Genomic DNA, 144,179 nt, shown 5'->3' on the forward strand with positions numbered 1-144,179 from the left:
TGGAGGGCGCGTATTCTCAACAAGTTGAAATGAAATGAAACCTAAGAAAGTCACTCCTGGTGTGAGTGCTATGCAAACCGCTGTGATGATCTCTGAGGAGGTGAGAGAGCACATGAGCTTGATCTGCTTCAAATCTTTACTCTCAAACATTCGAGAGTCAATTATAAAATGTGCCAAGGGGGGAAAAAACATGTTAACCTTTTCATTGTGTGGTTTTTTCCTCCTCATTGCATTTACATTGGCCTTGAAGAACTGGGACATATTGCAGATGGCTTAGGGTCTATAAATTCTTATTTGAACCATCACGAGCCAAGTATAACAGGTAGCAGTCCAGACTTGTCTAAAAAGGATAAACCCCAGCTAAGTGTGTAAATAATACTCTGGTGCTTTTTATCATATAAACACACACACTGAGCCAGCCAGGTACCCTAAAAGGCCTAGTCACATTTCTCTATTATTATCTTATAAAGTGCATTAAGTATGTACACTGGGACTTTAGTGGGTATTATTTTTTAAAAGCTACCTCTCATTGAAAAGCTCAAACCAAACTAACAGACTGAAGTATTGCGACACTTATTTTAGGGAGCTCTGCAGTTGACCATGAGCTGACTAGACAGTTATTCTCACTCTGCAGGTCAAAATATTCTCCTGCCTTTCAGGAGAAAGCCATGAGAAATTCACCTGCAGGATGTGGGGCCATCAAAGGGAATCTTATGTCACCACTAGTCTGCTGGATAATGTCATTTACTTTAACAGCACTATACAGGGGAAGGGGCAGGAGCAATGGGTGTTCTCTTGTGGTGTGAATCACGACAAATAAGGCACTTGTAACCTTGTGTTCCAGTTGGGAGAAATCCTGAGTCATCTCTACCCCATTGTCACAATGGAGAAAACAACAACACTAGCTGCCTTAAGGGAGTTCTGAGAACTAATGAATAAATGTTAGCTGCTTTGCTTTGAAGATGAAAAGGGCTCTGTACATGCTAAGCATTTTAATTAGAGAATGAAAGAAATAGAATCTGCATCTTCTGTTTGTTTTCTGCACTGGGGAATCTCTGATACCCAAGAATCTCCCCACAGTTTCTGTTTGTTTTTTATCCCCTTTTTGGTCCCCATTCCCCAGGCCCTGCATCATGGCAAATGTAATGACAAGCCAAGGAGTGTTGAATGTAAACAATTCCCTCCAGAGTTTCTCAATGAGATTCTCTGCAGTTGCAGTCATAAGGGACTCTAATATTTTTACTACAGATCCCTAGCTAGAAGGAGTTTATCATTCAGTTATAAACATTTATTATTGATTGAAACTTGACAAAGGAAGTCTCAGATTGGGGAAAGTCATTTTACAGACATTGAGAAAGATCACTGTGTTTGTATTTAAGCTCTGTCCAGCCACAAGGAGGAAATTTCACAAGTGACCCATCCATAATAGTCAACATTATTGGCATGAAGAGGAAGAGGCGAGGAAGATATTTTTAATTGTGCACGTTCAATAATTTTTTTTGCTATGATTTGAAGTGAATGCCCAAATATATTCACTGTTATTTCTTTGGAGCCCGAACTTCAAGGATAGAGTTGCTACTGCTCATTTCTAAGGCTGGCTGGGGATGCAAAGCATGTGGTGGAGGAGTCCCTCCATTCATCTGAGCAGAATTTTCAAGGCTGGAGAACTGGATAGCTCTAGATCCCTGACTTTCCTCTTCTTTTGTATGTTGACCCTTCCCCCCATCCACTCTACATCCTTGCCGGGCTGGAGGGAGAGGGGAGAATACTTGGACTTCCCAGACCAGATTCTCTATTGCTCTGCAACTTGGGTTGTCATTTACCAGTGTAAAATGCTACTAAATCAAAATGGTAGTGTCCTGCACCCACTTTGCACTGATGTAAATGATGACACAGGGTGCAAGGCAGTAGGGACATGCAAATGTCTACACCACAGGGATGATACTGACATAGCTAAGGTGTCAGCATAACCCTCTGGTGTAGATGCAGCCTACACCAATGGAAGTGGATTTTCTATCAGTGTAGGAATACCACCTCCCCAAACCCCTGACACTAGGTCAACAGAAGCATTCTTCCATTCACCTAGCTGCATCTACACTGGGGGTTAGGTCAGCATAGCTTATCTATATATCATTCAGGGGTGTGGATTGTTCACACCCTTGACTGACATAGCTATTTTAAGTGTAGGCCAGGCCATACTAAGACTGAAGGCCTGATTCTCCATTGCCCTGCACCTTATATTGGCATTGACACTAGTACAGAGTATGTAAAATGCTACTAAATCAGAACGGTGATGGTTTGAACCCACTTTGCCCTGGAATAAGGCAGTAAGGGACTATGGAGAATCTGGTTCCAGGGTCCCATTGGAACTCTGGGGTCATTGCAATAATATACTTCCCTTGGCATGCTTTGCTAGTTCAAACAGGAATTAGTTCAGGGAAGTCCTATGGCCTGTTATACATCAGGTCAGACAAGATGATCACAATGGCCTCTTCTGGCTTTATAAATCTTGGACAACAGCATACATGTCCAGACTTATATGATCATCAAAAAACAGCCACATTTATGTCATTCAGATAAGAAGTTAAACTGAAGTCCTGGCCATCTGCAGTAATTAAAGATTCCCCACCAACTTTAGGGAAATTCAGACTGATGTCCTGGCAAACTTCCAACTAGGAGAATTATATTCTTCCTACCTAAAGCTTCCCTGCAGTTTTAGTTGGTTATAGTATACTTCTCATCCTAATGTTATTGTGTGCTGTGGAACTGTTGCCATGCTCTATCCAGACATGTCTTCATTTGAATGGTGCAGAAGTGATCCTTTAAAATAAAACGTGTATATCATTTTGTTATGTTTGCAAAGTCCTTCAGGATCTTTGGGGATGAAAGGAGCCATATGAATGAAACATTATTGTTATTATTATTATTACTCTGTTTTATAATAAAGTCTTAGGGAATCTATTATGCGTGATAGTGATAGTTTTCAAACACCTGTGTAAGAAGCGGGTTTAAAATTGTTTTTTTAAAAAAATTACCGCCAAAATATCCCAAAAGAACTCTGAGGGTAGTAAGACCACATTAGAGTCAGTTTAGAGAGTACATTGAAAGCATTGTATGTGAGATCAAGTGCACAACTTAAAAGTGAGATGGTTGTTCTTATAAAGTTATGTGCACCATAATTTTTCCAAAGTGATGTGTTTGTTTTTAGTTGAATGGATTCCCAACAGTGGCATGTCAAAGCTGCTCCTTGCAAAATTGCTCCTTTTTCCTTAACATCATGGTTAGCTGGTTTGGATTTGTTTTTTTCTGCTAATGTGTTAGCTAAAAGATACAGTTGTGAGTGCAGTGATTTGGACTAATGACTGGGAGAGCCATTGTGAATGATTGGATTTTGTGACTTTGTGAAACAAATACAATAAAACAAACAAAAAGTGCGTGCGCCACAAAATGGACTTTGTTAATTTATTTTGACAAGTGTAATGTAGTTTTAATGATTTCTGGTTGTACTTCAGATTAGGACTTCATAGTAAAGGAACTGTGTGATATTTTGTTAAAGTAATGACACCTTTAGTAATATGAAAGCTCACTACAGTAGCCTGAAGTCAGTGAAACCTCACCTGTGAGCACGATTGGGCTCTAGGTTTTGCTCCCCTTATTCAGTCAAATTGTCTGGGATTATTATTGTGACTATGGGAAATCCAGGATCTAGCCCTAAACTTTCCCCAACCGTGGGGAGGAGATCGGCTCAGGACGATCAATATTTTGGTTTAAGCCTGATGAGCATGCGTATCTATTTCCAAATATGGCAGGCTGTTTTATGTTTCAGTCTGGAAATGCGCACGGCTAACCCTCAGCCTTTGGTGCAGAGCCTGGAACCACTATTACGCTATCAGAGTCGCTCTATCTCGGCCTCACCCCCCGATAGGCCACCCATTGTTTGACTGTAGCTAAGGGGTAGAAAATGCCTCCAGACACCCCATTCCTCAACCGTTTGTGTCACGGAGAGAACGGAGGGATTAAGGGTGGAAATCCAGACGGGTGTTTTATTTCATGCCAAGAGCGGGTCCCAACCCACCGATCCACCCTGCGCTGTGCGGCTGAGGAGGGTCAGGAGAGGAAAGGGAGGGACCGGGGCTCTGGCTCAGACGCTTCCCCAAATGGAAGCGCCCGGTTGAGGCACTTTTCGACTGACCCTAAGTCAGTGGGAGTCTGACCGCAGCCGGGCCCGGTCTGCCAGGGCTGTTTAAATGGCCTGGACTCTGCGTGGTCCGCTCAGGGTCTCCCGATCCCACCAAGGGCGGCGGGCGAGGGGCCCGGCGCACGGGGCTGGATTTCAGCCCGCCGGCTCCGGGGCAGCGCCCGGGGCTGGTTTGACAGCCCGACGCCCTCCCGCCCCGGGCGGCCGCTGCTCCCCTGGTCTCCCCTGCGCGGGGGGATCGCGCCTCGCTCCTCCCTGCTGGCCACAAGGACCCACCTCCCCCGCAGAGCCAGCGCCCGGCCGGCGGGCTGCCCACCCAGAGCCCTCCCGCCTCTGGCCCGGGGCTCCCGCAGCCCCACGCCGGCCAGGGCGCGCTCGCTCGGGCAGCAGAGACGCCCCGGGCCCCTTGCAGCCGGAGCTGCGGTCTCGGCCGGGAGCGGGAGGCGGGTTGGGCCGAAGGCAGCGGAGCGGTGCAGGGAGCTGCGCGCTGCGCCCCGCACCCCCCTTTTTCAAAAGGCGGGTGGAAAAACAAACTGTGTCTGGCGTTGCGCCTCCCCTCCCAGCCCGGCGCGCTGCAGAAATGCCCCTTTGCAGCCGCTAGACCCTGGGGAGGTGGCGGAGCAGAAACGGGGGCGGGCTGTTGGCAGGGGGAGTCCCCGGTCACCCACGGGGCCTTTCGCGGGTGGCTGGGAGAGGCAGCCCTGCAAAGGGAAGGGGCGCGGCCCGGTGCCCAGGGGCGGACGGGCCAAGCCGGGGCAGAGCTCTGGGCCTGGCTGGGGGTGGGCGCGTTGCAATGTGCAGCGGCAGACGGGGTTGAGACGAGGAAGTCTCCACCTCTTCGGGCAGCTCCGATCCGACGGTCAGCAGCGCTGCAAAGCGGGGGCCGAGCGGCAGCCGCCCGGATCCGAGTCCTGCCGAGAGAGGCACCGGGGGTGGGGGTGAGGTTCATGAGCCCCCTCGCCCCGCTGTCCCTCCTGGCGGGCGGCAGGGAGGCGGAATAACCGCGGAGCTCCGGGGCAGCCTGTGCTGGGCCCCCCACCTGGGCAGATGAACTTCTAAGGGCTCCTACTAGCCCCACATGGCTCCGCGGCTTTCCCGCAGGGTCCCGCTCCACTGAGCATCGGAGCCAGCGACCTGCCCCGGCCAGCCAGCGGGCTCCGTTCCTCCTCGGCGGGCAGGTGGGAAGGAAGCCGGCTGGATACCACCATGGGCCAGTCCTGGTGCTTCATTGGGCTGCTCCTAGGTAGGTGACACTTCGGGGCCATGCACTGGAGGGACCCGCGGGCGGGCGGGTTCTGGAGAGCGGCGGCAGGGATGTGCCCCCCACCCTCCATAGATAAGGGTCTGCCAGCATGCAGGCTGGGTCCTTTGGGCCTGCAGCTTCCTCCCTGGCTCTCTCTGGGGACGACCAAGTTCCTCTTTCCTCCCGCTTGATGCCCGAGCAGGGCGGCTGCGGGTTGGCACCAGAACCTCGGACCCCCGGCCAAGCCCGCCCCAGCCCCGGCATCTCAGCCAGGGGCCCGGCGAATCTGCCTTGGTTCAGGGCACTGGGGGGCTGGGGGGTCCTTTCCTTTCCGCAACCCCAGCGGGCAGCGCTCCCCTGGGTCCGATCCGCTGGAGGGCTCAGAGCGCGGGGACCTTGGCTGCGCAAGGAAAAGCGACGCTCCGCAGCTCACCGGACTGGAGGTGCACCCAGGCAGGCGTCCTGTCCCCTTCCAGCTCCGATCTTTTTTCAGAGTAGCAGCCGTGTTAGTCTGTATCCGCAAAAAGAAAAGGAGGACTTTTGTGGCACCTTAGAGACTAACACATTTATTTGAGCATAAGCTTTCCTGAGCTACAGCTCACTTCGTCGGATGCTCCGATCTTGTAACTGCTCGCCAGACATTCAGTAAAAGAGCCGAGTTAATAACGAGGAAGAGCCAGGGGACCGTCCAACCCCCTGAAGTGGTTGGTGATGGCGGGAGAGGACTCTTGGCTTTATTGGGGTCCCCCGATCTCCCCAGGCTTGTCTCGCTCTAAGAATGACCCGGGGATGGAGGGTTTCTAGCCTTTGATTTGAATGGACTTTGCGATGCTTTTTAGAGCGTTTCTTCGGCATGAAAGACAAGTAGTGGGGGCTGGAAATGCCTAAGTGAACCGAGATCCGGTATTGATCTGCTCAGGGATAGCTCGTGGAGGGGAGTCTTTCACCAAAGCCCCCATGTTGGGCTAACACAGAGAAGAGAGGCAGCCCCTGGCTCCCACCCACAGCTCCCTTACTGCTGCTGATCATTACCCCACAGATCGCCTTTGCAACCGTTCCTCTAATTATCTTTCTTTCCCGTCCCAGACAGTGGAGCAAGATAGGAGGCTGAGCCCCAGTGCGTAACTCTAACAAGGGCTGGGAGACTTTTTCTGATGCTATTTTCAACTGCCAGGGCTGGAGTTCCTAGGACCATTTTCCAGGAAGAAGCTCAGAAGCACCTGGCTTGGAGGTGAAATACATCAGAAGTATCTCACTTCTCCAAGAGGAAACACATCGATTTCCCCACTGACCTCTAGGGTAGCTCCTAGACACTCCGAGCCTGGCTGCCGGTATATTTGCGCCCCACCTTTAGAACTGGCAAGGTTCACAACTCAACCACCAGAGCTTCAGCAAGAGATGTCTTTGGATGCTCAGAGTTAGAGAACATAGACAGTCGTGCTGGTGAAGAAAAACAGCACTACAGGGCTACATGATTCCCCATTAAAAAGAAGTGAGCCTGTGGGAGGGAAACTTTCTTTATCGCCCCTGCTTGGACAGCATGTTTCCCTGAAAAACACCAGGGAGACTCAGCTGAAACTAGAAAAGGAGTACTTGTGGCACCTTAGAGACTAACAAATTTATTAGAGCATAAGCTTTCGTGAGCTACAGCTCACTTCATCGGATGCATTCAGCTGAAACTGTTTGTCCATGTCCTGTGTGAACTCCTCAACAGAAAAAAGGCAGAATAAAATATGGCATTGAAAGGAGAACGGGTGATCTTGAGGTTAAGGTGCTAGGCTGGACCTGTTACAGACTTCCTCTCTGTGATTTAAGTTTCTTAAGTTTCTTCCTCTGAAAAATGGGGAGAAAAATATGACCCGCCTCTCAAGGGCGATTGGAGGCTCAGTTCGTTCATGCTTGTCAAGTACTTTGAGATCAATGGGTGAAAGGCAATATATAAGTTCAAAGCATTTAAAGCACTAAATACAGTCAGCAAGAACTCAACCCAGCCTTTTAAAATACTTAGTGGTGAGACGATCTGGTTTTCTGTGCCATCTGTCACAACGCCTGATGGTGATGTTTAAAGGAATACACCATTAGATCTTAATGTGTAAACAAGATTCAAGCTAACAGTGGACTGACCAATTGTCCATCCAGCTGTACCATCTCAGCTGAGCTTCACAGCCTTCGAGTTTTGATTTGAGCTTTCGATTCAAACCAAACACATTTAACAAGATAACTGAAAATGGTAAAAGGTGGATATAGAAAGATACCATTCTTACCCCACCTTGCCTGTGCCAAAACTCCAGAAACAAACGACTTTTGTCGCCCTCCTTACCAGTTTATAATCTGTAGCTCCAGTATTTAAAATTGATGGCAGCATTTTGCCGCTAGTGCATAGGAACTGAAATTCATTAACAGTGCATCATTAAAAGATGATGCTCCAAAAAGCATGGATATTACATAACTAATCCTTCACATCTCACAGAATATAAACTGGTAAGCAGGGACCAGCTGTATGCACTGTATTTTCGATGTCTGGCAGCCCTGTTTGTTTGAATAAAGAGGGTTATACAATAAATTAGCCCTTTCTAGCTGTTGATTTCTCAGTGTTGTTATATTTGCAATACATTTTAGGATTAGAAAGGTAGGGATTTTTAAAAATTATTATTAATATTTTGGGGATGTGCCTTAGCAAAGGGGCAAGGAAACCAAAGGGACTGTATAACAGTCTTGCATAGGTGCTTTCTAATTTCGAGGTTGATTTTCACAGAGGTTGTATATCATCCATGAAAACCTTGTTTTTATAAATGACATGTGCTATGTTGTGGGCAAATATAGGAACCCACTGAAAGTAAAACCTCTTTCCAAACTTGGTTCTGCCAGATGCAGCCTCTTCTAGGACTGGATTCCAGCTTTTCAAGTTTTCTCCATAGCAATTTCTGGCTTTTGAAAATTTCCTTACTCAACAATTTGTGCTTGTGGGGAAAATATAGAAACCACAATATATTTTTTCACGTATGCTTTTTTTTCTTTTTACATCTCAGCCCTATCTTTATCCATATCCATATACTTTGCAACATGGATAAGCTATCATTATGGAAAGAGCAAACATAGTCAAATTGCAGGATCATAGCACATTAGTTGTTGATTTTTTGGGTAGCTTTGAAATAAAGAGTAAAATACAAAACAACCCAGCAAACAGACAATACATTAGCAAGCAAACTTGTTCTATATTAAACATGTACATAAGGCAGTATTGTTACTTTGTCAGTAAAATATGTATAAACTTGGTATTATCTTTTTATGGGATTTGCTTTCTAATCATATAATTGAACTCAACTCTTGATCTTATCTTATTCCTGACCCCATAATTTTCAAACATAAAAATAAACAGTGAAAGACAAGAAGTCCTTTTATTTTAAAACTGGCTAGGTTCTAAACCATTTAAGAGAAGCTACCCATGGAAAATATTGGTGCGGTGTATTGGAATGTAAAAACTTTAATGAAAGTTTAGACAGAAATTGAGCAAGCCTCTTATGCTCTTACGTTTCCAAGAATGAGTGGTTCTTTGGTGAAGGAGGATCGGAAATCAGAGTCAGTTACCTAACTCAAAGCAAGGAAATTGATTTCTATTATTAGTTATTATTCCCTGGGCCCCCTCCTTACCTTCAGCATTATACAAAAGAGAGACCCAGCTCTGGACCCCATTGAAGTCAATGGGTGACCTTCCATTGACTTTAATTAGTTTAGGATCTGGCCTGAGTTGTCTATCTATATATTTTAAGGGTGCACTTCTGCTCTTATAGAAGTCAATAGAAGTTTTGTCACTGATATCAGTGGGAGAAAGATTGGGGCCTAATTTAGATTAAACTATGAGAAATTGCACAAGGATTTAAGCAAGCAGTGTTCAAAATAGAATGACTGAAGTGGGGGAACTCTTGCAATGGGCACCATGGATCTGAGCAGGGGAACTGAACAAAGGAAATATATGGGAAAGGAAGAATGCATATCTCAACCTGCCAAGCCCCAAATGTGGGGTGCAACATGTCACAAAGACTCTGAATGAGGAAACTACAAGTATTCTTGCAAGAAACTTAAAATGCTGCTGGATTCATTCTTTTAAAGTAAATAACTTTTTTCATAGGCCCAGCTTCATGATCCTTTATTTCTGATGTAAACAATGTTCAAGAGTAAAAGTGAGTAGGTAACTTTTTGACTAAATTTAGTGACATCAGCGAAATGAGGGACACTGCAGAGCTCTGGAAGAATAAGTTCTGGAGAACAGGTACAGTTGGTTCCTTGATTAACTCCTCCCTTTAACTCCTTCTTTCATAAATATTTTTAACCAATCTCGTCCAATCTTTTGATTTTATCAGCACAAAGATTTTTTACACTAACAGATATGCCAAGTCATACAGCTTCTGTTAGAAAACATTTGCAGGCACTTAGCTCTAGTGTACTTTTGCTCACTTTGAGTACTGCTAATAATAAAGCTATGTCCTGCCATTGAAACATGCAAAACATCCACTGCCAATAGACATCATATTCTGTCATCAGTCAATTCCCCAAACAGCCACTGAAGATTCACTCACAACTCTCACTGAAATAACTTTAAGCACTGAACTCTTGGCCCCACTGAAGTGAAAGGCAAAACGTACACTGAGCCAGGACTTCACCCTGTATCTTGGGATCAGTTCACACCAAAAACTCCCACTGGCATCAGTGGAATTCACCTCAGCTCTCACATTGAAGTCCATGAGATATGGGTGCAGATCACTGGCAGGTTATGGCTTTAAAGAGTTTTTATTTCCCCTCTTGAAACAAAACACGATACTTTGTTTTCCATGTTTTTCATAGAATTTTTCAATTAGGCCACCTGGAAAAGGCTAATGAAAATATAGATGACAGCAGAAACTTGTGTCAAGAAAGTCCTAAACTTTGTTAATTTCAAGTAGTGCAAGTCCTCTTATTAGATTATGCAGCATGTAGGTTGAACATCAGCTTTAATTTCAACATCTGTCGGCAGCATTTAAGTGAACTGGAATGCATCAAAAGTTGGCTAATGTTGACAGGCAAAACAGTAGACTGAAATTTCAAACTATCTAAAAACCACACCCGGACCCTGAAAAACACATGTTAAAAACAACTCTAATTCTATGCTTTAAATGAACGAGCAACCATTCTCTGTGGTCACTCGTGACTGAGTTAAAGATGTTCCCTTGTGTCTTTATTTCAGTATGTGTTACTGGTCTGGTGGCATGTATCAGTTTAATACCTTACTGTGGAATCTCTTTGAGACAACTTCCACCATCAAACCAGCTAAAGTTCCGCAACTGGGTGGCTCACATTTTTCTTTAGGGACAGTCTCCAGCTTTTCATGGGTCTCCACCCTGCAGGCCTCACTCATGGAGCCAAGGTGGAAAGATCTGTGTCCTTTTGAATTCTGTTTGTTCCTATTATTCATCTCTCTAGTATTGTAATGCCTGGGAGCCTCAGTCATGGACCTGGGCCCCATTGTGCTAGGCGTTGTACACAAACAGAACAAGAAGATGGTCCATGCCCCACAGAGCTCACAATCTACGTTCCTATAGTCTGATTTCCAAAAGCATTTAGGTGCCTAATGAGATTTTCAAGAGCGCCTAAACAGATTTGGGATCTGATCCCCATTAGGTGCCAATCTGAATCTTTAGGCACCTAAATACCTTTCAGAATCTGATCCCCCGATTCCTATGATTCTGGTTTCATAGAACCCAACTGTGAACCCCTTGCTCCCACTTGTGAGCCATTACTTACACAGGCAGTTCCGTTGAAGACAATAGGATTACTCAGGTGATTGTGAACTCCTGGGAGCAAGGCCCATTGCAGTCTGAGATGCAGAGGCCTGTTAGAATATCCAGGCCTTGTCCCTGCCAAACCCAGCTTATTCCCTATTGTAGACTCACCAATGCTTTGTGCAGCCTACTCTAAAATATGCCAAGGGAATGGGTTGCTACAGCTTAATAGATTTCAATGTCAAGAAGTTTATCCCACTGTTCAGGCTACATTTTTCCTTTCTTAATTCCCTCCAACAGAACCTCTTTATTCACCCTAAGTAATTCCTCCCCTTCCTGGGTGTTTTTAGCCTCTGAATATTTATAGACTCATCATATCCATACCCCACAGCCACTTGTACTGAGCTCTCTTAATCTTTCATCGTAACTCAATCCCTCCCATCCCCTAATCATTTTTGTTGCTCTGCTCTCAGCTCCCACCAATGCCCTTTGCATTGAGCAAATGCTATATTTATGTTAATATTATATGGTAGGTGGTCCCTTGTGCTCAGGATCCACATAAGTGACTTAGACATTTGAAATGAGGTTGGCATTTCATAGCCAAGCTGTCATCTGATTACCAGTTCCGCTCTTCAAAGCTCTCTGGGGAAAAATATGCTTAGGAATCACTATTAAACAGGGCCAGGATGGCCACTAATAAAGCGTCTCTGGGGAGAGGTTCCATGGGATCTGCCAATGCATAGGCATTCTATACATTTGAAATGACAAAGTGCCATTCATTTCAAAAAGGTGGGTCTTGTTTTCTGCTGAGTTTCCATCTCTTCTAACTGAAGGGAGATAGGTGCGATTTGGTAAAAAATATGGATTCCAATGAAGATTTATCTTTTATCTAGTCATAATTACAGCAACAGAGTAGTGTCCCATTGTGTGTGTGTTTGTGTGTGTGTGTGTATGTGTGTATTCACCAGAATGTTGGCACCCAAATCCCACCAGCAGGCATGCAGGAGAGTGGAGATGGGTCTCAGTAACTCAACCCATGTAACTAAAAGCAAACCTTGCACCCTCACTAATACTCTAAGGGAAAAAACCTTGAGTTTCCTAGTTATTTCCTTATATTGGGCGTTTCTCATAGATTTATCAATGCCAAACTTTTACAGCAAGGTAGGTCAGAGTTTGACATAGCTCACAAAGCAGCACTGCTGCCTCAGTCCACTGGCTTTCTTCAGACCTTGCTGAGACTAAACTCGGAGCAAAACAGTTCTCTCGTCTATTCTTATGTCTCCTAATTAACCCTCTTTGCTCCATACTGTTATGCAGGTACATGCAATTATCAGGCATTACCACAAGGGGAGCTCTGTGTATATGTTCTCAGCCCACAGCAGGACAAATTCTTTCAAGCACACTTGTCCATTATACTTAGGGCCCTACCAAATTTGCGGCCATGAAAAACACGTCACGGACCATGAAATCTGGTCTCCCCCTGTGAAATCTGGCCTTTTGCGTGTTTTTACCCTATACTGTGCAGATTTCATGGGAGAAACCAGCGTTTCTCAAATTGTGGGTCTTGACCCAAAAGGGAGTTGCGGAGAGTGGGTGGGTCACAAGATTATTTTGGGTGGGGGGGTCATGGTATTGCCACCCTTACTTCTGCACTGCCTTCAGAGCTGGACGGCCGGAGAGTGGCGGCTATTGGCTGGGTGCCCAGCTCTGAAGGCAGCACCCCACCAGCAGCAGAGAAGTAAGCGTGGCAATACCAGACGATGCCACCCTTTACTTCTGCGTTGCTGCCTTAGGGCCCAGCTCTGCAGGCATCAGCGCGGAAGTAAGGGTGGCTATACTCTGCCTTCAGAGCTGGGCTTCCAGCCAGCAGATGCCACTCTCCAGCAGCCTCGATCTGAAGGCAGCGCTATCACCAGCAGCAGCATAGAAGTAAGGGTAGCAGTAATCGTGCGACCCCTCTCACAACTCCTTTTTGGGTCAGGACCCCTACAATTACAACACTGTGAAATTTCAGATTTAAATAGCTGAACTCATGACTTTTATGATTTTAAAAATCCTATGACCATGAAATTGACCAAAATGGACCGTGAATTTTGTAGGGCCCTAATTATACTGGAAGCACCCCAGCTACGCTGGCCTCTGTGGACTGGGCAAGGGCATCGCTAAATACATGTTGGCACTGACCTAACCACAATGGCTAAACCTACGAAGGACCATATTCCCAGATGGTATTGCTCAGAGGTTCCCTTGTTTGACTTTTTGTCTCTAATTTCTGGGTCCACATAATATTTTGTTTAAAAAAAAAATTAGTAGAGCAGTTCCACCTGGGCCACAGCCAATCAGGAAAATAAGTTATTTGCCCGGTGTTTCAAATATATTTATATATAAAAAAGAATAAAACTTGTGTAATTAAAATATATTGGATGCTGTTAAGTACAAAATTCTTTGATTAAAGCATGCTGAGGTCTCTCAGTGAAATGTGCTCTCTGCCACTAGTACAGAACTTTATTAGAATATCTCTATGGCCCTCTGAAGTGGATTCTGCGTATGCCCCTTGCTTTGTATACTGTATTTTGGTACAGATTCCTCTGTATTTGTTTCCTCCTGTGAATCCCTTTATTCTCAAAAAACTGACTTCATCATGGACTGGGTCTTTTTTATCAGTTTCATGTTAAAGCATTCAGAGTGTTTCCTGAGTAATATCCTGCACCATTAAAGGCAATGGGAGCTTTGCTATTGAGTTCAATGAGTGCAGGAGCAAGAGTAACCCCATTTATACATTGTGTTAGGCCCTGTTTTTTTCTCTCTTGGTAAACTACCAGAGAAGGCATTTGAAACATAGGTAATCAGATTTAACATGGTCAACACTAAAGAAGACCCTTAAGGTACAGGAGAGAGTGTCTCCTTCACTCCCTTCACTTCCACCCTCTAGTCCAAATACCATCTGTCTTGTCTGACGTGCTTTTCCCTGTTTTCTATTTCAAATGTGCAGGCCAAATCCTACCAGCCTAACTCAGGCAGAATTCCCACTGAAGGCTTGTGGGATTGAGCAGTGAGCTCAGCAGGAATAGAGACTGAGAATGTCTGTGGATGTTCTAACTTTTATCTTGTTTATCTTGACTCAGTAGGGTCTGGCATATTTTAGAAAGAAAAGCTGTACTGTAACACCAGCATCTCTGTAGAAATGAGTCAGTTCACCAGTGTATTAATCTAAATGACACACAAAGTTACAAAAGAATAGGGCCAAATTCTGTCTTCACTTATACCTAGGTTGAAGTCAATATGGTGTCCAGGTAGACAAGGAGGGTAAAATCAGGCCCATAGTTGTATTCATACTTTTTTATAATTGTACCTTTTGACTGAAGTAAAATAATTTGAGGTTGGTATGTAAAACAGAAGCAAATATTGATCAATACATTACAAATACAATGGGCCCTATATCCTACTTAGAAATATTTGATTTGTTTGATTGCTTAGAAAACAGCTCTGAAAGAAATATATTGTAACTTCTTTTTTTCAATCTTTACATTGCTTTTTACTGCTGGAATGACATCACACTGCCAGCCAGCCAGTCATAGTTATCTGAAGCTATGTGATGGATTTCCTAGAGCGCGTGCTTTCATAGGATGGTATCTCTGGCAATAACAAATCCTTTTCCATGATTAACATAAGAATGGCTACGCTGGGTCAGACCAAAGGTCCATCTAGCCCAGTATCCTGTCTTCTGACAATGGCTGGTGCCGGATGCCTCAGAGAGAATGAACAGAACAGGGCAATCATTGAGTGATCCGTCCCTTGTTGTCCAGTCCCACCAGTTTCAGGCAGTTGGAGGTTTAGGGACACCCAGAACATGGGATTGCATCCCTGACCATCTTAGCTAAAAGCCATTGATGGACCTATTCTACGTGAATTTATCTAATTCTTTTTTGAACCCAGTTATACTTTTGGCCTTCACATCCTCTGGCAATGAGTTCCACAGGTTGATTGTGTGTTGTATGAACAAATACTTCCTTATGTTTGTTTAAATCTGCTGGCTATTAATTTCATCAGGTGACCCCTGGTTCTTGTGTTATATGAAGGGGTAAACACTTTCTTTTTCACTTTCTCCACACCATTCATGATTTTATAGACCACTATCATATCTCCTCTTAATCATCTCTTTTCTAAACTGAACAATCCCAGACTTTTTAATCTCTCCTCATATGGAAGCTGTTCCATACCCCTAATTATTCTTGTTAACCTTCTCTGTACTTTTTCCAATTCTAATTTTTTAAGATGGGCAAACAGAACTGCACACAGTATTCAAGGTGTGGGTATACTATGGATTTATATAGTGCCATTATGATATTTTCTATTCCTTTCTTAATTCTTCCTAATATTGTTAGATTATTTGGACGGCCTCTGTGCACCAAGAAGATGTTTTTAGAGAACTATCCATGATGACTCTAAGATCTCTTTCTTGAATGGAAACAGCTAGTTTAGACCCTATTATTTTGTATGTATAGTTGGGATTATGTTTTCCAATGCACATTATTTTGCATTTATCAACATTTAATTTCATCTGCCATTGTCTTGCCCAGTCACCCAGTTTTTTGAGATTCCTTTGTAACTCTTTGCAGGCATCTTTGGACTTCAATAACGTGAGTAATTATATACATATATAATTTTATAATTTTATATCATCTGCAAAGTTATATAGAACTGGCATCCTGGCAAACAATTTCCTCCTCCAACTTACTAGACCACACTCTGATCTCAAGTCAAAAAATCATCATTAATCAGGAAGGGTGCTTAAGCACATGCTTAACTTCAAGTGCATGCTTATGTCACATTGAAGCCAATAGGACTTAAACGTATCTTCAAGTGCTTTCCTGAGCTGGAACCTCTGTTTGCAGACATGGAAAATGCAAAATAGTGCTCAGATTCATTGTATTATAGTTAATTTTTCTAACTGATTTTAATATATAATATAGGCCTTCCCCACAAAATTGTGCTCTTGGGAAATTCTTTATTTTGAGCATATTAAAAAGACCACTAACTTAATCTCCACACAAATTCAAGAGAAATTGATTTGGTAAACTACAAACATTTAGAAGAATGGTCATTCTTTTAGCAGCTGACCCAAAATCCATTCTGCATGCTTTCTCAGGGGAGAAGAATGGCAGAGGAATGCTTTGTTAATAATGTCTGTGTGGAAAAGTGTAATTCACTTATGCAGAATACATTTGTGTGTTTCTTATCCGTAGTTTTGTTCCAGACTGAACATTCCTTGCCAAATATCAAAGGTTTTGTGTCATTCTTAAATAAAGAGCTATTTAATTCCCCATGACTGTAGGCACTGATCTTATCCATGCGAATGGGTGACTTTGTGAAACATAAGAATTATAAATGGAAATAACAACTTTGGCCATAGGAAGCAACAGCATGAGCAATCTAGCCCTGGAGAAGAGTTGATCTACAGTGCCTAATTTTGTTGCAAGCTGTTATGTGGGCAATTTCTTCTCTATTTATTGATAAGAAACAAAGACATCTCAACTTTTCTTCCAAAGTCAATTTGCTTGGTAGAACACAAACAGAATTTGCTTCCAACAAGGCATATTAGGCTATTTCTCTCCTGTTTTTTTAAAATTATTGTTTATTTAAAAGCTGAGAAGTGGATCTGAATCAGTGTAGCAGACCAGCCAGACCAGGTGGAAGAGAGATATATGCAGCATAACCTCTCATGAGATGGGTTCTAGCTTAGAGGTCCAAACCTGCAGCTCTTAGATCTTCTCTTAATTTTAACTGGAATTTAGCTTGACTAAGGATGGCAAGATCTGCCCCTTCATGAGTTGATACTATGCCCCTGATTTTTAAAAAGCTGCATGTGCAAATGTGTGTGCAAAATATCTACCTAATTTGTGCATGTACATTTGGTTACTGCAAGGGCAAATGACTAAGGGCCTGATCCAACTCCCGTCAACAATGATAGGCATTAGATCAGGCCCCACTTCTGGTAATTGGCATTCACAATTTCTTGATCTAGATGTGCAATCATTATAATTGTACACATAACTGGTTCCATTATTTGGGGGCCAGGGGCCGGTACTTTGGATGTGGCACAGGTAGCTGTTACTTAGCAGAGAGCTGGAAAAACATACTGTGATGCCTCGCTACTACAGCGATAGGTCCTTCGGAAATTCCTATGGTTAACAGATATGGATGGATGGGCAAAGAGTACATAGCAGGGGTCACAGTGAGGGATTATCCTTTTAGGGATTGCTTTTGCCCTGTAGATCAAGTGTGATACCTTTCCTTCTCCCTGTTTGAACATTCTCTCCTGTGCCCCCTTAAACCAAAGTATATGCGGATTCACTGAAGTGTCTGTTTTGGGGTAGAAAAAGGAACTGCTCTGACTACCCTTGGCAGTCGCCTGAATGAGAAGAGGACAGGTGAGTGATAGGACTTTATGCTGCTCTTATTTAGAGCAGAAATGATCTCAGGTAGAAATGAGTAAGTAGAAAGTAGAGTAAATGAGTAGAGTAGAAATGAGCTCAAGCTACAGAATTCAGATCTGGATCTGAACTCTTCCAACTTTGGGGGTGTTTGGTTCAGAGCATTCAAGACATAGAATCATAGAAATGTAGGGCTGGAAGGGACCTCAAGAGGTCATCAAGTCCAGGCCCCTGCACAGAGACAACCTAGCTCATTCCTGACAGGTTTTGTTTAGCATATTCTTAAAAACCTTTAGTGATGGGGATTTCACAATGTCCTTTGGTAGCCTATCCCAGTACTTAACTATCCTTATAGTTAGAAAGTTTTCTCTAATATCTAACCTAAATCTCCCTTGCTGCTCATTAAGCTGATTACTTCTTGTCCTACATTCAATGGTCCTGGAGAACAATTTATCACAGTCTTCTCTATAACAGCCCTTAACACATTTGAAGACTCTTATTGGGTATCCCTTCAGTCTTCTTTTTTCAAAACTAAACATGCCCAGTTTTTTAACCTTTCCTCATAGGTCAGGTTTTCTAAACCCTTTATCACTTTTGTTGCTCTTTTCTGGACTCTCTTCAATTTGTCCCCATCTTTCTTAAAGTATGGTGTCCACAACTGGACACACTACTCCATCTGAGGCCACACCAGTGCCAAGCAGAGCAGGACAGTTACCTCCTGTGTCTTACATACAACACTTGTGTTAATATATGCCAAAATTATACTAGTCTTTTTCACGACTGAATCACATTATTGGCTCCACATTTACAAGATCAAAATATTTCACTGTATACTGCAGAATAATGAGTATATTTTGAAATTTAGATAAATTCAGATTCTTGTCTCACTGAAGGATGTCAGAGCTACAAAAGGATCTGTCAAAACTGATTTTGCCACTCAAACCAATCCCCTTTTTGTTGAAGAAATTGTACACGTACCAGATCAGAGATGGGAAAGGCTAATGCAAGCCATAGAGTGGGGATGTAGCAGCCCCCTTGCTGAACATAAAGGGCTTTAAAAATTAGAAAAACAGCATATCAATGTGCCTGCTGCAAGAAAGACCCCAGAGCACTCATAAGATCTCTTTCCAGCTAGTCCCAGTACTTTAGTACTTAAAGCAGGAACAGAAAACCTGAGGCCCTGTTCTACTTGCCTTTCGGCAGGCTGGCTTCTGAATCTGGTGACTTTCCTGTTTAGCTGGAGTCTATTCCCTTCAGGCCCCTCATAGTGCTTTCAGCACCCACAGTCTCAAAGATATCCAAGCACATTTCCTAGGCTCCGTTGCAGTGATGTTTAAGATCCAATAAGCTTTTCCTAGAGCAAATGGCAGTTTTACAGCAAGGTGACTGAACTTGTAGACAGAATAACAGACCCAGGGTGGGGAGGCCTCACTTCCCGGGATGTTCAGAAGACTTGGCATTGCAAACCAGAAGCTTAATTGCTCCCATTGCCACTTGACTTGATCTAGGGTTCATATGCTGAGCAGTGGCAAAGCTTGGCACTGAAGAATGAGCATTGAAGCTGTTTCATTAGGGATTTATACCTCAGATGAGACTAAGGGTTTTTTGGGATGGGGGAGGTCTATTAATGCCCTGCCATAGGCCAGATCCTCAGATGGTGTAAATCAGCATTGTTCTATTGAAATCAGTGGCGCTAAGGCTCTGGCCCATCGTGTTTACATTTGTTTTATATACTGAGTGACTGTGCTATGGAATTTTCACTTATAATCTTGTAGAATATCCCATGTCTTTCTGTGCTGACTTTGTTGGAAAACACCTTCCTAATGAGAAGATTTAAGGCCTTATTCCATTCCACCAGCCAGGCTCAGATCCCTGGTCGTTTGAGCTGTCCCTTCAGTGATACACAGTTGGATGATTTAGTTTCTCTTCCCAAATTAAGGGCCCTGTTGTACCCAAAACAAAACAAACAAAAACAATTTAAGCAGAACTCCCCACTGAAGTCAATGGAGAGTTCTGCTTGTTTTAATATATCTATATCTATATCTATATATCAGTGGCACTTTGCTGGCAAAAAGAGGAACAATTGCTTTTTTGTGTGTGACATACATGTAACAGGTCAGACACTGGCCCCTTAGATCTGCTTATGGGTTGGGGTGTTCTCCGGGCATAATTCCCCTCCTCCAGATAGTAGGAATGTTCCAATCTCACCATTTCCTCCTTTCAGAGTCCTATCCCAGACATCTAGAGTCCCCATGAGGGACAGGCTGGGTGAGCCACCAGAGGTTACAGCCAAAGCTGGGGTACAGGCCCCCTATAAGGATGGCCCTGGCTTCTACTAGGTTTGAGGGCTGCTTTTTTTCCCACTAAAGATAGGGGTGGGGCAAACCCTGCCCCTCTGAGGTGATGAGGGAAACCTCACAAAAAAAGGCCCCTCCTACAGCTTTTAGGAAGGGACAACTTGGTGCCTAAATTACAGTAAAACCAGTTCAAATATTTGGCCTTGGCCAACGTCTGGCAAGTCTTGCTCTGTAGATATTTGCTCAGAAGATAGTTTATATATATATACATATATTATATATATATATATATATATAAACTGTCTCTTCAGCTTTCTTTGATAGACAGGAGAGAGAACAACCTCTGTCATCTGGATCAGTCATTGAATGAAATCTTCTAGCATGCTGCTAGGTAAATTATAGAACAGAGCTAGCCAGCCCCCAGTGGGTCAATAAAACGAATGCAGCCCAGTGCAAGTCTGCAGGGACACCTAAACCAGGGATATTATTTTGCTAGATGGATCAATATAAGCCAGGGGTTCAAGTGTTTTAATTAGAAGGTGTATCATTTATTCAAAGTGGGCCGAATCCTGGAGGTTCTCATTTAGGTCTTACTCAGGCAAACTGCCAATGGCTCCAGCAGTTTTGCTTGAGCAAAGAGTGAATAAACATCCAAAGAAAATCTTCAGGATTTAGCTGAGTGTTCACACATTCCCTAAGCCAGTAACATCCGTTGTTATGGGAAATGAGGTAAGTGACAGAGTTACTGTCCTTATGGCGGGCGACAGGAGAGGCTAATGTTCCCATGTTGTAATTCCCTGGTTCAGTGGCTGTCTCAACAATAGATTAAAAACTGAGAAAGGACAAAGAGCTCTCAGTCATATTTGAAAATTTCAGCTGTGAGCTGAGTGGGTGCAGAGGAATCTCCAACAACAAATAAAATAAAATTATTCACGAGTACTAACCAACTAGTGGCTTTAGTTACAATCATTTGGTTTCTATGTTTGAACTAGTTCTTCTTGAAGTCTGTGAACAGAGCTTAGCCAGTGAATATTCAGGCTGTGTGAATTAAAACATGAAGTGAATGGGAACTGTGGATGCTGAGCACCTTGCAGGATCAGACCTCAGATGCTAGCAGATCTCTCTCAGCCTTTCTAGTGTGGGTCTGTTGTTTTTCTGCACATACAGAGTTTGAGCCATGAGGTTTGCCATTTTATGGGCCTGCAGTGATTATCATGGATCAGAATAGGGCCCCATCCAGACGAGTTGTAACAACAGGATTTCACTCTCTCATAAAGCCAGTGTCCAGACTGAGCGCTGGAGCAACCGACCGTGCTTCAGTGTTGTGCAAAAAGACAAACTAATCTGCAGCAATACAATATGTGATTATGATGGCCGTGCTTTTGTGAATGAGCTCTTCTCTGTGCTGCTGATGCATTCAGCAGGCTTGCTGTCTAAGCTAATCAGGATGCAGCAAATGAGTGATGGGCACAGAGAACACTTGTGCACCAACCTCTCTCTCTGTCAGGCAAAATGACTAAATCTGCTGCGTAATAGCAGTAATGGCTTCCGACTTGCAATTAAACTCCTCAGCTTTGCCCCTGCATTCAGTTCTGGTAAGTGTCTTGGCATTTGTCTCTAGCTGATGCAGATCATTACTGGTGACAGTGTTCTTCTCTGTTGCCATTTTCTCTGAGTAGGACTCCTGCAGCTACAACAAAACATTGGGAGAGACCAGAACTGTGTATGAATCCCATGCCTGTGTTGCGGCTCCTCTCTACCCCAGAGCTGGCTACATTTCAGTGGTGATTAAAGCAATTCCTGTATAAGTGGCATATTAGGATCTTTTGAGGTGAAAGATACGGCCTTCAATTTGTCTTATTTATCTCCATTTGTAAAGTCCCTCCATGTTGTTACTTTAACTAAAATGTGTCTGCCTAAAAGGTAAATGTGAAAACAAGAAAGATGTAAGGATTTAGCTTCCTGGGAAGAGTGGGTTAAAATTAGTCCCAAACTGAGAAAAAAAAGTACCTAGGTACAACAAAAACATGCAGTAAAATGTCTCTTAAAACACTACACAGTTTAAACCCAGCTGTGCAAGGTTCTTTGGCAATGTGCTATGTATCTTAGAGAGAATATATAGAGTCATTATTAAAGTACATTTTAATGAACACTAAAGTCACTCATGTAATGGACAGAGTATGAGCCAACTTGTGGGCATTTTTAAGGTACTTGTGTTGCCCCCTTCCCAAAATAATACTGTTGCTTGTTGGGCCTTTGAGACTGCAGAGCACAGAGATTGCTTTGTTCTCTGAATTTATCTGATTTATCTGATCAAGAGCCATAAAGAAATTGACTTTTTTTACTTAAGTGGCTTTCTCACGGTTTCATCTGAACTCACAGGGGAATAATGCATGAACTGATAATGCTGGGGATCATGAAATAGCTGTGAAAGGCTGGATACTACCAGGGCTTTTCAAGTTGTCTATGTGACGATCACTACACTTGAAACAAGCAACTCCACCTGTAGCTCTAGGACAGGAGAAACAATCCCTTTCTGGCAGAGTTACAGGACTGGATCTAAAGCACCCTGTCCAGAAACTTAGCAAAAGGACCAAATAGTGCACCAGAAAGGCCTGGTGTGACCCACTGAAGAGTAATTCCCGGAATAGGCAGGTCCCATCTGGTCTTTAAAAAAAAAAAATCTTTAGTCAAACTAACCCATTTAATTGAAAAATGCAGGAGCGACTGCATCCGTGTTCTGAAAGCATCTGTCTTATTTTAAGCCTATGCATCTGGAAAGAAGCTATGGGACGTGCCTGTCTCTCAGGCTCCCCTGCACAGCACTGGAAAACTGCTCTGGGAGCCACAGTGCCAGTACCAACTGCGCCACCTACAGGACAGCGCTAGAATTTCAGCTCTTCTGCCTCCCCGGCTGGAAGGTCATTGGATTTCTACAGGGTAAGGATCCCAGCAGCCCAGAGGAGTTTGCAGATTGCACGTCTTGCCTCCTTGCTAGACTCTGCCGACAGGGTGAGGTCACCTTCCTAAATAGCATCGTCACGGTGCACTGATGGGCACACGCTGTTAAACTAGTGTGTGCCTGCTGTTAGTGATTTTCCTTTATGGGGAAAGGATCATGTATTGTTTGTGGCTGGAAGAAGGCCCCAAATTAAAGAGCTGAATATTCTTTAATTTTGGGGTGGTTCAAAATGCACTCCCAGAGCTATAGTTTGCAGATGGCCCCTTAATTTGGTAATGGACTGAGTCAAAATCCTTGATATTATCAGTTTGGGATGTGCTCTAAATCCAGATTGAAATACTCCCTCTAGGACTTCCTCCATTTCTCTCTTAATTTGCCATGTCTGCCATACCACAGTTCCAGATGTTGCCCCATCTATGCCCTCTGGGCTGACGGAACATACAAATACACAGGCTGAGGTTTGAAAACACAGCAGCACATCTTTAAAACGCCCCGCTGCCTATATGTCATTTACCATGTCCTTGTGTGAATGGGCTTTGGCAAAGGCACGGTTGTGACTACCTCTGGGGAGCTATTGTTATTTGGCAGCTTCTGCTGTACACAATGGAACAGGCTCCAGTGCACCTCTCACTACGACAGGAGATGAACAGTGGGTCATTAACTCAGGTGCAGAAAAAGGGAGAGAAAATAAGGAACTTTCAATTTAAGATCTCACAGGAAGCATGCTAGTTTACTTCACAAAAATTCCACTAGCAGCTTCATGAAAAACAGACCCATTTAAGGGCAAAGGGGCATCTAACTGAAATTACCACTCCTAAATCCTAGCCCAGGCCAAACTGCTAAACTAAGCTTCTGAGAATGGGCTGAGTTCTGGGGACTGGCATAAATTCCTGAATTATTAATCTCCCAGGCCAGAGCAAGCACGTGAGCTGCAGCAAACTTCCACATGCAAGTGAGCTTCTGAGTAGTGCTACACATCCAGCCTGAACTAAGCACCTGAACTAGATAGTACCCCCCAACACCTCACAGCTAGAACAGGCTTGTAAATAGAATGAGCTCCCAATTGGAGTGAGAGCACAGTCAAAGAGACCAACTTTATAGTCTCTTAGCCCCACCCCTGATTGGTTTTGGCTAATCAGCCCCCTCCACCTGACCCAAAATGAAGTCTCACAGGCAGCATTAACCCTGCATCCTCTTCCAGCATGTCAAAATGCCATGGTCTCTGTGGTTTATCCTAACAAGGGGAATAAAAGGAGAAGCACCCATCCCTGCAATGTTCATTCTGCTGTAGGGTTCTCAGTATTACTAACCCCAAGCGTTCAAAAATCAGGAGGCAGGCTCCAAACGAGCGTGAGATTCTCAATAATAACAAAGGCTTTTTTTTTAAATTTGCCTTCTGGTATTTAAGCCTTAAAGGTTCATGTTTTCAAGCTTTTCTCAGCAGCCATAAGGGTAGACACTTTTTTTTTTAAATGAAGGGTGGGATTCTCATGCAATCACATCATGCCAGGAGCTGGGGGCTGAAAGAATAACACCCAATACCCTGAGAAAATCTTGAGAGTTGGCAACCATGGGTCTGACTTTCCTGTCTCTAGATGGGACTCCGTAAGGAACTTTAATACAAGCAGTTTATGCTACCTGTTGAACCCCATTGACAAACCTCCCCGCTGGACCTCCACCATTGCTGTGGTGGACAATTCCATCAGAGTACCTTGTGATGATGGACGTGGGGTGAGACTCTTTCTTATGTGGTCACTTATTGGCAAGTCTCTGGCATTCACATGGTACTGAGTTGCCCCATGTCTCTGTGCCACCTAACAGAGGAAACACTACTTGATCATTTGTGAAACCATTCTATTTACCACCACTTGGGTGAGGGTAGAGTGCAATTAATTGAGACTCTCCCCTTCCCTTAGTCTTTTGGCAATATGCCTTGGGGATAGGATGGGGTAATGCTCCATAGACCAAGTTCTTCTATGCAAAGAAACTCTGATTTGTTAGTGGGTGTATTTTTTTAATACTTCTTTGCTGGGGGTGCAGTGAAATGAAATCACCATTGCAGGAATAATTATGTCACTGGGGTGAAATGGGGAGAAGGCCCTTAGGGTCAATGGAGAAGGGAGCAGTGCAAAGGTGAGACCCTCTCATCATGGGGACAAAAGAAGTTAATGCCCCATTAATTTCTCTGTAGAAAGAGTCAGGCAGGAATTCAAACCCCAGCTCTTCCACTCTATACATGACTAAGGATTCTACCACCTACCTCTTCTCTCCCCTTAGCTGTGAGGTACGTCCGGGACCGGAATTCCTCACCAGATCCTACCTGTTTTACTCCAACCGCTTGTTCAAGGCCTATCAGTTCTACTACTGGGACCCCTCCTGCCACAATCCATCCCACTCCTTGGTCATCAAAGGCAAGCTCAGGCTGCGCCAGGCCTCCTGGATCACCCGAGGGGCAACTGAGGCAGACTACAATCTGCACAAAGTAGGTATTGTTTTCCACAGCCAGAGGGCCATGCAGGAGATTTCTGCCCGGATCAATCAGACATCAGGAGGGGGCTGCAGTGGATTCTTTCCACCTGGACGGTCCTGGGCTCCCGGAGTCCTCTACGACGTGCTGAGTGCCAAGGAGGGGCGGGATTGCACCACAGCCCTGGGCTTTGCCATGCATGAACTCAGCCTGGTGCGGGTGGAGAAGCATTACGAGCCCCTGCTGCAAACTCAGCCGAGCGGCAGCAGGACAGTGGAGGAGCTGTACCTAGGGGACATTCACACCAAGTGGTCTGAGAGGCTCCATTATCGACCAACGGGGTATCAACGCCCTTTGCAGAGTGCTGTGGTAAGAACATCGCTGGCTCCTGGGCCACGTTAAAAAATGGAAGCCCAGCTCCCCTAGTGTCCCCTGTTTTTCAATGTATGTCTGTCTGCAGCCTGTATAAAGAGAGGTTCTTAAATTATTTACCCCACCTGCAATAGGTCACCTCAGTATTATAATGATACAGACAGAGTTGATGGGCAGACAGCCTGGCTTAGAAAAGACAAAACTGTGTCTTGTGCAAAGTGCTGGTTGTGGGGGAAGGGGGCCTAACCACAAACGTAGGTGCTCAGTTGTATGTGAATCTGGCTCTTCCCCTTACTAGGTATGTGGCCTTGAAGCCTGGACTAAGCAGTAATGAAAACATAATATAGGGAATAGTCCTCCTCGGCTGGCGCATGGAACGAATAGATTTTCTTTACCCGCTATGTTTTCACTAGAAATGCTGACTCAGATCCTGTCCTGAAGTTAAGTCCCACATCATTACAGGCTTTGTGTGCTGTTATTTGTCTTGCAGCCCTCATTTTATTTCTTTGTCCTGTCCTTCAGGTTGAAAGAGGAATGAGGAAACAAACATCTTCCATTAAATCATTATTCCACAATATAATGCCATTAGAAGGGGAAATTGCCCTGAATACAATTATGTTATCCTACAGAAATCACTTTACTTCAACATAAATAATATTATACAGCAGACGTTATTTATTTATTTTTTTGCCAGTAGTTTGGTTTATTTCCAGGGGGAAAAAAAGGTATTATCTATCTAAATCATAACTAAATGTGATTTAGCAGCGAGATAGGGCAAAAAAGCCATTTATGAACATTACCAGCTGGAACAGGACTAACTCATATGAACTGCTTCATGGGGGGGGGAGGAGGTTTCCACCCTTGTAATACTGCAACAACTGGAATTTGAGAGAGAAAAAGAAAAACACAAAATGACAAGCCTCCAAGTAACATGCTTGGATTGGTATAAAGCTGGGTGTTATCTTGGGCCAAGACCATGTACATGAGCTAAACCAGATAGTAAACAAACATTTTTAAATGTTAACTTAAAACCAAACCTAAGATACTGAAATTCACTCTCTAAATATAGTGCTGTAATTAATCTGCAAACAGCTCTCCCCAGCACATGGTGTCACACTTGGGGATAATTAGAAGCTCCCATACATTAGAAATAACTTCATGTGACTGGTTTAAACAAGTAAGATTGTTGGCTTCACAATATTAATTTTGTTGGACGTAGCCTTCTCTTTTAATTAACTAACAGGCAACATTAGCCTGCACTAGCAAGAGATTTATAAAACTTTGCTGATGTCATGACCTGCAGGTCTCAAACCCAGGTCCAGGAGATGCCTGAGGTGGGTGTTAATCACGTGCCAACCCTTCACCTGACACTTCACTATTACCAGCTAGAACCAGGACTCCTTGAAGCCTAACTCAACTGGAAGACTCTACCTTAAGTCCTGATTGGTGGAACACCAGCACACCTGATTGGCTTGCTCCGCCTACTTAAGACAGGAGGAGGAGCAGGAAGTCTGTACAAGTGGGGTGTACCCTGTTTTGGACTGCTCACCCAGTGCTATCTATGCCTGTCTTCTGATCTCCTGACCTCTGGCTTGTCTACTGACCCTGCACTCCTGACCTGACCTCCTGGTTCTGAACCCTGGCTAGTGTGGGAACCTGGCTCCTATCTTATGCTGACCAATAGGCCTGGCTACCTACATCCTGGTCCTGACAGCTAGGAGCTATTTTTTAACCTATGGGGAAATACTACTCTTAGTTCCTTAAATCTATAACTGTTTTAAAGAAATCCACTCTCCTCAAATTACCTCCATTATCAAAGAATTTCCTGTCTACAGGGAATATATATATTTGCCAACTTCTGAGATTATTTAGCAATAATGTACTGTGGACTGTCAGCACTCATTAGTGTGACAGTAGCAGTAAAGCAAGCTGAAAATGACTAAATTACAGTAGACTCCAATCAACATGCATGTAAATTACCCACCCTACTGTCAACTATTGAGTTATTTAATCCTGTTCCATGCAAAACAGTTAGATTAGCTAGAATTTCAGAAAATGATCAAATGTTATAATACTTATATTTTAAAAAAGTCTCTATGTACTGACACTTTTCCATATGAAATATAGGAAAAGGTTTCAACTTTGCACAAAGCTCCTATAGAATTAGATAGGACACAGGACTGGTTTGATATAGAGCTTTGAGCAATGCTCAGGCATCCTGGGGCTCCTTCAAAATTAAACACAAGTTGGTTGGATCCACGTTTTTCATAGAGTTTAAGGTCAGAAGGTGTTTTGATACTGGGTTTCATGGACTCTTCTAGGAGATGGCAGCACCATTTCTTAGCTCTCCTTCTGAGGGTCTCAGCAGTGCTTTGGCTTTTCCGGCACCATCTGAATGGATATAAAAATGTACAGGCCTATTTGACAACTCCCAGCAGCACCAGAGACTGCCTGAATAACCTTAATTGGTGGCATTTTCTTTAGGTCCAGGTCTTGTCTAAGTTTTCACTAGGCACATGGTGTTGTGGGAGCAAAACCTCAGCATTTGTGCCCTGATTCTAACCTCTCAAATAGTCACAGAAATCTTGTAGTGAAAGAAAACCAGGGCATTCAAAAGTATATCCCTTGTCCTGCTTGCAGCACTCCTCTTGGACCAACTGCTGCCCTGAGGTGCATGCACACAGCTCCCACTGGCCTTCGAGAAGAGCCAGGAGCTCATCTCCAAAGACAGAATTTGGCCCTTCCTGTTTTTCCCTAGAATAGCAGGGGATCTAGGCAGCCTTTTACCTTATTAATACTTGGACCCATTGGGCCAAATTCATCCCTGCTGCAGCCTCCTGGACCTCAATGAAGTTGCACCAGGGATGGAGATTAGCCTGTTGTTGTTTAAATACTTTGAATGGGGGTTTGCATGAAATATTTTTCATTTACTTTTTGTTTGCCTCCAACAGCATCACGTGCATCCTTGCCCTGCTTGTGGGATTATATACAGATCTGATGAACACCATCCACCTATATTACCAGCTAAACCTGAGTTGCCGATGCAGTTAAGTGGCAGGTGGGTGAGTGCTCATTGTGAAGTCCGGCCAGCTGTGCTTTTTCTTACTAGGTACTTCATATTTCATGGCACCAATCGCACCTGGGAAGGGTACTATTATCACTACTCTGACCCACTCTGCAAGCAGCCTACTTTTACCATCTATGCATCTGGGTACTACACCAAGGGGGTCCCATCCTCCATAGTGAGAGGAGGTACAGAGCTGGCATTTAAAGTGACCTGTGCTCGGGTTAAAGCAATGGATCAGGTAACAGTGACTATGTTAAACTCCTCAGAGCCAGGAACCTGCGGGGAGACTGGCTCCTGGAGTGCCGGGATTGAGCAGGATATAACGCTAACCAATGGGTGTCTGGCTTTGGGCATCAAGCTGCCCCACACAGAATATGAACTCTTTAAAATGGAGCAAGACATGAAAGATCGCAGCTTGCTGTTCATCGGCGAAAGGCCCACAGATGGATCCAGCCCTGACAGACCTGAGAAGCGGCCCACCTCATACCAAGCACCTCTTATTCAGTGTGCCGATGCTACCGGGGTCTTTTCTAAACACATCAGTCCAAGCTACCTGGGAAAAGAGGATAATAACGGGAATGAAGCACGAAAACCTTTGCCTGTGACCCTTTTATTGTCACTTATGGCAATGCAGTTTTTAAGATGGGACTAGATGAGTCCAGTTGTTTGCTCAGGTGCAGTACAGAATTCAGACACTGGGTGCTAAGACAATTTTATATCCTCTTCAGATAAGCACATCTGGAATCAGTTTGCTTAGATTCTGTACACATTAAAAACAAAATGGACAAAACAAGAGGTTTTCCCTGTATAACATGCCTGATTATGTACGACATGTACTGGGCATATATTTCCTAATTGACCTTCATTGGGCATAAATCTAATGTAGTGACATGGACATATTGCAAATTGTCAGGTAATTTAGCAATACTAAAAAGACGTGTTAAATTAGAACTGCTGATTCTAGCCTGCAGCATTGCTAGGATATAATTGAGGGCTCTAGTCACGAAAAAGTCCAGTTTTCCAAAGCTTTGAGGGCTCATTCTCTCAAACTGATTCTCCCCCACCCCTCACTTACTGCTCCTGTAAATTCATGTAGTTGGCTTTGGCAAGAGCTCTGGATCAATCACAGAAACTCATACCGTACAAAGAAAAGGAGTACTTGTGGCACCTTAGAGACTAACAAATTTATGTGAGTATAAGCTTTCATGAGCTACAGCTCACTTCATTGGACGCATTCAGGGGCATTGAATGCATCCAATGAAGTGAGCTATAGCTCACAAGAGCTTAAAGTCAAATAAATTGGTTAGTCTCTAAGCTGCCACAAGTACTCCTTTTCTTTTTGCGAATACAGACTAACATGGCTGCTACTCTGAAACCCGTCATACCATACACACACTCTCTCAATCGCTCTTCCTTGAGTTCAGAAAGGGCTCTCCGTGGCAGACTGATGCCATCCTTGCAACCTACAATTTGCAAGCTCTGCTTTCTTGTTGTGTGCATGTTAGCTTTCCCAGGCTCTGGGCTGTGATGATCTCAGTTCACAAGCTCACAATGCACGAGACACAAGTGACCCTGCCACCCCCCCACCCTGCTTTTTCTGTTACTACCTTGCCTCTGTCATATTACATTGACTGCATAAGGATTGGGTTCACTCTGTTCCATCTCTCTGTGTTATCACTTAGCCCAAATGTTCTGAGACATGACTAGTTGATTTATGACTGTACCACTCACCAGGGAGACAGAAGCTCAGGTGCAAAAAGACACTATACTGACCCTACGTTACCTCTGCCCCCACGTTAGCACAATCCCTTGTGCCTTTGCTGGTGCATTCCCTTAACAAGAGTCATCAATCCAACTCTGGCTTAGATCTCAGAAAAACATATCTTATCTGAAAAGGATATTTTTAAACCAACTATGCAATATCTACATTTTTAGTGCCGTATATACAAAACTGAAGCTGTACTTAGGGCTTGTTTACACAGGGCCATCCAGGAAAATTAATCCAAATTAACTAACGGTGTATTTGAAATGGATTAGTTAAACTCCACTGTGAACATCTGCATTCAGAAGTAAATTGGCTTTAATATGTTTATAGTTTAATTCACTTCCAAAATGAAATTAAGATAAACCACATTAAAGTCACTTTAATTCTGAACCACAGCATCCACACAAGGATTTAATACTACTGAACTAATCCATTTAAAATTCACACCGTTAGATAATTTTTTCTGGCTGGCCTCTGGTAGACAACCCCTTAGACAATTTATGGGTTTTATAAGTTTTGGGGACTGTGGACATTAACAATTGATTCATACACATTTAATAAGCAGCTCTTCTAATAGTGGTACAAATGGTTTTCAGCATGTTATCACATGCTTGCCACAGAAAGTATCATGTACATATCTTCCGAAATGCTTTCTCTGTTTAAAGATTACTATGTTTTGATGTCTGCTATGTACAAGTATCCAAGGTCAAATGCATATGTTTAAAAAGGAACCATATGAGTGCAATGATTGTAAATCAAATTTCCTATACTTTTTTCTTGGGTGCAATGGAAAGTTTGCAATCTGCTCAACCACTTCTGCATATCAAAAGAGAAACAGTCATTTTGATATCCCCAAAATAATGACAATGCTCCTTTTCTTGTGGTTTAACAATTAGACTTTTTAGGTTTGTCTCAGTACATGAAACCTTTTTTTTCCCCAACAACACTTAAATTTTGCAACTCAAGTAACTGATCCAGGAGAGCCAGGATGACGTAGCTAAGAATTAGACACGACATACATGTCCAAGTTTTTATTCCCTTGTACCTCGAACAGAACAGAATCCGCTAGCACAATGCTGATGCACCGATTCACTAATGGCTTAGAGGAAAGAGGGCTGCTACTTTTCAACACCACAACTGCCACCTTCTGCAACAGCCAGGGATTTCTTTGGTGGCCTCCCTCTCAAGCGCTACTTAAGTCTGATACTGTTTTGCTGGTGAGCTTTAATGAAGTCCTAGCCTGAGCTACTCAGGGAAGTTCTAAATTCAGGCCCAAAGTCATCAGTGAGTTTTGTATGCAAATAGAAAAGGAGTACTTGTGGCACCTGAGACTAAACAAATTTATTTGAGCATAAGCTTTTTTTTGAGCATCCGATGAAGTGAGCTGTAGCTCATGAAAGCTTATGCTCAAATAAATTTGTTAGTCTCTAAGGTGCCACAAGTACTCCTTTTCTTTTTGCGAATACAGACTAACACAGCTGCTACTCTGAAACCTGTTGTATGCAAATACCACCAGTTGCAGGCTCATATATTTACATAATACAACTTGCATTATACTGTCGCTATGTACACTTTTAATCACACTTGACGATGTGTTCAGAGACTATAGCAATGGATGTAGTATAAAAACCTGGACAGTCAATCTCAGGCATGGTGGCAAGACTACAATTACATGACAAAGCTACGAAAGTAAACTTGGTACCATTGCATACAAATGCACTAAAGGAATCTGGTACATAAACAAATTAGTGAAATGTTTATATTAGGAGCACTTCCAACTCTCTTCCCGTAGGCTTATCCACTTCACCCTTCAGGGAGTCATTGCCAACAAAAGTTCTACAGCATTCCTGTGCAGAGTACATCTGGATCCGCTTACCAATACCTGCAGCAGTGATGAGGTTTATTGGCTGTTTGGAGAGAGGCTTTACCCCTTTCCCCTACCAAAACCCAGGCAGGAACCTTTTCACAACTGTTTTCCTTAAGACATTTTTAATGAAAGGGAAAGGGGTGGAGCCACAAAGATTTCTGCATAAAGGGAAAAAAATTGTGTTGTGTTGGATCTAGTTTTAGAAAGCCATTCCCAAACTATTCTGTAGTTTACTGCGAATCAACAGTGACTGTTTAGCAGACACTTGCAGAATCAGGCCTTGACTTTGAATGAAGTAATACATTCATATATTATCTCATGTGACTGCCTGTATATCACAGGCAGCTAAACTTTACCACTGTAGTGAGCCTAATAACTTGTATGTGGCTAGAGTATATCCTCCAGAAAGGAATCCAGACTTGATTTGAAGACATGAAGAATCCACATTCCTTGGCAGTTTATTCCAATGGTTAATCACCCTCACTTGTACAACTATGTACTTGCATTCTATTTGGAATTTGTCTGGCTTCAGCTTTCAGCGATCATACAGAGTGTTCTAACACCCCAGTATTTACACACTGTATGCTCTTCTTTTAGATGAGCTAAACAGATAGAGCTCTTTAAATTGCTAACGCTAAGGCATTTTCTCTCATCCTCAGATGTGGCTCTTCTGCACCCACTCCCATTTTTCAAAATCTATTAGAAAATATGTACAGAACTGTACACAGTAATTCAGCATCCACCTCATCAATGCTATATATGGTGCTAAATCACTTCCATACTCCTACTCACTATTTCCTTGTTTCTACATCCAAAGATTGCATTAGACCATTGTGCTACATTACACTGAGCTAGCTCATGAAAGCTTATGCTCAAATAAATGTGTTAGTCTCTAAGGTGCCACAAGTACTCCTTTTCTTTTTGCGAATACAGACTAACACGGCTGCTACTCTGAAACCAACATTACACTGGAGGCTTATGTTCAGTTGCTTGATCACTACAACCCCTACATCTTTTTCAGAGTTTCTTCCTTCGAGGATACAGTTGCCCATGTGGTAGGTACGGCTTTATTAAAACATTTTATCTGAATAGCCCAGACTACCAAGCAATCCACATGGCTCTGTATGTCTGCCCTGTCTTCATCCTCATTTACCAGTCTGCCAAACTTTGTGTCATTTACCTGTGAGCAGCAGCGATTTCGTATTTACTTCCAGCTGACAGATGAAAATGTTAACTAGCTTTGGGTCTAGTATTTGTCCCTGTTGAACACCACTAGAAACTTTGCCCATCTGATAATTCTCCATTGCCAACTACGGGGAGCTCTTTCAATTAGCCAGTTATCCATTTAACATACGCTTCATTGATATTGTAGAGTGCTTATTTTTAAAATCAGAATGTCATGCGGTATTAACATATTACAAGAATCTAATTGTATTACAGCTACAGAGTTTTTATCTACCAAGTTTGCAATCCCAGAGTTAGATTTTGTCAAACAAAAGATTTATTTTCCGTAAAACTTTGTTGACTGGCATTAAATTTATATTCTTATTTAATTCTTTAACTGACTCCTGTAGCAGCTTTTCCATTATTTTGCCCAGGACAGATGTCAGGCTAATCAATCAAGAGTTACTCATGGCAGCTTGCCTGCCTTTTTTGAAAACTGAAGCAACTGTATCCCTCTTCCAGGCTTCTGGAATATCCCATGTATTCCAAAATTTATTAAAAGTGAACAAACCAGATATCTCTTTAGCCAACATTTAGAACTCTTGAATGCAGTTTATTTAGCACTTGCTAATCAATATCTGTAGCTTGTCATAATGAAATCCAAAATAGAACCCCCCCCACGTTGGGTACAGTAAATACCGCGAGTGTTAGAAAAAGCAATCTTGCATGGAAAAGAACAATGGCAACTAACTACTAGATTCCTTTCTTCTTAAACAGCTGCTTTCAATTGTTTAAAAAAATAATCTAGCAAGTGTTTGGGAGAGTCAGGACATTTCAAAGGGCATTTAGGCACAGAAAGAAAGTCCATAGGAGTAGACTTGTGTTTTTGAAAAAAAATCAACCCCTTTTAAAAATTTTGTATGTTAAAATTCTTTGTACATCTCAGTTTTTTTTTTTAATAAAAAGGTATACATGTATTTTTTATTCCTCATGCATTATTAGTTACTTTCTATATTAACATCTGTTAGTATGAAACTGTTCATGCCTTCTTATTTTAACAGCAGAAGATATTTATTAAAGTTGCTTTTCTAAATTCCTGTATTTCCAGTGGTATGTGAAAACACTCAGTCTGGGCTGAAACTTGGACAACAAGTTCTTAAACTGGGATCTATGTTTCTTCCTCACCAGTCCAATTAAAAACAAGTAGTTTCCTGTCAACTAGCTATCTTTATGCTTTCCATTTTTAAATTGCTTTGGGACTTTTTTTTTTTTTAAAATACACACACAGTCTTAGCACTTCCCCCCCCCCCAATACTAAAATAAAAATCAGCTACCAAATAAGAGTTAAAATAAACAAACCTGGGCATTCTGAGATAAACTTTTGGATCAGTGAACAAAAACCACCACCATTCACATGGCGTCTTTAGCATTTTCTTCGTAAGACAAATTTTACATTGAATACGGACAGCACATGAAATTATTGAGTTTAAATACTGAGAGGATAGATACAAAAGTTTGCACAGCTTTCACTGGAACATTACAGAACAAGTTGAAGGAACTAAGCTGTAAAATGGTTATATTATGTCTCAAGGTGGAGACAGTGAATACAAAAAGAAAAGGAGTACTTGTGGCACCTTAGAGACTAACAAATTTATTAGAGCATAAGCTTTCGTGAGCTACAGCTCACTTCATCGGATGCATTTGGTGGAAAAAACAGAGGAGAGATTTATATACACACACAGAGAACATGAAACAATGGGTTTATCATACACACTGTAAGGACAGTGATCACTTAAGATAAGCCATCACCAACAGCAGGGGGGGGAAGGAGGAAAACCTTTCATGGTGACAAGCAGGTAGGCTAATTCCAGCAGTTAACAAGAATATCTAAGGTGCCACAAGTACTCCTTTTCTTTTTGCGAATACAGACTAACACGGCTGCTACTCTGAAAACAGTGAATACAGTTAACATTTTTCAAAAGTGCTTACGTGTCCTAGGACCTTAACTCCCATTTTCAAGAGACTCAGGCCCTTAGAGGTCTCAATCCCATTGACTTTCAGTAAGATTTAGATTCATAGATGCCCAAGTTTCTTTTTAAAACGGAGGTTGGTTCTACGTCACTTAGAGCTTTGGAACATTTTACTAATATTCTCCTTCATTAGGACTCATGTAGCCATACAACAATTACTCAGTTTGTTAGATAATTCTAGACCAGTGATACTCAGACTGAGGCTCGGGAGCAGCAAAGGGCTCTTTAATGTGCCTCTTTGCAGCACATATTAAAACACTGAGTTAATTAGCAACCAATAAGGAAGTGTTTACTATGTTAACCAATTGTAGAATACTTGGTCAGTCATTTTGCTGCGAGATTAAATTATATAAATAAAATAGTAAATGAAACAATGAATTCACACTACTGTGGCTCTTTTGGGTAATGTTGATCATTAATTTGGCTCTTGAACCGCTGAGGTCTGAGTATCACTGTTCTAGAATGAAATTCTCGCTCTGGTGAAGACAATGGTGAAACTCATTCACATGAGTGGAGGCAGGATTTCAACCACAGTGTATAAGAAACACTCATCCTGTTTTAGCATGGCCAACTTTCAACAGCTATCAGAAAGGAAAAACACATGCCCGCCTGCTTAGTGCAGATGAGCGAATAGATTTTACAGTTCGGGGGCTCATCAGAAGGGGAAAAAAAAAAATTTAAATTTAAAATTGAACCCATTAAAAAAGTTTGTTTTCATTAGACATACAAAAATTCATTTCAAATTGACCAAAACACCACGGTGACTCAAATTTGAATTTTTTTTTTTTAATTTGATGTCACCAAAAGGTTTCAGTTAACCCTCAACAATTTTTCATTTTGATTTGGCCATTTTGGATGCTTGTCACCTTTGTATGTGTCTTTTTTTCCTCGAGATTTAAAACCAAAACAAAACATCAAACTGGTCAAAATGAAACACTCTCCCCCAAAAAACCTATTAGTTGAATTTGAACTGTATTGGCAAATAGTTCTGGACCCCCAAAAATGCATTTTCAGACCCCCTCCCCCCAAAAAAAACTTTAGTTGAAAAAAATTCAACCTGCAGCTATGACCACAGTTCTTATTCCTGGCTCCCTCATGTCCCTGCTGAACAATCACTTCATCTATCTGTTTCTCCTCTCACCATTTGTCAGTCTTTTGACTTCGACTGTAAGCTCTTTGGGCTAGGGACTCTCTCTTTCACTAAATGTTTGTACACAATGTAGCCCTTATCTTGCCTGGCAACCAAAATTCTGGCATTTCCTACCTTTGGAGTGCTTGACTCTGCAACGTTAATGTTCTTTTAACGTAGTTTTGTGTATAGCCTTCAATTCTAAAGTGAAGACTATATGATAAGTAGATCATTCCTTGAGTTTGCATAGCCAAGGATGAAAGTTGGAGGACCATACAGACAAGAAATTTAACCCCACAAATAAGAATGAATTGTGGTGTTGACTTAGAGTGAAAACAGAGATACCAGATTCACCTCTGCTCCGGGTATGTAGCTGTAATTCAAAAAAATTAATTCCTTTTCACCACCTTCATTTTCCTATTTGGGGTCTGACAACAGTAGACGACACGATACAAGATGAAAAAGCATAATTTGTTTCAAAGGAAAACAGCCTGTTTTGCATTCCTGGGTTCAGGATTACATTTGATAAGTTGATTGCAAAACAGAGGCTTCAGTGTAAGCTTTGGTCAGGATTGGGGGCACAACAGATCTACATCAAAATTTATTTTTCAAGGGAACATTTGCAGGTAGTTTATACAGGAAGCGAGATCACAGTAAATGGCAGAGTATGGTGGAGATAATGATCTATGCACAATAATTGCAGTTAGTCTGCAAATGAATGACTACAGCAATGGGGAAATGGTTTGTATCATGTGCAATAGATTCCTGGGTGGCTGTTACTTAGAGGTACTAGAACCCTTAGCTTCACCCAATAATAAAAATCAGCCTATTCATAAAACAGCTTTTATGATTAAGCTATTCTGGGTGGCTGAAACACAGTTACTTTGTTCTTTACAGCTAATCAAAACACAAGTCAGTAATGGTACAGTGAACAGAGTCACTTCAATACCAACACCCCTTAGAACAAGTGATTAAATATACATCAATCTGTGGGTATAATACAAAGTAATCTTAAATCGGACACGGTCAAAGGATCTATGTCTCAAAGCCCTCTATTTAGCAGCAGGAGATTTATGCTAGTGTTGTATTCCATTGTCATCTTTTAACCAAGTCAATCTTTAGCTGACTGTTTCAAGCTACATGAACGATCAGTCACAGCATGTTGCAAAAGTCACTTGTTTTTATGAAGTGCCTGATTTCTATGAACGTTTTCTTATGAGTAAATTACATTTTTAGAGAAGCACATATAATTATGGTATTGCACAATAAGCCACAACAGCTTCCAAATGCAGTGCTAGACTCATCTCCTACACAAATCACAGTAGAGACTCTTTATAATAGTACTTCTGTAACAAAATAAAAGCTCACATCTTAAAATAGGCCAATTTAAAATAAAAAAAAATAAAAATCAAGGAATTGCTGTAACCCAGTACTCCCTGGCACCGCATGATGGTAGTCTGGGATGCATTTCTCACTGTGCATGATCCAGCACTTTTATCTGAAAGTGAAATTTATACTCCAAATTGCTGTGTGCACTTTCTGCTTATGGCTGCCAGAGTTTAAAAATTAAGGGACCTATTATCAGTGTAGAAGTCTAATGTTTCTTAAAGGCATACAGCTATTCAATACTTTAAAGCTTAGCTGCTTCAGACCTGCTTTATTTGTACTGGAATTGTGCACAACTCAAAAATTGCATACAGAAATGCATCTAATCAGTTATTTTAATGGATAATTGTACACCTGCATCAGTTGAGCATGTCGAAGTCTCCCCTTCATGTTTTCTGGAGTGCAGTCCTTACACACTTTACCTGAAAATGAACACAATTTACCACTTCTCTCTCAAACTAGCCACCAGAGATTTTCAATAACAGCTGCAAACTTGGGTTGAATTAGAATGGAAAACCAGCTCTCTAACTCCATGATTCTAAACTGCTGCTGTGAAGTGGCATTGCTGTTAGCAGAGCCACCACAAACATGGAAGTTCAGGATGTTTTATATAGTCTTCAAAATCAAATAGAGTGCTTACATATAGCGAATACAAACAGCAGGCCTCAGGACAAGTTTCATGACACTACAATAAGCAAAATGAGTAGCTTTGAAGTCTGAAAACAGTCTTCAAATTGGTCTATTGTGACTAAGAACTAGGAATGATCTCCAGTTAAGAGGGACAAAAGGACATTAACATATTTCCTAAAGAGAGGAGTGACAATATAAAATTCAAGCCACAATTCTGAATTCCCTTGGCTTTCTTGTATTAAGAATTGCAATTTTAAGATTGTAAAATGCCATTGTTAAGGTATGCAGATGCAAACATGTACAACTGTATATACACGTTAGCTGCCAAGGCAAGATTTTTATAAGATTTCAGCTGTATGTGCGCAGAAGATACAATCCCTTTATAGCATATTGGGGAGGAAAACGCTAACAATCTGCAGAATGGATTTCAAATTGTACTCCACTGGCAGCACTTCAGGAGAAAGAGAATTAACACTGAATACTACCATCAGGCATCTTATTTAAAATTTCATGTTTTTAGGGAACTACATTATGACATACCAATCTCTGTCACTTATGTACTGAGCACTACCTTGTTCTCTAATGACTAAGGCCATCAATTAAAAATAATTCCACATGTGAAAACATGCACACAAATTTGGTGCTTAACCTGCACATGCAATTGCTATAGTTCTGCATGTAAATTAGGGGACTGACAACGCAAAGGGACAATTCTGATCATTTATTCACGGAATCCCCTCATTTGAAAGCATGGGCCTCTGTGTGAAAATAGGAAAAAGTTCCTTTTATTTGCATTCTACAGACTTCATGGATAGATATGTTAGTTTCCTTGCAAGTAAATTTAAAACTTGTCTAAAGGGGAAAGACTCTCAAGTTTACAAAGTAAAAATTCTGATTAGAGGCCTTTCCTGCTTCCACTGAAATAAATAGCAAAACCTCCATGGGAGTGGGGCTTTCTAAGGGATTATTTTAAAACCAAGAATAGCTGGATGGTTAATTTTTAGATTGTGGATTCCATAATCACAGAGATTAAGCAGTAGTTTGCTTACACCTGGGTGTTATATCATGGGTGTGAAATTATAGGTATATACACTATGAACGTGATTTATAAACTTCATGCTTTGCATAGTTTTTATATAATAAAGTTACACATTTTCACTTCGACTCCTTTTCTCATTTACAAAGGATCAGAGCTGCTCACAATTATTTGCCACTCCTTCAAGTTCATGGCATGGGTTCATAGCTCTTGCAGTTCTAGTCCTCTTCAAACTTCTCTTCAGAGAGTCTTTCCATTGCATCCTTAGTCTTCCATGTCCTTTCCTGCTGTCCCCTATATTTTTATATAGCTCCTAGACATCAGAATACTTCACTTTCTACGAGTCTGATGAAGCATTTTTTCAGATGGCAAAGAAATTTCTGAAGCTCTCATACATGTCCAAGCAGTTTAAGGACATATTTCCATAACGGGAAAGTCTCTTACTTGAAAGACAGCTCTATCAGGGCCATACCAGTAAATACAGGTGTATAGAGAGTGTCTTCTTCAAAGAGGGTGGAAAAAGGGGACACTGCATTTGTAAAAATACCAATCTTTTTGAAATTGAGTTTTTTCTGTCTCCAACGGGTGGCAAAACAGTAGCTTTCTGTCCGACAGGCAGATAAGAATTCAATTGACTCTGGCTATCCTTTGCTTGGATTGATTTTTTGGAGGACCTGGGGGCTACACCAGACACTTCCAGGCTCTTGTTTGTTAGGATGCTGTCAGGCAGGATATGAGAGACTTCAAAGTTTTGTTAAATTCTAAGTTCTAATGGTAACTTGAGTTATATGAGGCACTTACTGAACAGAGTGATACTGTGGCTCAGGTAGTACCATGGAAGACACCTGTATGATCATAGTAGCCAGTACTGATGTATCAATAGTTACCTACTTAGATTGTAAATTCCTCAAGGTAGGGAGTATCTTTGTATAGTGCCTAGAACAAGGGAAGGGGGTAATCTTTGTTTGGGGTCCCCTATGTACCATGGTAACACAAAAAGCAATAGAAGCAACTTTACTCATAAGTTATTTAAAATGTTTTAAGTTTTCAGAGGCATGGCCATTAAACAAGCTATGGCCTGAGGACACCAACACACTCTTCTGGCTTTCTTCTCTAGCCATAAATCATTTGTGCCAGCAAAGTCAATTCTGATGGAGAAGGTGCATGACAGTTGCTCAATGGACCAGCAAAAAAAAAAAAAAAAAAAGTCCAAAAAACAAAAACTACAACTCTTCCCCACCCTCCACTCCCATAAAATAGACCAACATTAACGCTTATCCTCCATCATTACCCGGCAATGCTGGCTTGTGTTTAAAGTTGCACTTGTGAGGCTGCCTCTGCTTTTAAAATAGCCACAATGTTCCAATGGCCACAGCCACCCAAAACATTTGCGTTCAGTCTCTCTTTAGTCCAGGTTCTTCCCCATACATCCTACAAAGCCATGAAAGTGAATTCTTCAGGCATCATATTTATCCCAGTCTTTTAAGAGACAACTCTCCCTTTCAGAATGCTTCCTGTGTTGATCAGTCATTTTGATTAACAGAAGTTGAAGAGTTTCAGAAGGCTTCCATTAGTTACTGGTCCCCTAAAGAGCAAAGCTGTAGCCTTTTAAATCCTTGTACAATCATGCCCCCTCCTACCTTGCTGATCTCACCACTACCTACCTTCTCCCTCTGCAGTGTATCCAACCCGTCTTGCACTCATGCAAAAAGTGGAAACTAAAATTGCTTTGGCCCTACCATATGGAACAGACTTGACTCTGGTCTATCTTCACATCTTGTCTGAAGATGCACCTCTTCCTGTTTTTGTCAGCTGTTCTACAAAAATTCTCCACAGAAACATATACATACCCAGAGGACATGTTGGGATTTTACTTGAGCTGCAAGGATAGCACTGGAAAATTCTGCTCATCTGCACAAAGTAGGGCAGAGGCAACCATTTGATAGACAAGTAACTATCCATTAGCATCTTGATTATTATGGCAAGGGTAGAAAAGTAGATGGCAGCAAAAATCTACCAACCCAAACCCTCCCCCCCCCAGCCTTATTTAGGAATAACAAAAAATAGAAAGGGAAGCAATCTTTTTAAGTGCTTCAGAGGTATGCGAATAAGCTTCAATCTATTGTACATTTTAGTCCCTTCAATCTATTGCACATCTTAATCTGATGGTTTCTGAAATTGGAATCCAAGATTATATGGGTAGTTGACCGAAAAGAATGTGTCATCTACATATCATGCATGAATATTGTGAAGATACATGCCTTATAGTTATTAATATTACTGCCTTATAGTAACATTACTATTAATAGTATTATTCCTGTTACTAATATTACTGCCTTAGCATGTCACTTTGTATAAATTCTGAGGTTTACTGACTCCAAACACTGCAGAGGATACCTAGTAAATAAACAGACTGACAATGTGGTTATTCTAAACATCAGTATTCCATCAAATGTGCTTCTCTGGAGATTGGTTCTGGAGACTAAAATGGGGCTGGAGGAAACAGTGTTGAGATAAGGCTAGCAATTTCCTGATGACGTACATAAGCTTCATCAAAGTGACTAACTGCAGGTCCTTTAAAAAAAATTGACTTTGACAAAAGTAACGAAACGAACTTTAATCTCTGGGCTTTATTTTTTTTTTTTTTTTTTTTTTTTTTTTTTTTAAGATGCTACATAGTCAAACAGGATTGGTCTTTTTACGGCATAGAACTAGTTTACTACTAATTTTTTTGCTAGATATACTTATTTATTTACATACAAAAACAGTTTCCTGACTGCTGTTTCCCCAATGTTTAAGTGATCAAAACTTTAACAATTACATAGTGCCCAAAACATGAGGCGGCAGAAGAATCTCGCATCGCTACAGCAGTAATTTTTTAGTTCTAGCCACTGGTTTTAGAACAGGTGCCTTTTTATACCATAGGATTAGTCAATATGTGACAATAAGGAAACATGAGATGAAATACATTAAATAAGTTAAATATGCATTAAACATCTCTGAATAACATTTCAATTCAACTAAATGAACCAACAGCAATGTAACTTGGTCCCTTTAAGAGAACAAGGCATTGACCTTTATTCGAAATGAGTGTCATACCAGTCAATATATGCCTCTTAATGATGCCTAGCACATTCAGCACTGCCACATACAATTCTTTTCAGCTTCTCACTATTAATTTAAGTGCCAATGAATTCTTAATTTGCAGAGTTGAAGACACTGACAAACTGTTAACTTTATGAGCAGAATGGTGGATCAACATATTTTACAGAAGTTATCAACCCCTCCTGCCTAACCCAGCTCCAAACATCCAAAAGGGCCAGCTCCAGCAGTGGAAGAATAATTCATTTTTTTTTTAAAAAAAATGGACAGGGGGACAGCAACATGTACCAAGGGCTAAATGTTTAAAATGACATTTACAATATGCCATTGTAGTGTTAACTCATGATTTTTTCCTCATCACTTAAGAATATTCTTCATCATTCATTCACTCATTGTACATTTTAAACTTTCAAGAGGATTACGTTATATTACATTTGTGCAGGGGTAATTTAAAGGCAAGACCTGTGAGATGTCATACATTAAATTTTTTTAAAACATTGTTATGAATAAATTTAATCCAATGATATGGCAGAACCATCAAGCCAATTTACAATCCTCAGCATACTGCCTCTACAAGGCTACTTTCCCTATAATTACACCAACAATAAAGAACAAAACCACCAGAGCAAGTAGTCTAGTGCTGAGCCCTTCTTCCTTGACAGCAGTTACAGATGCAGATATTGGGTTATTCGTCTGGGGAGCCTTTCTCATCCGCAGACCATCTTCTTCCTACAGGAAGGAACCCTAAATGATTAGTTTTGTCCAAAAAAAGCTGTATTTAAAAAAAAAGACACCCCAAAACCCTATTGTTAACTAAGCCCATTAAGTGAGTTTCTTTGGAAAGGCACACAATTTTGATGCAGAAGTATGACAACTCGTCTCCATTCTAGTCCTACCAGTTCATTTGAATGGAGATAAAAAAACAAAAACAAAAATAATTCATTCAAGAAGTATCCCACAAATATATATATGGACGGGGGACAGCAACTTCAAGGGCCTGATTTTCAGTACCGTGCACGCAAGTAAGTTGTGCAAATTAGAACACTATCTTGCACTTATGAAGATGCCAATCACCAATAGAATAACCTTGAATTATGAACTAGCAATTTTTCTCAGGTTCTTGAGCTAAGAATTTCCATTTATATGCTAATATTAAATGACATCTCTGATACTACTGAGAATTACTGGCACACGTTGTCCTACAATCCTATCAGTGCTCTTGATCGAAGAAGAGTCAGGTTAGTGATTGGATGAGATACCTATATTACAACTGCTGATGGAGTAGCTTTAATTTTAATCGGATACAGTATTCATTACTTCCTGACCTAAACAGCTGCGTAGCAATGTTGCAGGCCATTAACTATGTCAGAAAGACTATTCAGGAGCAGATAAAGTGAGCCCTGTGTGCCCATACCATTCAAGTATCAGAGGGCTGGTGTTAGAGACATTCAACTACAGCCTAACACTAATCATGGAATTAAAAGAGGCATGTCAAATAGTTGCAACGTGGAAGTAAGACTCAAGTTTGGTCAAATAAAATTAAGCTTCCAAAAGGATTTTTTTTTTTAAAAATTGTAATAAAATTGCTAAAAACTTCAAAAATTCACAGGGCAAGTTGGACACTTCCTTACTTTTGACTTATGTTTTTTTGCATTTGCTCATTCCTACAGGATGTTCAGTCTACAGCACTGCTCATTACAGCTGTGTTTTAAAAACAACAGCAACTAGAGTCTTTATACCACTTACTACTTGCCAAATGAAGCAGGTCACAGACAGTTAAAGGTTTTATAGTTCATATCTTAGGCGCTGAAGGCCAGATTCTCAGACAAGTTAGACACCCAATTTGCATGCACAATTAGGCTAAGTAGGAGCTACTCTGCAAACAGTTGTGCATCTATGTTGGAAGATCTGGTACACAGTTATACTGAGGTACCAACAACTGTTGCCGTACTGCTGCAAAAGCAGACATTTATGAAGGGATTTTCTAAAGGCAGGCCTAATACTAGAGTCCTGTAATCGACAATATGGATCTACGTTCATCTTAAAAAAAGAAAATGGAGAGAGAAAACTATCACGAAGGCTGGTGGACACGAGGACTGAGAAGATGTACTAAGGTTTCAATCTCTACAAGACTTTAACAGAACACTTTGCAAACATTTGCAGAGACCATCTGTGCTGTGAGCCTTCAATATGCTGTACTGAAGAACATTGCTTTACTGCTACATGTGGACAGTCCAGATCCACAATGGAAAAAAAATGAACAAACCAAGTACTGATCCATGTAACCCCGTCCTGCCACACTGCACACTATCCTTCAATTTTGGTTTCAATCTTTTAAGTTACTCTTCATGGGTCTTTGGTGAAAGCAAAACATCTGATCGAGCTTTCCACTTATAATTGTAATAACTTAAAAGAAAGGCTCAGCACAGCAGTATGAAAAGTCCATAATAAGAAGCACACTTAAACTTTAAGTACCATGAGAAATGTATTTTGAGAGATTAATTTTTGAAAATCATGGCATTTCAGACAATCATCTTGAGACACCAGCAAAGTGAGGGCATAATGAGAGACTAAGCCAGCATCTAGCATGCTTTAAGAGACACAAAAATGGAGGAAAAACAAAACAGATTTTTAAATGGTAAAGATTTATTTCACACTTAAACCACTATTAAAGGAGGATGAACATACCATCTCTTTCAATGTGGCTGTGTCCCATATTACTATTTTCAGCTTTATAGTTACTTCTAGGCCTAGATCTAGAGAGCAATTAAAAACGGATTTAAAAAAAGAGTACTTCAAAACAGTGACAAGTGGTTCTTATATACTGAGCTTTCATATTGCTGGGCTGGTCAAGGCACGAACCAATGGTGGTCCTCTTGTACTCTGGCTAACAGTTTAGAGTATGCATTTTAATAGCTTTGGACATTATGCGTGGAATTTCCAAAAGTGCTCAGTATTGGCCTAACTCTGCTCCTGCTGAACTCAGTGGTAAAACTCCCAACTGATGTAGATGGGAGAAGACTTTGCCCAATGCTTACTGCTTTTGAAAATTCTGCCCTAAATTCATTCTACAAAAAAACAAAGAGGGGAGAAGAGAATGAATCATTTTGGGTCACTGTCATTTCGCTTTGCCAGGCTGTATGCTTCAGACTTCGGCCCATGCCCCAAGAGTGCATGGATTTATGCACTTCATTTTGATTGCAAAAACTAAATCTGCAGATAAGAATGTGTGTTCTCCTTACATGTGTAACTAATGCTTACGTACCATGGCCCATGCCAACCACTCCCACCCACAAAGAGGGCTTCAAACTCAAATGGGCAGAACTCAAAAGAAAAATCTTTACCTTAAACTGTTTATTCTCCTCCCGTAACCTCTGAACTTCTACTTGAAGCCTCTTATATTCTTCCATTACTTTCTTAACTTCAGTGTCATCCAAGGAAGAACTTATTGATTTAGACATTACAGAGGATTCTGTCTTTGCAGTTGTGGATATAATTTTATTTATTTCTACATCATGCTGTCAAAAAAAGGACAGTGATCTTAGGGTCATTATTAAAAAAAGAAAAAAAAACACACCTTATATTGAGAGGATTATTAGATAACTACTCTGCATCCCTGAACTGTGCCTACCTTAAAAAAAAAAAAGTCTTAAATTTTCTTCTTGCAGCCTTTATTTCCACTTCCTGGTTTAGGGCAAAAGTCAGAGCAGCAGCAAATCACAGACAGGAAGATTCCTAGACCAGGACTCTACCTCTCACAATGAGGGGACAGGGGCTGGGATGAACACGTTCTGATTTGCTGTTTGATCTCCCTCCCCCACTGTCCCAATACACTAACAACCTGTTTGGGGGCATTAGTGCCACCATGAGTCTGAGCAGGAGGGAAGCATGGAGAGCACAGAATAGCAAATAGTTGCTTCCTATACATCCTTTGCCCAAGCTGCACCTGGCCCATTACCAGGAAGCAACCTCTTGACCCTGCAGTACATCTGAACACCCTCACTACCCTCAGCTGGCCACCACTTCTCTACCCTCCTATACTTCTGTGGTATAGAAGGGGGAACCACCCTTCAAGCTAGTTTAGAGAACAGGAATTGATATTTTAAACACTCATTTGTAATAAAGGATGTATGTGGAGAAACAATTCCCTATTCGCCATTCCAAATACGAGCCTGGACAGAAGGAGCTCAGGGGATTTCTTCCCACACCCTTTCCTTTGAACGTCTTGCATATTCTGTACTTAGGCACACAGAGCTAAGCCCTTGTGAAAAGCACAAGTACTGGTAAAAGCCTTGTGACAAGGAATAAAGGTTATAAGAATAAAGAATAGGATCTTGTTGCTACTTACGGACTATTTTTGTCCTAATGAATTTTTGGGATTAAAGAAAAACCAAAACTGCAACTTCAAGAGTTATGTTCAGACATACGAGGTTGCAAGTTTCACATAGATACAGGGCCATATTTCCCCCACCTCCTAAACAGTGTGCATACAAAAGCGCATTGGCCTGACACATGTGCACATAAATCCCAGAGTGAATGTGCACAATGTGGGGTTTGCACATGCACAATATTACAAGTCTGGTCCACAGATGCATAGAAAGAGGTATAAAAGATCACAAAAGGCTTCTTGGGCTTGTAACAAATACATAATTGTAATTGCACTAGCTTGAATGCAAGGGAGAACCGTCTGCTCTTGTGCTTCCTGTACATGAGGGTGAATGCACTAGATACACAATAGGAAATCTTAATTCATCAATTCTGCATTTGAGGACACTTATTTCCATCATGAATTAATCAGTATCTTCTCTGCCCCAAGAAGAAACACTACAGCTCAGCTCCTAACCAGCAGGGATCCCATGCCACAGTTGCCATCTTTGTACTTGACCCCTTGCTAGCCTTCTACTTTTAAAACACCATTTCCCTCTCAGGAAACCCCATCAGATCAGGAAGCAGGTAAACTGAAAGGGCAACAAGTGGAAGCTTGTACTGCTGATTCTTGTGTTGTATTTGCTCTGGGGATAAACAGAAAACTTCTGTGATATCAAACAGCACCTTTCACAAGGCTGAATTTTTTTTTTTAAATGCCTTCTTTCATTAAGGTACAAAGATAAACCCCAAATTCACTGGGAAATAATTTTAGTAGTTTTGCTACACTTCTATTGTGCAAATTAACCTCCAGCTGGATTAAGTAGCATGGATATTCTAATTAGTGTGTTTTTTCCGCCCTAAAGGGAATGTTATAGGGTTGGTTTGTATGAACATGCATTTTTATATGTTCTAGCTGTGCTATTAAGTTAAATCGCCCACCACATTGTTGAAAATACTCACAGGTTTATCATTTTCTGCTGGTAGCTCAAACACACATCTAAGTTTAGAATCCATGAGTTCTTCTGGTTTTGCTTCTTTCCACTAAAAATTTTAAAAAAATAATCCGGTCACAATAAGGCTTATGGAAAAGGTAATGTAATTCGATTCCTTGTTGCACTGCCTGGTTCAGAAAAAAAACACTTGGTTTAAAAGTTCTGGGTGTTTATCAAATCAAGGCTTTCAACAACAAACAAGTGTTTTACTTCCACTCCACCAAGCATATAATTCTTAAGATATACTTGTTAAAACTATCCTGTAAGGGATAGGAAGATACAAAATCTGACTCTCTACATGTCCTGTAAAAATTTGTGGCATTCAGATATTTATATTGAGAATTTGTACAAAAATGAAAACTACCTGTAAAACTAATTTGCTCTAGGGGGTCAGATGCACAAACGCTTCTCAGGGATATCTACAGTCTAGATCAAACGCACGAGATGCAAGGAGAAGGCTCAAAAGAAAGGTTAAGTTAGCAAAAACAAAACTAAATAAAATGCAGGAATGTTAGCATTCTTAAAAATGTACGGATTGAACAACAATTAACAATAGCAATGATTTGTTTTCTAGTTTATTTCAAATGAGGTGTTCAAATCCCTTCTAGAACTGTGTCCATTAGGTATTAAACACTGTTTCCCCAAATAAGAACTGGTTTCCCATTGTTAATTGGTAAATTCAATTTCATGTTGTGATGGGGGTGTTCACCCCACACCGGAAAGGAATGGGTTAAAAGCAACCTAGGGAGGCTGTGCAGGGAGCAGCCAATTGTTGAGAGGCCGCATGGAGCAGCCAATCAGGGCCCAGCAGGCTTACATAAAAGGAGCTGCAGGGCACAAGGCAGTCAGTTGCTGCAAAGAGCCTGAGGAGGGAGGCCTGTGTTCCTAGCTTGCTGCAGGAAAGTAGCACATTGTACAGAGCAGTTGCTGGCAGGGAGTGGGGAAGCAAAGAGGGAGTTGCTGGCTGGAGGCCCTGAGAAGAGGATGAAGGTGGTGCTGGAGCCTCAGGGAAGTGGCCCAGAGATTGAAGCAACTCTGGCAGAGAAGTTAAGGAGAGGCAGCAGGAGGGTGCTATCCCACAGGATATCATGGGTCAGAACCTAGAGTAGTGGTTAGGCCCGGGTCCCCCACACTTGCCACTGGGGAAATGACTGCACTATAGAACTGGGAGATCCTTCCCCTCCTGGGAAAGGGGGAAAACACAGATAGTGACATGCCTGGAGGGCAGAGTCATGAAAAGGATGCTGTGGTTCCTGGGCTGAGACAGGTCTACAGGCAGAGAGGGCACCAGGAGAGGGCGTGTGGGTTGAGAACTAATCCTTGAGACAGCCAGCAGGAGGCACCACTGCTCTGGTAAATGAACTCAGTCACACACAGAATATCAGGGTTGGAAGGGACCTCAGGAGGTCATCTAGTCCAACCCCCTGCTCAAAGCAGGACCAATCCCCACCTCAAGAACCAGGCCCACCTAAAGGACTGAACTCACAACCCTGGGTTTAGTAGGCCAATGCTCAAACCACTGATGTTCATATATAGTTACCTGCTGAAGTCCAGTGTGCTCAGTGCTGCATAGATGTTACAACCCTTATCCCCAGAGGAGGAGTTATACCATCTAAGCAGACTAACAATACACTTCTGCAACATGTATGTTCAGGGTTACAAATCAGAAGTTTTTGCCAGATATAAACAACCCATAACTGAAGTGGCTGGCTCACAGGAATTCTTTCTAGCTAGGAAGGTCCACAATCGTGTTTGTGGAGTTTTCATACACTTCTCTTTTCCCTGAACATATTTTTGTTAGTGAGATATTTTAGATAATCAGCACATCTCAACACACTGCAGATTGTGGCTCACCCTCATACAGTCTGATTAAGGATTTGACCCAGGTAAATAGCTGAACTGTTCTGTCACTTTTCTGTTGCTGAAATCAGGATTCTCTTTTGAGCTTGTTGGCTGGCTATGAAGTGTTGAAAGCTTTAGAGGACTCTTGAAATCTGTCGCATCTGTTTATCCAGAAAAGGAAGATATCTGTATTGTGGAAACATACTGAAGGACTGAGTGAGTACTGGAGGAAGAAAAAGTTACGTTGGCCTGGAGAGCTCTGGAAAATTTAAACACCCCTATAAGCTCCATGGTGTGAAGATACATTTCTGAGGATATAAAGTAGTGCATAAAAATCAAAGTTAGAGATTGAAAGAAGAGCTATTTGATTGATTGGTAAACCTCTGCCAATGCAGGAATGTTTCTAACCAGGTAGTGGCTATTGTTTCATCTAGCCTCTTTCTAAAATGGCTAAACCAAGGCGCTTCAATAACTTCCTTTGGAAGGGTGAGTTATGGAGTTCCTAAAGGTTCAGAGCCTGTGAAACCATCCAAGAGAGTTAACATTGCAGACAAGAGTAAGACTATGTGACAGTAAGTCATTTGTACGGTTTTCTGGCCAGTCTAATAAAGACCAAGACCAACCTAGTTATCTTCATAGAACTATGCACAAATTTGTTCTGTTCTACTATGTGATTTCTACTTGGCAAAAGGGCTAGCCTGTCTGCACAGCAAAGTCATCATACCCTCATAGAAACAAAGGACAGGAAAAGAGACAGTTTCTCAAATAATATATTAAAGGGAGTAGTTCTCTTCAATGGAACCACTACAAAAACCCTATTACAATTAGCATGCTCTTGTTTAGCTTATCAGAAACCACCACTGCATGCAAAGAGAATCAAAAATAAATAAATAAAAAGACCCAAAAGGTACTTAACAGTTTACTATGTCATGAAATCAAATGTGTAACAAGATGGTATGTTTACTTGCCATTTATTTTTATATCATTTAAAAAAAAAGTGTTTTTTTCTTTTTAAAAGAAGGTTCAACTCAGACATTTACAAAAATCCCCCTTTTCTTAAAGAAAAGAAGAGACTTGCGGTCATGAGTGGGATTAGTTTAAATCTGCTGTCGCTTCAGATGCATTTTTCCTAGGTGAGTTTATATGAAATAAAAGCTAAATTTAAGCGTCCAAGAGTTTAAAAGCAGGTGGATAGTGAAAAAGTCTATTGCATAAAAACGATGTTAAATAGCTAGGAGTTTGTACAAGGAAATGTTTTCAACAAAAAGTACACAGGCTACTTTTAGTGTTTTCACCTGTGTCAAATGTTTAGTAAAGTAATAAAAGTAAGGATGGAGAAGGGTTCAACAGCAAGACACTTATGATTACAGGAAGTGCCATCAGTGGAGAGACAAGAATACCGCTGAGTGTTTAACCGTCAGTGCTGTTTGCTTAAAGTAGCCAACAATCTTATTGCTTATATTGCTATATCCTTTGTCCTTCCTTACCCCAGCCTCTACCTACCTCTGTTATCCTCATTTATAACCCATTTAATGCTGTACTGTAAGATCTCTGGGGGTAACGACCACATATGGGCAAACAAATAAGGGAAAGGATAAAGAAAACTCTATAATACTAGAAAAGATCCTGGTTCCCACTGGAAAGGTGGAGGCCGGTCTAGGGAAGTCCTACTGTACATGCAGGAGGATTGAGAAACTCCAGATTGAGGGAAATGTTTCACAGAGCACAGGAAATGCAAAACAAAAAAGTCAGACCATTAGCCTTGTAGCCCTTTTTAAAATTTGGACCCAGCCTGGTGTCCTAACACTGACAGAGCAGCTACCATCTGTTTCTGAGGAAAGCAACTCTCCCCATAGTGCAGCTATCCAGTTCTGCAATGCTGAGACTTATGGTACAAGAAACATGGGGTGAGGGTAGATGTCATCACCCTTTAGAGTTATCAGGAAAACCATGAAGTTCATTAAGTCAACCTACAAGCAATGCTAGAAAAAAAAGATGCTCTCTCTTTATAAAATTATACAAATAAAGGACACACTCTCTATAAATTAGTTTCAATACTTACTACTGCTTCCATATCTGAAGTATCAGCTGGAGCAAACATAGACTGTACCATAAACTTGTGTTTACTTTTCTCATTAGGGTCGTAATCGAAAGGTTGTAGCATCACTGCAAGAAAAAAAAGTTACATTAGAATCACTAATGATTCCCCATGACTATATGGTGTCTCGATAAGAAATATGCAAGGTTAAACTGGATTCCAAGTTGCATGCCCTTATGCCACAATACATTGCATAGATCTGGCTGAGATTCTGAATTCAAAATTAAAATCATTTTGTGAAAGTTCAGACTCTTCAAACAAAAATTTAGATTTAAGAATCAGCAACTTTCTGTACAAAACCCCAGAAGAATAATGATAGTAACTTGTACACAGCAGGAGAATACAAGTTTTATATATGGGATGGAGAAAGATGTGGAAAAGGGCATCTAAAATAAAGTAACGACCATGCATTCTGATTACTCATACACAGTACTGCTGATGGTCTGAAAGAAAACTGCACAGAGCCAGACAAAGACATAAGGATGTTTTACAGACTGAAATTAAAGTTTAAAGATGCAAGTTCTCTTTGGAATGCTTAGAAGTCTCAGGATGCTATTTTACAGCAGAGATTTTTCACATTAAAAATGTTAAATAAAATTTTAATTTGTTGTAATTTATAGCACAATCTTCCTCAAAACTACAGAAAGGCTTAATCAACTTTGTAATAAGTGCAGTGAGAATGACATTATAATGCTGAAATTAATGTAATGTATTTGAGAATTGACTGAGAATGAGGACCATGTCTACTTTGAAATGTCCCATCCTCCCCCTTGCACTAAAGTTTTAATCTGCTCGAGTAATTCAGTGCACACATTCTGCCCTGCTAATTAAGATATGACAGATGTTTTCCCAGCTGCAGCTCTGACTTAAGATACATCTCTTTGTGCACATATAAAAAAGCCCTTTGTTCTTAATCTTTTATAATCATCTCCCAGGAAGTAAGGCAATAGGTGCTCAAACTATTTTTCAGGCATCATAGCTCCATGAATCTTGAAGCAACGTGAAAGCAGAATACTCATCACATTAAGCGCTCCACTTTTCTAATTTATGGTACGTCATATCTCTAGGCTCTTGCAACAGCACCCACCACTGTAGGGCGAGTGTCTTTCAAAGGGCTGAGGGTCCAATGACAATAACAAGGCTATGTCTACACTACAAATGTATGTTAACTCAAGTTATGTCAGCAAACAGCCACCACAGTTAGTACATTGCTTGTGAGCATGCATACTTGGGTCCTCGTGTTGGCGATGTGCATACTCACTAGGAACGGGTGTGTTGATGCAGAGTGTCAGCACCACAGGTAGGCTACTGTGCAACTTGCCACCGTCCAGTGCACTGACTTGGGAAGTTTTGGCAATGCATGCTGGGGCAGAAACAAGTCAGGCAGGGATGCATGGGGTCAACTTCCCAGTTTTCAACTGTCTCCATCCAATAATAGTATCTGTATCCCATAATTTTCATGCCTTTTTTCAAAATCCCATAACCCGCATGCCCCTCCTCACTGTTTGCCATCTCTGACAGAAGAACAGAGCCTGCACGAGCTGTCATGAGCATTGCAAGCACAGGGCACGCAATCCTGCAGTATTTGTAGAGCTGCAAGAAAAACTGAATGAGTGGGAAACAATGATTCCTTGGAGGACAGATTGCTGTGGGACATGGCAAGAACCAATTCAAGGTTGTTGGTGTTATTCATGCAGCAGCTGCAGATTGGGGAGCACTCCTTCTGGCCCCAGAAACAAGCACCGACTAGCGGAATCACATTGTAATGCATGTTTGGGATGATGAGAGGTGACTGCAGAATTTTCAGATGCACGGGACCACATTCCTGGATCTGTGCGCTGAGCTTGCCCTAGTCCTCCAGTGCAGACACACCAAAACGAGAGCTGAACTGACACTGGAGAAGCGGTTTGCCATCCGACTCTGGAAACTTGCAATGCCAGATTGCTACCAGTCAGTCAGAAATCAATTTGGAACCAGGAAATCCACTGTGAGGGCCACTGTCATGCAAGCATGCAGGGCCATTAATTGTCTTCTCCTACGCAGGACTGCGACTCTCAGCAATGTGTAGGACATGGGTATGGCTTTGCAGCAATGGGGTTCCCAAAATGTGGTGGAGGAACAGATGGCACTCAGATCCCTGTTTTGGCACCAGACCACCTTACCACTGAGTATATTAACAGAAAGGGATACTTTTCTATGGTTATACAGGCATTGGAGGATCACCAGGGATTCTTTCACAAACATCAAAGTTTGCTGGTCTGCGAAGGTGCATGACACTCACATCTTTAAGAACGCAGGACTGTTCAGAAAGCTACAAGCATGGACTCTCTTTCTGACAGGCAGATTACCACTGGTAATGTTGGAATGCCAGTAGTGATCCTGGGGGAGACCCAGTCTACCCCTTGCTCCCTGGCTCATGAAGCTGTACATTGGCCACCTTGACAGCAACAAGAAACAATTTGACTACTGGCTCAGCAGGTGCAGAACAGTTGAATGTGCTTTTAGTCATCTGAAGGATTGCTGGTGTTATCTACTCACAAGATCAGACCTCAGTGAGAAAAGTATCCCAATGGCTATAACTGCCTGTAGTGTCCTGCAAAAAGGGAAAGTTTCTGCCAGGATAGAGGGAACAGGCAGAGCAGCTGTCTGCTGAATTTGATCAGCCAGACACAAGAGCTATTAGAAGATCTCAACATGGAGCTACATGGCTCAGGGAGTCTTTGGAAAACCACGTTAACAGTGAGCCAGAGTAATGTGTGGTGGTGTTGTATGCTCTATCTGGCCCTGTTCTTGTGTGGCCTGGTAGGAATTGTGTAGTGATTGCTGTACATGTAGGAATATAACAGTCAACGCATCTATTAATTTTTGTTTGTGATTGATCCTATGAGTTGTGCCACTGTGAAACAGGAAATTGACTGCTTTCAGAATGGCTGAGCACTCAGCAACATCCATTATGAACTAATAAAGATGAATTATGTTCCAAATAGAATTTTATTCTGTAACAAATAAGTGCAAAAAATGCAATTTAAAAACAAACACATTAAAAACTAAACATTCATGTCCATTTCAGCTACATATAGACCAACTGTGGCTTTCACAGGTCAGTATATGTGAAGCTGTGAATATCTTTAATGCTCCCCACTGTTGAGCGGTAAGAGTAGTGCAACTAGCCCATATGCCACGTGGAACGTTGGGGGAGTGGTGTAGAGAGGTCCTGATACTGAGTTCTCAAGGGGCTGCAGAGGGAGGCGAGCCCAGGATTGGTGGACCTGCAGGTTCAACAAAATCTGCAGCATCTGTTTGCTGTCTGAAGAGCCCCGATGCATCTCCCTCCCCTTTTCCTGCTGGGATTCCTGGGCCTCTCTCCTCTCTATTCTTTCCTTCTCCAAGCTGGCTGCCATGTTCATAGCACAGGGCCCGTGCTCACAGGCTGATGCAGCATTGGCTTGAAGGATCTTACTGAATAGGTCATCCTGAGTCCTCTTTCTTCTCCTCATCTGGCTCGAGTGTTCTGTGGGAGTGGAGGGGGAAATCACGAAGGCCGCAGTGGCAGCAGCTGCAGATAAAGCACACTGAGGTACTACCATAAGTGTATTCATTACAGAAAGTGAAACCTAAAATGCTGAACTCACTCCCCCTTGCTCCCCTAAAGTATTAAGCACTATATTCTCACCTCTGCTTTTGCTTGTGTACGGTGCCAGCCACAGCACCAGCCATGGGGTTGCCTGGGGTTGACAAAATGAAGAAGGAATTGCTCAGTTGCATGAAACTGAGTATGGGGCAATGACACTGAATAATGGCACCATTTCCCACAGGTAGTGGTGATTTTATCTGACATCTCACTCCTGAAGGTAACAAACACAGGGAGAGCACAGCTGCTGCTGGTGTCCTAAAGCCACCTAGGTCTATATGCTGTTAGCCTGTGCATTGCAATGGTGCCTGCTAAAGTTATTGCTGAGTGGCATGGGAAAGCATTCTACTGTGGAGACGGAAATAAGGCAGATCTCCCGAGAAACTTTTGGCAGAGAATTGCAGGTACCTCTGTAAAAAGAAAAGGAGTACTTGTGGCACCTTAGAGACTAACATTTATTAGAGCATAAGCTTTCGTGAGCTGGAAATGCATCCGATGAAGTGAGCTGTAGCTCACGAAAGCTTATGCCCTAATAAATGTGTTAGTCTCTAAGGTGCCACAAGTACTCCTTTTCTTTTTGCGAATACAGACTAACACGGCTGCTACTCTGAAATCAGGTAGCTCTGTGAAAGTTTCATCAAAAGCACTCAAAAGGATTCAGGAGACATCCCTGTGTACATAACCAAACTGTTCCACATCCTCTCCCCCACGCCTAACACTAGGGGGGAATGAAAAGCAGACAAAAGCTCTACCTCTATTGGTTGTATCACTATCTCTTCTAGAACGAGTAAATTTAAAGAAAAGTCAAAAGATGCATCCTGTTACTTTGGGGATGCCAGCCCAGTTTCCTTCCCCTGACCTGGGCTTGCCTGTGCTCAACTGGTGGTACTGACTGGACTGCAGTAGAGTCAAAAACAGGTCCTGGCTTGCCACACAGCTGGATTCCCCGGTCATCTGTCCCCCATATTCATCCTCTTCCTCATCCACCACCACCTTCTCCTTGCTGTTCATGGAAGAGCCTGTGACTTGGGCTCCTCAGAGGTATCCACAATGCTGTGGGGGGATGGAGGTGCTGTCTCTGCCCAGTACAGCATGCAGCTCTTTGCAAGAGTGGCAGGTCTGTGGCTTGGCACTGGATCGACTGTTGGCCTCCCTGGCCTTCTGATATGCCTGCCGTAGCCCCTTGGCTTTCACATGGCACTGCTGCTGGTCCCTATTGTACCCCTTTTCCTGCATCTCCTGAGCAATCTGCTTGCAGAGATTTACATTTCTACTGCTGGCTAGGAGCTGTGCCTGCACAGCCCCTTCAGCCCCAGGCCCAAGAGATTCAGTATCTCCTGTCTACTCCAGGCAGGAGTGCGTCTGGAGCATGCAGCCAGCATGGTCAGCTGGGGAGTTTCACTCAACAGTGGAGACCTGCTAGGCTTGCTCACCAAGCAGGGCAATGAGGAAAATAAACTTCAAAAATTTGCAGGGCTTTAAAGGGGAGAGAGGCTTCTAGCCTCCATGACCCAGGGCACTGGACTTTACAGTGATGACCAGAGTGGTCAGTGTGTGGCACTGCAGGACAACTGCTGGAAGATAAGGTCAACATAAGCAACACAGTATTTACACATGCACTGCACTAAATTAAGTATTTCAACTGCGGCTGTACACTGCTCGGGGAGATGTTACTATGTCAGCGTAACGGGGTATTACAGTGGTGGGACACCAGTTTAAGTGTAGACACATGCACAACTAGGTTGACGTAAATTGCGTTGTGTCGACCTTAAGCATGATCTACACTACGAAGTAAGTATTGTAGGTATGCAGCACGTTCTGAGAAGAGGCCCACAGAAAGGATGTGATCAACTCCCGCTAGTTCCATCCAGGAAGAAGAGGTCACCACCCGCCAAGTCACCTTTCTGCGAGTTGGAAAGTGGTGAGGATTAGAGGGCAAAGGCACTTAGAAGTCATCTTTGGTTTGTGTTTTTTCTCTTAAAAAAAAAAGAAAATTCCCTTCTAATAGAGTGATTAACAGAGGGGAATTCCTGTGCTTCAATTACTGACAATTTTTAATCACAGCAGTCATCTGGGACCTCTGTTGCAAATTGCATTGTGTGTGTCAGATTATCTTGGAGAGAGACTGCTAACAACTATATTTTGATTGCAGCCCATTGGTCAATTAAAATACCACATGCAATTTCAAAAGCAAAAACAAGTTTGAATACAAACACATGCAACTAGGTGGTGCAAAGAGCTCCAAGCTAACAAACTGGAATCCAAAACTAAAACTTGCATAATGCCAAAATTACAATTATTAACCTGATTAAAGATACCCTGTGTAAAATTTCAGAAGGTACATTTTATGATCAAAAGGTCCTCCCCACCCCATCATTTAGTTCATGCAGAGTTCCAGAATTGAGTGTACTCGGATCTACTAGCACAGCTAAAAAAAATTGTAATGAGCCGCTTATCAGATGAACTACAGGAAAGAAATTTCATTTTACAACTGATATATCCAGCGTATAGCTTTATGTGGATATCTAGAGGTTTTGTTACAAGAAAGCTATGTGCAAGGATGTCACTTACTTTAGAGTAAAAAAAGCCAAACCAATTTGTTTTCTTAAGTGGACAAAACAAACACTAAGGCTATGCCTTCACATTCTTACACACAAACACAACACTCAAAGTCTGTTGCCATTAGCAACTGTGTGCCTTTTAAAAACGGTAGAAGGAGCTAAACATTGACTTCTTATATGAAGTGCTAAATATAAAATTTAAAAATGATGAGATGCAGTGAAATTGTAAATACTACTTTAAAAAGTTGGTCAAAATGAAAACGTGAACTGTGACAGCACTTGTGTTTCAATATTACACAATATGTAACAGACAAGAAGCATGATAATTATGATCAGTACTTCCTGCACTGTTGCTCAGCTGTCTTCTCTGCTGCTCGAATCTCTACAGTGGGTGAAGACTAACTGGGTAGTTGAATATATACCCATTTATTGAAAAAGTTCTGCAGGCCTGTGGTTCATATCAGTTTGCTTAGTTGAGTGCAGCTATAAGATAATTTAAAAGTAATTATTTCCCAAGGTATTATGTTGAATCTCTTTTGAATGCGAAAAAGATTGCTGTTCTGAATTTAATTTAGTGCTTCGTAACAGCAGAATGCTAGAGAAGGTTTGATGGTGTTGTTACTACTTGTTCTTTCAGATCAATACATGAAAATTATACTGATAGGAATTATGTAGCAAACTTTGCATATGCCAGACTGTAAACCCAAAATACCTATCCATATCAGTTCATTCATTCTATTTACACTGCGAGGAGCCAGACTCAGAAACAGAAAACTTGAGAGCCTCCAGTCTAAAATGAATTTAACATGAGTGCCAACATTTCTAATGCCAAATACGTAACAGAAGGAGGCTAGAGCATGGATCTCTCCGTCTGTAAAACTGAAGAGTCACAATTTGACATCAACATTGTAAAATATTCTCAATATTCTGCCACATGTGAGATCTGAATAGCCACATGGAGACCAGTAGACAGAGAAGCAGAGTAAGACATTTGCTTGAAGCATTTTGAAAGCAATCGTTTTCTCTGCTAATACAAAATGGTGGGGATTCAGATCAGGTGGGTTCCGTGTAGCAGGTTACTGCAGAAGGGAATACCGGTTTCACAACACATGCCTGTTTTTCTCCTCTAATGCTGTGTTCACCTCTCTTTTGGTGCAGATAGCGGCTACGGAGTAGTGGTGGGGAGGGAAAAATAGTGACTCCCACTTCACCTCTTTTCCTTGCATGGATTACTGGCAGAAGTTAATGCAGACACCATCAATATTTAGTTTATGCTGGTTACTCACTTCAGAGCAAACCTCTTTCTTCCCCAAGGGGAAAACGAGGTTAGGAGGCAGCAACCAGCAAGGAGGCCCTGGAGAAAAACATGCTGTCACAGGGCCAAGAAGCAGTGAAGAGTCCCAGGGGCTTAGTGCATAATAGTTGTGGCCTCAAGCACTTACTTGTCAGCAATATCAGTGAGCCACCTGCCACAGTCTCACTATGAAAGACACTGGAGAAGACCTCTCATCCAGAGAGCCAGCAGGCAGAGATTTGGGATTTTGAAACAGAGGTTAAGACTTAATGGCTGTTTATGATGCACTTGAGAACTGCAGGAGCACCTTGCTTGTAGGATCATCCACATCAATACCTGCCTTTCAAGATTACATCAATTCTGCACAGCTTAAGAGGAACTTGACAGGAGTCAAGTGTATTAGGCGTACAGTGAAATGCTATGAAAGAGAGGGCTAACCAGGAATTCTCTGGCTTAAATCATCTGCACAAATTAGGAAGAGGAGGTGGATGAGGCATTTCAAGGACAGATAAATACCCAGAACACAAGACCTGGTAGTAATGGGGGACTTAACAGGGCAACACACAAAATTTCCACTAAGTTCTAGGAATGTATTAGGGACAACTTTTTGTTTCAGAAAGTGGAAGAAATATCCAGGGGACAGCCATTTTAGACTTGATTCTTGCCAACAGAGAGGAATTAATTGAGAATCTGAAGGTAAAAGGCAATTCAGGTGAAAGTGATCATGAAATGACAGATTTCAAGATTCCCAGGAAAGGAAGGAGTGATAGCAGCAGAATAAGCACAAAGGATGTCAAAAAAGCACACTTTAGCAAATTCAGAGAGAACTGGTAGATAAGGTCCCATGGGAAGAAAATCTAAAAGGGGGAAAAAAAAGTTCAGGAGAACTGGCAGTTTGTCAGAGAGACAATATGAAAGGTACAATGGCAAGCTATCCTGACATGAAGAAAAGATAGTAGTAAGAGGCTAATATGGCGCAATCAGGAAATTTTTAATGATCTGAAAAAAATCAAGAGAAATCCTACAAAAAGTGGAAACATGGACAAATTGCTAAGGAAGAGTACAAAAGAATAGCACAAGCATGAATAAACAAAATCAGAAAGGCTGAAGCACAAAATGAGTTACACCCAGCAAGGGGCATAAAAGACTTGGAGAAGCTCTTTAAATACATTAGGAGCAGGAGAAAGATGAAGGGAAAATGTAAGTCCTCTACTTAGCAGGGAAGGAGAACAGATGATATCAAGGATGCTGAGGTGTTTACTGACTAGTTAAGCTTCAGTCTTCACTAAAAGATTTAATGACCAGATACTCAACACAATTAATATTAACCAGAGAGAAGGAATACAAGCCAAAATCAGGAAAGAACAGGTTAAAGAATATTTAGATGAGTTAATGTATTCAGAGAACTGTAGGACTGGAAGGGACTGAGAGAGGTCGTCTAGTTATTACATGGGGGGGGATCATGAGGTGTCAGCCTCCACCCCAAACCCCACTTTGCCTCCAGCATTTATAATGGTGTTAAATATATATAACAAGTGTTTTTAATTTATAAGGGGGCGTTGCACTCAGAGGCTTGCTATGTGAAAGGGGTCACCAGTACAAAAGTTTGAGAATCACTGATCTAGACCATCCCGACAGGTGTTTCTCTAATCTGCTCTTAAAAATCTCTGGTGATGGAGATTCCACAACCTCCCTAGGCAATTTATTCCAGTGCTTAAACACCCTCACAGGAAGTTTTTCCTAATGTCCAACCTAAACCTCCCTTGCTGCAATTTAAGCCCATTGCTTTTTGTCCTATCCTCAGAGGTTAAGAGCAACAATTTTTCTCCCTCGTCCTTGTAATAACCTTTTACGTACTTGGAAACTTATGTCCCCTCTCAGTCTTCTCTTTTCCAGACTAAAAAGACCCAATTTTTTCAGTCTTCCCTCACAGATCATGTTTTCTAGACCTTTAATCATTTTTGTCGCTCTTCTCTGGATTCCTGAAATGTGGCACCCGGACCTGGGCACAATACTCCAATTGAGGCCTAATCAGTGCAGAGTAGAGCAGAAAAATTACTTTTTATGTCTTCCTTACAACACTCCTGCTAATACATCCCAGAATAGTGTTTCATGTTTAGCTTGTGGTCCACTATGACCCCCAGATCCCTTTCCACAATACTCCTTCCTAGGCAGTCATTTCCCATTTTGTATGTGTGCAATTGATTGTTCCTTCCTAAATGGAGTACTTTGCATTTACTTTAGACCATTTCTCCAGTTTGCCCAGATCATTTTGAATTTTAACCCTAACCTCCAAAGAACTTCCAACCCCTCCCAGCTTGGTATCGTCCTCAAACTTTATAAGTGTACTCTCTATGCCATTGTCTAAATCACTGATGAAGATATTAACAGAACCAGATCCAGAACTGATCCCTGTGGGACCCCACTCATTATGTCCTTCCAGCATGACTGTGAACCACTGATGATTACTCTCTGGGAACGGTTTTCCAACCAGTTTTGCACCCACCTTATAGTAACTCCATCTAGGTTGGATTTCATTTGTTTGTGAGAAGATCATGCGAGACAGTATCAAAAGCTTTACTAAAGTCAAGATATATCATTTATACTGCTTCCCCCTATCCACAAAGCTTTCTTTGACAGGGTAACAAGCCATCATGATGGTTTGACATGATATTTTTGGACAAATCCATGCTGACTGTCATTTATCACCTTATCTTCTAGATGTTTGCAAATTGATTGCTTAATTATTTGCTCCATTATCTTTCTGGGTACAGAAGTTAAGATGACTGGTCTGCAATTCCCCGGTTTGTCCTTATTTTCCTTTTTATAGATGGGCAAATATAGTGCCATTTTCCAGTCTTCTGAAATCTCTCCAGTCTTCCATGACTTTTTGAAGATAATCACTAATGGCTCAGATATCTCCTCAGTTAGCTCCTTGAGTATTCTAGAATGCATTACATCAGGGCCTGGTGACTTGAAGACATCTAACTTGTCTAAGTAATTTTTAATTCAAGTCATTAAGGTCTGATGAAATTCACCCTAGGATAGTGAAGGGAACCGAAGCAATCTCAAAACTTTTAGAAATTATCTTCGAGAACTCATGGAGGATGGATGAGGTCCCAGAGAACTGAAGAAGAGAAAACATGGTGCCTATTTTATTATTTTTTTTTTTTAAAATTCTTTCCTAATCTCTGCCCACTTGATGTGTTAAAATGAGAAGCTACTCACAACAGCAGATTGTGCAGACACTGAAATATGACAACATATATTCTGCTGGGCACCTGAGGAGGGTTTGACTATACCCTTGAACACAGCCGGATTAAGGCATAAGTATGGGTATAGGGCCTCAGGTCCCAAAATCATGTGATATCAGAGGATTTTAAATTATCAGTAGGAATCCCAGTTAATCCCATGGAAACGAAGCTGTTCATACTTACAGAGCTATTGTTTCAGACTCTCTGCAGATGCAGGCAGGCATGACTGCATCGGTTACATATGTTTCACATTCTTGTGGTTCCCTCTGCAATCATCAGTGTCTTTCAATTTAAGAACAAGTAAGATGAGACTCTGGAGATCAAGACAGCAGCTTCAACAAAGTGACAGGTTGCTGCTCTGCCCAATTTGAGTCCTGGAGGAGGACAGAGAAACAGAAACAAGGCTCTTCTGTGCAGCAACTGCAAGGCTGATGGAAGAGCAGAGCAGCAGTCAGGAGTCTCTGGGATGGAGGAAATGAATACTTTCTTCTCTCCACCAACTAGATGACTTTGGGGAGGGCTAATGTTATCAAGTACCTATTATCCAGAGGCCTATAAGAAAAACAGAATCCCCTAAAGATGTCCACAGACAATATCCTAGAGGGAATCCTAGCGCTGCCCTCCCAGAAGATGAACTGAGGTGCTGGGCTTTCCACCAGGGTGTTTGGCAATGGATGGGATGCGCCTCCCCAACCCCCACTCCTTGCTGCATATCAGCATCTGGTAAAATTTTCAAATTTTGACTGCAACCGCAAACCCATTATCTTCATGTGCATCTTTTACAGATTGCACAATCCAGGGAGCTACAAAATCAGAAGGAAGAAGGTCTTTGTCAAAGAAGCAGCTCAAACACACACGTGTCCAATTTTCAAAGTAGTTAAGACCAAATGCCAATCCGCTCATTATGCAAATAACTGCTGATAATCATTTGCACTCAATTGTCATAATCAGACACATTGTATGTACATTTATGTACTCTGCTTTTTTTTGAAAATCTGGGCTACAAGCCTGGCATTGTAGTTAAGTGTGTGCTGATAAGGATGGGAATGCTTTAAAAAAAATTCTTGTATTTAAATAGTGCTCTGAAATACTCTCAAAACAACGTCTAGAGGTTGGATATTTGCCACACTGAGAATGGAAAGCTTGATTTTCAGCCATTGTAGGTGTGTTTTAAGAGAGCTATCATGCTAGCTCAAGTAAAGCAGATTATACCGATAATATGACTGGACTCCTCTTATCCGAGAGGAGAGTTATCCACTTATAAGCTTACATTCCTATGAGAAACTTCAAACCGTATTGTACCGTTTTAATGCAAGACAACTGGTAGCATTGTGAAGATACAACAGCCCCAATTTTAGCTTCAAATAGTAATTTTCTGATAAACTACAACAACAACTTGGACAAGATCTTTATGCAGTTAGACTTTGGCAATGATCTTTTAAAAAAATGAAATGCAGTGACACTAGTGCAACCAAATGGCCACGTTAAACCTAGTCAGCAGAAACTCAGGAGGATGGAGTAGAGATTGTAAATACAGCCCTATTAGTTTTATTGGCTGGAAGTTATCATCCAAATCGTTTACTCCAATATTTTCTTATTAGGTTTTGGAGAATCCAAGTGCTGTTTTATGCCTTACATATGATTTAAATTACAAGACTGAAAATATCTTGCTTCAGAAAGCAAAAAAGAATGTTATTTTTACTTAAAAATTTAGGACACTTTTTTTAAACTGATTTTTTTTGCACATTTAACAAATTAAATATATGATATTTGACATGGCTACTGACAAGTATCAGTGCTGAGAAACGAAATTATAACAAAGTAAATTATATACGCAATTCTCCCCCCACCTCTAATTTATTGTGTGTGGTAGCAAGCAGTACATCCACCACTTCACTACAAGTGTTGCAATAATTACTTATGTATTCATGAAATCAAAATTTGGTGAACATTAAAAGTGCTAACCCTAACATGCTGCAAGAAGCAGAAATATTTCTGATGTGCCTAAAATTTTGTTGCTTCTCTTGATCCCTGAACAAGCATCAAATCCTGCTTTTTAAACTGCTGTGCGTTTGACAGTTAGACAGCATGCCCATGAAGTCATTTTGAGAATTAAGCTACATTATTTGCACATTTTGGAAAATATGCAGGAGGAAGGAGGGAGTGGGAGGAGGAGGAGGAGGGAGTTAATGTAGGCAAGATCATGAAAACTAAAAACGCAAGATTCAAACAGCATAGCACCAATTGACCTTTTCTTTTCCAAACTTTGTATTTCAAGGCCCTGATCCTGTAAACTAGATCTGTGTAGACGGGAGGTTCCAGACATGAGGGTCTGATTCTAAGGCCAGAAGGGATTACTAATCATCTATCCGGACCGCCTGCATAACTAGGCCACCTAACATCCCCCAAATAATTCTTGTTGAACTACAGCATATCTTTTAGATAAACATCCACTCTTGATTTATGAGCGGCCAATGATAGTGAATCCACCATAACCCTGCAGTGACTTCACTCTGACCTTACTTAGTGTGAACTGCATAAACTGCACTGTTTAGGCCCTATTTAAAGTATTAAGGCAGGATGGAAACGGGTTTGCCATCTTTGGTGTTTGGTTCCATATTGCAACTAAACCAACACTTGGCAAGATGGTGACTAGCATCAGTCAATTCTACACAGGCTTCTCCCGACAGGCTAAAACACAGGTAACTTGCTATGCAATTTAGGGTAACCTGGTTTTCAGCAAGGGTTGTGGATGTTTTGAATCCTTTCCCTCAACCCACCCCAACATGGTACCAGAGCATGACATGCTACTTCCATGGCTGCTACAACAGTTCTACATATAGCAGTACCTGGTGCACTTACCCAAAAAATGCTGAAAACCCACTATCTATACATCACTTGCCTCCTCCCTCAATCTTCTCTTGAACCCCCCTTCAATATGCAGACCCTCTTACATGGTCTGTTCGTATTACCCTATGCTCACCAGACCCAGAGTGACTGTGCTAATTTGTGTGTGGAGTCCCCCTCCAGGTTTTGTGGTTTAAGGAAGCTTCCATGAACAAAAGGGGTACACAGATCTTTTTGAAAGAGGCTGGAGTGCAAATGGACCATCATTAAATAATAATAATAAAAAAACCTTACAGTTGAAAGGTCACTATAACTTTTCTAAGGAAATAAAGAACATACATTTGTAATCCCAAAATCCTGCTTCCTTAACCTCAAACGGTGCTTATCAAAAGGAAAGAAATCTGAAAAACTAAGTATTTATCAGGCATAGTTTAAAAATTCATTGTTAATTTGGGGTAGGCATTTCAGGATTGAGTTTATCACCATCGTGATGTGAATTTCAGTGTGAAAGCAAGTCCAGCTCAGAAGCGTTTAAGTGCCCCAGGTAAGCCCATAAAGCTGACTGAGGAGAAGCAAACAAACAGATCTCCCCCCTCAACACACACTTGAAGGATCTGTCCACCAGTCTAGAGAGGCCAAGATTTCAGTGAGCATCCAAACCATCATTTCTACGGAGAGTACACAGATGGCAGCTACCCCTGAAGCTGCTGAAAACGGCACCTGGCAAGCTGAACTACGTAAGTGCCTGAGCCCATATACCCCAGAAGCCATACTCCATACTAGTCAATACTCCTCATGGTAGGATGGGCCTTCAGGTCTAACACAATGGCCAGCATTATCTGCAATCTTATATGTGGAACAAAGGCGCTGGCTTCCACAGAGTCCAAGACTGTTCCTATAAACTCTCTTATATAAAAATGACAGGATTGACTTCTCCATGTTGATGAGCAACCCTAGTGCATCGAAGATGGATTGGTTGATGACATTTAGGACAGCATCTGAGCCTTGGATTGGCCTCTCACTACCCAGTCATTCAAGTAGGAAACACTTAATTCCTGACTTTCTCAGGAATGCTACCAGCACTGCCATATACTGTACTTTATGAACACCCGTGGAGCTGCAGACAGGCCAAACAGTAGTACTGTAAAGTGGTAATGGGTCTGATTTACCAGAAACCTGAACAATTTTCTGTGGCTTTGATGGATTGCCACATAGAAATATGCATCTTTTAAGATGGCAGCAATAGTCTTCAGGGATGGGATAATGGAAGCCAGCATAACCATGCAAAACTATTTTCTTCCGACGTTTGAACTATCCCAGGTCTAGTATGGGTCTGAGACCTACTTTTGCTTTTGGGATCAGGAAATACTGTGAAGAAAACCCTTCCCTCTGTATAACTGAGGAACTTCCTCTATGGCCCCTACTGAAGCAGAGATATTACCCCCTAAAGGAGAACCTCCTCCTGACAGTGGTCCCTGAAAATGGATGGAGAATAGGGATGAAAAGGGGGGGAAATGAAGGGTGTAGTCCCAATTCCACCCTACACTGATCTGTAGTGATGCGGGACTGAGCACTTATGTAGTGGGATTGGAGTGGCCGGCACTCCAGAAATTGGTAGGCTGTCTTTGACAAACAGTAAAATGTTTCCTTAGAACTCAGGCTGTCTGAGTGAATCAGGAGGATTCACTGTTGAAGAAGGAGGGTGTCTTTAAATTTAAATAGATTGTCCAAGAGGCTATATAGAGACCGAGCAAAGACTGCTGGTTAGCAATCCTAAACTGCAGACTCACTGGCGAATAAGGTTTTCTGGCAAAGAGATCCAGCTTCTTTGCATCCTTTCCATTCCTTCCTGCTAATCTTGGCATCCTCTCTCACTGGCAGCTGAGACCACTGATGACCCTGGAGGGTGGGTGTAACAATGTTCAAATCCCTGTGAGGGGACAGAATAGCTGCACTTGGCCCTTTTTGTTGTCAGAGGGAGGGAGAGAGGGAAGGAAGGGAGATGGTGTCTGCCATAGCACCTTGGTGGGCTCCAGATTGCTCCCAATTAATGAAGCTCCACTCTAGATGGTTCCTAAGGAACTAAGATATTGACCAGCCTGAGACCCCTTTCTCCAACCCCTTCCACCTGGATATTCTGACCAGAAGCCACCCTTTTTAATAGTAATGATGAGCCCGGCAGTCCACTAAGGGAAATGAGGAACCTTCTGATACCACTGCCTCAGTGGGTGATGAAGAGGAGGAGCTCAAAAGGTGGGTGCTGTGGAGCTCCACAGATTCCTCTAAAGGTAGATCCACCAGAGCAATTACTTCCCACTCAATACTGAGCCCGGTACTGAGAGTGGTCTCCTGCTGCATCTGGTGTGGTGTTGGTGTCTACTTGATAAAAGCAGAAGAAGGAAGATGTGGAGACTATTAGGAGGCAGGTGGAAACCCCCAATGGATCCATGGCCATTTGGACAAAGCCCCAGAGCTCAATTTCTTCCCAGCCATGGGTCTCTGCTTGATGGCCAAGACAGAGCCTCCAGGGGATACTGAGGATGGTAGGTAGTGGAAAGGGAATAATGATGTTCATGGCACAGCTGTGACAGATTGGAGTCAATTTCTGACCAAGAAGGGAGGACCGTTCCCTTCGATGCCACAGATTGATGTCTGGAGCCTGGAGATGGAGTCCCAGTGAGATGATCAAGGTTGGCACCACACAAAGAGGCATACAGCAAACCAGAGGAACTCATAATATTGCACACTAGGATGACACAGTTACAACAGGCGCCAGTACCGAGTGAGAAGCATCTTGGAAAGCCGGTGAAGCCAGTGCTAAGAGACTCACCAGATCCATGCAACACTCATGCAGCAGACTCATGCAACACCATGCTTAGTGTCCCTAGCCTCCGTTTGCCAGAAGCTGGGAATGAATGACAGGGGATGGATAACTTGATTGCCTATTCTGTTCATTACCTCTGAAACACTTGGCTTGGGCCACTGTCAGAAGATAGGATACTGGGCTAGATGGATCACTGGTCTGATCCAGTATGGCCATTCTTATGTTCTTATCCCAGGCTGCTGCATAAGCCTCCGGCGTAGACAGTACCAGGATAGTCTCCCACACCATTGAACTAAGTGGATCCACTTCAGGGGCTGGTATCCAGGGTGCCAGCATTGGAGCTGACGGTCCCTTTTAAGCAGATAACTGCCTCGGCCTTCAGTGCACTCTTGTGTTCTCATCCACAAGCTTCCTGGATTTTGGTGCCAGGGATCTCAATCTCCCAGATTGAGCATTTGACACAGATTCCTGACGTAAGAGACTCCCTGAGACACCTCAGGAAACTGGCAGGTCACTCACTGGCATCAGTTTCTTGCAAGAATGGCAAGGTTTGAAACCCGGTGGGCAAGGTACCCAGCAACAGGAACCAAAAAGTGTTCAAAAAAAAAAAAACCCCGAACACTTTAAAGGAAAACTTATGTCTATAACTAGCAAACTGTCTAAAACTACTAAAACACCACCAACTATACACAAGTGAGAAAAAAAACTTGCAACAACCGTTCCAACAACCATCAAGGGCAGTAAGAAGGAACTGAGGGGAGTCATGGCAACTCTGTCCTTTATACCTTTGCATGGTGACACAAGACAGGCCCATGGTGCATGTGCCACCCTGACAGGTCCCATTGAGGGATAAATCTCCGACTACTGTGCACTTGGCGCACGCACACACACACCCCCGTACCTCAAGTGGAACAGACGTGTAACCACTTGAAAAAACTTGGAATTTAGCTACCCAATTTGCAGCCATTACAATTAGAACGTGCAATTCCGAGTCTAAGCATATAAAACTGAGTCAGATATCAAATACTACATGAAAAACCCATACATGTAGTTTTATGGCTTATTTAAAAGTCACTAAAAATTGACTTAGTAGAACTGATTCAATAAGTATTTCCATATATTTTTTTTATAAGCACTGAAGACTATACTATCATGTATTAATAGGGTTAATATTTTATTGCTAAGTCATAGCCATGTATTCCTCATTCCAGGAATGAAACTGCCATTGAAATCTAAGAGACTCGTACAATTATGCCCCTCTTAAAGTGTAAAAGCTTCAAAAAAGGAGCAATGATCTGTGTGAAATCCACAAAACTGACAGATTTAAATCAAATTCTCTACTACAATTGTGACACTGGGTTTATGGAATATTATCTGACTGTTCCAATACATCTGCAAATGCTAGCAAAATAATCAGAGAGATGTAATTTAAAGTTGATCTATCTTTAAGGGCCAAATTTTTCTCTAGGATGCAGTGTAATTAAACAGTTACAAAATCCTCCCATTTCAGTGGGAAATACATTTAACGCTGTAAACTTATGGCACACCAGTCGGCTTTGTCTTTTTATGATTGCAATAATTCTGTTACCAAGCTTCTGCGGATTTATGCAAGTTAAAAATTTAGCTATCACTTGTCAATAAACGGACAAGCAAATAAACCCATTAACCTTTTCCCCTTACAGAGTAAAGTCTTTTTTTTAGTGCCAAACACGTGCATTCTGAAAGTAATTATTTGCATTGTTTACACTGATTTGTTTTAGCTTTTATCAAAATATAAAAAAAAAATTAAAAATTAAGCCACCAGGAATAAGTAGAGGTGTATGAAACAGTTGGTTTTTCTTGGAGATAAAATAAATATGAAATCATGCTCTCCTGCTCATCTCTCCACTTTCCCCAATATATATTTAATTCACACAGTGTTCTGGGGGGGGGAGGGGGGCGGAATCAGATTTGATGAGACCAACTTCAACTACAAAACAAGCCATTTTGAATGACTTACCAGAAACGTTAATTGATGTTCCTGCATCAATAATTCCACTGTTAGGCCTTACACAGTATCTGCGTGGTGCTGTAGTTTTCACTTTGAAGCACACATTTCTGTCTGTAGGATTACCAAGTTTCAGGTTTGTGGTGACAACATCTGTGAAAGGACCTGCAGAACACAGCAAAAAAGATTTTAAATTATATTAAAAATACTTTAAACTTTGAGTTTAGACAGACTTTAAATTTGTATCTACAAATCTTATAAAGTAGTTAGATATTCAGCTTCCATTAGCAGCATCTACAGTTAACTGTTCATGCAGAACTGAGGATATAGGTTGAGGCCTCTGAAAATCTGAGCCATGTTATTCTTGAATGCATATCAATAGTTCAGCTTTGCCTTTAATGACTAATAAGCTTCAAGGAAGGATAGTTGGTACATCATGTAAATGTAGCAGCTGAATTCCGCTATCTTACACTGTTGTAATTGTGAAGTAAATACTGAAGTCAGAGGTATTTTGGATGTTCACAGATTAACTGAAAGCAGAGAGTTTGACCCACTTTATTCTAGGCTGTATAGAGGAGAAAGTTTTAGAAAGAAAGTCTAATCGTTAACAAATCCTAAAGCTGTCTAAATGACAAAAAAGCGAATATTGCACATATTAAAAGGGAAGGCAGAGTTATAAGAGTGGTTAGTACAAGAGTCAACCATGGAGTAGTGGGGTGTCCCAGTGAAAGCATGTCATTCTAAGGACACACTTGGGATTTCTAATTGGATCAGAGCTACAGATTGCTGGCAATGTGGCAATATTAGCTAGTGTGCTACTGCACTCATTTCTCTATGCTTCATATTAACAGAGCAAGACAATTACAGAAGTTAAAACAACATTTAGATTAACTTGCTTCTGACAAAGGCTACAAAAACCAAACAACTTGGTGCATAATCATTGGAGGGAATTACCAAAAATCGTAGAGAATAAAAGCCAAGTGGACGTGAACATTTAACACCGTAGTATGCAAATTTTCTTCATATTTTGAGCTGTAAAATATGAAGGAACTCCCAGAAAAGGACGCTAAAGAGATTTTCAACTGGATACAAAAATGATCATTTGTTTTAGTACTGTTTTTTTAATGTTACATTCCTTTATATAAAACTGTTGCTGCTTCAGGAAGATGGGACTTGTTCCAGACCACAGCACCTTCAGCTTGAAATAAATCATAGATTGAATGATAGGCTCGCTTTCCCTCCTCCAAATCTGGTCTTTTAAGTTGATGTATATAAAGTTGTAAAAATTCTAAAGGCTTAAAGCCAATGTCCTTGATGCAAATAGTTTAAAAAGGAAAAAATCACACCCCCTCCGACATCAATATAGCATCAGTTCTGCCTGCACTGTGAACAGCATGTTAGATGTGTATTTGCTATGCAAGACGGTAGCAAAAGAGGAAGCCCATGGAATTTAGGGTTGAACACATGTTTCATGACATGAAGCAGTCCCGCTAACCACTGAATTCTGGCTCTACTCAGTCATGTGACACCATGATGGTCCAAAAGTGTAACCACTAAATTCCCTCAGCCTTCCATATTGGAATGGAGTCCATGATTCCCGCTGCCACTTTGAGAACATTCAGAGACAAAGGGCTATAATTAGGAGTCATGGAACAATTCTGAAATAGATTTTGGGGACAGATTTTCAAAGAAGCCCAGCATTCATTTAGGCACCTCAGTAAAGTAGGAAGATTTTAAAGATAGATCTTAATGGTAGGGAAAGGTACTGTTTGCTGCTCTAAACAGAAATTTCTGGGTGCGAAGCACTTCTGAAAAACTGGTCATTCAGGTTATGACTTTACTGCAGAGTTAACTTGGGCAACTGGCACCTATGTCTGACTAGCCAGGCTGCAAGCAGCCATACTCCAAAGCCAGACTTGAATGCATTCACTTAATTGCATCCACACTGGTGCTGCACTCACTTATGTATCTCTAGGACTTCTCGGGGATTGTCCCATGGTTCTTAGTGCTGCAGTAAGCCTCTCAGAGATTTTTTCCCCAATGAGTTGTGGGATGTGTGTGTACTGGGAACACTGGGTGGGGGTGAGGGGGGCTGGGGAGAGAGAAAAGAAACTGTCAAAAGCACTGGAGGACTATCAGCATGCAAAACAAGCTGTGTTCTCACTGCAAAGTGGGTGGGTCACTAGCCCAAGCATAAGCAACATTTGGTTTTAAGCCTCTATCCCAAGGCAGGCTAGCCAGTTAGGGTCAAAACCACCACCACATTTAGGCGAGAGTTTTGTATAGGAGAACAGGAGCCAGGCTAGGGGCAACAATGTAATAAGAACCTGAGTCAACTCTGCAGGGAAGACAAACTCTTTAGTGCCTAGATGGGAGCTACTGAAAACTGAGCTCTATTAAAAATAAAAGGAGTACTTGTGGCACCTTAGAGACTAACAAATTTATTAGAGCATAAGCTTTCGTGAGCTACAGCTCACTTCATCGGATGCATTTGGTGGAAAAAACAGAGGAGAGATTTATATACACACACACAGAGAACATGAAACAATGGGTTTATCATACACACTATTGAACCCATTGTTTCATGTTGTGTGTGTGTGTGTGTGTGTGTATAAATCTCTCCTCTGTTTTTTCCACCAAATGCATCCGATGAAGTGAGCTGTAGCTCACGAAAGCTTATGCTCTAATAAATTTTATTAGTCTCTAAGGTGCCACAAGTACTCCTTTTCTTTTTGCGAATACAGACTAACACGGCCGCTACTCTGAAACCTATTAAAAATAGTTCATCGAAAGATTCAGACAAATGACAAACATATTCATGGTTCTATAGATTCTTACCCAGCAAGTCTAAGTATACTCAGAGTTTCCCCCCTAAATGAAATTTATTTCTAAAGCTAGGAAACATTTTTTCTGTTCTTTAAAAACACCATGAGAAAAATGGTGAGAAAGTTATAGGAAATGGAGAATCTGTCTGTACGTAATCTGACATGGGGTTGTCATGCACACTATCTAAAAGGAAGAATGTAACAAGTTGAATTTGGTGGTTAAAAATTTGGAATGTTCTGCTGGGGTCTTCTGAATTTTTTCAGCCAGTTCGAAAAAAGTTGATTTGTATTAATGCAAAACAACAGGCAACATTGCATGCAATATCTAGCAATGTTAAAAAAACAAAAAAACAAAAAACAAAAACAGTACCACCTAGTTTGTGCCTCAGAGGTCACAAGTGTATATTACCAAGGACAGGAGGTATCTGACTTTCATATATACTCCAACATATTTTCCCACAGTTATTTTCAAACTGTTTCTATGGCTTTCTATCCAGAAGCTATGCATGCAACCCTTCACATTTAAAGATCACTGCACTATCTCACAATTTGCCATGCTCCATTTCCTATTGAAACGCCAGTGCTACATCAATCTTATCTAAAATGTGTCATTCTACATTGTAGTGTTTTATAATTTGCAAGATAATTCTCAAACACTTTCTCTTTGAAATGATCAAGTCGAAAGAGTATGTCAACTATCTAACATTTAATAAAGGCCCGTTACCTTATAAATGCAGCACACAAATTCATGTACTGTACTATTCGGCTAATATGGGTTTGCCAAATAGTACAGTACATGTGTATTCCATCACTGATTATCATGGCAAATACATTACCACACTGTCATTTCACTTGGATGGCTTCTATTTGTGTGTCCTTTATGAAATTTGTATCCTAGTCAAGGCCTCTTACACGGTGGGGTGGGGGAGCAAACAATCCTCACATACAGGGTATGCCTACACTTTGAGCTGGGGATGTGATAGCCATCAAACTAATGTGCTAAAAATAGCGTAGCTGTGGCAGCACAAGTGGTCGGAGGAGCTAGCCACCCCAAGGATGTATCTATTGTCTCAAGGCAGTTCGCTCCTTCTGGTACTCATGTGCTCCAGCTGCATTATTTTTAGTGCATTAGCTTGATCAACGGTATCTCCTCAAGCTGGGAATCACACCCCTGGCTCAAAAGGTACACATACCCCATACTAACATCTTTAATCACTTCTGTTCTCTAGCCCTGATTCAGCAAAGCACTTAAGCACGTATCTAACTTCAAAAATGGGACTACTCATGTACTTGCAGTCAGTGAAACTACACTGCAACTGGGAGATGCGATTTCCAACTCAGGTAATACAGGAGCTAGCTCTACTTGAGCTAAAAACAGAAGTGTGACCACAGCAGCATGGGTGGCAACTTGAGTTATCCTCCCGTTAGAGTTTTATATGGACAGCCTCAACTTAAAAGGAAGAAACAGAAGTCTGACTGTGTTTTATTTCGATCTGAATATTTTAAAAACTTGTTACAAACAACAGTAACACCTATGATTAATTTAACTGGAAGACTAGATAAAGCCTATTTTCTCAGTTTGTTTACTATGCATTTCACAGATCTTGGAGTCAGTTACTCTTTCCCTTGCATACTCCTTTACCTCTTTTAGTTTGTGTGCATCTTCTCGCAGAAATAATGGATATATTATATAATTTTTAAAGAAAAATGGTTGATTGTAAAACCACAAAGACTGACAGGAGGGCTTAGTGGCAGATATAGCACTTGCTATTTTAATTTTTTTCTTTTAAGATTTGATTAGATTTCAAGTTTATTATGTCCTTTAAGAATAAGCTTTAAAATGAAATAAGCTGAAATGTCAAGTGAGACAGCATGGTCTGGAAGAACAAGTACATGGATGGGAGTCAGGAAGTCCTGAAAAAAGAAAAGGAGTACTTGTGGCACCTTAGAGACTAACAAATTTATTAGAGCATAAGCTTTCGTGAGCTACAGCTCACTTCATCGGATCACGAAAGCTTATGCTCTAATAAATGTATTAGTCTCTAAGGTGCCACAAGTACTCCTTTTCTTTTTGCAAATACAGACTAACACGGCTGCTACTCTGAAGGAAGTCCTGAGTTTCAATCAAAGCTCTACCACTGTCTTGCTGTCTATCCTTAGGCTATGGAGTCAACGTACCTTAGGTCGAATTACCGTAGGGGGGAGAGGTGTCAATAGGAGAAAAGTCTCCTGTTGACTTACCTTACTCTTCTTGTTGGGTGTAGAGAACAGGAGTCATTGGGTGGACAGCGATCTGCAGTCAATTTGGCGGGTCTTTACTAGACCTGCTAAATTGACCGCCGGTGGATCGATCTCGGAGCGTCAATCCCTGCTGTAATGTAGAGCTGCCCTTAGATAGATCACTTAAGGACTAGGTCTTGTGATTAAAATCAATGGAAGTTGACACCAATTTAAACAGGAGCAGGTTTGGGCCCTTAACTTTTCTCCACCTGTAAAAGTTAGTATAATACTTACTTAATCACAGGGAATCTTGTGAAGATGAGTGTTTTAAAAGCACTACATTCCACATTTTAATCATTATCACGTGGCCCTCTGGACACTTGTAATTAAGGAAGCATCAGCAACTTTTTAAAATCAAAGTAGTTGAGGAATGAGAAGCCAAGAGTATCTGTATTATATATTTCAGAAGTATTTGGTTGAAAGCAGCCCTCCTATTCTGAATTTGAAAATTTATTTTTTTAAAAATAGACAGAACTGTATAACTGCGTCACCCACTTCTGACCTATTCACCTCTGGTTTATTCTTTTCATATCTTTGCTACCTTGCTTTCTCCTACCAATTCATGCTATGGCCAGGCAGTTCTTTTCAAAGGTTGTAAAAGTACGTACTACTACTGGAAATAGATACTTCACAAAGATCTGGTCCAGCAGCCCCAAAGCCAGCCATTAACTTACTCCCTGGGGAGTGCAGTGATGCAAAAAAACATAAAAGCAGTCAGTGTAACTAAATAATAACTGTAAAACAACCCTGCCAGAATGTGCACCAGACTGTGGAACTTCTACACTGTTGAAGTGATGTGCAACTGAATGTACTGAAGAAGCTAAATATGTATTTCTACTATGGGTACACTTCTCAAAGGAGCTACTGAGGCTACCTGAGCCCTGATGGAACAGGCCTGCAATTAGCTAATATTCACAGCACAGTCTAATGTAGCCAATAATCCCAAAAGAAAGTCTAAATTGAAATGTGTTTCCCTTTCATCCCGTCTGTGCAAACTACAAATAAATTTACAAGCTAGCTCTTGGGGGAAGCGGCTTTTTTTGTTCTGTTTGTACAGCGCCTAGCACAATGGGGTCCTAGTACCTGACTACTGCGCCTGGGAACTATGTTAAGGCAAACAAATACCACCACCACCAATGGCTTAGTCCTACCTAGACCAAATGACAGTGTTTTATGCACTTCGAGAGTATGTAGCTTAGCTTACGTTTTTCTAGTTTGACTTGGAGAAGAGGAAAAGGTGGTAAATTACTTGACTGAGATGGAAATCAGAAGGTATTCTGAGACCTAATTGCAACTTGTTATCCAAAATTATACTGTATTCTATACAGACAGGGAAAGGCAGTCTTGACATAAGGTTATGAATCTCTCCCACCCTTTAGGTAAATGTTATTGCTACCAAACATTGATTTGATGGACTGGTGAAAAAGAGAGCAGCATGATGCTAGGGGCTCAAAGGGTGGTCTGATCAACCCCATTAATATGTTTAGAGCCCATGGGGCAATAGGTCATCTTATTAGGGGATAAACCCTGATAAGGCCTTTCAGGAATCTAGCTACTATGGGATGAGAAAACACTGAGTACCTTTGAACTGGAGAGGGATTAGCCTGAAATGATTTTTGAGTAGACTAAGGAATTTATGACCAGTCCTGATCTCTTTAATGATAAGCAGTATGCCTAGGAATCCAAGTCTATAAAGAACATAGTCGTCGTTGATTGGCCCAAATGATAAACCTTTTCCATTTGGCAAAATAGATAGTCCTGGTAGAGTCCTTTCTACACTTACGAGGATATTCTAGATTTCTGGTGAGCCGCTTCTCTCTAGCGCTGAGAACTATCAGCAACCTGTAAGGAGTAGGGAAGTTGGCTCTGCCCGACCCTTTGTGACATCAGGTTCCGTTGAAGTAGCTGCTGAATTGGGGGCCAAAGTGATAGATTCTTCAGATCCAAGAACTAAAATTGCATTAACATGGCTTGTGCCAGGACTGTCATTTTGCCCAAGTCTTTCTGAGTTTTCTAATTATTCCTGAGATTTAAAAAAAATTGGAGGCTAAGCACATATCAGACTTGGGAGACAAGGGAATCTGGAACGCATCTTACAGAGGCCCTTACTCTTGACCTTGACCTCCTCTGAAGTAGAACTTGGAACATTTCCTGTTTGCAACAATGAACAACAGATCTACGGAGGACTGATCCTGACAAATTTCTTGGATAATCCTTGACGGCATTCTTTGCTGCCATTCATGATTGCTTGTAAATTGTCTGAGGTGATCAGCCTGAACTTTCCGTGGTCCTGTTAAGTGAAAACTACCTAGATTTACATTAGTCTCTAAGGTGCCACAAGTACTCCTTTTCTTTTTGCGAATAGAGACTAACACGGCTGCTACTCTGAAACCTAGATTTACATTGTAACTGATACACCAGTTTCACAGATGCAAAGTTTCCTGGCAAAGAGGGGTGGATCTTGCTCCTCCCTGTGGGATTATGTAAAACATCACTGTGGTATCATCTATCAAGACCTGAACAGATGATCCTCAGAGCTGGAAGGAACATTATGCAAGCATGACTAATTGCTCTTAATTCCAGAGTGTTTATGTACAATTGGGCTTCTTGACAAGAACTGTGAGTCTGTAAGTGGTCCAGTTGAAACCCCATCATACTGGATTGGATGAATTTGTTATTGTTTGGATGTAATAGTGGAGAGAAGGGAACCCCCTCACAAACTTTTTCAGGACCCTTCTACAAATCTAAAATTATAGGACTTCCTGGGGGACCTGCACTTTCTTCTCTAGGTGATGTCTGATGGGCTGATATAGGACTTCAACCACTCTTGCAGGCAGTGAAAATGAAGTCTGGTATGCTGAATTACATGAGAGCAGAAAGCTTTAGGGCCTAGAAGCCCAGGGCAAGTTCTCACGGAGTTTTGATGATGTGCCTGCAGTTGATTGACTAATTCTATATTGCTGAATCTTTCCTGAAGCAGGGAAGCCCTTGCTGGTTGAATCTAAAACTGTTCCTATGAATTGTCTGGCATAGGTAGGGCTGTGGGCATGCTCCTTCAGTGCTAGCCTTACCTGAGCTAACTCTGTAGTAAAAAGATACCCATAAGTCCCAACAGATACCACTGGCCAAATGAATTCTAACTTGAGTGTATAGGGCACATGTAAACCATCAGCGGAATACATACAAACAAGTACCCAGATTTTAAATGGGAGCTCTTTGGAAACCTCAGTCCTGTGAAAATCTGTCCTCCTCCTACCACCATGAACATCCTCAACTGCAAGGATGCTTGGTGCAATGGGAATAGAAGAGACTGTAATTTCTCCGTTCTCCACCCCCAGCTGGAGTAATCCTAAGGAAAGAGCTACTGGAAAAGCAAATTGTTACACTAACAGGCACTACCTATGTCAAAATACAGAGGCGGGAATAAGACAGGGAAAAAAATGTTTAAAAATTACATGACTCTTTTTAATTTAAAAATTGTTAACAGGAAAGAGAAGTGTGTAAAACCCAACATGATTACAAGATCCAGATGCCAAACTTGGAACGCTGTCCATAGTTTATAAATTGTTCAGTTTGGATGGATTAATCATTGTCCTTCCTTCTCTGCCTGTTTTGGCACAATCTATTCTTGCCAAGAATATAGCTCACTCACAATGGGAGTGCGGGGAGGGGAAGAAACATGACTAAAATATTGAAAGAATATTTTCAGTACATGAATGGGCTTGCTCCTTTGTCACCTTCTATATCCTTAGTGTCATTAACTGTTTGACTTCACAGTTGTAAAAACTGTAAAGAGTGAGGTCACACTCAATCTTTCCAACAGAGACAGAGGAGCACATCCTTCATCACTGAAGTATTTATCAGATTTTCACTTGCTTGTTCTAATCTGACTTCTTTAGAGTTTATTACATCTGAGCATTTTGTATTAAGTAGTTTTAGAAGTTTTATACAACAAACAAGAAAAAATATTTGCTCAAATTATTTTCTGTGTCCTAAACTTAAAAAAACATGCTCTGTCTATGAACGATGACGTAAACAAAAAGGATTGACAGCATATTTGGCTGGATTTTACTTCTAGACATCTGTTTTTAAAGGTAAGCATTATTTTAGAATTGGGTTCCAAATGAATTACATCATATTGTTAATGTATGGAATAAACATTTACTAAGTTCTGCTTTATAGTAGAAAAAAGGGGACATGCGTGTCAGAATAATGAGAGCAGAATATAACTATTCTATTTTTCCAATGGAAAACAAAAAAAACCCACCTCACCAGAATAAAATCTTCTTGAACAGAAAAAACCTCCCATACAACTTCAATACCCTACCTGCACTTGAAAAGGAAACTGTAATTACAGAAAACTTAATATTTTTCATCCAAAAGTATTTAAAAAAACCCTTTACAGCAAGATAAAGTAGGATGAATCTTAGACAGGGGTTCTCAATCTTTCTTTCTTTCTGAGGCCCCCTCACAACATGCTATAAAAACCTCCATGGCCCACTTGTGCCACAACTGTTTTTCTGCATATAAAAACCAGGACCAGCGTAGGGGGTAGTAATCCCTCAGACTGAGACAAACACCTACAAGATCTTTATCAAGAATTCTTAAAACTATGATACCCACCTGGGGAAGTGAGGAAACAGATTGACATAGCAAGACGGGTACCCAGAAGTCACCTACTACAGGACAGGCCCCACAATGAAAATAACAGAACACCATCACGTACAGCCCCCAGCTAAAACCTCTCCAGCACATCAACGATCTACAACCTATCCTGGAAAACTCTCCCTTACTCTCACAGACCTTGGGAGACAGGCCAGTCCTCGCTTACAGACAGCCCCCGAACCTGAAGCAAATACTCACCAGCAAGTACATACCACACCACAGAAACACTAACCCAGGAACCAATCCCTGTAACAAACCTCGTTGCCTACTCTGTTCCCATATCTACTCTAGTGACACCATCAGAGGACCCAACCACATCAGCCACACCATCAGAGGCTCATTCACCTGCATGTCTACTAATGTTATATATGCTATCATGTGCCAGCAATGCCCCTCTGCCATGTACACTGGCCAAACCGGACAGTCCCTATGGAAAAGAATAAATGGACACAAATTGGACATCAGGAATGGTAACACAAAAACGCCAGTGGGAGAACACTTTAATCTTCCTGGACATTCTATAACAAATTTGAAAGTAGCTATACTTGAACAAAAAAAAAAAAAAAAACTTCAGGAAACAGATTTCAAAGAGAAACAGCAGAACTAAAATTCATTTGCAAATTTAACATCATTAATATGGACTTGAATAGGGACTGGGAGTGGCTGGCTCATTACTGAAGCAGCTTTGCCTCTCCTGGAATTGACACCTCCTCATCTATTGTTGGGAGTGGACTATATCCACCTGGATAGAATTGGCCCTGTCAACACTGGTTCTCCACTTGTGAGGTAACTCCCTTCTCTTTATGTGTCAGTATATTTATGTCTGCATCTGTAACTTTCACTCCATGCATCTGAAGAAGCGAGGTTTTTACCCACAAAAGCTTATGCTCAAATAAATCTGTTAGTCTTTAAGGTGCCACCAGACTCCTTGTTGTTTTTGTGGATACAGACTAACACGGCTACCCCCTGATATTTCAGAACACTGAATGTATTTAATATTGGGGGGAGGGAGGAAGAGTAGCAGTTACTATGAACATTAAATGGACAAAGGTTACAGCAACATGGTAATTTAAAGAAATGTGCATTATCATTCTGCAATAACCCTTGTCTATTTATACCATAAAGACCCTATCAAATGTGTTGCCACTGTAACAAACAGCATCATCATTAACTTTAGAATAAATGGAGAATAATTTTTTTTATTATCTAGTTCTAATGTATTCATTTTCTATATACAAGTCAAATTGTATGTGTTCATATATATTATACATGTAATTTATATCTACAAAGGTTGCTACTGAATTAGAAGAGGGATTCAAAGATGCACTTTATGTACAATTTTAAGTACCTGAATAAAAATAACAGTAGATGTAAAATTAAAGGCTTCAGGATATACACAGACTGGCTGCACATCGAGGAGGTGATAAAATAAACTTCAGCTATTAATATATTCAGGACCTAAAAATGGAGATCAATCCTGTTCTTTGCAAGCAGTGGAAACTATGGCTCTGCTGTTGAACTCTTAGAGAGCTGGATTATTAGTGATGTTTTCAGGATATGATGGAAAACAAAAACAAAAACAGCATTTAGGAGTGACCAGAGAGCCTAATGGAGGCAGAGAAAAACCTACAATTATTTTTCAGAGGAATCACAGCCCAAAATTCAGGACAGTGAGGTGGAAAGCATTCTGTAGTCCTTATATGAAAGGAACTCCCATAGAGGTAATTTGAATTTCTGCACGAGTCAGGAGTGCAGAATTAGGTCTGCAGTGATCAGAATCTAGTTTAGTTTGAAATTGGAACTGTAAGTGCAGGTACCTATAGCCTCACCGTGGTTATAAAATTAAAGCTTTTCTCCCAATATAATTAAAGTTAATCAATTGTTTGTGCACAAACTCTTACTTTATTATTGCTTCTTATGCCCACAACTGGGAATAGATGGGAGTGTAAAACAGAGAAAATAAGGCATGCTCAACTTTAGCAGAGCAAACATTTGGAAAAAATGGTATGAAGTCACATGGTATAAATAAGAAGCAAAAAGACATTTTATAAAGCCTTCATTTTCCTTAGCTGTGTAGCCAGTTAATATGACCCTGGGATAATCACGCTTTCAGTGAGCTCAAGTGACTCGCACTAGGTCTTAAAACTATTTGCAGAAGACAAGATTTCCCTCTATTGTAGGGAAAACCAGGGATCAGAATCTTACAAATTGCATTGTAAATAACTGTTGGATCACCAGGCATGCAAGCATATACCTCTCCTTCCCCAATTCCCTACCCCCTACTCTGGAAACTGAACAAGAATGCAAGATTAAATTGTTCAGAAACACAGCATCTTTAATCCATAGCACCCTGGTAAGAGGGACTTTGTTTACAGCTCAAAGAAGAGCTATGGCATTTAGTAAAGTGATTATTTTCATAGAGTAGTTACTATAATACGAGATAAGGTACTGCAGGAAGCACCAGAGCCAGTTTTTGAAATATCAGAAAAGGTGTTTGGAGAAAGCAATATTTTGACATAACTGATGACAGGAGAAGCTTACTCAGCTTTGTATGGTAGAGCATGATTGTTTGTTCGCATAAAACCTCAGTCACTTCTTTACTATCCAGTCTTAAACACATTTTTAATTAAATATGGAAGCAGTCATGCTCGGTCACACAGAGAACATTTTGAGTGGCAGCAAAAGCAAGACAGCTGTTGCAGATTTATTACATAAACCCCTTTCTATAAAAGGCTGCCTAACAGGCCAAGTTTTCAAACTCAACAATTAATCCAGTCACGTTAGGAAAAAAAAAAATCCTGTGTCCCTTATGCACACAAGAAATTTCCACCTTGGCATGTAAAACAGTGGCCTATGATAGATTTGTATATTGAACAAATGTTGAGGGGGAAAAAACAACAACAACAACAAGGCTATAGAGCGTTATTTAAACCTTGCCCTTAAATTGGATAATTGTGCTTAAGTACTGATGAATATATATGCAGAAGCACAGGCTCTCTTCTGTCACTGACACTCAGTGGAAAGAGATGAAGGAAAGAAAGGTCTCAAAGAAGTGGTTCTAGCAATGAGAATTGTCTGCAGTGCTGGAGTTCGCTCTTCACTAAAAAAGAAAGGCCTAATACAGAGGTCCTTAATCTAGCAAAATGCCCATTTATGTCAATGGGAGTTGTGCTTAGAGACAATGGAATCTGTCTTAAAGTATGGGTTAGGGGAGTTTCCCTATGAAGCATCCTGTTTCTATAAATAACAGATGACATTCCCGGCCAACAGTTATGACACAAAAAAACCTGTTTAAAACCTTATCCAATAAAGCTTTCAAAAACAACCAACTGCATTGACAAAAAAAGGGCTTTGTTATTGTACTAACTGGCCAGGTTCTTTCAATATTTGTGTTTTCACCCTGCAGTGAGCTAATAAGACTGATATGGTAATGAGATATTAGAAAATGAGTGTTACAGTAAGATGTGGACATAATTAGCAAGGCTCATTTGATTCTGCTTTGTCTCCAGCTTGGGAAAAAGCTACATGTAGAGGAAATACTACCAGCCCCCGTAAACCAAAAAAAACCCCACACAAATACTGAGATCAACCTGCATATTACCTAGTTTTCTGCAAAATTAAATTGACACTTAAAATACTCAGACTTGACTGAAGCAATGCCTACATCTTTTTTAAACGATTAAGAGATGTACTTTCCATTGCATTCTTCCATGAGATTACAGGCGCCTTAAAAGAAGAGAAACTCAGCAGACCAATATTACCTCTTCAGTTATTCAAGCAAGTGTTTACACCAAGTTTTATTACCATTAAAATGATAATTTGGAACAAAGTTCTGCACAGAGTGTAACAATATAGAACTTGGCTTTATATTCTTATGTAAATCATCAATTTATATGAATCAAGAGTTTACATGACCACCATTGACACGTCTTTAATTCATACAGCTGCAAAGCTAGACAGAAATGCACTGTTTTACATAGGAACAAACTACTTTGCAACTAGAAGGCCTAAAACTACTATTTTTTTAAAAAAACCAAACAAACAGATTCTGAAGAATTCAAAATAATCCAAAGAACTATGATAATTTTGTGCACAAAAATATTTAGAATGTACCTAGTTACGATCCCCTTTGATTAATGGTTCAGAGTAAGAAATCTAACATTTTATCAGTGTTTAGATGAGATAGTGATTTAGCCCTATGAAAACAAAATTCCTATTGAAGTTAATGGGAGTTCTGCCCTATGGAGGGCTGCACGATTTAATCCATAGTAACTGAGAAGGGAAATAAACCAAGTTAGACCAATCCATTTTAGGACTTTTACAAGCACTTCAGTTTAAATACTAGTGCCCTTTGACAAATTAGGTACAGCAAGTTTGCCCGATTCACAGTTTTTGTACCAGAGTAACTACTTTGTTTAGGAAAATGATTTCCCATCCCCCACATAATTACACCAGTGCAAGCACCCCTAGAGCAGATGCACTAAAATTAGTATAAAGGTGCCGTATACTACTACCTGTTTCCCCTTCCCATAAGAGAAATATTTCAGCAGCAGTTCCTAAGGAACCGTACAGTACAGCCTGATTCTACAGTCCCTAAGATAAGCCATAATGGCTTAGTTTTCAAGTAGGCAATGAAAACAGACCCTGGTTAATTTTCAAAAATAGTCTAGGGAATTTAGATATATCCTCCATTAAAATTAATAGGATGTGGCTACATCTCTTAGACTGCTTTGAAAAAGAACTCATAAGCCAATTTTAGATCACGGAGTCTCATAAAAAGGATACAGCAAGAGCCAGTTGACTCAAAATGGTAAAACTGGGCTAACTAGTCTATATATCTACACACACACACACACACAACCTCACCTATGGAGTTGCTACTAACACATCCATAACCATAATATATGAAATAGATATAGACTTAACAAAATGCACACTTTCAAAAGTTGAAAAGTTGAAGGAATCCTTTTGGGGGATATAAAGATTGCCATGAATTATAACTTACTGTATCTTCAGTGTTTCTTTTAAAGTGATGCTAATTTTCCATAAAGTTACAACTGATGAAAAGTGATCAGTTAATTATAAAGATAATACTAAAGATGAACTTAAAATCAGTGTAATTCAAGGAGGTACACAGCATGTCTGCTCTACTGTAAAGAACATTTAGCACAGTTAGAATAAGTTATTGATTTTATTTGCATTGCAAAAAGAGCTACAGTAACAAACTGCCAATATTTAAGTGTTGCTAGGAAAACTATTAATTTTGTTTCATATTTGGGTTGTGTGTTGAGATTTGTATAACTTTAGGAAGTTTAGCTGTTTGATAGATACTGTATTAGGTTTTTTAATAATCAAACGCAAATGAGCAGGAATAAATTAATGTTTTGCTGAGAGAGTACAAAACCACTTACTTTAATTATGTAACTGATTGTTAAAGTGAAATGTGAACTGGTAAGTTTTCCAACAGAGTAGTGTATAGCTATTTATACAGTAGTATTCAAATAGATGGGAGTAGAGAAATCCTAGTACAGACTGCCATTATGCATGAATCCAGAAAGGCTCATGGTTTCTAAGAGTTTAAAGAAAGCACTGTATGCTTTTTCAGTTTTGTTCTTTATTCATATCTAAAGGGCAATTTTAAGAAGATTTTTTAAATGATTTCTGTGTACACAGATCAGCACCCATTCCAGTGACACCACAGATACAACATTTCGGAAATTTTCATTGTTCTTACCTAAGAACCCTTAACAGCAGCATGCTTAGAACTTGGAGTATAGAAACCACATGCAGAGGAGACAGGATAGTTTCATCTCCATGACCTATTCAGTCCTTAGCCTCTCTGCTGAGATGGATAGCAATAGAGTCAATTATGCTGATGAGCTGCTTGTAGTAGACAAAGATGACCACAAGCAACTGGACTGAGAACCCTAGTTCAAGAACTATTCTAAGCATCAGACATCCACTTTCAGATTCAAGAGATTTATGGTAAATCTGAACTAATGACAGATGATAGCTTGCAAAAACACTACCAAACCTCAAGCCAATGCCAAAGTAGTGTTTTAGATTAAACAGGAAAAGTAAAGTGTACACCTCATTCCAGGGTTATTTTTCTGCTCTTTTCAGCAAATGAAGTTACATGGAGTCGTAAACATATATGCAGAAGCAGGTGCTTGTGCACTGGGAACAGGAAACAGCATTTCCAACTGGAAGCAATTCTTATTGGTCTGTCTTCCAAGTTGTTAAACTCATGCATTTGGCAGTATTGCTATTTGCCAACTGGGGAGCATCACAGCACACTGCTGATTCACAACTCAGGGCCTACCTGTGGCTAGCCTCTAAGAAAGCTGATGCAAGAGCTCATCTGCTCAATCTGGCCCATTTTATCTTAGCAACTTCTCTGACTACTGTATTAAAGAAGACTTCCTTACATCTCCCCAGCCTGGACAGGAAGCAACAGCATTACAATTATATTTAAAATAAGCCAAGTCCTAAAATGGTTACTCCCTAATGAAATTGTACTTGCTGGCATTAACAGACCAATCAGGTCTCTAAGACTAGTTTTCAATAAGGTGTCTATACAATTTTAATTTTGTCCCCTTGGAGATCCATACTGTACGCTCAGGAGGCATGAGTCCTGTGAAGAAAACAGTATGATCGTGTAATTAAAAACTATCAAAATGTTTCAAGTGCTTGACTTTGCAAGCAAAATAATATTCTTTTACATTTAATTTCCTAGTTTTTACAAGGAAATGTGTGTGTACACACACACACACAATTGTAACAATTCTCTCCATCGTACATCATTAGGGTTTGAACCCTGAACCTTCAGCAAAAACGTCTACCACTTGAGCTACAGGACTAACTACACTTGCCAGCAACAGCAGAAGGCAGTTAACAAGGGGTCTGGAGTATGGCAGCCTAACTGGCTCTTTCTCCACAGGGGGTTCAGGCTCCTACTCCAAGCAATGCTAGGGCTGGGGGAGGTGGAGGGAATGGTTTGCTGTAGCCATGTGTTGGGTTGGGAGTGGAGAACCTGGTCTTGCTCTCACTCTCTCTCTCCTTCTTCCCTCTTTAGCTAAGTTTCCAGCTTAGTATGTGGTTCGTCCATTGATGCGGCCTTGGTAGTGGAGGGTGCTTGGCTATAGAAGGTTCACGTTCGCTTATTTTGACAGCCTACCATAGCAAGTGAGGGAAAAAGAATGGTGATTTTTTTCAAACAGATTAGATTTTAACAACACCTGAACAGCATGCCCTGGGACAAATAAAAGACCTAATGCCATAGCTGAATTTCAAAGATCTGCTGCAAACAATGGAGGTGTAAGAGATTTTCAAAAAAATGGCATAAAAAAACCCTCTTATAATGGACAATGTTAGGTAACCTGAAAATAAGGAGTTGGCAGCAACCCCTCTCTTGTCTATGCCAAGGAAGACTCTCTCTCAACACTATTACTACAGCTCAGCATGCTCTCCACCTCTGGATATATTCTTCAAGGTGGTAACCATCTTTCTAGTCTTCCAAAGTAACAGAACGGTATAATAATTTTAGAGTTGGAGACTTCACTACTCTTTTCAACTCTGAACTGGCTCCATGCATCTGAAGAAGTGGGTTTTTTACCCACGAAAGCTTATGCCCAAATACATCTGTTCAGCTTTAAGGTGCCACCAGACTCCTTATTTCAGTGCTGGGATCTTTATACCGCCCATATCCAACATACATTATGAAACAATCACAATCCTTCTTCACTAACATCACTAGTGTCTACAAAGTTCTCCGAGATCTTCCAGGGAAGAACACCATGGCAGCACACAATGATATAAAGGAATGGAGTATCTTCTGCTATTGAAATCTCTCAGCAATTTTTTTTTTTATCTACTAATATGATACAAAATATCCCTTCTAAAATAAGGGTACCTCGCTGAAAAATGTAATGTCTGACATATTCATAGGCAACACATAATAATAATAAAAAAGGGTCACATAAGCACTACCCAGAGCAGAATAAACTTCCCGATTACTTAAAATATGACTTTCCTGAACAAATCTGGGGTATTTTCCCCAGGGAAACTGGCTAAAAGTTACTAATAATTGAATCTTTGCATACCAAAGATGCATTATGATAAATCTTGTTCTAGTGTAGATGTTTAAGTACAAGTTTAAAACAAGTCTAATATCTGAAAATTGTCACTTGACATTTACATGGTATATTTCCCCCATCATAATGCTACAGTATATCAGAGCATAGAAATCACTGTCCTTTACACATTACTATTGCTGTCATATGGCTGTAAAATAAATAAATAAATAAAATCTAGTGAGTAGTTGACAATTTCATTGATGCTGACAGTTTAGCCCTGAATCTTGAAGCTGTACATTATTTGATCAACAACTGGTCATCTCTCTATCCCAACAGATCTTGGCAATTGTTAAAATGGATTGTGTTTTGTGAGAGAGAAACAATGGACAACCCCAGTCCCCAACAAATAATGATTATGTTTCAGTCACAACTCAATGCTGATTAAAGGTCAGTACTTTTGTCCATCACACATTCAGATGCTGATTTTTAAATCTGATGAAAATAATTTTGGAATGGAAATTACTGGCTAAGTTTTTATTTTTACATTACTATATTATACTGCAATAATCTGCTTCTAAATTTTGTTTAACTCATTGTTGCCTTGACAACATGCAATTACCTTGATTTGCAACAAAATAAAAAACATTCACTCCATACCATATTTATTGCTATGTTTTTGTTCTTTTTTAATAACTGTTTACCATATTATTTTTGAGATATTTATTAATGACCAAGTTAAATATATAGGGATCTTGCGAATTTATCAATATTGATTTGTAATCTAAGTAGATTGTGTAACAACTTGATGGACTGGACTATTGTAACATAGTAATTTAAGAGCAAATAGAGTTAATCTGTTCACAGGAGGGTTGTTCTTTAAAATAAAATCCTGAATAGATTATTAGGATTGTGTTTATTTTAGAAGTTTATAAAATAATGAAAAAAAACATTGCCAGATTTAAGGCCAGAAATCCCAGATTTTCTTTGATACACAAACTGAAATCCATTCCACATGTTCCAGGGGCCTGTATGGTCCAGCTACATGCAATTCTGACAGCTTTCAGATGGCTGTAAAACTGCTCCAGGAAGTAGGAGCCACAAAACCATTCACTTATGCCAGGTGGTGGCTTCTATCTCAGCTGAAAATATTCGTATTCTTCTTTGACTACACCTCTAAAAATCACAGCAGCTAGAGCTAGTAATTAAAACCACAATCAGATTATTTAATCCCTAGGAGTATGTCAGGATACAGCTCACATAAAAGACGCCATATATATATATATATATATATATATATATATATATACACACACACACACACACACACACACACACACACACTGAATTACACCCACCATGAGACAAACTCAAGGCAGGGAGCAATCATCCATAGAAGAAAAAAATAAAAGGGTTGTTTCTCATCCTGTCCTAATGATAACACCGAGGCGACATGGAAGGTCAGATTATTTCAGTGTAGGGCTTCTCTGGAGTGGGTGGGGGGGAAGATGTGTAGTCAGAAGACTCCAGCTTCAGATTTCTCAACACTACACGATTGTATGTGTAACACACACACACACACACTCTACAAGACACCCCCTCCTCCCCAGGAAACACCCCGGAGAAAGACAAGCAGCATTTCACACCCCTTCCCCACTCTTCGCGGTCTCTCGCAATTTCAGGGCTCCCGGCATGTCTGGCTCCGCGGGATTGGGGCGAGGCCGGCGCAGAGCCGCGGGGGTCCAGGCCTAGGGGCGGACAGAAGCACCCAGCGCCCCCACGCAGACCCCCGGGGGCACCGGCCGCCTGCCCGCCCCCAAAGAGCGGTGGGAGAGCGGCGGGGCAGGGCCTGCAAAAGGACATTTGAGCCGCTGGAGCCGAGCGCCAGCCCCCGGAAAATGGCTGCCGCCGGAGCCCAGCCCTTGGCAGCGGCCGCCGAGCGAGCGCCGGGCCCCGCGGCCGCCCCTCACCTTTGAATTTCAGCTCGTGCTGCGGTTCGAGGCTCAGGACCTGCTCCACTTTCGCCATGTTCCTCGGCGGCGGCGGCACCGGAAGGGGGGTGGGGCCAGCGGGGACGCGCCCGGCAGGTTTAATAACCCCTGAGCCGCGGGTAACAACCGGCGGGCGGGAGGGGAGCGGCAACGGCGCCTCTAGACGGGGTGGGGGCGTCAGGCGGCGGCTGCGCGGCGAGGAGGCTCCGGGCTCGCACACGCTCCCCTCACAGGGTCCCGGGGCGGGGAAGGGGGCGGGGATAATGCAGCACGGAGGGGCCCAGAGCGAGGCTACCGCTGACGTCGCCCTCCAGCCGCCACAGCAAACAGCCCCTGCGCGCGGCGCAGAGCGGCTCGGCGGACCAGGGCGCCGCGCGCCGGGCTGGGCGGGGCGCGCGCAAGCAAGGCAGGGGCCAAGGTGCAGCGCGGAGGGCGCGAGGCGAGGCAGGGCAGGGCAGGGCAGGGCAGGGGAGCGCGCGAGGCGGGGCCAGCCAGGGCACAGCGCTCAGTGTGCGGGAGGGGAGCGCGCAGGGCAGGGCAGGGCAGGGCCGGGGCGCAGCAGCGAGGGGGCAAGGAGAGGGAGCGATTAAGGCTGGGCCAGGGCACACCGCAGGGAGGGAGAAGCCAGGGCCGGATTAACTCTCCTGCGGGCCCTGGGCTATTAGGCTATTTGCGGGGCCTCTGTATACAAGTCTTTTCCCTAATTTAAAACAAAATGATCACAGTTAGGGCATCGAGGCTATTAACGCTGTACTGAGCTTGCCTTTTAATTACCGTAAAGCTGTCCTGTGGTTCTGTTTCAGTCTTAAAACATGTGGAATGTAGTTAATTCAAAATAGCCGAGTTCTTAGCTTAGGACAGCTGTTATATCAGTTTTTTTCTGGGAGGGCATTTGGGTGCAGGAGGGGGCTCCAGGCTGGGGCAGAGTGTTGGGGTGTAGGAGAGGGTGATGGGTGCGGGCTCTGGAAGGGAGTTTGGTACAGGAGGGGATTCTGACCTGGGGGTGGGGGGTGCAGGAGGGGGGCTGGGAGGGGATTCTGACCTGGGGTGGGGGGGGGGAAGTGTGGGGTCTGGGAGGGAGTTTGGGTGCAGGAGGGGTTTCTGACCTGGGGGGGGGGGTGCAGGAGGGGATTCTGACCTGGGGCAGAGGGTGAGGATGTAGGAGGGGGAGTGGGGGCTGGGAAGGGATTCTGACCGGGGTGGGGGGGAGTGCGGGGTCTGGGAGGGAGTTTGGGTGCAGGAGGGGATTCTGATCTGGAGCATGGGGTGGGGGTGCAGGAGGGCGTTTGGGTGCAGGCGGAGATTCTGACCTGGGGCGGGGGGGGTGCAGAGGGGGTGGGGGCTGGGAAGGGATTCTGACCTGGGGTGGGGGTGGGGAGTGCGGGGTCTGGGAGGGAGTTTGGGTGCAGGAGGGGATTCTGACCTGGGGCAGAGGGTTGTGGTGCAGGAGGGGGTGCGAGGTGCAGGCAAGGGTGATGGGTGCGGGCTCTGGGAGGGAGTTTGGTGCAGGAGGGGATTCTGACCTGGGGCAGGGGGTGGGAGCTGGGAGGGCATTAGGGTGCAGGAGGGAATTCTGACCTGGGGCGGCGGGTGGGTGGGTTACGGAGTCTGGGAGGGAGTTTGGGTGCAGGAGGGGATTCTGACCTGGGGCAGAGGGTTGTGGTACAGGAGGGGGTGTGAGGTGCAGGCAAGGGTGATGAGTGCAGGCTCTGGGAGGGAGTTTGGTGCCCGAAGGGATTCTGACCTGGGGCCGGGGGGGGAGGGGAGTGCGGGGTCTGGGAGGGAGTTTGGGTGCAGGAGGGGATTCTGATCTGGGGTGCAGGGGAGGGTGGGGGCTGGGAGGGGATTCTGACCTGGGGCAGGGGGGAGTGCAGAGTCTGGGAGGGAGTTTGGGTGCAGGAGGGGATTCTGACCTGGGGCAGAGGTTTGTGGTGCAGGAGGGGGTGCGAGGTGCAGGCTCCAGCCGAGAAGTGCTTAGCACGGTGGCTCCTGGCTGGCAGCGCATCAGGGTTCAGACAGGCTGCCTGCCTGCCTGCCATAGCCACAAGCCGTTCCTGGAAGCGGCCAGCTGCTGGCACATCTTTGTGCGCCCCTGGGCAGAGGGCGACAGCGTGTTTCCATGCTCTGCCCGTGCCCGCAAGTGCTGCCCCCACAGCTCCCATTGGCCGGGCCAGTGCTGGGGACGGGGCAGTGCATGGAGCCTCCCGTCCCCTTCCCCAACCCGCCAGGGGCCGCAGAGATGTACCAGCAGCTGGCTGCTTCCGGGAGCGCCGTGGGGCGATGGCATGCAGGCAGCCTGCCTGAGCCCTGCTGCACTGCTGGACTTTTAGCGGTCCGGAGATCGCGATTGACTGGCAGAGGCTCCAGGATCTACCAGTGGATCACGATCAACGGTTTGCTAACCACTGAATTGTATATAATTATGGACTTATTTTTGCCGGGGTCCCCCTTAGCCAGAGGCTGCAGCCTCTAAAGCCCCTGTGTTAATCCAGCCCTGGAGAAGGGGAGTGCGCAAGGCGGGGCCAGGTCAGCTCCACACTGAGCACGGGGGGAGAGGGAGGGGGAGGGCAGGAGAGTGCAGGGTCAGAGCAGAACGTGCACCAGACTGAGTGCATTGCTTGGGAGGAGCATGTTGTGAAGGCAACAGGTGATTTGGGTGGGCCCCAGGAATAGGCTGGCCTGGCTACAGAGCCCCAGGACTGGATTCTACCACCCTTACTTCTGTAGCTCTCTCTGCAAGCAACCCCATGTATTTAAATTGATGAACTACTTGGAAAGTGCTACTTAGTAGTAGTAAGGGTGCCAAATTCTAGTCCTGAGAGCAGTGGCTGGTCTTGTCTGGTTGTGGGTTAGGGATGGTGCAGACCACAGGACTAGTGTATGCTGGACTGACTGCCAAGCCAGGGCGCAGCATGTGCCGGATGGTTATAGAGCCTGGGAATAGGGATATGATGCAGTAGTAGAGATGCATAGTTTAAGGTGGTATTTAGGTAGGTGCATAATTTAACAGTCTGGAAGCAGTATGGAATAGGTTAGACATGCATCCTGGGAATATCACGACTAGGATGAGTTCAGCCTGGGTGAAACAGGTGCTGGACTGGACATATACCTTGAGAATAGTCTGCAGGGGACAGTCTGGGAACTGAGCAGAGCTAGAACTTGGCCAGGGATAATGTGAAATGTCTGAGTATACCACACAACAGGTTGGGTGCAGAGCCTAGGTAATGCATGCAGCAGGCTAAGTGCACAGTCTTTGAATAGCCCATGCCAAACTTGGGTGCAGCCTGAAGCAGGGAATTCTGGTTAGATACAAGAACCAGTCTTTAACATGGCCACGATTATTTATTCTGTATTGTAAGATGTTCACTTGCCTCTAGAAATAGCTCCAAAAAATGTAGTATTAAAGAGGAAAAGGCCCAGCAAATAACAGGCAATACTTAAATGACTTATGAAAAAGTGTTGAAAATGCAATTTATAATAGACTCTCCATTCTTTCCTGTAGTACTGAGATGAGAAAAAGTACCGTATTTACCTCCATCTTCTCATGGCAGTTTTATTTCATCCTGTTTGGTTAGAACCTGATTCTTTAGACCAGAACTGCAGAAACACTTTTATTTATGCAATGGGTTCCCTGAGTATGGTAGGTGATTTATGAAGAACAATGAAAGGTTCTTCTTTACAGGTGGAGGTGGTATCAAAACAATAAATTGCAGAGCCACGGTGATAAATGAATCGTGCGCCTTTGACCACCTCATCTGTACTTTTGCGCCCTGTAATCTGTGTCCGTAGGATTTAGTCAAATATTCCATTCTCCTGAATAGCTTTAAATAATAATTAAAAAACCATCAAAAGGATAAAGAAATGATTCCATCTTCTGACTCTAAATGTGGAATTTTGAGTCTGCAAAATTACCCCAGTCCAAGGCATTAAAGATATGTTAATAACTTTTCTATACATAACATTATGAGTTTAAAGTCTGATATCTCATGACTCTGTAAATCTGGAGATTGGATTTTTAGACCACAGAAAAGGGGAAATTCTGATTTTTCCAATGGAGTCCAGTACTCACAGCTAGCCCTGGAATGGACTAAGATATACTTTAAAACTGAGATTTTTATGTATAGGAAAAGCAGTTTTATGTTATTTTTAAAAAAAAGAAAAGGAGTACTTGTGGCACCTTAGAGACTAACAAATTTATTAGAGCATAAGCTTTCGTGAGCTACAGCTCACTTCATCGCTTATGCTCTAATAAATTTGTTAGTCTCTAAGGTGCCACAAGTACTCCTTTTCTTTTTGCGAATACAGACTAACACGGCTGCTACTCTGAAACATGTTATTTTTAGGTGTTTTAAGGCTCTGAGCTTTGTACTAATTTGACTCATAGTAATTAAAGCATCTGGCTTTATGCATCAGGTGATTAAAAAATTCTAATAAGATTTCTAAAAACTTTAAAACATTGCTAAGATAGTGTTTCTGTACAGATGTGGCATATACAGAATATATGATGGTATGGTATAACAGTTTAATCAAGATGGAGTTTGGAATAGCAGCAAATATTAGTCTATAATAGTCTGACTTTTTATATACAGAAAAATTCATTCAGAGCTGAATTTTGCCTATCCTAGGCCTTGGAGAGGTGTAAGGTAGGGGTGTGTGTGTGTGTATTCTCATTTGCAGGAATGAGAAAATCTTGAGGCAGGTTGACTTTTAAAAGGGGTGTCTGTTGAAGGTGTTTGGTGTGTTAAAGTCCCAATTAACTGGATTAAGAGACAGAAAAAGGTGAAACTCATTTTTTCACAATGCTCTGCAATTATCACATTGATACAAACTCCATCTGTTTAGTAATGTAAAATAGAAATGTATAACACAGAATTTATAACTGTATATAATATGAATACTTTCATCTAAACACGTGTATATATACAGAGCTAAGGGGACCTGAGCTTTGCATTGACAAGGCTCTAGCCTTTGGCAACATGAGCAATAGGGAATGACTGATGGTTGTGAAAATTTGCATCACTAAGTGGAATAGTTATATTATGCTCTGCACCCTGAAGAAGTCTGTACAAGTACATGTCTGCAATATTTATACCACATATCAGTACTTCAGCTGCTCTTCTCCATATTTGTTGCTGTGTTTCAGTTGCTCTGACCTGCTCCCTCTTTGGATACTCAACCTGTTCCATCTGTTTTTGTGTGCTGTAGCATCTTTGATTTTTTTTTTAATATTATAGCATTTAATTTTCCATATTGTGTAGCATAAGTGACAACTGATTATGGGCAAAACTGACCTGCACCACTGAAGTCGGGGAGTTTTACCATTGACTTTAATGGGAAATTGTATTGTGGCCAAATTTTTTCTAGAGTAGAGGAAAAAGTCAAATGCCACACGGTGAACTATGCAGGTTTTTTTTTCCCTTGTGCCTGGAATGTCCCTTCCTTCCATTCTACTGGCCTGGAATCAGGGACACTCTGGCCAACTATTACTGCCCTTTGTCAGGTTCTAATTTACTGCACCACCATAAAACAAAATTATCAAGCAACATTCATTCAGATTTGAAACAAGAGCATATTTCATGTTTATTGTTCCAGAAAGTACAGAACTTCTTTAGGCCACCTATTCTCCATATTATAATATTATGATGGTCTGAAGTTTGCCTTCTACAGTTCTGATAACCTCTTACGTTTTGTTTATTTTCATAAACAGATTGACCGCATTAAGCTGGGCATCAATCCATAACTATAGAGAGCAATCAGTAGAAAGCTTGCAGACAGGTACAAAGCTTGGTTTTAATAAAATATCAGGATTCAGAGCAGGTCAGAGGACAATCTTAGACTTCCAGGTGTCCTAAACATTCTGTAAAGGGAACGTATATTTACCCACAGTAAATAAATAAGCAAGCATTCAATATGCTGCTTATACCTTTTCGAAGATCTTGAGGAGCCAAGGATGTGTAAAAACATTTGGTGATCAAAAAGATTTGTAGAGTTGCATTATTCTACTGAGTGCAATGTGACTGGCATCTTCCAACCTGAGTCATGTGCTTGGTTTTGGAGGGCTCACCTGTGTTTGCTTCCAGGATGAAATGTTTAAGCATGTAAAAATTCTAGTCATGAAAGTGAAAATCATGAACCTAATGAACATAGTTTGTCAGGCTTTTGTTACAAGTGATTGTGTATATTTAGCGCTGTAGGGATCAAATTCGCAGAGTTGGGCATACACCAAAACCATCTACAGGCTCAACTCTGAATTTTTTAACAATGGTGGGACTATATGGTAATTTGTTGCCAGGCAGATTGTGGCAAATTGTTAATGTAGAGGTGGGGTAGTATGGATTAGTACCCTTATCTGACTGTAAACTCCTTCTGGAGCGGTGTGCTGGAATTTTTTCTTCTAACTAATAAAACTGTTAACTTAAACATTGAGTTAGACTTGGTCTGCATTGGGGAAGCTGCATCTTCACAAGTTGGGTGCACAAATCAGGCAGTTTGCATGCAGTTATCTAACTTCCAGGTGCAAAGATGTGGTTTTAGGGGCATACTATTTTTCTTGCCAGTACATTCATATTCAACACTGAACATTTGGCTCTAGCTGTACATTTTCCCAAGCACAATCATTTGTTATGCAAGCACATTGACATCTTTGAAAACAATACATAGGGCCAAAGAAATACCTTACATGATGGCAGGAGGACAGTAGCTGAGCATTATGCATTAAACAAGTTTTTCTATTGCTTCTGTGGCAAAGACATACCAATATCTATTTCCCAAGTCAACTGCAACCCCCTTCCTTGACAGAAAGATGCTGAAGTATATTTTCTGACAAAATAAAGATCTTGAAACAAAGTGAAATAGCACTATCATTAATAGACTTTTTTTCTCCAAAATTTCTTGCTTTTGTGAAATCTGCTGTTGGTTAAACATCTTATAGTATCAAAAAGCTGGAAGGGGAATACTGCATGCTTATGGCATTAGTACTAGGTAGTAACTAAGGAGAAGGTTTCATTTCCATCTTCTATATACATTTATAATTGATCCTACATGGACCTTACTGATAGTTTTGTATAATGTTACACTGACCATAATCCTCTAGCTGGAAGCACATTGCAACAGACCTTTTAATTAAAATTCTAGCATCCCACACTAATCAAGTTTGGCTAAAAATAAATTCCTAGGTAGGTGTAGGGCAGAGGGTATTTTGATAGCTTGCCTTCACACACGAAGAGGGGAAGGCACTGTTTATAAAGGTCTAAACAGATTTTTAGTATGTAACTAAAAGATTTCATTTATATAGGAAACTTTGTTGAACCTTCCATGCAATTCCCACAGAAGCCACCTTTCTGTTGACTAGATGGAAGCTGGGTCAGGCTCAGTGTAGGATTTGTACATAGGACTGCCATTTATTACATGTTTGTAGAGGGCCTAGTATAACAGAGACCTGCTTTGCAAGCAAGCAGAGGGCAGATGCTATTGTTAGTGGAGGCAGTTCTTTAAGGCTTCCTTTTTCTTACCAGCATCACCTCCATCTTGCCTGAGTTCAGCTTTAACCAGCTACTCTTCAACGTAGTGGTGCATGTAAGTTGCAGCAGGATCAGTAACTGACTAACTGCATCAGGCCAATCAAGTCAGAGGGATGAGATTCCCAACAAGCAAACGGAAAAAGTGTCAACTGCAAGCAGGCATCTGACATGCTCAGAGGGGAAGGGGCACAAGTAAATATAGTAGGCCTCCCTATTCTCACTTCCTTTCTTCTTCCATTGCTAGGGCTATATAGCATGCGGAAGCTGCTCCAGTCACAGCCTACAGCAGTTTCTTTTATAGGAAAAAGGAGGAGCCTGCTAATTAGGTTGGAAGGCCTTTTTCAACACTTGACCTCTGGGTTCAAAGAGGATGTTGCACCCCCTTTTATTATTGTGGAGGAACCCTCTTCTTTCTGCTTCCCACTGGTAACAGCTGTGTGGAGTGACGAAGAGGAATAGTCTTCAGTCCGCTTGTCTGCTTCTTCTCTTTCTGGCTCAGACAGACGGAGACTTGGGCAAACACCAGCAGTTCATTTTTTCCTTCTATATCAGCAGGTGGGGACAAAGATGCTCCTTGATCAAAACATCAAAATGAAGTACCAAATACACTCACTTCATACACAATTTGCAGAAGCTGCACGATGATGCTGGCATGACCTCACAACAGCAGCAGCACATGGCTTTGTGATTGACAGACATGGCAACTTCCTGCCATATCCTCAGAAGGCCTTATTGAATTAAGTTTAAGTATCTTTGGAGTCCATTGTACTAAATGAAGAGTTTATGTATGATTGTGTCCTACCGCTTGGGGGAAGGCTGCCACACCTCCTCCAGGAGCCAAAAACAATGGGTAGTGATTAAGGCAGGTCACTCAGATTGTAATAGCGTCAGAGAGGTATCACCTCCCAGAAAGGTGATACCACATACTCTAGTTCAAACTGGATGCTCCAAATGCCAAGAGACCCCCCCCCCCCAAAAAAGACTTTTGCATAAATAGCCTTAGTTTAAACTGACTCAGTGATCTGTCTTTCTGCTCAGTCTATTGCTCACTGGTGGTTAAAGACCTTTACAAAAAAAACATTCTTATGTATTATTCTCTTTTCCATTTTGTGGTTTAGAGCACTTCTGCTTCACTCCAATGCTGTTATACTTGCAAGACAGAGATGTTTCTTATGCTTGTCTTATTTTTAAGTAAGTTACACATGCAAAATGTGTATGCAAGTGCTCACCTAACTACTATGCCACAGGCACACCCTGAACTGCATGCACCTATGATCACAATAAGTTAATTGTGTGCAAAACTGCAGCAAGTGAACATTCAGGTTAGTCATACGATTACAGATGTTTTGTATACACAACTGCAGATGTATATTGTTTCTATAAAACAAAGTTTAGTTCCTCAGCCTCATACTCAAAAACCCAAACCATATATGAATAGCATTAATCTCCATTCCTGAGATTTTGGTTTAAATTGACACAATGCCAAAATCCATTTTACACAGATGCAGCAGGGGTCTATGTGGTCAGGGGAAGGAGTAGGATGAAAAAAGAAGGGTCTCCCTAGCTTATGTAACCAATAAGAACTATTGCAGATTCCACAGCTGCAAAGACAAGTTTGATCTGGTTAGAGCCTACTGTATGTTGTGTTGAATTGACAGGTTTAATCTATGTTCTTGTACATACACTGAAGACCTGGCCTTAAATACATAGTTTCATTAGGTAACATTTGACAAATAAAAGGGGCGAGGGGGGAGGATTTAAGACATGATTTAAAAAACAATGTTTTTTTAAAAAAACTGCAGTTTAACAAAAGTTCTGGTTTACCCAATCAAAACAATACCAGCTTGTGTAACACTTCTGTGAGCCTGTAACTAGAAAAGCAAGCTAAAAGCAATGCATTAAACAGCCTGAGATTGGTAAATGTTTGCGAGGTCCTGGAGTGGCTGATGAAACTCTGATGGTCTATATTTTCTCAGAGGCTAGTTGGCAAGTGAAAGGAAACATTAAAGACAGATGCTGCATTTCCTGTCTTTGTTATTACTCTCTCTCCTTTTGTGCAAGTTTGTCTTGTGTTGCTTGGTGTGTGCACCTGCAACAAACATTTATCTTTTAGATGGAAAATGGTAGGTGTAGCATTGTTTTTAAAAATTATATGTTTGAAGTATTACTAGTACTCACTTTTTCCTTGGGGTATTTCCTACAACCTTCTTCCTACACACTATGCTGTACATACTGAGATGTAACAATATTTCTGAGGAGTTCGATAGCTAGTGAAATTGTTGAAACCAAGCCAGCACATTTATAAAAACATTTTATTAATAAAATGTTTACACCTTTTTTGCACAATACATCACATTGGTAGTGATTTTGCATGTTATTACATTATAAAAGTTTATTATGAATGATTAAGCTGAAACAAAGTTGTTTACAATATGCTAACTCATTGTTTGCAGAGTATCTACTATAACAATACAAACTATAAAGAGAGATCAGAAGTCTAGCTTTCTTCATTAGCATCTACAAACCAACAATACAGACTTACTGTGTACACTCTCAGGACCAGCCCAAGAGAAGACCGTAAAAAAAAAAAAAAAAAAAAAAACCACACCCAAAAATCAAGTCTCAAAACATTCATAAGCTTGGCAATTCATTCTTACAATATTTCATCACTAGTAATCAGACTATATTTCATGCAATGAAGCAATGGTTGTAAATTTGTGCACTTTACAGTACTACAAATGCTTTTGTAACTGTGATCTTAAATTTTGTTTTAATAATGGATGTTCAATAAGAAGGCACAGACCTTTTAACCCTTACACCAGGTTAACCCCCAACAGTCTTTAGAGGCAGAACATTCTGAAGAAGGACAAGAATTGCTGGTACAAAGATTAATTTTTCCCATTTATGTTTACAGACCAACACTTCTTATACTGTAGGAATTATATGCTTAATCAAGATTTTTACTTTTGTCCCCTAATCACAGGAATTTAAATGCTTACCTTTTTTATTTTAAACTAAAAAATCCCCTAAGACATGTGGAATGATTTCTTCATCCGAATAATAATAATAAAAAAAAAAACATTTGCCAATGTATTACACATTCTATATAGGTCTTTATACTGTTTCCATCACTGTGCACCATGAGCACATGGTGTGCCACACACAGTATCTGTCAGCCTCATTACCCTGTATTCAAGAATACAAAAGTTAATCGTTTGTAAGTCTTATTAACAAAGTCTTGCAAAACTTTACACATCCTAGGTGAGTAATGCTTTTGGCAAAGGAGTAACACTTTCTACATCATCCCAGGAGGATGTAGATGTATGTGTCTTGGCCGCCATGTTTTCACAACAGTTTTGCAAGGCAGTACTAATGAATTACCATTTTGTTTACAAATATTTGCTGCTGTGGCAGATGTTTCAAGAAGAAGAAAAAAAGATTTGCCAACCCTTACAACTTGAATCCCTTGCAGCATAGTGCAAGATGCCAAGAAAATGTAATAGGTTTAAGGTACAGTACAGCTTCATGGAAAATACAAATCATAACATGGGTAAAAAAACAAGACAAAAGTAGAAGTGAACTCATCTTCACTCACTACTCAAGTAAAGGGTTAAAATATGTCCAAGAGCAATAACTGGATGGAATTACTAGAAAGGAAAGTTAAGGCTAGAGAGAAAAGGGGCTTATCTTCCAACATCTGAAAAATTACAGTACATATGCAAAGAAGGGAAACAGGAATGGAGCGAAGAAAAATTAAATGACATCTAAAGACAAAATAAAAATACCTTTTAATAGATTCAGAGGTAATGGGTTTCTTCCATAAAAGTGAAGACCAATTCTGGGGATTATAAAATGACCAACTCCAAGTTCTTAGATAACACAAAGGGAAAGTCAACAATAGTTCCTTTTGGGAGAATGCCAAAATTCTGTACGTGTCCTGGAATTTGAGAGTTTCAACAAATTCTGTCAAAATCTTTAGAGGTTAGATCATATGCCTCATGTAGAGAAACTCACAGGTGAGGAAGAGGGGCACATGGCAGCCACTCAGGTCTCCTCCCCTACTTTCACTGGATCACTCTACCAGTGGAAGTGAAAAGAAAAAGCCAACGCTCAGTCTTAAAAATCTGATCCAATTTTAAATAGTTATGCTCATACTAAAGGTTGTCAACATTAGGAGCAATATTTCCAGAAGCCTTCAGCATTTAGCTACTGTTATTGTTGTCAGATGGAGAATTTTTGAAAAATCTGCCCACTTCATTTAGGCACCTACATGCAGCTGAGCTCTTGAAAATCTGGCTCTAAACCATACTCGGATCCAGAAGATACAGCCCTACAATGTAGATTACAGTATGGAACCATCTGTTAGAGTCTCAGAAAAAGTCCTGCTGCCAGTAAGGATTTCAGGTTAAAACAGACTCTGGCTTCAATTCTATCTGGAGGTTTTCTGCCAAACACCCTCTACAGGATTTCCTTTCTATGACACTGCCTGGATAAATTTCAGGAAGGTCAAAAATGTATAACTAAGTTCGGCATCTTTGGTTCCAGTTTATTACCAGGAAGAAGATCTGCATTTATTTCTCAACACTCGGAGAATCAGAAGGCATTTTTCGAAAATTAAAGGCAAGTACGATTTGGCACATGGATTCTTACACAAGAAACCGAAAAATGCTGTTTCAAGCTTGCTTCCTCCCACAGGTTGGAGCCATTTGACAAGGCATCTGCCGTCACATTCTTTGGGGAGAAAGAACAGCTGACAGCTTACAGATGTTTTATTCTAGAAGCCATATTTTATTTTTGCCTCAAACATCCACATGCCAACATCTCATTTCTACACGCAACAGGTTTTTTTTGTGGTCTAATAAAACATACAGCTGAGAATGTAAAATGAACATTAATTTTGTCAGTTTTCTTTGTAGAATTTTATAGTGAGCTTTTATTTAGTTTGGTTCTGGACACATGGTTCTTCTATTAAGGGATTGACTGTAGCTCCATAAGAATGCATAAAGAGAATACTATTTATGAACTCAGACTGCTAGAAGAGTGCAAAATCAGTCTAGACATTTATTTAGTTCTTATCTCTGTGGTTTTGGATCAGTTTTTTGGAAGCTTCCAAGAACCTCAAGTGAGTAACCTGAAATTATTTCAACAAATAAGATGTGGTCTGGGATGGTGCTGGTAAGAGTATGTCTGTGCATAATCCACATTCTTGCCTCCCCCCCCCGCACCCTCTCTTTTCTTTTTTTTTTTCTTAAAGTATTTGCTTTGAATTTTTACTTTTGTTTAGTTATTGCTATTTATGAGCAAGGCTCACTAAAGGAGAGATAGGCCATGGAGTTCAGACAGCATCTCCTGTAAATCTGCAATTCCCAAGGTAGTCAACACAGCAAAAATATAAAACCTCATTCTCAATAAATACTAGAGACACTTCCACAAGGAGGGAAGTCATCCAAACATCACTGATAAAGCTTCTTTTCCCCCCCACCATAATCTTAAGTGTTTTATATCATGTTTGTCTCCAGTAATATTAAATAAGGAATAGTTTAGATTTAACACCTTCATGAAGAGCCTGTCGAGGATAGTTTTTAAATTATGTAAGATATACACCTTGAATGATTTTACTTTCAGCAACTAAATTGAAGGCTTTACCATCCATGAAAGAAATGGCCCCCTGATGAGAGCTGGCAGTGAACAATGAATGCCCAGTCTCCTGACCAATTTAAAGAATGATGTTTCCAAAACACTATAGCGACTATCATATTTTCCAACTACACTATTTTATGGGAAGTGAAACACCCGCAACACATGTGCTTGTATTAAAGTTATATTCATGTTACATATAGCCCACATAAAAGGGGTTTATTTTGCACAGACTACCCCCATCAAAAACATTTAAGGACCAGATCCTGTAGCACTTCAAGCAGAAAGTATTACTGATTTCACTGGAAGTTAAGGGCTGCATCAATTTAAAGTTTAAAGACAGGCAAGACAAAAATAAGCTAGTAATACAAGATGTGGTTTCTCTAATAAGCTTCAACAAATAGCTCAATAATTTTAACTTCTTGGCAGCAAAAACTGTTAACTCCCAAGAGAACTCCGATTCCTAGCTTCCAGAGCATTTTCAATAATCTTGCCTCTAGAAAAAAACCCAGGAATGTTTCTGCCTTTTGTTAAAGTAAGTAAACTGGCAGAGCATGTCCATTTAGAGGCTTAGCAGGAGGATCTCAGCAGATACACACAAACATGGTACTGTAAAGCCACATACATCAGAGAAGCAGTTTCTAAGCATATATTTGGGACTGAAGAGTTCAGTTCATTGTAGTTTTGCGGGGTTTTGCCCCCGCCCCAAATTTAGGAGCATGCTTATCTAGCTCCCAAAGCTTTATCTTAGACATGTCAGCCAACAGTTGCTACACTTTTGTACTTCATTTGAACAAGTCATCAGTCTTGTCCACAGTCTGAAAAAAGAGCTGAAATGTTTCCACTTTGTCAGTTTCAAAAAGATGCATAGGATCATTACAGAAAGACATGCATTGTGCTACACAAAGAATGTTACTTTCATCCATTATTCAAATCGTACCTCAAAAAAGTCCATTCCCTTTGAGACTATCAGAGGCTAGATTTTCAAGAATGCATTTCAGCCATTTAAAAAGTTGAGACCTTAGACGTATGGAGCTTCTAATCTACTTCAGAGAAGAGAGAGTTTTTAGAAAGTCAACTAGAACCAGTGATACTCAATACCTCCAAAAGAACAGACTAAAAAGTTATTTAGGGACAAAAATGTAAGTAACTCACCTGAACACTGTGCAGCACATATGAAGGCTACATCTACAGTAGAAACTTCAAAGTGCTGCTGCGGGAGCACTCCCACAGCAGCACTTGAAGTGTGAGTATGGTCACGCGTGAGTGCTGGGAGAGAGCTCTCCCAGCGCTCCTGGTAATCCACCTCCATTAGGGAAGCCTGTCCACACTAGCGCTTTAAAGTGCTCAAAACTTGCTGTGCTCAGGGGCGTGATTTTTCACACCCCTGAGCCAGCAAGTTAGAGCGCTATAAAATGTAAGTGTATATAAGCCTGAAGAAGAATTTGCAGGAAAGCTATGTAGCTCTGCCAGAGATGAAACTGCAACAAGCCAAACACTCAACTACATGGATGTCTTTGATCCAGGGAGACGTTTACTCATGTAATTGTATTTCGGCATCCAGATTATTGACAAGTGAACACTCAAGTTGGGATCTGGGATCAAAAGAATTTAGATCTCAGCATACTGACACATTTTAAACAAGCATGATACTAACAAGACACTTTGTCTCAGCTAATGTTCATGGAAGTATTTTTAGGTAATCTGATAACAAAGACATGGAAATGGTCAAGTTAAGTCTAACAATGTGTGATTCAGAATCAGAAGACAACTGCACAAAGGGGAAAAAATCTACACTGATACCTCATTCAAGTTGGTAGAGATATAGAGAAATTTCACTTGTGTAGATTTAAAAAAGTAAAAGGAAGAAGAGTTACGAGGCATCAAGATTTAGTCAGAAGAGGAAGGATATAGGACTGGCTTGTTAGAGAAGACGATGTATTAATCTTAGTCTATCTTGCCAGTGACCAAATTTACTATATGCCAAACTGTATTTGGAAAAAACAAATGCTGTCCAAGGAAAAAAAACCCCTCTTTTTGGCCATCTCTCAAGTTTTTAAAGAATTGCTAAGAAGAGATATGGCTATATGGCTTCACTGGATCCTGACTGGGGACTCTACTGTAAGACTATTACTACAATTCTAGAGTCAAATATCTTCTTTTCAAGTAATGCATATTTTATAAGTGTAGTTAAGCCAGTTATTCTCTGCGAGGAGACAATGGAGTTTAAACCTATACTTTTAGGTGCAAGGACACTGAAGTGATAATTTAGAGGGTATGAATCTGTTTGCGGCTCCCTGAATGGATCTTCTGCATGAGAGATGTTATTGATCTTTCACAGATATTAAAAAAATAAATATGCTGTTCAGTGTCTGGAAACTTGTCAGATTTACAATAAAATTATTATGTTCAAACACTATTAATAAGCCTGAAGAAATCCAAGGCAGGTGAACATATTATATTAAAGATAGTAAAGGTACCTAATACTTGGTGTGGAATGGGGAAGGAGACTTCTGAAGCACTGCCAACATCAACAGCTTGCAGGTAGAACAATGACACCATGCAACCATGTGATAACAAAACATGGTACGTAGTAGCAGCTTGACAGAACCTTCTGTAAGTATATACTGAATCTTATCTTTAGATAAGAAACTGGAACAAAAAGCAATTATTTGTAATTGAAGGGTACAAAATATTTTCAGTGTGGGGTTACAGTGATAACACAAGATTACAAAACCAGCATTACAAAATGGTGAGCTGATGCTTCCAAGTAAACACCCCCCAACCCTAAAAGAGGAATATATTTTTTTTGTTATCCTGAAAGAGAACTCTGCTACAAAAGCATACTGAATTGCCAGAAGAGTATACTGCTTGACTTCTTTTTAGGACTAGCTTTGAAATCAAACATTTTTTAATCTATCTTCATTAAGTGGATAACTACATCTCGGTCTGTTATTTATTAGAACTCTGCCAGTTGGTTAACCGAAGACAGAGCAAAACTTTCAAACAAGTTTGGCGTTCAATTATTGCCATTGTGCAAGGGCTTTGAGTAACTGTATGCAATTAAGTTTCAGAGTAGCAGCCGTGTTAGTCTGTATCCGCAAAAAGAAAGAGTACTTGTAATGTTGATTACAAAACTATTAAACATTTCAGTCCGATGAAGTGAGCTAGTAGCTCATGAAAGCTTATGCTCAAATAAATGTTAGTCTCTAAGGTGCCACAAGTACTCCTTTTCTTTTTGTATACAATTAAGTGGTCAGTTGCTAGCCTGCTTTGATATAATACTGTATCATAGCTTTTACAAAACTATAATCTATTGCTTCAAATGCCACACAAAGATTTCAATTGTATTATTATATATCTCTATCTATCTATCTAAGGGCTGAACCATGCTGCACACCAATACATAATTATTCTGTCTTTATTGTAAGATTCTCTGTTAGGGCAAACCAGCCTCCATTTATGTGCATGCAACTTTTTGGGCACACACAATAGACTTTATATGCTCATAACCCATCTGCACATGCAGGAAGTTTGAGCATGTGTATGCTATTGCAGCAAACACAAGTGCACACTCAAAGGACTGCATACCCACAGATAGAGGCCACATTTTGAAATCTTGGTCTTAAGAAGTTTTAACCCCAACATTTCATTAAAGCCTATTAACCACATTCAGAATACGCTTTCTAGCACACCAAGTTACAATAATAGCAAAATATTTTTGCTTGAGGATAGCTTTGAAACAAGGATTCTGAGTATGATTTAACCTGAAGTATAAGCTGTTTCATTTCCTACTTATTCTTTGAAATCTCCTTCAGCTAAAATACTTAAGATTGCAGAATGCCAAATTACAAATCGGGAACAAATATCACAGACATGGCTTTAACTTCAATATCAAAAATTAACTCAAATATTGAAAATACTTTTCCTTTAAAAAATAAGAAGTTCTCTACTAGCTCTGGAGGAAACTAAAAATAAATAATGAAAATAGCATAAAAGGATACGGTCAATTTATAGTTTAATATAAAATGTAAGAAAAACAATACAACATAAGCGAAAAGCTAATTTGCTTAAAAAAATGCCAAGTAATTAAAAAGTTATTTGGGCTAGACCCAGGAACCAAGAAGTAACGATCTACGCTACCATACATGACTTGGATTTGGTTTCCTGTTTGTGTGCCTAGCCAGCAAGGATTGGGTGTACTGCAGAGGTGATCTGCTCAATGGACAAGCCACATGCTTCACCAACAGCAACATCTACCAGCCATTTCAAGCAGAAATGCAGATGTGATAGGAGGGAAGCATCACCCAATCTTCTTCTGGAAGAGGTCACTGCAATGTAAGATCTCACAAGCAGGGATAGAACTGTTGGAGATCCCCAGGGACTCTGTCAATGGGTGAGGAATGGAAAGATTGAAGAAAGCTGATTTTTCAACTGCTTTTACATAATTTATAATACTTTAGGCATTGGTCTCATAAATATAGTACAAACACTTTACACATGCAAAGCAATAAAGAACTTTCCCCCAAAATATTAAAGTCTTACTAGAACTATTGATGGCATCTGTTGTCAGTCAGTCATGCTCAAGTTTAAATTTAGAAAGAGTTTCATCTAGGTTCTCTTCCGCCACTATTTTTAACAGTAAAAATGCTTACTAAAACAAATAGGTGCTTATAAATGTATCAGTTTGCCTTTAAATGATTAAGCCAGAATGAAATGGTAAGATTGTCTATGGTTTAAAATTCATTGCTTGTTTGTTCATATTACTTTTAAATAAAAAGTGCAAGTGGGATCTGGGGACTGGATGGGCTGATTTGCTCATTTTTAATCAGTAACTTATTTTGTAGCCATCTACAACCAATTGCCTCACTGTACTTTGGATTAGCTACAATTATATTTAAAATAATACTCATTATAACAATTGAAAGGGTAGGAGAATAGACTTATGATTAAAGTCACTATTTACACAGGGCTGTTTCTTCCCCCTTCCTCATCCCTCTGGACCACAAAAGTGCTCATTTCCCTTTTACAAAAAAAAAAACAAAAACAAAAAACATTACATATAATGTTGATTACAAAACTATTAAACATTTCAGTCCTACCATCCGTATGTCGACATTCCTTTCATGCAAGGCCAAAGAACTAATGATGGATTCCCTTTGAATACAAGAGACACTATACATGTTGTATAAGTAAACAGGTTGACATTATCACAACTGCAGTCTCTTCTGTGAGCATACAGATGTCAGATGAGCTGGTCCATTTTTTGTGGGACCTTGAAGTATGAACATCAGGCAGATAAGTTCTAAGACCAATAATGTATACCCAACAAACTATTAGCTTCCAAGACCACCTACTTTCAAAACAAGTCTCATTTTCTAAAAGTATCAGTCAACAACAGCTGCGTTTTGTCACTGAAGGCTGTCTTCTAAGTTTGAAGCCCTTACCGCTAGATGGGGGGTTGGTGTCAGTTGATGGAATTCTATGACCTATAAAGAAGAAAAAAAGAAGTTTATAGCAAGAGTTACATTAATTATTGAAACTACTTTTACAGAGCATCGGATACCTGCAAAAGCATTTAATCCTGTGAATTGGACTTTGGAGGGAGCCCCTCGGAAGGGCAGGTTCCCTTTTCCTGAATAGATATGGGGCTTTAGGACTCCTCATCCCTGCACTGGCCCCTTTCTCTGTGTAAAAGTGCCAGAGTAGTGTTTCAGATCTCACCCTATATCCCTAAGATTAATGCTTAAAACAACATGATCTGGTTTGGCATTTTTTCAAGCATCAACATTTATTCAAAATCAACTAAAAGCATAAGAAAAATAGCTTCCTGATTTCCTTAAATAGTTATAAAAGAATCTAAGTTGTAGTTAAAGTAGTAGTAAAGAAAATATTTAACTACTTCCATGGAGTCTTTAAATTTTTTTAGTTTAAAGTAAAAAACATTAAATAGCTTCACAATCATTTGAAAGCTCTGATGTGTCTATGAAAGGATTGCCTCTAATTTTATACTGTTTACTTGACTCAAAAGACAAAGCTAAAAGAGATATCTGCACATAAGTGTTCAGTGTTTATTATAGCCATCTGAATTACAACTCAAATCCTCACTATAAGAATGCAGTACTGCACTATATTCCCTTGTGGGTACTGTTTGCATTTCTTCCATGTAAGAATCAATTTGGAATAATGTAGAAAAAAAGTGTGGTCTAATCGAGGGACAGGGTTATCAAAAATTTCGTAAAGGGAATCCATACAAAAATGCTTTGTTTTAAATCACATTTAGTAATTGTGTGATAATTACACAATTACTACTCCCCATTAGTAAGTTATGCTTTGGATAATACATTACCCTAATCAAATCTAAACACGGTACTCTGACTGGAAATACTATTTCCCCTTTTATATTTGTGAAGGTTTTGGTATCCCTCATGCATTCCCTTCACTCACCCTTCAGTGACCTTGATCTACTAATTGAAACATTCACCAACAGATAGGGTAAGATGACACTGACTTTTATGACAGTGACCTGCTTGCTATTTATCCAGTGATGTGGATCATCATAGTAGGTTTAGAATCTCTAGGCAGAAGCTTTTAGAGGTCATAGGAGGACCAGAAACCAGCAGATCATCTTGCAATCTTGTATCCCTACGAGTGGTGACAAATATGAACCTAACGTTCTCTCAGCAAAATAGAACTACAAACTAAGGCAGTAGTCAATTTTCTGCTTAGGCTTCCTTCAGAGAGAGAGAGAGAGAAAAAAAAAGTGTTAACTAAAGAAGTACTTACTAATTTCTATAAAGAGTTCATTTATGTTAATTGCATTTTTAGCACTGGTCTCTACAAATATGGCATGGATGGAATCTGCATAGTCTTTAGCGTCTTTTTCCATGACTTCTCTAAAAAGGAAAGAAAACATTGTGAACAAAAAGTAGAAACATTAAATTATCCCAATTTTAGAAAATTGGCTCGCTACTTAACAGTAATTTCAAAAAGTGATTTTGTGTCAACTGTTTGGCATCCTATTCCTCATGGAGCAGTCAATTCCTATCCTCAGCTCTTCTTTTACATAACCCCCAGGACCAGACAATAGCGTGGCCTGAACAACAATATTTGGACAGCACCATCATATAAATTCAACAGCCACCACCATTTTCCTCTCTGGAAAATATGGATGTGTTTTCTTCTTAAAAACGCCAGAATGCAGCTCTGAAGTCAGCCGAGGGGGAAGGGAGGGCTTTATTCTCAGAAAAACAGCTCAAATTATAGGAGAAAAACACGTTACTTCTAACATCCATCTCATTCAGTATGAATCCAGACTTTGCTTACAAACCCTAATATCCTGCAACACAGCAATGTTCTGTACAAGCAGAGTTTAAAACGTTCAGATTGTACAGACAAAAGAGACAGGAAATGAAAAGGTTCCCATAGGCATCTAAGCCATACTATGCAGCACACCCTATATATTTTATGGTAGATATTTAACACCAATGTCAAGCTTCTCATTTACAATAAATGTGAGTAGAAAATACAAACAAATTAATTTTGCTTTGAGAGGTCAGGAAACTAAAGTTAACTAGGAAAAAAAATGGTTACCTACCTTTTCGTAACTGTTGTTCTTCGAGATGCGTTGCTCATGTCCATTCCATTCTAAGCGTGAGCATGCCCACATGTGCTGTCATCAGAGATTTTTGCCTTAGTGGTATCGGAGGGTCAGCAGTGGTGCCCCCTTAGGTGCCGTGCTCATGTGTTGGTATATCAGGCGCTGCTGGCCCTACGTCCTCTCTGTTCCTTCGGATGGAGCGACCACTAGTGGTGAGACAAGAATGTCCTGCTGAGGCGATCTGCAAACATGTTCCTAGTCCTGGGCAGATGTGTGACTACCAGATGAATAGCCTGCTGCACACAAAAGTCCTAAAGGTGGAACGCTTCTTGGGAAAGGGTCGGCGACCTGGCTCCGCCCTGCCTGTTGATGTAATACATAGAGGCAGTATTGTCCGTGAGGACCTGCACCACCTTGCCCCTTAGGTGGAGTAAGAAAGCCTGGCAGGCCAGGCATGCTGCTTTGAGCTCCCTGACATTGATATCGAGGGCCAGATCGTCTCACAGCCGGCAGCCTCGCATGCTGAGCTCGCCCAGGTGTGCTCCCCAGTCTAGGTCCGAAGCATCCAAGATCAGGGTCAGCAACAGGGCCAGGGCTGCGATGGGAACTCCCTGCAACACCAACCCTGGGTTCATCCACCAATCCAGGGACGATAGATGTGACCGGGCACCTTGACTATTCGGTCTAGGATGTGCCTGTTCGGAATGTAAACGGACAGCAGCCTCCCTTGCAAAGGCTGGAGATGGAGCAGGACGTCACTGACTACATATGTACAGGAAGCCATGTGGCCCAACAACTGCAGGCAGGTGTGAGCCATGGTGAGTGGGTTGTTCTTCATATAGGAGATCAGGTCTGACACAGCCTGAAAACGTGCCTCCGGAAGGAAAGCTCTGGCTCGTGTGGAGTCAAGAACCATCCCAATTAACTCTATTCATTGGACTGGCCTTGAGGTGGATTTTTTCTTGTTTACCAATAGGCCCAGGTTGCGGCAGATGGAACACACCAGATCGAGGCTTCTCTGTAGTTGTTCCCGAGACCTGCCCTTAATGAGCCAATCTTCAAGATACGGGAAGACCTGGACCCCTCGATGTCTCAGGTAAGCGGCCACTTCACATTTTGTGAAGACCCTTGGGGCTGATGAAAGGCCAAAGGGGAGCACCGTGAATTGGAAATGGCATCCGCCCACTATGAAACGGAGGAAACGTCTGACCTTAGAATATGGAAATAAGCGTCCTTCAAGTCAAGGGTGGGGTACCAATCTTCTGGATCCAGGGAGGGGATGGAGGAGGCCAGGGAGACCATGCAAAACTTAAAACTTCTTCAAAGACTTGTTGAGGTGTCGCAGGTCCAGAATGGTCTGAGGCCCCTCTTGCTTTCAGAATTAGGAAATAATGGGAGTAGAACCCCTTTCCTGTCACATCCCGAGGGACCTCCTGCACCGCCCCAGGCGCGGGAAGTTCTCGACCTCTTGAATGAGGAGTTGCTCATGAGAAGGAACAGGAAAGAGGGTGAGTGAGTGGGAGGGTGGGGTGGCTGAAAACTGCAGGGTGTAGCCTTGTGACACTATGTCCAGCACCCAGGCAGAGCGGTAGGAACAAAGAGTCAAGGAAAGAACGGGGTAGATCCTGGGAGTTGACTGGGTGGTGGGGGTCGCTCTCAAGTGCACCCTCAAAATGAGTGCTTCTGGCCCCTGGAATGCTTAGCCGGGCCGGGCTGCTCAGGTGAGTGGCAGGAGGAACGGTGGCGATGGTTGAAACTTATGTCCCTATCCCTTCCTCTTGCAGATCCTGGATGAGGCTGACAAGGCCTTGGCGGCGAGGGCAGCCAGACCCGCTCCTGTGCAGACTGCTGGGCATGCATAAGCCGCAAGTGAAGGGTGGCCCAAGTGTCCTTTAATCCATGCAGCCTCGCATCCACCTGCTCTGAAAAAAGACCGTTCCAATTGAATGGGAGGTCCTGGTTCGAGGTCTGCATCTCTTGGGAGAGGCTGGCGGTCTGAAGCCAGGAGCTGCGCCCCATAACCACTGCTGAAGCAGCCACCTAGCTGCAGAGTCAGACACGTCCTACGCCATTTGGAGGGAGCACTTAGCCACTGTGACGCCCTCCTCCACCCAGGTACTGAATTCTTGGGCTAAACCTTGCGGGAGGTACTCCTTGAACTTACAGAGGGAGTCCCATAAGTTAAAATAGTATCTGCCTAGGACGGCCTGATGTTTTGCCACCTGGAATTGTAGGCTATCAGATGAATACATTTTCCGCCCAACCAAGTCCAGTTTTTCCGCCTCTTTGTTTTTAGAGAGTTGAGCTGGTGTGCCCCTGCTTGTCTTTTTCATTGGCTGCACAGACAACTAGTGAGCCCGGGGGAAAGTGGGTATAAAGATACTTAAATCCTTTGGCCGTGACAAAGTACTTCTTTTTGGCCCTTTTGCAGGTGGGAGGGATGGATGATGGGGTTTGCCAGAGGGCCTTGGCAATTTTGAGGACTTCATCATGCACTGGTAGTGCGACATGTGCAAAGGTAGAGGCTGAGAGGACATTGAACAAGGTGTCTGTCTGCTCGGCCATCTCCTCCACCTCTAGGCCTAAGTTCTTAGTCACCTGTCAAAGCAGGACCTGGTGTTCTTTAAAATCGTCTGCTGGGCTGGCCCTTAGGGTTCAGCGACCGCCTTGTCCAGGAACGAAGACAACAACTATACCACCAGGGGAAGCCCGGGGAGTATCTTCTCCTTTGGTGGAGGGAGGTTTAGGGGTGGGTGCAGTCTCCTCTGCCTCAACCTCTTAGCGCACCTCATGCACTCAGCCCAGTGCTGCCAACTGATGCACCTAGGCGGTGGCAGATGAGCGGTGCAAAGGGGGCAACGTCATGACCAGCATTCCCCATGCACTCCAATAAGGCCACAGTGTTGGCCACTGGCCATGCTGCCAAGGCAGTGCCGTTGATGTCGACGTGTCCCCGGGTGCCCAATTGCGCTGGTGAGGTCTGGGTGAGGGGCTGAACTGCCCTTCTTTGCGAGAGGAATTCCCTCCTCAGTGGGGCTGTTGCTGCCTGAGACCGGTGCCTGAAGCAAGAGGATTGGTGCCAGTATCAAGCGGACTAGTACCAGTGGGACCGGAGACACGACGGGGAGTGCTCCCACAGGGCAGGGGACCGAGTTCTGTGCCAAGATGATGACTGACAGGAGGGCCAACAATGCTGGTAGTACAGAGACTGGTGCCTCCCTTTAGGCAGTCTGTGCTGAAATGACGGGGACAGTGACCGAGGGCTGGCGACTGAGGGCGAGTCCCAGAGGATCTGGGCTGCAACTCCAACGATCTGCGGTGCAGAGGTAGAGATGCTGTCTTGTCTTCGGGGGGGGGGGGGGGAGGGGGGATCAGTGGTGCTCTACTGCCCCCTGAGGGTTCTTAGTGGCTGACTTGCCCTTGTGGGGAGCCTTTGCCATTTCCTGTGGCACGTGCTGTGTTGGTGGTGTGGGCGGAGGCCTCTGCTCTCTCGGCGCCGGGGGAGCTTGGGAAGGCATCGGTGCAGTCAGGGGTCTGGGTCCCATACCACTCCTGAGAGTTGGTGGTGGACCTTTTAACGGGCTAAGAGCCCCAACTGGGGAGGCATCTATACATGGCTCCAGAGTGTCCAGGCAGCCCGAACTGGGTCTCTTGCCCAATGACCCATGACTCTTCTTGCCTGATGCCAGAGAGCTGTACTTCCTTGCTTTCTTTTTGGGCACCGACAAAGAGGAGCGGAGTGGGCGCTGGGGGTGCATAGAGGCCAAGGTACTTGGCGAATCTTGGTGGGATGGCTTGGAAGCCAGACGAAGGGCAGAGTCCAGGAGGACAGCTTGCAAACGAATATCCCGCTCTGAGTCCTGGGCCGAAAGTTTTTACAAATATGGCACTTGTCCTTCACATGTGATTCCATCAAGCACTTGAGGCAGCCATTATTGGGGTCACTTACAGGCATAGGCCTGTTACAGTCCATGCAGGGCTTAAACCCAGGAGACCGGGGCATGGTCGCCTGGGGCAAAGTCCCCTCTGGGACTATAACTTTAATCACTAACTACACTTAAGTACTTAACGCTAACTACTATAAGGCCCTAAGGCTAAACTATTTACAAGGCCCTAAGGCTTGAAGTCAGAGACGAAACCGCTAGCCCTTGCTATGCAAGAAAGGCACTCCGACTAATCACCATGGGCGGTAAGCAGGAACTCAGAGGGGTGAAGGGCCGGCAGTGACTGTTATACAGATGCATGAGTGCGGCACTCAAGGGGGTGCCACTGCCAACCCTAGGGATACCACTAAGGCAAAAATCTGATGGCTGCGCACATGGGCGCATGCACACCTAGAATGGAATCGACATGAGCAAGCACTTGAAGAACTATTAATGCCACATTACTGCATTATTTTTGCATTCAGTTGTCTTTTTGTTCAGTGTGCACTCTGTCTTATCTAGTCAGGCTCTAGTCAGCAGTTCTTAACATACATTGAGAAGTGCACTCTTCAGGGAAACATGCATGCTCTCAACCTCCTGAAAGCAATGCAAACTCTTAGACTTAATGAAATTGTCTATTGTCAATACTCAGTACAAATTTTCAAACACATCAATAACCTTATTGATATCTAACAATTTTTTTCTCCAAAATTGGTGAAGGATGTGCTTCTCTCAAAGGACTATGTTCCAAGTTTCATATTCAATTGATTCCAATTTGTCTGTGTTTTATAAAATATAGTGCACAATAGTCACGCGCCTGCCCCAGAAAAATAAACCCAAACAACAAAAAAAACAGCAATACCTGAGGCTTTAAGAGAATACTTCCTCTTAGGGCAGATACCAAACAAAATTTCAGCCAAAAATGGAATTAAAGCAAGTGCAAATATAATGGAAACTTTTCTGCAACTTTAGTTACCATGTGATTGGCAGTAAGTGCTAAAATTCCTAATGTTACAATGCTATTTTCACATTACTCCTGGAGGAATTCTGCGCTACTGCATGCATGCATAATTAATGAGCCATGCATATTTTAAAAATTTTTTGCACAGGAAAAAAGCTTCTGCTGAAATGTTGCTGCAGTTCCACCTTTTGCCCAACAGAGGGTGCTATGTTGCAGGAACAGCAGCAGCTCCTGGCCACCGAGGGAAGAAAAAGAGCCTGCCTTCTTCACAGCACCTGTCAGGCCAGGTCAGGAGCTATGAGGAGACAGACAGCGTGGGGGGCTGGGGGAAAATCAGAGGGGCTCATAAGGGTTAGTGGGGGAGGACAGACTGGGGTAGGGGCTGAATGGGAGTGGAGGCACAGGACCACGGGGGGGGGAGGGAGGTGCAGGGCCACATTGTGATGGGGGAGGGGGGCAGAGCTACAGGAGAGTGGCTGGGTGGGAGGGCAGGGCCACATGGGGGTGCAGGGATAATGGGGATGGGGCAGATGCGCCTGACTGAATGGGAGAGGCTAGGGGTCAGACAATGTCTGCATGGGGGGGAGCTCCTTAACAATCCCTCTCCGCCCCCCAAAAATACTTGTTCCATACTTTTCCCACCCATACCCAACAACGCTCCAAGTTCACACCCAGGCTCCCTCCCAGCAATTTACTCCCCTCTCTCTCAGCTCCTCCATTACCCCTGACTCTCCCAAGCCTTTTGCACTGCTTCTGAGGGGTGCAAGAAATACGGTTCTATATTGTAGTTTAACTGAATTACTACTTAGAGCTCTGTATTAAGATGCCTAGTAAGGAATCTATTTGTGAAAAACATTTCTTGAATTTTTTTGTTGTACATGTTGTTATGGACATACTTGCTGACAGCTTTTTGAAATAAATGACCAAAAATAATGGAAACTGGTGTGATTATATTGTGTTATTTTGACAAATAAAATATACAGAATCTTAAAATACTGTGTGCAGAATTCTTAATTTATTGGCGCAGAATTCCCCCAGGAGTATCACATGTAGATTTAAATAGTTTATATCTTAAAGTTATAATTCTAGTCAATAAAATTGAAGATTCTAGAGTAGCATGTACACTGCATATGGCAGCAAAGTCCTAAGTCAGACTGCCAAAAGTCATACAAAACCATCAGCATTTTAAGTATTACACTCATTAAAGTTCAGGAGTCCTGTCACTCATCAGTTTCAATGGGGAGTAGCATGTTCACACCTTATGGTGTTATCAGGCCCCAAACCATTAGGAGGGATAGAACTATGTTTGGCTTCACCAACACCAAGGACCACTGCAAAGCATGCAGTATGTGTCTTACAAATATTTAGCTTTTAGTTATTTACTTCATACCATTTCATCCTTGGAGATTATAAACATGTTTCTTAAAGGTTTATATTGGTGTTCTTTAGGTAACTGAAATTTCAGTATTTTTAAAAATACCAGGTGACTGAATTTTGCAGTCCCGTCTCCCTTGGGATCAATGTCAACCAACTTTGCAATGGCTCTTTAAAAACATATCCACCTGTTTTAGCTGAGACCCCAGCTGTGGTAGTAAAATATAAAACAAAGGAGAGGTCTGTGAGTAGGTGCCTTTCCCAACCTGCTCTGAAAAGAGTCCACGTGCTATGTAGAATCCAAACTCATTCCCTTTTTGGGGCTTGACTTCATTAACCAAGACATCAGTAATAAAGAGGTTGAGTTCAAACCTTTTCCAAGACTTGGCTGCCTCTAGAATTCCTTCCTCAGGACTTCATCCCATGTTCTAGATCCACTTTCCCCAGAACAGCTCCTACCCTCTTTTATATTGGTGGGGGTAACAAGGTGCCTGAATCAGCAAAAACCACTTAAACTTTCCCAGAAGGATCAACATTTGCTAATAAGATGAAGTGTTACAGACACTGCAAGCCTTTCTAAAATGGGCTAGACATCTCGTACTAGTTTTTAAAAAGACTTGCATTTTTTAATTACTATATATCTTTCATGGCTTGGTAAATCCCTTAATATTCCTAACAAATATTTAGTACCATCGCTTTGTATCTGAACTTACACCTGCACTGGACTGACATCAATTTACCTTACATCATTAAGGTCACACTTATTTCCTGCAATAGCTACAACAATGTTTGGAGGTCCATGTTGTCGAAGTTCTTTCACCCAGTTCTTTAATGTTGAGAAGGTTTCCTGGTATGGAGAAGGGAGACAGAATTAAGATTCAGAACTGGCCAAACAAAACATACATGAGTGTTGGTTTGCAATATAGTTCTATAATCTCCTCTTACCTCTTTTGTGATGTCATAAACTATAATAGCTGCTGCTGAGCCTCGGTAGTACATTGGTGCTAAAGCACGGAACTGTAGGGAGAAACATCATATAGAATGGATTTAATACTGTGGCAGAGATCATGTGGCTCATTGACCAGTTAATCCAATTTTCACTGCCCTAGTATAGGAAAAAGAGTTCTGGTTAGTGGAAAATGTATCCTTACATTTACAAAGACTGCCAGCAAGATATAAAAGCTTCATATGAAGCAATCTTAGCCAAAGGCTAGCCAGTGAATACTTTTGGGTGCTAGTAGTGCAAGGTTACTATAGTACAATGGACTATAAATAAAGCCATATGACGACAAACAAAATTTGAGTTTAATCCAAATAAAGCTGGTAAAGAAGTGGTTTAACTCCCAAAAGAAGGCGGAGTAGAACTATAATTTAAACCTGTAAACCACTCTGTTCCTCCAAGACCACTCACTGTTAAAGAACTCCATTTTCTGGTTACTATTCAGGCAGTCTGTACAAGTTCATTTAGATGTGGATGCAGGAGAGAGGTTTCCGTTCCAAGCCTCAGCTTCAGGGATAGCAGGAATCTAGTACAAGTAAGAAGAGGGCTGCTTCTATTGAAGATAGAGTATACTGCTGAATCTTATAGCAATGACTAATCTTTTGTGAGAGAGGGGATTAAAAGAAAGGATATAAGAGACTGGAGCAATACAGAATGTCAAAGGCATGAAGCAAAATTCTTGGACTCGTGTTATCTTAGTCTCTAGTTCATAGTCCTCAGAAAAGCCAGGTTGCAAAAGCGAAATTACAGAAGGAACCCTGACAGTTATGTGAGATATGGAATGGGTCACCCCCATTAAAAAAAAAAAAAAAGATAGCTATACAGATATAGACAATACACACAGGATATATGCCTAATTTTGAACACTGAGGGAGAGAAAGGGTGGGGTGAATTGAATACATTTCTTCCTTTTTGAGATACTTTTCCTTCTGTGGACATGAGTAAGAAGAACCAGTGTACATTATTACCAATCCAAAACATCCTGAGAATGGCATAAAAGTGAGATAAAAAAACAAAAGACAAACAAACAATGTTGTGTTCTTTTTATTTACCTTCTGGTATTTAGGATTAATGTTTTCAAGCTTTTCCCCTTCAACCAAAAGAGAGTTAGGGGGGAAAAAAAGTGAAGGAAGAATAAAAGCTGAGAGAGTCTCACAATCACTTGACCCTTGAAGCAAAGGCTTTAGGAAACACACCAAATATAAGACTTGCAGGAAATCTCAGGACTTAGCAACACTGACAATTGCTACAAATCTGAACGAGCCTGCAGTACACAGATCAGGCCACTATCCTTGCACGAATGCTACTTGCTTTTTTTCTGCATAAGAAACTGCAATGGTTACTTTAACACATGCTTTGCATCTAAAACAGTAGTTATTTTAGAGTGCCGTGTTCAGAAATTCTGCTAAGGTAAGAAAAAGCAAACAACTCATCTAGCACGCTGAAGTGTCAGTGGAAGAACAGAATAATTAACTGATAGATGCAGTGTATTGATGTATGGCTTTATATACACTACTTACTACTCAATAAGAAATCTATAAAAATAAAAATAATGAAGACAATGTAGCTTTTTACAAAGACTTATTTGGTTATAATAAAATACTAGTTTCCTTTTGGTTAATATAGTTCAGCTGAGAGCAGTTCTCTACATCCTAAAAATCTCCTTTGTTATAAAACAAAATCCCAGCCCATTTAGATTTGGCTCACAATATTCTTCTTTTGAGAATAAGCCTTTACACAAAGTGCACAGAATGAAAATACACGTTTGACAGGTAGGAGGGAGAAAATGTGTGATGCACCCAACTCATCCAGAAGGGTGAAATATCCCCCTTCCCCCCCATAAGTACTTAGAATGGAAAGGGAAACATATTTGATAAACCACTACGTGGACTATTTGACTACCTGGCTTTTTGATGTCTATTTATATTGGGGGAAAAAAAATCCAGCTTTCACTTGCTGATCTTCTATTACTCATTTCCTGCCTACTAACATTTTGATTTCTTTTCTCACCTAGGAATAGTCAGCAGTTAAAAAAAAATTTTCCCTTTAACAAAACAGATGTTTCCAGAAACTACATTTTCTTTCAGCTGTCTGTTCAAAGAATTCAGCTTTCTCGCACTGCAGCCCAACTCTGATTTGAGCTTTAACACAGAATTACCAGTGAGCGTCAGTATAACACAAGAATTTGGCAGCATGGACAATAGACAAAACTAAGATAGTATGAAATTGCCTTCAACCACTAACTTTAGTCAATGAAAGAGAAATAGTTACTTCTGACACTTGAGCAGAAGTGCCCCAAATGAAGTGTTAAATTTAAGTGTGATGCAATCCAAAAATGAAAGCTTCCATTAGCATGAAGAGAAATGGAGTAAATAAATATGGACTGGGGGAGGGGAGATGCCAGCTAGTCAACACCACACCAAATTAATGTTTTCTGCATTTGGGTTCCAAGACATCAGAACTTATTGGAAATACAGTTCTAGAATGACTAACTGAAGTAAAGAGTAGGGTGAGGGAAAGAAAGAAGAGGGAAAAATATCTTGACAGCAACTGATGTGTTTTCATTTTTAAATATGAGGCCTTTATTTGTAATAATGGAAGCAGACATTGAGATATTTTAGTGCCTTAGAACGCTGGAGGTTTTTCGCCTTCCTCTGTAGCATGGGGCACAGGTCATTGAGGGAGAATTCTCTGCTCCTTGAAGTCTTTAAACCATGATTTGAGGACTTCAATAGCTCAGACATAGGTGAGGTTTTTCGTAGGAGTGGGTGGGTGAGATTCTGTGGCCTGCGTTGTGCAGGAGGTCGGACTAGATGATCAGAATGGTCCCTTCTGACCTTAGTATCTATGAATGCCAATTAAGGCATACTTTACATGTAGTCAGTGATCCTCTAACTTACTGTTTAAATCTGATTAAAAAGTTTGAACTGGCTATCAATGGAAATATACCCAACCTGAATCAAACTGCTTTACAACAGAGACAGTGTTAGTCACAGAAAATCTGCATTTCTAAAGTCCTTGATTTTTCCCCCTCCTTGTTAAATACAACAATTCAGGGACATCTGTGGGAAATAAATTTACATCAGGTGAAATATTGTGTTCTAGCTTAAAAAAATCAAGCTGTTTATAATGACAAGGAGTTGTGCAACCTGCTGAAAAAGAACTACTCACTGATAAGCCTTGGAAGTGCATTGTTAAAATACAGCAAATGGTAAAACTAAAATATGGGGAACAGCAGATGATACTGGTTGGGAACTCAGTAGTTCATATGGACCACCACACCTGTGTTTTAACACTGTGCTCAAACCCTGATGGCTGAGGTCATATGTGGTTTGATGCCAGTTCTTAATAAACCTGAGAAAGCCAATAATTTATCCAAACTGCAAAGTGTGTAGCGACTGTTATAATTTTTGCTGAAGAAGGCGCAGAAACAGAAAACTGTCATGGAAGTTTCAGGGCACGAGAGTCACTGATAGAACTGACTAGCAGCTTTGATCAGTCCTTTCTGTAATTGGTCCATTCCTAGCCAATGTTCTTAACCTTTCATTTTAAGGCACACCAAGTTCCTTTGCTGTACAAAGATTCTGCAATAAGATTTTCTCCACACTGTATTTTTTTGACTGTTCATAGCCATCTGTGTTAAAGTGAATACAAATTAGATCTTATCTGGCAGCCGTACAAACATTTTTGTAAAGGAAAAAAAAACAAAAAAAAAACCCAGTACCAGTATTGGAAAACAAAACAGAAAAAAAAAAGTTTCAACTATGGTTGTATATGAATAAATCCTGTTTCTGTGATGCATTACATTATCACTATCTCTTTAATCCTTACAAGACTTAGCCTTTTGAACCTGTAAGCATTGTCCAAATTAAGTTCAGGTAGTATGTAATTTTCCCCTTAGAATTTGTATCTTGCAAAAGGAGAAGATGCACAAGTGATTAACAGTGTCATTTATTATTATCAGAGTGGTCTTACAAATCATTGAAAACTTGATATAAAATCCAATACCACATTCAGTACTTGATATAAAGTCAAGTGTTGGATTCAAGAGCCCTACAAGACACATGAAGTTATGGTAAGAGAGTTTACCATGGTTTCTAGTGGCTGCCCAATTTGATTGATGGGCAAGTGGAAAAAACAAAGAGTCCTGAGCTTGGTCAGTTTTTCTTTCCCGGGCCAACAGAGATTGGGAGCATCATGTATGTTCCCTAATGCACAAGAGAGTTTTGCTCTTACACCAGAAGCCGTTACTGATAAATTGGGTTATTAGTAACTGACCTGTGCTATGACATTGGAGTTTGTATTTGACTGAATTGCTATGAAGCATTAATACTTCCACGTTTAAAACTTTAATTTTAAAAAAATATATATATATTATATATAGATATATATATAAAAAAATATAAATATAAAAAAAGACACATTGCCCTGACTGATCACTTGGAAGGGTGGAAGTATTGTTTGTAAAGGAACTCTAAACATACTGTCTGTGTGGGGCGGGAGGTGGGGGAAGGGAGAATGAGGATACATGGATGCACGTGAGCTTGTAGATTCAGCAGTAGCTGTCAGGAGCACTCTTTAGTGGCAGTCTGCTGACGGAACTGAGGTGACTTTGACACCTTCTTATGAAGCATCAGAATCTTGTTCCTATATCACTGTAGCCTCAAGATGTATGTTCTCCCAAAAAATAACCCCTCACTCACAAGGTGTGGAGGGAGAAGTCTACAGAATCTGCAGCTCTGAGTCAGAGGTAGGGGAGGACATCTTCATCTCTTCCAATTAGACAAAGTGTTGTACAACTTGCATGGAAAAAAGAAAAGGGCATCACTCCAGGGACAAGAATAGAAAAGAGGAAATATTCACTTCATACAAGCCGACAGCACCAATTGTCAGCCATTTACAGATATACTTCCTCATGAATTGCCCTACTTTGGATTCAGCATACTACATTCTCCCACTGCTTTCAAACATGATTCAAATGAATAGAATGAAACTCTAATACGTAATGGAAATCCTTTGCCGAACAGCTTCAGGCAGGTTTATAAAACTTGATACATAATTGCAGCTTTTGTTGTTGCTGCCTGTAGTTCATAAGCAAGGTAATTAGTATGCAGCACAAAGACACTTCCTCCAACTCCCTTTTTAATTTTAGTTTGCGTGCTTGTAAGTCTTGAATAAGTTTGTTGCATCCCCTCAAAGGTGAGTATGTTGCAAAAGCAGCCATCAAGTTCTTCTTCTGGAAAGAATGCCAGGTTAAAATTTGTATTTCAAATGAAAAACTTCCTGACATGCACTTCTAACACAATCAGATTAGAAATGAATTTTTTTTAGAAAAAAAATCAAGTTCATAAGAACAGCCATATTGGGTCAGACCAAAGGTCCATTTAGCCCAGTATCCTATCTTCAGACAGTGGCCAATACCAGGTGCCCCAGAGGGAATGAACAGAACAGGTAATCATCAAGAGACCCATCCCTGTTGCCCATTCCTAGCTTCTGGTAAACAGAGGCTAGGGACACCATCCCTGGCCATCCTGGCTAATAGCCATTGATGGACCTATCCTCCATGAATTTATCTAGTTCTTTTTTGAACCCTGTTATAGTCTTGGCCTTCACAATATCCTCTGGCAAGGAGTTCCACAGGTTGATGGTGTGTTGTGTGAAGAAATACTTCCTTTGTTTGTTTTAAACCTGCTGCCTATTAATTTCATTTGGTGGCCGCAAGTTCGTGTGTTACGGGAAGAAGTAAACAACAACACTTCCTTATTTACTCTCTCCATGATTTTACAGATCTCTATCATATCCCTCCTTAGTCATCCCTTTTCCAAGCTGAAAAGTCCCAGACTTATTAATATCTCCACATATGGCAGCTGTTTCATACCCCTAATCATTTTTGTTGCCCTTTTCTGAACTTTTTCCAATTCCAATACATCTTTTTTGAGATAGGGCAACCACATCTGCACGCAGTATTCAAGATGTGGATTTATGTAAAGGAAATATGACATTTTCTGTCTTATTATCTATCCCTTCCTTAATGATTCCCAACATTAAGTTCACTTTTTGACTGCCACTGCATATTGAGTGGATGTTTTCAGAGAACTATTCACAATAACTTCAAGATCTTTTTCTTGAACGGTAACAGTTAATTTAGACCCCCATCATTATATATGTATAGTTGGGATTACGTTTTTCAATGCACATTCACATTTTCTAATAATTTATTTTCCTAGGGGAGCCAAATAACCAAGGTGAAAGATGAATTTTTGATTAAATAAATTATCATGGGTTTGTCTCCAGTGTACTTTGAAAGAATCATGTGTGAAAACATACATTTACAGAATTTGATCACACAAAAAATCTTTACAAACTAAGGAGGAAAATAACAGCTCTACTTACTCGTTCCTGTCCAGCTGTATCCCAGATTAGGAATTTATGCAACTCATTTTGATACTGCACAGTCTTTGTCATAAAAGACGCTCTGAAAGATTTAGTGTAATGTTACCAAAATGCAAATACAAAGAAAAAACTATTTCTAGTATAATTAGTTCATATCTCCAAATTTTTATATATAAAAGGTCAATATTTTCAATTGATTTTAATACCATAATTTTTCATAAAACAGGTCATTTTTTCAAAAGTGAAGTGCTTTTTACTATATATAAAACTGATTAAGATCATGATACATAATGTCTGAAATTAATTACTGTGCATAGGTCCCAGACAAGGATGCATGCACCAGTTAGGTCACACTTACACACTGGAACTCCACCTTAACAGAATACAGTACAAGGGATCAGAGAGGGGATAAGAAGCCTTGTAAAGTTGCACTCTCCTTCCTCTTAACTTTTCTGTTGAAGGTGAGGGGATGTAGGTTTTACATTGCGACGGAAGCAGCTGGGGAGTGAGAGTGGCATTCTTCACACCTCCCCCACACAAAGGAACACCACAACAAATTCACGAAAATACACATGAATATTAGAGGAACTACTGAAGGGATACCGCATGGAACCTCTGCACTAGCCCTTTCTGGACTTATGTTGACACAAAATTTGGCTGCCAACCCCATTCTGGGGAGTCCCACAGAGCAGAGACTGAAAGCAGATAAGTTAATGCTGACTTCCCACCAACATTTAATTGGGTGTTTGGAATGTGAATAAGGCAGTGGAGAGTGCTGCCCCCAAGCCCTCTCCCCATCAGTGTTTCCTGAAACCTGCAGATCCCCAGCACTTTCAAAAGAAGGGCCATAATCCTTCCTCCTCCCCACAGCTCCCTAAATATAATTTTTCTGTGCAGGAGGATGGAAACGATGGGGCTTCAAGAGATTACCTTTAAAAAAAAAAAAATCTGCCAGAACCCAATGCCAGGATTCTTCATGTTTCCTGAAAGAATTGGATGACAACCCCAACACCTACCATGGTTGCTTCATCAGGGAAACAGTTCTCAGCTCTGCTTTAAGTGTTACTGATATCATCCACTCTTGCAAAAGAAACGTTACACTGAATTTAGGTCGGCAGAATAAGAGTACAAGGTGCTGTAACTTTTTATTTTTTGGTGGCATGTGTATTTTGTTAATGCTTTGAGAGTTCAAACTGTTTCTTTACATTAGTTTTTGTCTTTCAAAATACTGCATATTTACCAGATAATTAGCATAGGAGCGAGGGCCCCATAAAGATGTCAATAGGTCATACAGCAACTGAAGTTGCCTGCTGAAGTATGCCATGGCATAAAGGTCTGTGTGCACTTACTAGCTTAAAAAAAAAAAAAAAGTCTGATAAGTGCCAGATAGGGTGTGAATTTTTCAAGTTTGAGATGAAAACTAAGACCCTGATCCTGCAGTGAACTCTACACAGGAGTCAGGACCTGCATAGAGCCCCACCGAAATTAGGAGTCCACCAACCCAAAGCCTATTACAGAAATGAAGCCAAAGGGTGAATGTCTTTAGCACAGGAGGCAGTATTGGACACTAAAGTTCAGTGACTCAGGCTTTAGAGTCCTCCTGGGCTCTAAGTATTGTCAGGTCATAGAAGTTATGACAATAAGCCCTTTCATAATTTCAGTTACGCATTAATAGCAGCTACAGAGTATATCAACACAATTCAACAGTAAGGGAGTATGTAATAGTTAAGTTTAATGTATTTGTTTTTAAAAGGAAAGCAGAAAGCTCTCAAGTTCTCCCTGGAAGTTAAAACCTCTCATCACCTCAGATGGTTTAGCTAGAGTCTAGCACAAAGACTGCAAGATTTTAAGTTTCCTTTAAACAAGCTGAACAAAAGGTTACAATGACCTTAATACAAGTTAATACCGAAGCACAAGGGTAAGAGAGCCAAACTTCAGTGGATTTAAATGTAACTAATTATATACTTGAACAAAGGATAAGGAAAAGTAGCATGTTAAAAGAAAGTGTCTATTATAGGCATTGTAAGCACTGCCACTTTCTTACATTATAACACTGCTGCACAACAAGAATGAGGTAAAATGTGCAGACCATGAATATGATGTCCCTTAACAGATGATGGTTAGTGTGTATTTAAAGTGTATGGATACACATTTTAATTCATCATTTAAACTACAGTGTATAAATGACCGTTTTTCAATGCACAAAGGGGCCAATTTTCTAATTTTTAAGTTTTTAAATCTAGGAAATTACACATAAAAACAAACTGAAAAAAAAAAATTCTATCATGTGACATCATACTGACACCCACATGGTTCATTGGCCATGTTGGAACCGCTACTGGACAAACCTCTAAAACTTGAGCTAAAAGACTAACTGAAAGCAGTAGTAGGTTGTCCTACTGTATGTGGACCACACATGGGGGGGGGGGGGGGGAAGAGGAGAGAGAGTTCACCATGGGTTTCACAAATATTTGTGGACAGCAGAGGAATGGTCAGACTCAGCAATTTGGGATTCCATTCCAGGCTTTGGAGGGGAGTGGTGTGATCTAGCAAACACAGACTCTTCTGCTCGTTTTGCTGTCGTGGGTACAAATACTTCTGCCTGTTTTGCCTAAGCTTGATCCCTTCCATCCCATACCTTCCACTGTCTCAGTCCTGCCTTTGTCCATAGGCTCTTCCCACTTGAGCTTGCTGTCCGAGTCTTAGCCCCTACCACTCCTAATCTCTCCCCTTTCTCACAGCCAGTACCAGTTCTGTCCCCTGACCCTAACTCCCTCTCCCAAGTCTCCTTGCCCAGGCAGTTCAAGTTATACCCCCCCCCCGGCTCCTTGTCCAGTCTGTCTTGTCCTTCTCTCCTACTGGCTACACATCCTAATCTACCCCCACTCCTAATTCTCCCCCTGCATCATAGCTCCTTGTCAGATCTATCGCCCCCTTTTCCTTCCCATGATGGATTCCTAGTCCCAGTCTCCTTGTCCAGCCATTCTTCCCACTCCTGCCAGTTTCTCACCCAACTGTTTTTTCCCCACACCAGCTCCCCATAATGCTCCCAGTCCCACCATCCCCCACAACCCACTCTCCCAGCCTCATCTGACTAGGGCAAATCTTTATGCAATTTCTTCAGAAGAGACAGGTATTATATCCATCCCAATTTTCTTTAGAGACACTCAAATAGTTTAGCCCCAACATTTAATATAAATTGCTTGTGATTTAGAAATCCCTTCTGGATTGTAAATATTCACGGCATACTATCACATCAATTCTAGTCCAAAGTTTAAGTTTTATAACAGATTTTACAGAATCTATGATCAGCTGTAATGTTACCAACTATTTTTAAAGATTCCAACGAATACAGTTGTATTTTGATTTAAGTCGTCAGATGGAGCATTTGCAATTCAGCCACTGCAGGTCTGCAGTTCTGTGCTAGTGTGTGCGAATCAGAGAGCAAATAGTCCATTTTCATTTACCACTCTAAATTTACTTCAGATACTCTTCACTTTTGAGTTCTAAATTATTTCATCTTTAATGAATCTAAGGTGTTTCCCATTCTCTTTAAACAAAATTAAATTTGTCTTTCAGAAAAAGTCACTCTTCTTAGCTTTGGGCATTAGGGTTGCTACTGTTATTGCAGCAGGATATACTGCTGATATCAAGGCACCCAGGAAAGAGCCTGTTTATAACTGTAGTTATATTGGTGATGATGTTCACAGTCAAATTTATGATTGTTCATTTAAAAAATGCTCACATTACTAATGTCACTAGACATATATTGTTGGAAAGCAGTTTACCAAAACTTCCAAAGGCTCACTGCATAAAAGTTAAGGGTATATGACTTCAGCACCCCTTAGGCAAGACACCATTAAATAAATCAGTTTTGTACTAAGCTCGGAATTTTAAACTCTAGCCAAAGTGGAAGTGAATTCTGGAGTTGCAGAACCTCCACTGAAGACATCCCATTCCCATCCCCAGAGCTTCAGATATAGGGACTGTTAGCACAAGTGTCTCATCTGACAGTGGTGGCTGGAATGAGACACATGGAGAGAAAAAAATCTTTTGGGTAGCTAGGAGCCAAAACAAATTAGGCTTTAACAATCAATCAACCCTGAAGAGTATATGAAGATAGTACAGTCAATGGAACACTGGTGTAATGCACTTTCTACAGAAACTCCTATTCAGCAGCTGTGCTGCTCTATTCTGAATCAGCTGAATATTCTGAACTGTCTTTGTGGACAGTTCCACACAGAGCACGTTGTATAGTACAAAATGGAGGTCACCAAGCTTTGCATTTGAGAGAAATGAAGATTTTCGTTGTGGCAAGTGCTATTAAAAAAAGGCAGCTTTTTACAGCTCAAAGTGCTATCTGGGACTCCAACAGCAATCCAAAAATACCCCTGAAATGGAACTACCTTAATTATCCTCAATATTGGGGTAGGCAGCAACTCCTAGCTGCTTGCCTCAACCAACTTGCATCACATCCAGCTAAGCCGGGTTAAGCTTCAACCAGCTTGCTCTCTCATTCAAGAATCTATAATAGTCAGGCACTGGAAAAGCAGAGATGGTGCACAAACCAGAGAGATCTGCTATCAAGAGAAACAGATTGTTTCCTCAGCATCCTGGACTTTTAAGCAGTGTTCTGTTCTACGTGGAGTTCCCTAAGGGCTGATGACTTCATGTCCAGGTATATTACATTGCTGTAGTCTGGATGGGACATGGCAATGGCCTGAATGCCCTGACCTTGGGTATAATATAGTAGGATGGAAGAGAGTCTCCTAGTCAAATGGAGATGGTAGAAAGCAAAGCGTAACTCGCAGCTACTGCTATGTAAGCGCTTAGGGACAGAAAGGCAACCAGGAGCACTCCTAAACTATGGACTGAATTGACCCATTATAAGTGTGTACCCTCAGCCAAAGGAGATAGCATCTGCGCTGTAAACTCTGCCCTCCAGCACAACCTCTCTTGCTCAGGTTCATCTTTGCCCCAGCTGTTCTTCATCCATGAACTGATCTTATACAAGCACTGGATTATCTTGGTGGTACTAGCATGGCTGAATGTGATACAAGATAGGCAGAGCTGTAGCACTTGAGTTCGTATCATCCTACCAGTTTACTTAGTGACTGCATGTAGATGTTTGGCCACACTTCTGCATGGATCCAGTGTCAGGATCAGGGTCTTTGTTGTTGCAATGATTGCACAAGATAGCTATCCAACCATCAGTCCAAAGAAGAAGCAGGGACAGATTTTTAAAAGTGTTCAGGTGCCTAGAGATTCAGATAGGCACTTCAACGGGATCTGCAAGAGCATCTGGAAGCTGAGGTGCCTATCTGCATCTTTAGGCACCTGAACACCTTTAAATATGTTAATGAATATATCTGCAGATAATGATTCTCAACCTTTTTTATCCCAACACAGCTTTTCCATAACCTCCTGCCCCCACATCTAGCTGGGACTTCCCTGCTCCCACTCCATTTAGTAATATAAAAAGGGCAGAGCGCTCACAACTCCTACATGAAGAACCTCTGCTGTAGATTAATTAACAGATAAAATCTTGTAGCCCTTAAGTTTTGACATAAAATGATCTACGTGTCTGTTCTTACATGTAGCTTTTGTTAATAAAAGAACAGGATTTCTAAACAGCATGATTGTATTTAATCCATTTTGGTGTATCATAATTAAAACATAGAAAAGGAAAACTAGATATTTCAAAGCAATAGAGGAAACACTTGATCTTTATTAGGAAGTGTTACTGTATTTACCCCATTTTATTAGTTAAGGGAATATGCATTTTATATTAATCTAATTAAAGAAAGAGTTAGGAAGGAGAAAAAGATGCAGTTGACAAAAATATTTATCATTGTTAATATTTGAAACATCCGAGAAAAATCGGAGACTTTGTTTTTACATTACTGTTTAAAAACTCGAGCAACCAGATAGTTACTGTACTCAGTTATTTTTGAAGTTCAAGAATGGTGCCTCAACATAAAGTGGACACAGATTTATGTTCTTCTGTTGATGAATGAGAAACAGATATGGAGGTTTGCATTAGCAGTAGAACACACTTATTTGTTCATAATCCAAAAAGCCTAAAGGATATTTTAGTTAAGATTATTAATACAAAAACAGGACAAGATTTTAAACCTGCCCTACAGCATAAACATTGAATCTGCATGAAGCCAGAATATTAACACTTAGCATTTTAGTCTTTAAGGGTATATAGAAATCTCAGTCATTATAATGACACTGTAAGGCAGTTAAAGGGTAGATTTTTAAAACTAACTTATTTCCATGTGCATTAGTTGCGACTGGCTATTCAAAATCATGTATCTGTGTATACAAATGGAGGGTTATGTACGTAACTGCTGATTTGCATGCAGCTTTTACTACATGCAATTTTGCTGGTCAAGCCCCAAATGACTGGCCTAAGGCCTCACAGGAAGTCAGTGTCAGTGCAAAGACTGAATTCAGGAGTTCCTGACTCCCACTTCAGCATTCAGAGCATGCGTTTTTCTTTCACTGAAATGAAACTTAGATAGATTTAACTGCTTTACCCAACTTCTGCTACTTCATGCAGTGTGTTTCATATGTGACTCTTCAGGATTAAATGATATATTCCTCTATCTTATTTACAATTCAAATACATTTTATTTAGTGTCTTACCCTATTGTTGGGTTGATGTTAGGGTCAAAGCTGTCTTCTACAAATCGCCACACAATACTTGATTTGCCTACACCAGTGTCCTGAAAAATAACATAGCAGTTACACCAATGAGAATTTAGCTACCATAAACACTTGGGCACATTTAAGGCTAGTCTACACTGGCAACTACATTGGCTTGTGCAGTCACGGCAGAGCGACTTCCATGGGGGCGAGGCACAGCTCCCAGCGCTGGTGCACCGTTTACACTGGTGCTTTGCAGCGCTGAAACTTGCTGCGCTTAAGGGGGTGTTTTTTCACACCCCTGAGTGAGAAAGTTGCAGCGCTGTAAAGTGCCAGTGTAGACAAGCCCTTAAACCACAATCCTGCAATAAGCTCCTTATGGAAAGACTGATCCCAGTTCCTATAGAGAGCATCACTGAAATCAGTGAGGGTCCAACCAAGTGGAACAACTCTTAGGATCAGGGTCTTAGTAATCAAAATATTTCAGTGCAGCAAAATTGAAAAACTGAAGAGCGAAAAAATAACATTTATGTTGAAACAGGAGATAGCTCTGTTAAGATACATTATCCCAAAACAGATAAAAGATATTTGATAGCTTTGTATAAGACTTAAACAAAAAGCTATTATGTTCATCTCTTGAAATAGGTTGTTCTGTATGCTCCCCTCCCACCATGCCTCCCCCATCAAAAAGTCTGCATAAGTGCCTGTTTTGAATTAGGGATATTTGTACAGGAGATCGAGAAAGAGCTGCTGCTTTATACCTCAACTGTTAAAGTGTACATCTGTAGCTGAATAAGGTAATTAACACATACAAGTAGATCAAGGGTGTCACACTATTACAAGCATTACAAACACATTTCTGACTCTGAGTCATTGAGTCCTGCCCTATTAATGAAAGATCTTAAACATCTTCTGAGACATACCTGAAACTAATATATTTTTTAATCTCATAGCTGCGTGGAGCAAGAGAGGAGGAATTCTAAGATGACAAACCACAGTTTAAAATAGTGCCAAACACATTAGAAATTTAACACTAGGTTGTGTGTGTTTTGAATAGTAACTACAACAACTCAAGCTTAATAAAAGAAAGAAAAAGGCATGCTTCAAGTTGCATCTACTTGCAGCACTAAGTTAAGATGTGCGATTGCTCACATGTCTTTAAATACAACATAGCTGAACCACTTCACAATCTTCAGATGAGAGAATCAGGTAATGTATACCCCAAATTTGAAAAAGATAGTTTACCAAACCTAATATTAAGAAATGTTTCAATAAAACAAGCTTGTTCTCATTTAAGCTTGTTTTCCACAGTTTTTGCAGCCCAGATTAAATTTTTTGATTAAAGCTAATGTTAAAAAATTATATAATACACAGAATTAAGAAAAGAGTATCTGTACATCTGGGGATAGAGTTTAGATTATCCACAAATATTGAGTTTATTTTTAAAGTCATAAGATACATAATCAGCAATATACTACAGCACTAATTCGTACAAAATTTAAGTTTGTGCTAATCGTCTCAAGGGTTCTCCTTTTTTGGGAGAGGAGGAGAGGAGAGGGGAATTCAGAAATACACTATTCTTGTCACTTACATATTTTAGTGTTTAACAGAAAGTTATAAAGAAGAGAAAGGGAGATGAAAGTAATTTCCTGGCTGAGGCATTTAGAAGGGGAAATTTTCTTAGTTAGTTACTCTCCCTTTTCCCACTCCACAAAGATTTCACAGGTAGAGTTTGATGTAAACAAAAGATAAACATATTTAGGAAGCAATCATGTCAACTACCTTCCCCCAAATACCGGATATACAAAATTAGGGAATATATACCAATTTTCCAGGAAGAGGGAACAAGACTATCTAGAACCAGGAAATACATAGTCCAACCTGTCAAATTTCATTTGTTTAGGAGCAGACAAAATTACCAATAGAGTGAGTTCAGGAAAAAGCTCCAACTGACCAGCTGGATTTGGTTTGGAGGACCTTTGATTGGGAGCACTCTCATTTTGGAGCTAAGAATTTTTAAAAACGTCTGTCTTTTGAGATGAAGATTTTGCCGTATATATTTCTAAACAAGATTTAAAGTCTCACCCACGTTTGTTTTGAAGTCTCCTTCATCCATTATCTAGTATTTGGAGTGCTTTTGAAGCCTGAAAATGGCATTACGTGTCTGATATCAAACTACATAAATACAAGGGCTAAATATTATTCAAACGATCAAAGCCTTGGACAGCACAAGGGGGATGGGAGCCGAACAGTTTCAACACAGGACCATTTTTTAAATAGGGGAGCCCTGAAAATAAAAGTGTGTGTTACTTTGTGTCTCAAACACAGACAAGAAACATTCTTCCTAGAGAGAAAGGCTTTACTAGCTGTTGTGGAGCGTCTCAGTGGAGCACACAAACGGATAATGCAGAAATCAACACGAGCACTGGAAAAAGATAAAAATATCCTCTCACCACAGGAAAAACACCGTCACAAACCACCCTCGCTTTAAAGCAGTTTTAAGGGCTTTCGTGACCATAGAAAGAAATCCCCCCTCACCTTGCAACTGAATCCCTCTAGGAGGGAAACTCCCCCCCCAATCCCCTCCCCCATTCACCAAGACCACACCGGGGAAGGGGATACAATAGCAGTCCCCCCCTTCCCTATCACCCCAGATACACCCAGCAGGTGACTTACCCCCAGCAAGCAAACTTTCAGCTCCCTCAGAGCCATGGCCAGGGAGGCTGCTGCCTTAAACAGAACCAGAGGCGCAGGCCCGCATCACCATACTCCCCACCCTAAGCACAGGCAGGAGGGTCTCCCGAGGAGACAGAGAACCCCCGGCCACTTCCCCGCCCCTCACTGCTTACAGGTAAGCCCCGCTTCTCAGGCGCCACACACCAGACGCCATCTTGGGCAGCCCATACGAGTCACCTGACTACCCCCCCCCTTCCTTCAAGGGCACACTTTTTTAAAGGCTGTAATTTTCCTGTCTCCTGGGGCTACCTGGGCGCTTGGGGGGGCTACCTGCCTCCAGGGCAGCATTTGTGTATTAAAATATAGTGGCGGCGGGGGGGGGGGTTGGGGTTCAGCAGGGGTCAAGCAGCGCAGGCAGCTCCGCCCTCTGCCTCCCCCCCTTCCCCATGTCCATTCCAAGATGGCTGGTAAGCAGCTCTCCCTCCTCTCCTTCCTGCTCCGTGTGGGGGGCGCGGGTGTGTTGGGGGGCGCGGGTGACTAACGCCGAACGGCCGTGTAACTTCGTGCGCGCCTCCTTCCTCCTCCTCTGTCTCTCCAGAGAGCCTTGTGAAACCAACCCCCCCGTGTCTCTCTCTTTTGTTTTTGTTTGTAGGGATCCCTTTGTATTTTGTGGATTTGCAGGATGACTTAGATGATTGTGAGTAACTGTTTTTACTTGTTTTACTCATTCACCCACATGCTCCTTTCTGCACCGCCCCCCCCCCCTCCTCCCTCCCCACGCTTTCACCCAGATTAGGGTGAAAGAAAGAGGCTTGTGAGGCTCGTTTTGCTGCTAGGTGAAAGATCAGAGTGGGCTTGGGTTTTCTTATTTAACACACGGACACACACGCAGGCTTGGATTTTCATAAAAAGAACAGGAGGACTTGTGGCACCTTAGAGACTAACAAATTTATTAGAGCATAAGCTTTCGTGAGCTACAGCTCACTTCATCGGATGCTGTAGCTCACGAAAGCTTATGCTCTAATAAATTTGTTAAGTCTCTAAGGTGCCACAAGTCCTCCTTTTCTTTTTGCGAATACAGACTAACACGGCTGCTACTCTGAAACCTTGAATTTTCATGTTGCTGCTGGCAGAGGGGGTCGCTGATATAGTCATTTTTGTGTTTTAAGCTAAATTTTTAGGGCGCCTTATGCCACCTAACTGTTGTGATTTGATTTTTTTTTTTTAAACGCTCATTGACCCGGTAAAATCCTTTATTGTAAGAAAGGAAAGGGGCTGGGGGCTTTAAAACGCTTTATAAAATGATAGGTTATTTTATTTTAAATATCTCTCTAAAACACATTACAGAAAGCTGTAAGTACAGAAGGGAGAGAATTAACCCTAAATGAAGGAGGCTTGTCAGATCTCGATACATGGGATGGACACCTGAATAACAGGGGAAAAGGGGACAAGTTAATTCAGAACTGTCATAACCCATGATACTTTGAGGGATGTTTCTAAATTGTTTTCATAATTTTTTGCATGTCTAATTGTAACCCCAAAATGTCAATCTTTCGTCATACACAGAAGATATAAGGTATTTCTTGCTTAGCAAAAAGCCTAGCACGCATTTGGGTGTTGCAGAAATAATACTTTAAAAACTGAAATGCAGTTAATTGCCAGTGAAGGAGCTTACATTCAGGTCTGTATTGTTTATAAAGTTGAGAGATGAAGTGGGCGAGGTAATATTTTTCTCTCCCACCGATAGAAGTTAGTCCAGTAACAAGCTTTCGATCTTCTACAGAGCTTTTCTTCATTTCAGGTTTATAAAGTTGACATTAGTTCTGTTGTTTGCAAAGGACGTTCCTAGCAGTTGGCCTAAGACAAGAACTTTTTGTTTTGATCATTTGAATGAGTGAGATTTTTAAATGATTAATTGAAACACACAGGACAACAATTTTTTACAAGGTGGTTATTTGTTTTGCGTTTCTTGTGCCATTGTGAGAGTTACAGAGATACGGAAAAAAGTATGATCGCTTTCTGTGATATAGTCTCAAGTGCTAGTGAAGAATATTGGGGAGTTCATGTTCAACCTGTTACTGTAATACTCCTCCCTTCACCCAGTTTTCTACAAATTTCTCACTATCCTACTGAGGTCTGTCTCGATGAGGTTGCAGGTCTCGTACATTCTCTCTTTAGCATCTCTCACTGTGACTTTTTAAAACGTGATTGCACTACTTTCCAGAACTGCCACTGATTTTGTTTGGAAGGAAACTTCAATCATGGATTAATTTTGAGTCTGCTTTTAAAAACATCTCCTCTACTCATGGCAGATTTTTACAGAATGCTTCAATGTGACATTTAAAATCTCCCTCAAAATTATTTGTACCCTCCCTTATTTGGCCCTGATTATGCAGTGAGCTCTGCATAGCAGATTTTTGTGTCTATGTAAAGCATTGTTGAAGGATTGGGGCCTCATGTCCCAATCCTGCAAAGGGATGTGCATGTCAGAAGCTCCATTGTCAATAGGACAACTCGTACTTAAAGTTGAGGACATACATGTCTTGAGTACATATGTGTTTAGTGGCTTGAGGGCCACAGACTCCTAGAATGTGTTTACATTGTAATAAAACACTATGGTGGGGCTGTGTCAGCTGATTTGAACTGTGGGGAGAGGGGGCGCTCAGGCTGCGGGGCTATAAAATTGCAGTGTAGACATTCTGGTTGGGCTGGAGCCCCGGCTTTTGGACCCCAGTGTGGTACTAACTGGTACTTTGGATGGCAATTTGAGCTTATTATTTGAAAAAAAAAAATTGTGAGCGTTTTTAAAGTTGTTGCTTTTGAGGGACCTGTTCTGTCCCTGATTTGTGGGGATGGCAGTTCAGAGACTGGGGTATAAAAATTGTCTTAAAGCTAATTGAAAATTATATGGAATCACCCTTTAAAGTGGTGAAATTTTGCAGGTCTGGATTTGTAGAGTTATGCTTGTGTTTTGCACTTCAGTTCATACATTTCTCTCTGGGATATTGGTTTTAAACAGAGGGCTATTGCTTGCTAAGTTTGTGCCATGACCTCAAACAACACCAAGTACCTTTGTTGAGCAGAGGATTTAAATTGGGAGCAGATTGGCTAATACACTTCTGTGTGCCCACACTGGATTCGAAAGAAGCTTCTCAAAGCTCAGTACATCCTACCTTAAAGTTCCATTAATAACAAGGGGAGCCAAAGTAACTGGATCTGCAGTTTAAACCTATTAGTAGAGTTGAAAATCTGTTCTGTTTTGCTTTTCTCTGCCACAATTAAAATAAATAAATAACCCCCCTTATAATCCAACCAGAAAATAGTCTATTTATGTCTTGCCAACTAATTCTTCCCCCTTCGATTGGAAAAAGTGAAAGATGCCTGTCTGCCAGCTGAACTCTTCTGTTTTCAGTGCAAGCATGTACAAGCAACAGCAAACCTCCCACAGTGTCCTGCCAATGTGCCTTGACTGATCTGGAGGGTACCATCTCCAGGGGTGAAAGGGCAGTTCATTCTCTATGGCCAGTGAGTCCTTGGCTTCTTTGCCAAGGCTATCAGCAGAAGTGTCATTTGTCCTGGTAACTTGCCTGAAATAGTTTTATGATTGTAAGCCAACCTTCTGGTTTGGGGGATGGAGCTCAAGTTTGCCTCATCTGAGGGTTTTTTTTTTATCATTTTGCAGTTTTGAATCTAGAGTGGTGATCCAATAATGGAAAAATGTGCTTTGTATATGTCTATTTACATCAATCTATATGTACCACTATCAATTTCACATTGAAATAGACCTAATGCAACATGTTGATTATCACTACTATGGCATGGACAGACAGAGAAAAATGTCTGACTTGAAGTCTTGTTAATGACACCTGTTTAGTTTTGAACTTGATGTTGAATTAAAAATGCAGGGTATAAACTGATCCTAGTTGGTGTGAAAGAGCACCTAGAATTAAGATGCAAAATCTGAGAACTCAGTGTGTGGTCTAGATAGCTTGTTGTTTTTATTACAGAAGGTCCCAGAAGCCCCAGTCTAGATCAGTTGTGCTAGGTGCTGCAATTAGTCTGAAAGGGCATGTCTACACAGCAGTTGGGAGCTTGCTTCACACTGCAGGTAGATGGAAGCTTTGCTCGAGCTAATAGCAATGTGGGCATGGTAGAACGGGTGCCAGCTTGGGCTAGTCTAGCCACCTGAGTGCAAACCTGCCCAACCCTCTTGGTATGTACTTGGATGGCTAACTTGAGCCACTGCCCGTTCCATGTGACCACTATTTATAGCTCAGTGGCTGGAACAGAACTAGCACGTATCTCTCTAGCTGCATTGAGAAGCATGCTCCCAGCTGCAGTGTGGACATAACCTAAGGAAAAGGTTATGGAGCATTTTAAGCAACTCATTGCAGTAAATCACTAAAACTAGATCTATGGTGTCTGATCGAAAGACAGCATTAAATAGTGGAGATATTGGTGAGGAGATGTAATACGCTACAATTAATTTTTATTAAAACAATCAAACAAAAAGAGCCAGAAGAGATCCTGGGAATTATGGAATGGGAAATCTCCCCTAAATTACAGGGGAGCTGATTGAGAAACTAATTGTGGATAGTATGATACTGCACTTGAATAAATATCAACTGAGGGTCAAATCAATACTGACTTTTGTAAGATACTTTTTCATTCCCCACTGTAAAAGCTGCCAAACTTTGAAGAAGAATTCTTTAAGATTAATAAAATAATAATTGAAGCTGATTCTATAGGTTTTTTTTTTAAAAACTCCTTTTGTAAGACTAAAGAAAATACTGGTTAAAAAATTAAGTTTTATGGTAGATTTAAAAATTGAGTAGGTGAGAAAAATGTAGGGAATGACTGTTCTTTGCTCTTTTGAGAGATTAATCGTTCTGCAGGGGTGGGTATTGGTATTAATATATTTATTAGTGATTGGGTGGGGAAAATGGGCAATGAGATGGTGGTATTTGCTGATGTCATTAAATTGTTTGGATAGTAAAACCTACGGCAGGATATGATATTTAAGTACCTTTGGGATGGTCACATGATATATTAAATTCAAATTCTGTGGTGCATATTGGCTACACTAGTTAAATTTCCTATGCACTGATGGATTCTGAACTTCTTCACTTGATCTTCTAAGTGGGAAAATATGCTAAGCCTCTCAGTGGATAGTTTAATGGAATTGTGAGCGTCAGCAATTGTGAAAGCATATTGGGTGCATTAGAAATAATAGTCCATGATTTTCTGTATTTTCTTTTAAACATGCTTATAATATATCCAGAGTACTGTGTGCACTTTTGGTTTCCTCACTTTAGGAAAGAGAGTTGAGATTAAAATGGTCCAGAGAAGGTCAGTGAAGATGGCTACAGCTATGGTGGAATTTATTTGGTATGAGTTGAGAGGCTGCTAAAACTAGGATTATTTAACTCTTTACACTCTGTATGTAACAAAAGCAGTGTGTTCTGTAGCTGCTCTTCAGGGCCCCCATCTTGCAAGCACTTAAGCATGTGCTTAACTTTAGTAATTTGAGTAATCAGTGGAACTACTCAAGTTAGTAAAGTGAAGCACGTGCATACATATTTACAAGCTAGTGCAGTAAACTTTAGAACATAGAAACATGGTTGGTTTGTTTGTTGCAATCAGAGTTACAGGGAATTCTACTGCAATAGTCAATATTATGAAGGTTATAGTGGCAACTGATCAGTTCCTTCATTTTAATGTGGTTTTCTAATATGAGAACAAAGGGGTACTTGATAAAATTAATGGCTGATAAATTTAGTATGAATTAAAATAAATATTACTTCTCATGACATGTTAGTTTAAAGAATTCACTGCTGTAGAAATATGTTTAATATGTCTGGATTTTAAAAAGAACAACCTTTATTATCAATAGTATTTCTCATTATACCAGGTCAGATGAGGGTAATCAAATCTCATGCTTCAGTATGTAAACTGATTGCTGCAGAGTCAGGAAGGAACTCCAAGCACTTTACACACAGGGCATAACTTACTCAGAGCTTTTAACGATGGCATCAGGGTTTGGCTACTGTTAGTTAGGATATTAGACATGATGGAGCACTAGTGTTCTTGAGAATGGCGTATCTTATGACCTTAAATTGATCTGATGTTTGCTACACTAGCCTGGAAAGTCCGTTTCACCACTTTCAACCCTTCTTTGGTCTGAGTAATGTTTTTTGTTTGTTTTTATTTTTTTGTTTAATGTATATACAAATCGCAAATCTATTAAAGGATACTTATCTATAGGCTGGTATTGCTTCTAAAATAATTAGTAATGCCACCTGCAAGAAGCAGTAAAGGCTAGTTAAGTGGAATTAAATTTTAGTTTCCAGGTTATAGGTCACCTGTGTACTGTACTATATCTCTGTGTGGCTATACTGCCCCCTCAAATGCCATATCTGTAAAAGATGGTTGTGAAGTAGTTCAATGATTTAAATATCAACAGAAAAAATACTCAGACCCTTTTTAAAAAAAAAGCACAACCCAATAAATATTAGCATGCCTAATTTGCGTGTACAGTTATGTGGCTGTGGGTGAGTTTGTGGTAGCTGAATGTGCACAAGTAAAATTGAAAAATTGGGCCTTCACGTTAATCCCAGTTTTCTTCTGCTTTGCTTTGTGTGCATGATCCAGACTTTACTCAGTCTCTTGTTCGACTAGTTTCCTATGAAACTTCAAATTGCAGTAGAAGAGACCAACTAGCTTTCTATTTTTTTTTAAGAGACTACAATATCAAATTCTGTCATCAGCTGTGTGTTCACCATTCCCTTTGAAGTAAATTAGCTGTGTGCCTATCTAAAGGCAGAATTTGACCCTACATATGAAGGACATCCTGTTTCTGAAACCAACTTTTTTTTTGTTTTAAATTTAATTTTATCTCTTGGCAGGAAGTCTGCAGTATGCTCCAAGAGCCCTAATTTATAATGATGATACTAGAGGGGCATGGGCCCCTTTCTGTGTATGCAGATGTTCCCTGATATTACTGATGGATACCTCTCTGTGAGGTTGGGGAAAAAAGACACCCTTCCCTAGGATGCATATTGTGGGAGAATCGGGGGGGGGGGGGGAAGAGAGAGAGTAAAAAGTAAGTTTGGCATTGCACAGTGACTTCACATTTTGTTTTTATTTCATATTACTCTGAAAATAGATATCTACATAGTTTTAATATTTGCCGATTGATACTCAAATAATATACTCATCCATATCAGTCTAGTATTTATATACACTGCAGTATCACTATCATTGGTAATAGCGAATTTTAATGTGGTTCAGAGCCAAAGTTTGTTATATCAGGGCACACATTAAGAAGATCTTTGGGGAAGTGTTGACCTTATTAAACCTAATGCTGTAATAAAGGAAGGGTGAGAACCAGAAGTGAAGGTGTTTATCCTTATTAAATGCAAGCATTTGAACCCTGTGAAGAGTGTTGTATCTGATAGCTTGGAGAGTGTAGATATAATTTTTTTAATGTACTGGCAAATCCAAATTTGAATATGAATAGACAGATATAACAAATATTTAATGAATATAAAGAAGTCTTGTGCAATTTGTAACATCCCATTTGGAGGGATTTTAATTATTGGCATGTCAGCTATTGGGAAGGTACTCTTCTTAAACAATAATACTTTAAGATAAAGCTTTACTTCTTCAAAGCACTTTACATAAATCAGTTAATCTTCACAATGACCCAGTGAGGCAGATTAAGTATTATTCTTCCCATTTTACAGAGCAGGAAACTGAAAAGTGATTAAAGATCCTTTCTGGCTCACTTTGAAGTATGTTGCAGAAGTTCCATTGATTTCACTTAGAGTAGGCCTGGGTCCAATGTGAATCTCCCACCCCGAAGTCCATTGATGGAGTCTGTCAGAGCCAGGAGATGCTAGATCACAGTCCATTAGACTATGCATGCATCAATTTAAAATTAAAGCATAACAGAATATACCTAATCAATAAGTGCAGTAAATAACTGATTACTTGATATTTTTATCGTGTTGTCTTAAGAGCTGTTTAATTTTATATATGCAACAATAACATTTAGCATTTCTTGCTCTTTGAAAGTTTCCACTAGTATGAGAGACTTCCTTAGGTGTATAGTGAGGAATTTTGATCACAGTAATTACGTAGATTATACTATATTTGTGGGCTCTGTGTACAATTTCTGCACCTGTTGACATCATTTTACTAAGAATTAAAGTTCAAGGGACAAAGTAGAAGTATAGCTGGAGGTCATCTTTATTATACTATATGCAGCTTAGTTTGCTGTTAAAGCTTATTTCTTTAATGACAGAGGTTAGAAATATCTTATCCAGTGGATCAAATTATATCTATTATTTATGCGTGGTCTGTAATGTTTACAGGACTAGAAGCCAGTGACAACAGATGTGGTGGAGGGCAAATACTGGCAGAGTACTGTTTGGGTAACAACATTGTTAGGAGTCTGAAATCACAAGAAAATCCCACTCGTATGGAGATGTTTATGTATCTTCAGAGGAAAACTCCCAAATGTGCCCACACAGTAGGGGAAAATTACTAGTACTTATTACAGAAATTCTGATCCACCCTGCATTGCAAAAAGAAAAGGAGTACTCGTGGCACCTTAGAGACTAACAGATTTATTAGAGCATAAGCTTTCATGAGCTACAGCTCACTTCATCGGATGCATCCCATGAAGTGAGCTGTAGCTCACGAAAGCTTATGCTCTAATAAATCTGTTAGTCTCTAAGGTGCCACAAGTACTCCTTTTCTTTTTGCGAATACAGACTAACACGGCTGCTACTCTGAAACCTGTCACCCTGCATTGCCTGCCTGAAAATTAAATGAGAAACAAGGTGGGTGAGGTAATATCTTTTATTGGACCAACTTCTGTTGGTGAGAGAGACAAGAAGTTGATCCAATAAAACATATTACTGGGACAGTCATGGCTACAACAACACTGCATACAACAATGAAAATAAATGGTAACTTTCCCACTCTATCATTTTAGGGATTAGCCACTCCTATGTGATTTGTTTAAAATTATCCATATTAATGTTTCAACCCCTTGCATTCAAAAAGTGTTAAGCTTCAAAAATCACAAGATTAACTTTATAATCGTTAGGGTTTTTTTAAAATGAATCTTGGGTTTTTTATCTGCCTTCTGTGTTTGAGCCTTTACCCTTTGTTTTCAAGCTTTTCTCTACAATCACAAGGGCTAGAAATTTTTTTAAAATGAAAGATAAGATTCTCATGTAACTAATTGCATGATTCCAGGAGCTATGGCTTCAAGAATTATACTACATATCACACGATTCACAATAAATTTGCAGAACTCCTCCTCCTCCTCCCCCCCCACCCGATAACTGATTTTTGGCTTGGGTGCTAGAGTCAAATCAGCAGTATTTTTATAGAAATGGGATATACACCCCCAATAAAATTCTTTCTTCCCAGAAGACCAAAACAGTTTGCTAGGTTCTTATGATATGTGTATCCCTAAAATGTCAAAACTTGGTCAAAATTTTAAACAGATAGTTATTTTTTCCAAGACAAAATCAAGGTTGTGTGTGTGTTTTGTTTTTTTGTTTTTTTTCAGAAGTGTGTTTTAAAAAAAAGCCATTATAAAACCTAATATTAATATAAATATCTTCATGGCTTAAAGAAAAATGAAAAGTATTTTTGTTTGAATGTAAACATTCACTTACAGGGTTTGGGATGTAAACTCTGTAGTACTGAGCATGAAAATCTGAAAGTGAAATTAAATAGTCTTCACTGCTGAAGCTGAGGGGCAAAATGTAAGCAAACAGCAGAAATTGAAAAGTAAGATTATTTTTTCATTTTTAATAATCTAAGGAATTATGAGCAACAGGTAAAGACAAGTTTCTTAGATATGATTTTTAACCTGATAGTACTTACTGGATAGCATTCAGGAACACACACAAATATTGAGAGCTTTAAGGCAGCGCTATTTCCAAAAAACATAAAAAGCTTACAGAAATTGATTCTTGATTTAAT

The 144,179-nt window shown here is 41.1% G+C and overlaps 4 protein-coding genes across 11 annotated transcripts in view; 2 read left to right on the forward strand and 2 right to left on the reverse strand.

Annotated features, from left to right (window-relative positions):
* The first annotated feature begins 4,964 nt into the window (after positions 1-4,964).
* On the forward strand, positions 4,965-34,472 carry APCDD1L (APC down-regulated 1 like). Its single transcript, XM_038370396.2, has 4 exons — positions 4,965-5,441; positions 22,694-22,868; positions 25,168-25,726; positions 28,681-34,472. The coding sequence occupies exons 1-4, from the start codon at positions 5,405-5,407 to the stop codon at positions 29,446-29,448; spliced, it is 1,539 nt and encodes a 512-aa protein (XP_038226324.1). The 5' UTR covers positions 4,965-5,404; the 3' UTR covers positions 29,449-34,472.
* Positions 34,473-43,161: 8,689 nt separating this feature from the next.
* VAPB (VAMP associated protein B and C) lies at positions 43,162-90,886 on the reverse strand. 3 transcript variants are annotated; one of them, XM_038369918.2, is made up of 6 exons: positions 90,416-90,871; positions 70,616-70,768; positions 52,170-52,273; positions 48,234-48,314; positions 46,250-46,423; positions 43,162-43,634 (listed from the first exon to the last, which is right to left on the reverse strand). In XM_038369918.2, the coding sequence occupies exons 1-6, from the start codon at positions 90,471-90,473 to the stop codon at positions 43,476-43,478; spliced, it is 729 nt and encodes a 242-aa protein (XP_038225846.1). In that variant the 5' UTR covers positions 90,474-90,871; the 3' UTR covers positions 43,162-43,475. The 3 variants fall into 3 exon arrangements, with proteins under 3 accessions (XP_038225846.1, XP_038225847.1, XP_043352060.1); XM_038369919.2 differs by lacking the exon at positions 46,250-46,423 and having other exon boundaries at positions 90,416-90,886; XM_043496125.1 differs by lacking the exon at positions 48,234-48,314 and having other exon boundaries at positions 90,416-90,824.
* A 9,967-nt stretch (positions 90,887-100,853) lies between these two features.
* On the reverse strand, positions 100,854-134,312 carry RAB22A (RAB22A, member RAS oncogene family). Its single transcript, XM_038369331.2, has 7 exons — positions 134,175-134,312; positions 131,499-131,578; positions 124,845-124,926; positions 118,397-118,468; positions 118,192-118,298; positions 110,380-110,489; positions 100,854-109,082 (listed from the first exon to the last, which is right to left on the reverse strand). Exons 1-7 carry the CDS (start codon positions 134,208-134,210, stop codon positions 108,985-108,987), a joined length of 585 nt encoding a protein of 194 aa, XP_038225259.1. The 5' UTR covers positions 134,211-134,312; the 3' UTR covers positions 100,854-108,984.
* Positions 134,212-144,179, forward strand: part of LOC119841755 (serine/threonine-protein phosphatase 4 regulatory subunit 1-like) — a 41,524-nt gene continuing 31,556 nt past the window's right edge. The window contains exons 1-2 of one of the 6 annotated variants that reach the window (XM_043496234.1): positions 134,212-134,349; positions 134,827-134,871. Coding sequence is in view for 2 of the 6 variants with exons in the window: in XM_038369327.2 (XP_038225255.1) it covers positions 134,635-134,641; positions 134,827-134,871 (52 nt within the window). In the remaining 4 variants the exon portion in view is untranslated. The other 5 variants (XM_038369327.2, XM_043496233.1, XM_043496232.1 and 2 more) reach the window with 5 other exon arrangements.

This window comes from Dermochelys coriacea, chromosome 13, assembly GCF_009764565.3.
Source record: "Dermochelys coriacea isolate rDerCor1 chromosome 13, rDerCor1.pri.v4, whole genome shotgun sequence".
Taxonomy (NCBI): Eukaryota; Metazoa; Chordata; order Testudines; family Dermochelyidae; genus Dermochelys; species Dermochelys coriacea.

Excerpts from the sequence above, each read along its gene's own strand:
- APCDD1L (XM_038370396.2), top strand. The coding sequence starts at position 5,405 with ATGGGCCAGTCCTGGTGCTTCATTGGGCTGCTCCTAG. Across the intron at positions 5,442-22,693 it reads CTTCATTGGGCTGCTCCTAG|CCTATGCATCTGGAAAGAAG; the intron begins GTAGGTGACACT and ends TCTTATTTTAAG. Across the intron at positions 25,727-28,680 it reads GCCCTTTGCAGAGTGCTGTG|CATCACGTGCATCCTTGCCC; the intron begins GTAAGAACATCG and ends TGCCTCCAACAG.
- VAPB (XM_038369918.2), bottom strand. The coding sequence starts at position 90,473 with ATGGCGAAAGTGGAGCAGGTCCTGAGCCTCGAACCGCAGCACGAGCTG. Across the intron at positions 70,769-90,415 it reads GCACGAGCTGAAATTCAAAG|GTCCTTTCACAGATGTTGTC; the intron begins GTGAGGGGCGGC and ends TGTGTTCTGCAG. Across the intron at positions 46,424-48,233 it reads CAGCAGAAAATGATAAACCT|CATGATGTAGAAATAAATAA; the intron begins GTGAGTATTTTC and ends TTTTTTTGACAG.
- RAB22A (XM_038369331.2), bottom strand. The coding sequence starts at position 134,210 with ATGGCTCTGAGGGAGCTGAAAGTTTGCTTGCTGGGG. Across the intron at positions 118,299-118,396 it reads TTTATGACATCACAAAAGAG|GAAACCTTCTCAACATTAAA; the intron begins GTAAGAGGAGAT and ends TCTCCATACCAG. Across the intron at positions 110,490-118,191 it reads TGTGACCTTAATGATGTAAG|AGAAGTCATGGAAAAAGACG; the intron begins GTAAATTGATGT and ends TTTCCTTTTTAG.